Consider the following 137559-nt stretch of genomic DNA (forward strand, 5'->3'; position numbering starts at 1 on the left):
CAAGATAACGAGAACCAACACACTCCTTGGAATTTCCATTACTTGCGTTGGTTGATTGGAATTGGTCTTAGCTTGCTATTGTCACATGTTTGCCTAACAATTTGAAAAAAATGCTCGATACCAACCAATCCTCAAAAATCAGAATTCATGACATCTTTGATTACGAAACAACAATCATACAAAAGGCTACGACTCTTAAGAGCAAGTGAAGCAACATCTCTAGTTTGAACTTGTGGAGTTCGTAACTTTAGTGATTAAGAAGGTTTACCATGCACCCAAAATTCCCAAGTTCGAATCCCTCTAGTATGAACTTTAAATGGAGACCTGACAGTGCTTATAAAGTGATGCGGAACATGGTTCACGTCCTCATGGCATGTTTTTCCATTTCCTGGCATTGTCAATCAGCATCGCTAGTCCAGACTATCCACTGGAGTTGGGTGCTGCATAATTTTCATCTCCAAGACTCCACCCATTTTTTTAGCTCCACTATATAACACAACTACTAGTAAATTGGTAATAAACAATCAATATAATAAAATAAGACTTTGGGATTGCAAAAAAGAAAAAAAACTGTAAATTTGTACTACTTAATTACGTGGTCAACGAGCCAACAACTTTTTTTATCTTAGTTTTGGGGTTCATTAAGTGTTAATGGTTAACCAAAACTACAGTGGCAAAAAAAAAAAGGTTAACCAAAACTATACAGTAAAAGGTAATAATAAGATTTTTTCTTTTTCAGCAACTTTATATGCTGACATGATAGCGGTTAAGTGGTTGGACGTTGCCTAAGTACAGACGGAATCTAACATATTTATGTATGCTTTCCTTTTTAACTGGAAGAATCTAACCAATCTCAGAAGAAGCCAATCCAAGCACTTCAGACTCAGGCTATCTATGTATTGGGGTACAAAGCTGACTAGATTAAAATTGTAGAAAGTGAAATAAAACCATCCTCTTAAAATGTGACAGAGTTATTCACCAAGGACAATAATTTGCTACCCCTCTACCAAAGCACCTAAGATTCTCTCTGTCTATCTGTGTCTCTGAGAATAATGATGGGGGAGCGGAGCTTGGCAGCTCCACTGTTGGGCACTCATGGCTTGGCCAATAAGAACAAGAAGAGCTGGGCTAGAGCTCTGTGGCTCCTCCTTCCATTCATAGCCATAGCCATCATCTGTCAGTTCTCTTTTTCTCTCTCTCACTTTCTTATATAGTACAGTTTTGAGACTCATCTTTGGTCTGTCTTTTTTCTTTTAAAAAATTTAGTTATGAAAGCAAGATCTTTGGTCTGTCACAAACTGAATGTCTGAAAGGCATAAAAGCAACCCCGATCTGTGTGTTCTGGCTTTTCATAATCCGTACACTTTCAATTTTCTTGCAAGTATATAAAACACTTGGAGACATGTCAAAGTGTCAAACCAATCCTGCTTGGTTTAACATGTTTGACTTTTTACAATCCAAGTGTTTTGCGCACGTGTGCATGATGCTATGTTCAGAGATTGAACAACAAGCGAACTTGGAGATACCAAAATTTTCAAATAATATTCTTTATTTGTAGGGAACTTGGATTCGTTTAGTTTGTGTATCAAACGGTACAAAATTTTCTGCTTGACACTTGTTTTTTTCTTCAATCATTTTGTAACTGTAGGCCTTATATGTGGAGGTGACACAATTGGGTGGGTACTGAGAGCAGCAAACAATTACAATGAGGGGATTGAAGTCAATGAGTCTGACATTGTTGAGTCAGAGCATGGAGTTGTTGCTGCTGATGATGCCCGATGTTCCGAAATTGGCGCCTCAATGCTTAGGCAGGGTGGGCATGCTGTTGATGCTGCAGTGGCAACAGCATTGTGCCTTGGTGTTGTTAATCCAATGGCAAGTGGGATAGGAGGAGGGGCTTTCATGCTTGTCAGGTCTTCAGCAACCTCTCAAACCCAAGCTTTTGATATGAGGGAAACTGCTCCTTTAGCTGCTTCACAGGTTTATAATCCTCTTTTTTCAGCTAAAATGCTAGTTTCAATTGGAACCCATGAATCAGTGGATCCAATCTATCAGAATTGTAGCATACTTTTAATTTGTTCATTTTGCTTGATGAAGTTTTACAGTAATTTTCTTCTGTATGTTGTATATAATCTGTAATTGTCATCAACAAACAGAATATGTATGAGAACAATCCTAAGGCCAAGTTAGTAGGAGCACTGTCAATGGGAGTTCCTGGTGAAATAGCTGGTCTACATGAAGCTTGGTTGCAATATGGGCGCATGGCATGGAGGACTTTGTTTCAACCTGCAATAAAATTTGCTAAAGAAGGATTTGTAGTTGCTCCTTATCTTGGAGGATATATAAGAACCTATAAAGAAAAGATTATAAATGAACCTGGCTTAAGGCAAGTGTTTGCACCAAATGGGAAGTTGTTACAGGCAGGTGATAAGTGCTACAATGTGGAACTTGGCCGAAGCTTAGAGGCAGTGGCAGAACTGGGGCCACAAGCCTTCTATAATGGTACTCTTGGTGAAAAACTAGTGAAGGATGTGAGAGAGGCTGGTGGGATCTTGACAATGGAGGATTTGAGGAATTACAAAGTGAATATTACAGATGCAATGGCTGCTAATGTTATGGGATACACTGTATTGGGAATGCCACCTCCTTCAAGTGGAACATTGGGGCTTTCTTTGGTGGGTGTTTTCTCTTTCCTATTTACTTCTTTACCATTTTTTTTTTCCACAGATGTGATGATAGCTTAAAGAAGCTGCATAATTTTCCATCCTAATTGGATGATGCTGACCATTCTGATTAATTGGTCCCTGAAACTTAGCATTCAAGGACTGACAATGCATTTTGAAGGGAATAGAACTTTTTTAGTAATTATTTATGCTTATTTGGTTGAGTATGAGGAGCTTACACTTTGGTAAAAACAGGTTCTGAACATCTTCAACAGCTATGGAACTTCGGATGCTGCAAACGGAGATCTTGGTCTACATCGCCTGATTGAAGCATTGAAACACATGTTTGCAGTCCGGATGAACTTGGGTGACCCTGCTTTTGTGGATATAAGTAAATATGCATCTGATATGCTTTCCCCATCTTTTGCAAAGATAGTTCAGCAGATGATATTTGACAACACAACTTTCCCTCCAGAGTACTATTTGTACAGGCATGATCAGCTGACTTTTATAGTTCAAATTAGAGTTTTCTCTACCTGCTTGATAATCTAAGTCATTATTCTAAAGCTTTTTTAATTAACCAGGTGGAGTCAGCTCCAAGATCATGGAACAAGTCATTTCTGCATAGTAGATACAGATAGAAATGCTGTATCAATGACAACTACTGTAAATTATCCTTTTGGAGGTGGAGTGCTTTCTCCTTCTACCGGAATTGTGCTCAACAATGAGATGGATGACTTCTCAATTCCCACAGATATATCTGCAGACCACCTCCCTCCTGCTCCGGCAAATTTTATCGAACCAAACAAGAGACCTTTATCTTCCATGACTCCAATTATTATCACTAAGGTACAGAAACTACTGCATACTTCAGGTGTTACAGTTAGCCATTTCTTCTTAGTTGATTAATGCCCTACTTAAGGTGTCATCAAGGTAATAATAGGCAACTTAATAGGCAATGTTTGGCCCTTTGCAGGACAATCAGTTGGCTGGGGTTCTTGGGGGTAGTGGTGGGATGAACATAATTCCAGCTGTGACCCAAGTTTTCATTAATTATTTCATCTTGGGGATGGAGCCTTTAGCTGCAGTTCAAAATCCAAGGGTCTACCATAAGGTTGCTAACTTGTTTCAATTCTTAGACATGATATATATATATATATATATATATTATGGACTCTGTACGTTTTATGTGATTTTTTTTCTTCCATGCAGCTAATACCAAACATAGTCTCCTATGAAAACTGGACAGTGATCGACGGGGATCACATTGAGCTTTCAGATGAAAGGAAGCTCTTCTTGCAAGAGCGGGGTCATCATCTGGAGGCTAAGGCAGGGGGAGCCATCACTCAGCTCATTGTTCAAACCCTTGGAAACCCTGTTAACATGGGCAGGAAAAGTGGACACATTTCTAATGAGCAAATATTTCATGGTACACTTACTGCTGTAAGTGACCCTAGAAAGAATGGAAGACCTGCGGCTGTATGATTGCAAGTTGTCTATAGGTTAAAATGTCACAGAGAAGGGAGTGGTCTTGCTGGAATTCAGTCTTGGTGCGCAAATTTGTTCGTAAATATCATGACATTTTGTACATATCAATTGGGAATGTGATTGTTGGGTTGTGTTTACCTATACAAATATTAATAAGATCAAATGTTTCATAAATTTAAGATATTTTGGATCCAAGTCCATTTTAGTTTCCTTGCTTACTGCTTGTTGAGTAATTTCTTTGATTCATGGATGATTTCTAAGAGTCCTCTAGTACACAAAGTTCATCAGAATGCTTTCATGGGCTTTGAACCTCATCAATTAAGACACAAAGCTCAACCTCATATATTAGTATGCAATCCATAAAATGAACCACAATTTTTCATTAACAAAGAAAAGGTATGGTTTATCCTCTTTGCAGTTATTGTACAACAGGCGACACATATGAATTCAAACCCGCTAAGAAACTCAATACAACCCTCAGCAGCCTAGAACCTAATTTGGCATTTTTTCAATATGTTTTGTCCATCAGCTGTATTGGGGCCAGGATGTTAGACTTGCTTGTCTCGACAATACACCCATTCATGACCATTTCCTCCAGCATGAAATGCGCTTTCTCCAAATGAAACATGATGTCTAGTTCACACTGCAAATTCAAGTGAAGAGAAACAAAATCACTTTCTTCAAGCCTTAAATGTGGACTACTAAAAGGAAAAAAATGCTAGTTAACTCAAATCAGAAGCAAACAAACTATGCACTCTTTTTGGAAAAGGACTCACCACATTGCCAAAATGGCGGTCCATGGTTTCAACTAACAGATGTATGAATTCCAAAATTGCAAGCTCATTCTGCAATGTAAATGACAAGGGAAACATGTTAAGAAAGACATCGTATGGTAGGAGGCAACAAGAGAACAAGTATGATATGAGATTAATTAAACATATTTCTCTCTCACACACACACACTCTCTCTCTCTCTCTTACCTCACCCCTTTAGTAGTCGTGGAAAAAAAAAAAAAAACTGTACCGAGTAAAATTAGTATTCCTGATCTGTATATATCATATCATGCTTGATCTCTTCGTGAACACAAAAATGATGAAGGAACTAGTTGACAATAAGGGAAAGATGGGAGTAACTTACTTCATCGTTGTCAACTCCAACCAGGAAAAACAAGGAAGCATAGCGCCTATAAATAATTTTGTAGTTCCGGTGCTCAACAAATGAACACTGTTCCATGTACAGAATATATAAGCAACATAAGCATGTATGGCTGCAGTCACATAATAATACTAATGACAATAAGATATGAACTCCTACATACGATTTACATTCAGCAGGCCCTACAGATATGAACTTCTAAAAGCATTGGTGACCAATGAGATTTCACACAACATAAAGCATAATGCAAAACATGGATCATAGGGGTCAGGTAGCAAGTGCTTAATATTCATAAAGTTAGAGTAAATGAGAAGAAAAGCAATTCATTGACAGAATCACATATTTAACTTTAAATTATCAAATTTATTAGTGGGTTTACTTAAATGGACATCCTATTTTCCTTGCATGTGACCATAATTTCAGGAAGCAGATCTTTAGCGCAACCCAATTGAATTTAAAATTTTTTATTCTGATATCATATAGCCAACCGAAAGAACCCAATAAAGTTTTCGATCCCACTTCCACTTATTGTTCATGAACAAGTAGAATCTAAACTAAAAACATGGGGACCAAGATCTTGCCAAGCTTATGCAAACCCAGAATTGAACAATTGGGCATTGGTAATTTCCCGTTTCATAAAGGAAAATCGGACCTTTTGGTTCCGATATCTAGATTTGGAGCCAATTCCGAATCTTTAGATAATCAATACAGACGTAGCAACCAATGAAATCAAAATTGCAGTCCGAGAGAGAGAGAGAGAGAGAGAGACCTGTTGCTCGGTGCGAGCGAGGCATTTGCGGACGATTTCAGCTTCAAGAGCTCGCCTTTCTTCAAGAGTGAGATATTCGTAGTATTGGGCAAGACGGGTCTGTCCCTGCTTGTTCACCATCAGTATGAATCTAATCCCCATCGTTTATGTTGCTACCAACCCAACTTCCCACAGAGACGTCTAGTGACGAGGTCTTAGAAAAGCCAAACCAATATAAGGACCTGTTTGGTTTCCACCAGTTTTAGAAAAAAAATTTCTTGTTTTTTTTATTATTCAAAATATACATATATAATATTTTTTTGCAAGTAATATATAATTATTTTCTAATAAACTATTTTTATTTACTCTCTAATAAGATCCTTAAATAAGACTTGATGATTTGCAGAGATATATGTGGAAAAAGATTACACATCACTCTCACTACTATTCAGGTCACTCTCAGCACTATTCAGGTCACTTTGAGACTCATATAATCATATATGACTATGACACTAAGTAACCATTGTGAAAGGGGCTAAGTTTTTCATGAGCATGTCTTATTGAAGAGTCTCTCATGTGAAAGGCCTTATATATATCAATTATTTATTAAGCAATGATTATCGTCGATATGATTTGAAGTCAGAATTTTTCATAAAAGAGAGACTAGTATTACACCAAATAATCATTAGCTATCTAATTTAACAATTCAGAATCATCTTTCTACAATTACGGATATTTGGTCCTCTAGTCCAGTTATCCTTATAATAATCAATGATATTACCATAATTTGGTACAATGTTTACAAATGTTTCAAAGTTAATAACGAAATTTTATTACTGTCATTTCGTCTCGCAACAAAGTTCCTTAAGAATTTGAGAGGTTTATAGCTCTAGTTGTGGCAGAGTCGTACAAAAAAAATTCTTTGCGCATTTTGATTCGAAGTTATTTTAACAAGGAAAATATAGAATTGCATAAAATAGATGAAATTACAATCTACAAAGCCGTACAGTACTGATCTCAATTACAGTTATTACTGATTTCCTTGTTCATCAAATTGTGGTCTGAACAATGTTCCTGATCCAACAACTGGGTGGGCGGTTCTTCCTCTCTCTTGTCCTCTATGACATCTTTGGCACTCAAAAAACTTGGCTGGTTTGTGGAAGATAGGAGCCTTGCCCACATTCTGTCAGTGATCACAACCTTGTTCTGCTTCTCAATGATTCGCTGCAAATCAAACCAGCCAACAATTACTTCAATGTTATATCAAAATCAAAGCTAAAAGATATATATTTTATGCATGAGGCACTCACATGGAAGGGTATATAAGAATGTCTCCCATTCACAGGCCCCACCGTAAATCCTGTGTAACCTGCCATTGCTCCATGGACAGCACTTTGAGCAAGAAGTGTGCAGTACACATTATCAGAGGCATTGCTTGGAATTGCTCGGATCATATACGTAGGATCTGCAAACAATGAAGTGAAAGGCTTGACTGATCCAGTCCTTCCCCAACTTTGGAGAGTATAATGTATGATAACAATTTTGTATATTACCAACCTATATATTTGAGGTTTATGGCCATTTTGTTCTTCTTTGAAAAATGATCCTGCATAAAACAAAAGTTATATCAATGATTATGAAACTGTGTGCAGATCTTATATACTGAGTTTATAATGGGTGAGAATGCATATCAGGATATGTCCAGACCTTGATCTTCTGGGAAATCCATAGCCCAACATCTTCGAGAAGCTTGTTTCCTGAAGCATCCTGTTTGGCCATAGGATTAATGCTCTCAGAAAGAAGCTCCTGCCCAGCTCCTTCAGCGATGACAATAACCATGTGCCCATTTTCTTTCAGTCGTTTCTCTATGTATTCGATAAGTCCACCAGGACCTTCAAGATAAAAGGGTGACTCTGGAATTAAGCAACAGTCTACATCTCGGCTTGCAAGTGTTGCATACATAGCAATGAACCCTGCATCACAGCATCTAGTTTAGATTGTATAAAAGGCAAGGTGAAATTAGCAAAGTACATCACATGGAACTACAATTCATATCTTACAAGTCACAATTTGAATCAAGCTGGAACAATGAAGAAAACAAACCCAACCCATACTCAGATTTGCAATGATGATATACTTGAAAATCTAGAACAGCTTTCAAATTAGCTAATAATTTGGTATAACATAAACTTCACCAAGTTGTATGCATTTTGTGTTCTACCGGTCCTTGATATGCTTTGCTGGACAGATCCACAGTTGCTATTGTATAGAAAAAGTTAAGAGGGACTAAGATTAAGTTATTTATTAGTCTACTGCTCAATTGAGAAGCTCTAAAGAAATTTACATATTCCCACACCTCAGCAGAGTAATTGGGGATGTATGATTTTCTCAAATAAGTAAAGCTAGGTAAACTTCTCTAAATATTCTTAAGGAATTTTAAAATGGAGGATGTCGTAAGCAAACAGGAACCTTACCGCTGTACCGACCCATCAGCTTCACAACACCAATACCATTCTCAACGCTTTCAGATTCAACATGTGCTGCATTAATTGCACGTTGAGCCTCCTCAACAGCAGTGTCAAAGCCAAAGGACCTGTCAATGACCTGTATCAACAAGAGGTAGCAGTTAACGAGATTTTATGCATTTGTGACAAATCATGCATAACTCAGAAACAAGTAGGCTAGCCAAGAAATGCACCGGAATGTCATTATCAATGGTTTTGGGGATCCCAGAAACTACAACTTTGAGACCACGCCTTTTAATTTCCTGCATGATGAATAATCATAATGTCAGAGAAAATAATTTGCACAAGCAAATTGCATCAACCTCTAATAAAATTACATTACCTCATATATCACAGATGCCCCCTTCTGGGTTCCATCTCCTCCAATTATGTAAACCTGTAACATAGACCATGCATTGGAGAGGGGATCCAGACCAGAAGAAATGCATACAAAAAATTGTTGATCCATGAATAGCATTGATTAAGAATAATGAAATGACCTGATTGATTCCTCGGTCTTGAATGCTGTCAACTATCTTTGAGGTATCATGGCCACCTCTTGATGTCCCAAGAATGGTTCCACCACGTTTATGGATATCATTCACACTCTTAGGAGTTAGCGGAATTGTGTTACGAGAATAGAAACCCCTGTATCCTCCCTAAAATTTTTGAATTTCATTAGCCAATCATGCCACTGAATTAGGCAATACAAAAATCAATTGGCACTTAATTCAATTCCTTAAATTTCATATTTTCAATTCCTTAATGCAATAATAACTTACATCAATTCCCAGAACTTTCTTTACACCATACATATGGTGCAAGCCACATACTATCTCCCTAATCACTGTGTTGAGTCCAGGGCATAGACCCCCACATGTCACAATACAAGCATGAACATCATCCGACTCAAAATACACCTGAAAACAACAAGAAGCAACAGAGTCACTGACAGTGACAGCAGATGGAATTTAATTATATTCCATGCATAAAAGACACAAAAGCATACTCTTTGACGAGGTCCAGCACGCCGAAAATGTGTGCCCCTTGGACTATTCTTGTGAACAACAATCTGAAAAAAGCAGCAGAGGAGGGACAAGAAATATACTTTAAATATAATATTAATGTTAATGAATAAAAGAGAGAGATTGAGTTTGCCATCTATGAAATTTATCTTATCATGCATTTGGATCAGAGGAAACCGATCTGAGGCCTTGGAAATGCAGGCCACCAAATTATTTGAGAAATTTAGTAATTTTATTCCCTCGGTACCACCTCTCCAGACCCAAAAGTTAGAAGCACAAAAGTTCATGCAGGCCCTTTAAAGCAATGGAAAAGATCATAACAATAGCAGCACAATTTGAACAAACAATTCTACAACAGAAATACCAAGGAGGGGAATCCATTATCCATGGGAAAAAAAGCTCACCTGCTCAGCGACAGTGTCATCCACATTCACAAAGTACTGCCTGAAAAAAAAAAAAAAACAAAAAAACAAACAAACAAAACAAAATTAAAGAAAAACCCATTTCTAATAAACACTCTATGGTGCAGCAGTCACAGAAAGAACAATAGAAATGAAACAGACACATAGAAAAGCTGTACACAACTTACTTGACGACTGAGTATGCAGGATTGTCTTGCAATGGATTTGGGTAAGTCTACAAGGCCATCAAACAAAACCCATTACCACAATTAATATATAGACCCAGAACCATTCATAAACCACACAAAAATGCCAAAAGAAAAAGCCTTTCTTTTTATTTGGCCGGCAATGAACTGCAAATAAAGATGATAATTATAATATTCATGAAACGACGACGTACAGGAAGATTAGGAATGTAATCGGAGAAATGAGGAACATCTTCGAGCACATAACCAGCGTCACCGGCCACAACCTTAAGCTTATTATTCGTTTCCATCAGGACACGTGGCGAAGACCCGACCTTATAACCCGAACCCGAAAAACTCGCGAAGCAATTACCAGAACCCGAACGCGAATTAGCAAGAGAGCTTGAATCGGAGCGCTTCAGAGACATGATTGCAGAGGAAGCGCGAACAGAGTCCATTCGATGACAGAGAGCAACAGCGACAAGTTGTTTGAAGTCGTATGGGAAAGAAAGAGAAGCATATTCATAGTTTATACTAGTTTGTGTTCTGGTTTGGCGGCGTTTGAAAAAGAAAGAAAAAACCGGTGGCTGAAATAAAAACAAAGTGAGCTTTACGGTTCAAAGTTACTTGGGGAAGAAACCAACCACCATTTTCGAAATTTATAGAGATTCTAGAATGAATTTATTTATTTTCTTCAACGGTTTGGAAGACTTTTACTTTATTTTACAGACTTGGGAGATAAGTAAAAATTAAAATGGAGAAAATAAAATAGAAAATTAAGGTTGACCAGCTTGACCGTTGAAGTTTGGGCGCGGCAAATTGGTTTACGGGTATGTCCGGAAACCAGAGCTGGGTTTGATCTTTGATGGGTTTGGACTACATTGACCCAGCACACACGTGTATGTGAAAACTGGAAAGTCATTTTTTTTTTTTCCCAAAGAAAGCACATGTGACGGGGATTGCGTGACTTGTAATATGGAAAGTGAATGTAGTTGGAAAAAAATAATAATAAAAGCAGGAAAAAAACGCGGGGTTCTTGGAGGTGATATTGGCAATTCAATATGTGCCATCTGTATATGTTTGTGGAGCCACCTTAATCTCTAGAAGACTAGAACAATCTTGAGTGTCCTGCTACCCCAATCTAATTAAGAGGGGTTTAGTCTTTTAACCTAAGAAATAATAAGGGTTTAGTCTATCTTGTGGACCCTAAATTCATCTCACTCTTAAATTTTTGTAAGGAATTAAGACTTAGTCACTCTAATAAGATGAAGTTTCTTACTCTTAAACGGTAAATGTATCTATGATGTGACAATATTTTATTTATTTATAATTGTGTCCATATCATGTGTCACATTAGTTAAAATTAGTTAAAGATTAAAAATTAAGATTTTAGATATTATTGTTATGTATGAGAGTATGAGAGCTAATCAGCTAAGTAGATTATGGCAGTAAAATTAAATTTTTTCAGAAAAGTTCATGTTATTGTATTAGAATTGAATTAGAACCAAAGAATTGAAACTAGCTTGTTCTTCAAAGTGCATGATGTTATGGGCATTCACCAATTTGGGAACTCCAATAGCAAATGGAACACTAAATCGTTCCATTGGATATGTAATTGATCATTAGTGTGAATATCAAGCCTTAATTCTTCCACCCCTTAGATAGATAGAAGGGAGGTTGAGCTTTTGGTTTGTCATGGTGTGGAAGAGTTGAACAATAATTTTTTTTTTTTCGTGTTTTTAGAGAATTAAATAATGAAAATAGATGACGAATATACACCTGATTGAATTGATCGTTTCATCTTACAATGTAATTTTTATATTAGATTCACTAGGAGGTATATATGTCTCTTGGAATAATAGAAGATAGAATTCTAAGTACTTTTTAAATCATCATAATACAAGTAGGATAATTTTCCATCAATTTTGGAGTTGAGTTGATGACCAATGAATCCACTGTAGCGATCTTCATGGGCTGCAAAGCATAGATCAATGACTTTCTTTGACAAGTGGTCATCTTGATAATATTGCTGCCCAATAAACTCATCAAGAGGCATCCACTGAAAAGTTGATATGAAACACCAGGCAAAACTCAATCAGAAGCTGAAGGAAAAAAGTTATAATTTCCCTGAGAAAGAACTGGATATATAAATGTGACCAAATTTTAATACCTTTGCAGCTTGGATCTCCTTCTCATCCACTGTGATTTCAGAGGACAATGGCTTAAGCATGCACACAAAGAGCAAGTCTGACTGCTCAAATGCAACCATGTGAGCATGTCTTCCAAGTTTCAAAAGAAGGAAATATAAAACATGCAAAAAGAAAGAAGGGCAAGTTAGGTTGTCTTGTGCAAAAAGAAGGACCAAGTTGCAAAGATGTCTTTCCATTGAATTACTTAACATTACTAGTAAACCAAAGAGATAAGGTGGCAACATAAAGCCTTACCTGAAAGCTACCAATTTCAGGAAAGTTGTGTCAACCTGTGAACAAAAATGGGTGACTAAGAAGAAATGAAACAAGTGATAAAAATGATAGTAAATCATAATGTAGAGAAAGATGAATGTATTCTTACACCAGTTTCTTCTTTCACTTCTCTGATAGCTCCAGAGAATATGTCTTCAGACTGAGAAAAGAAGATAACATTATTGTTGGCCTTCAAAACAGAGAAATTTAGTGTAGAACTAATGTTGAAACATGGTCAAGACTAAAAAATGTTCACCTTGTTGATATAACCAGTGGGAAACTTCCACACACCAGAGCAATTACAAGGGCACTTCTCTTTTACCACAAGAACCTAATGTTATCAAAATTGCATCAGAAAGAAAATTTTGTGAGTTGGGCAATGGTAGAGAAAGTTAGTAATAAATTACCATAGAATATGGATACCTCTTTTTTGTCATTGATCACAAATGCTCCAACACCAATTTGATGTGAAGGGCTAGCAGGAAGCAGGCAAGCTTCATTTGGAATCCAGTATGTTAACATAACATATCCTGGTTCTGCATGGTGATAGTTGAAACCCTCCTGAATACATGACAATCAGATGTGTTTTAATTAACAAACACGATGGGAAAGTAATAGTAGCATTGATGGTATAACATACAATTAGATAAGGGTTGTTGAATTATAACCTGAATTGCAATTGGGATAAGGTCAGCTTGCTCATTTAGTATTTTGAGCCATACCCCCTTTTTCCCCTGCATTTCACATAATAGCTAGTATCTCAATTATGGTATGCGTGTGAAACTTAGTAACAAAGACTATTATAAGATTGCAATTTCAGATAGTTTGAAGGAAAAAATTTATATAGATTTCTGAATTTTCCAAGTGCCATGTGTACAAAATGCATAGAATAGTATCAACAATCTTTGATATGCCGACGTAATGAGCAGGTAGAGAGGTGTATCCATATTAATATGGTATTATATTGTATTTCATTCACATCTATCATACCTTCATTTTCCAGTTGGACAGAGAAACCTGGAGAGCAGATGCAAAAGCATTTGCACTCATGGGTAGGCTCTCTGAATTAATTATGACTCCATCATATTCGTCGTTCCAAGCATCAAGAAATTCCATTGTCACGCTTGGTGAAGATATATTGGGAGATACAACATGACTTGCTAGTTTCTTGAAGCCACCCCCAAGCAATGTCATGCAAGAAAAATTAAGATCAGAAGTAGAGGCTTTTGTGAGAACTGATTTCTGCAGAAAACCTGAAATAGCATAATAAAAAGTTCATTGATGTTCATTTGTGTGATAGAAACTATAAATATGATTGTATGACTGAGAGAAGCAAGAACTAACCATTTGACAAGAATTTGAGACTGCAATCTTTAGAAGAGGAAACTGCAACCATTGGCCCATGTAAGGACCCCATTGCTTTTGCCATAGTTCTAGTTATGCAACAAATTAGGACAGAACCATGCTACTATTTGTATATAGCCATTGCAATAGGATGAAAATGGATGTGTTGAAGAAAAAGAGAAGGTGAATATTGTAGAGAATAATAGCATCCTGCAGGACAAGTAGGAATAAAGGGATGGTAGTTCTAATATGCAGTAAACTATATCAATGGGTAAGCATAATTTGTTCCCCCCCCCCCCCTTCTTTTCTGTCAAACTATACATTCTATTTTATATTTATGTTATCAACTAAACTTAAAATATGAACAAAAAGGTCACCCTAATGGCCGAATGGGAAAGCAACTATGACTTCCACTAATACTACACTACTACTTATCCCTATGTCCTTGCACAAAGAATGATAATATTCCCATCCATTTCAAGCATTTCATGGACATTCTCTGCATACAAATTTTTTTTTTTTGGCCACTTCTGCGTACAAATTCTTAATCCAGTGGTAACTTGTTATTACCAGAGGAATAATGAGCATTTTGTACTTCCATAATTGCCATACCTTTAATGATTTTGACATGTTAAGGTAGAGAAATTATTCTGTATAACCGATATATTGACACGTGGTATAACCAGTCTATGTGTTATAATATGAGTGGATATTATTAATACTATACCTTACTACTATAAACATATCGTCCAATAATACTCTTACACGTTGGATTGGTTATACCACGTAGCGGTATATCGGTTATACCCTATAATTTTTCGTTAAAGTGTTATTGGTAATATTCCAAAGAATTTTCAATATTACCCAAAAAAAAAAAAAGGATGGGAGGAGGCAGGTCAATATCTAAACAGAATCATTTGAGCAAGAATCAATGTCTCAATATATATTAGCATCATCATCATCATGAGTTGCTAGTTAAAAGAATCTATTCAAATTCTTGGATGCTTAGGTTGCTATAATTGATTGGTTGAAATGGGACCAAGATTATAACCAAGGTTCCCAATATGGACAAATTGCAACATGGTTTGAGTGGAGGAAGGCCTGGTATTTCTTAATTAGCCTAATTAAATTTAGAAGCTTTTTAGTTCAAATGCCATAGAACTCTTTACACTCACAATGATTAGGCTACTATAGCAAAATAAATAAACCTGAACAAAGTGAGTTGTAGACTTGTAGACAGTGAAGAAGTTAGAAATTTGTCTTTTGCAAGACCTCATGTCTCTCAATTTATAAAAGAGTTTAATTACACTTACACTCCCTGAGGTTTATCGTCTTTTCACATATACCTTTTGGGGTTTCAAGAATTACACATACACTCTCTGAGGTTTCAAAATTGTTGTATATAACCCTTTATAGTGAGACAAAAAATGATAAAAAATTATGCGAAAAAGCATGCTAAGGGACTAAATAGCCTAATAAGATTACTCAAGGTGTAAGGTCCAACTTGAATACAAATATTTTCTTTTTTATTTATTTATTTTTGTCTCTTATAGGGGGTTATATGCAATAGTTTTAAAACCTCAGGAGGTGTATGTGAAAAGACGATAAACTTCAGGGGGTGTAAGTGTAATTAACTCTTTATAAAATGCATCTTTTAGCCCTCTCTTTTAAGGAAAAAAATTGAGAAAAGTAGAAAAAAAGTTGCATCTTAAATCAAATTCAACGGGAGCCAAATTAATTTAATGTGGTCAATATTTATCCATCATTAATTGTAGAACGAATGTTAAATCAAACATCTTAAATTTAAATTCTTAAATACATAAAAATATTTAAATTTTTGTAATACATATATCCTAAAATCTTGTATTGAATATGAGAGTGGATTTGGCGATTTTACTTGTTACACAAGAAGAAAAAAATAACAAAAGAAAGGCCGGTGCTATTCCGACCACCTTAAATTATTGAGTTGACTACCCTATTTCAAAATTTCAATTTTACCCCAAAAAATTTCAATTTTGTTCGTCGGATCATTCGACAGTTATCTACTGAAATATTTATGGCTATTCGACAGTTATCTGCTGAACATTGGTGGATTATTCGGTGGATAACTACCGAATGTAAATGAAAAAGACATTTGACAGTTATTTACCGAAATATTTGTATTTATTCGACACTTATCTGCTGAACATTGGTGGATGTTTCGGTAGATAACCACCGAATGAATCTGGGTGATTTCATCATATTTTTGCAATAAAATGTAAAATAAATAAAAAATTAGATAAAATATATTAAGTGATCAACTCAGCAAGTAAGAGTGGTCTCCATAGCTGTTATATGTTTTCTCTTTGACCCATGCGATATTAGATCCAGTTTACAGTTTAGTAAGCCCAACCAATCAAGACTCCAAAAAAACAAAAAGTAAGCCCAACCAAACCCAAAACTCGTGCAAACTTGAAGAGCAAGCCACGCTCATAGAGACATAGACGAGTGCTGAGTTGGCACCACTCTGTCGATCGATGCAAAGAACCAATTAGAATCCTCTCGTCAAATCTACGGCCCAGATTTCTCCCTCTAGAAAACTCCACACGTGTCTACCTCCGGAAAAGGCGATAGTGGCACACCACGCGCCAACCAGTCTCTGAGAGCGAGTCTCCTCCACTCGTCTTCCACCTTCGCCCAAATTTCACACAGACAGCAAGTCCGTACAGTCTAGGATTCGATAGTGATCAATCAGCATCCATCGCCATGTACAAAGCCGCAGCTTCACGCCTCAGGGCTCTCAAGGTCAGTAACTTCGCTCTGTCCCTGAAAAATCTTAATTTTGGTTACGTCCTCAATAGTTCACTTCGATCGTGTGCGATATTGATCGTTGAATATATGCTGATTACGTTCTGATTTTGATGATTTAGTCTGTTTTTCTTAATAATGCGTAAATTTAACGGTTGCTTGGATGCTGAGAAAATTCAGGAATAAAAGACTCAAAGCATGTCACGCTAAAATTGTAAAATTAAATTCGCTACAATACTATGAAGTTCAATTCTTTGAGCGTAATGCACGTTTTGTTGAAATTGAGGTTCAGCCTTGTAGTCCTATATAAAATAGATGATACTCATATGAGTGTGATAGTAGTAGTCTGATAGAATGTAACGTTGTTATGCTATGATTTCAAACGGGGAGATCAGGGCCGTACATTCAATGGGGGACTGGCGTCACTGGCCAGATTTTCAAGTTTGGGTGAGGTTGCCACGACCACGAAGCCTTCCACGTCTACTTTGGGAGGTCTGCTTGGCTGGCTGACTAGGGGGCGGTCCAGGTCTATGCCTCCTCTAGACTTCCCACTTGCAGGCATTAACCTCCCACCTGCATTGCCTGACTATGTTCAACCAGGGAATCCCCAGATTACAACTCTCCCAAATGGTGTCAAAATAGCGTCTCTAAATTCAGAGGTATGGACATGGGCGTCCATGGAAGTGCTTATTTTTGGAGCTTCTTTTCTATTTGTGTTTTACCCTGTAAAGGGGAATAAAGAATTTAACTTGATTACTGTTGGGTTCTGGTGGTCGACCAGAAGCCGGCAGCTTCAATTGGTTTATATATTAACTGTGGTTCGGTCTATGAGACTCCGGAATCATCTGGGGCCTCACACCTGCTGGAGCGTATGGCCTTTAAGAGCACAAGAAACCGGAGCCATTTGCGTATTGTGCGGGAGGTGGAGGCAGTTGGTGGCAACGTTCAAGCCTCAGCTTCTAGGGAGCAGATGGCTTACACCTCTAGTGCTCTGAAGACTAATGTTCCTGTAATGCTAGAGCTACTAATTGACTGTGTTCGGAACCCTGTTTTCCTGGATTGGGAGCTCAACGAGGAGGTAAATTCTCAGATTCTTGCTGTTTGTCTGCTTATAATCTACATGGCATACCAAGTTTGTGGGTAATGTTGGTATTGCGTGCCATCTTCTACAGCTTCAAAACGTGAAAGATGATATTAGAAAAGCCTCCAGAAACCCTGAAGCCCTGGTTTTGGAAGCAGTTCACTCTGTTGGTTTCAAGGGTGGCTTGGAAAATCCACTTGTAGCACAGGAACGTTCAATTAGTAGGCTGAACAGTAAATTTCTGGAGGAATTTGTTGCGGTAAGTTTCATACTTTTAATGCATATTGTTAGTTGTATCCTCTTATGTTTGTTAGTTATTTGTTGCCTAGTCGATCTTCCTAATAAACTGAGATTTTACAATGTTTCAGGAAAATTATACTGCTCCTCGGATGGTACTTGCAGCTTATGGTGTTGAACATGAAGAACTTCTAAAAATTGCAGAACCACTTTTGTCTGATCTCCTCAGTGTCCCTCTTGCCAAGGAGCCAAAATCTGTGTATACTGGAGGTGATTACCGTTGTCAAGGTGATTCAGGGGTGTGTATCATATATGCTTAATCTAATTTTTCTATGCTCTATTTCTTGTTCATCCAGTAACTTATAAGTTTGATTTTCCACTTGCATGACAGGAAACTCATTTTGCTCTTGCATTTGAACTTCCTGGTGGCTGGCTTAAGAAGAAGGATGCAATGATTTTGAATGTTCTCCAGGTCTATATTGTGCTATGGCTCCTTGTGCTCCCCCCTCCCCCAATGAGGCTATAATACGTCTCTTTCCATGCTTGCAAGTGTTCCATTGTATTTTATTTATTGTAGATGCCTTTAAAATTTTCACTCTGTGCTCTTTGATGGGATAGAAAATTGGGAAGCAATAATGAATCCAACTTATTGTAGATGCTAATGGGAGGAGGTGGATCTTTTTCAGCCGGTGGCCCTGGAAAAGGGATGAACTCACGTCTATGTAAGTCATACAAAAGACACAAATAGCAATTTACTTACTGCAAAAAACCTTGGCATCTGAACATATGTGCTGTTGTGATGAGCAGATTTTCGTGTGTTGAATCAACATCCAGAATTACAGTCAATTTCAGCATTCAATAGCATCTACAACAATACTGGTATTTTTGGCATCCAAGCTACCACTGTAAGAAACAACTTTCTATTTTGCGAAAATGTGGATGAGGAAAATTTAGTTTCTAGATTATGTGAAAGTGATATTGGGAGCTGTCTCTGGATTTCAGGGTTCACATTTTGTTGCAAAAGCCATTGATATAGCAGCTAATGAGCTAATTACGGTTGCAACACCTGGAGAAGGTTATCTTGGCTTGCTTTGATTCTTAATCACCCTGGTTTACTTGGAAATTGGAAACCTGTTGCTGACATGTTCTTTTCTCTTATCCACAGTTGACCTGGTACAGCTAGATCGTGCTAAACAGTCAACGAAGTCTGCCATTCTAATGAGTCTGGAATCCAGAGTATGAAAACAATTAGTGTATTTTTGTACCAATAAATTCATATTTAATGTATACTTTTAGCATCTAAATATTTTGGCATCAGGATTTTTTTTAATGTAAGTTGCTTACTTTCGACTTGCATTCTCTAGATGGTTGTTGTAGATGATATTGGGAGACAAATTCTGACAAACGGTGAATGGTATGGCCTTTCTCATGCCTGTATATATTTGTGTTGAACTTCAACATTTTTTTTTTCCTTTTAATCTGCTAATGTGGAACCAAAAAGGATCTTCTGTTTCTTTGCTTGTTTTCTGCATGTTCTTGGCATTTTAGTTTGTTTACAGGTCCACATGTGAACAAAGCTTTAGTAATTTTTCAGTGCTAATGTGGACTTTGTTTGTTATTTATTTCCTCTGATGAAAATGAATTGTCAGTTAATGTTTTACGAGCATATTGTGCTATTCACTCATTATACGAATGTACTGCATGATTGGTACTGGTAAAATAAGGTACAAAGCCCCAATTTATTACACAAGTTGACTTGTTCTGGGCCTTCTGGCTTTTGCTAAATTAAGTACTCACCATCGGTGTCAGTGCTCTTCTCCCTCTCACACACGTACATTTTCACATAGAACTCCTAGGTGTGTCAATACCATTTCCTGCTCTTATGTTAACATCTTTGCACAAATCACTTGGTAGAAGTCCTGTTTTTGGTATTATCATCACAGAATTATTTTTTCTTGTTCCTCAGGAAATTGAGGGAGTTCTTGGAGGCTGTGGATGAGGTTTCTTCGGAGGATATTGCTTCAACTGCTCAAAAGCTTTTATCTTCCCCTCTTACATTGGCATCATATGGAGATGGTATTTACCAGCTTAACAAGATCTCTGTTTATGATTCATAAGTTCCCTTTTGGTGATTGATAACCTTTTTGATTTTTCAATTTTGTGTTGCAGTCACAAAAGTACCAAGCTATGATTCAGTCAGCAAAAAGTTCCATCTAAAATGAAATTTCTTTCTGTGCCGAACTGGGTGGTAACATTGTCTTATAATTAAGCTTCTATACATCAAATTTTTGATAAATGAGGAAACTTCATACAATTATTTCGAGTGTTGACCAATAATGGACAAGCAGCATTTTGATACGCTCTATATATATATCTTGGTGGCAGAGTTTGCCAAACAGTGAGTTGCAGTGCCAAGTCAGATGGTTTATTTAGTTTTCTTTGAAATAATGACATTGGAAACAATATATTTGTTTACTAATATATATTTGTTTAGTTTGGTTTACCAGCCAACCTGGAACAAAGTTCAAGCTACTCTAATGACTAATTATTATCTATTAATTTTAGTTGTATAGAATTGCTAGTTTTACATTGATGTGAGCAAAACTGAGTCAGAGATATCTTGGTTGAGTGCCCCAGATTTCCATCCCTTTTTTTAGCAAATGTTAATGGGAAGTCAAAATGCAAATTAGTGAAGAAATGGAAGCAAAATATTAGATAGTAGATAAACCTAACATCAGCAGACAGCAACACTGCTCTGCTCTCCCACGCATTAGGAGTCGTACCCAACTCAAATGACATAACTTGCACGTCCGTACACTCTCTCATTCTTCTATAATATATTGAGCATATTAAGGCCAACATTCTCAATTTTCTCCCCCCTCCCTCTGAAACGGTGCGTTTTGGTTTTCTTTGTCTCGCATCTCCTATTTTCTGCCCAACATGGAAAAGGAAAAACAAAGAAAAAGAAAAGAAAAAAAAAAAAAAAAAAGATATTCCTGTCTTTGTCTTCTCTCGCTTTCCGCTGTGAGAAATGATTGTATGCGGAGGGGGTTTGCTATTTGTGTGGAACATCCTCCATTGGCAACCACTCATACGCATTCACCATCTTATTGACATTTGAGAAATATTTGTAAACATGCATGCACAAACACCATTATGATAAACTCATTCATGAATGTTTTTCCAATTCAAGTACGTTGTTTGCTTTCTACAACCATTATTTTCATGACACCGTAGTCTTCTCAACCGACCCCCTCCCTCCACCACATAAAAGCATTGTCCTTTTTGCATTTTGTTGCAAAATTTACAAATTATATATATATATATATATAAAATCGGAAGTCATTTGATTATAACAACTATTTTTATCAAAAATACTGATCGTCTATTTATTTGATTTCAATTAGATAACTAAATAATTTCCGATTTAGTTGATTTTTGTAATTATGATTTTTGAAGTATGACCTAAATAATTGATGGTTCGGATTATGAGATTAGTTATGTGGTGATCCCAAAAACATGATTAGCTTCGTATAACTTACTAACCAATTAGTTTTAGAGCACTCCTCTATACACCTCTATATATATGTTTGTTAAATTATTAGACTGTTTATATGAATTATACATTGAAACCATGATTCAGATTGACAAATTGAAAAGAAAATTTTTCATATATATAAATGTTAATCGTTCAAACTTTACATGTTAAAATGAATTATGATGAATTTGTGATATATTACAAAAGAATTTTCACTTGTAATCTAGGTTGTGTGTCACTGTGTCAGCATGCGGCATGCCTCCTGTGGCGAATTTGGAAGGAATGAATGGTCTGCATTTGAAAAGACGTGTGCTCAATTCCGGTATTTGTATGAAGCAATATTTTCGTTTGGTCTCGGACATTATGACGTTTTATCTAACGTCCTTGTTGTGTTGAATAGTAATGTTGAGCTAACTTTTTCTACTATGTATATATATATATTATATTAAATTAACCTAGCTAGCTAACTATTTCTCTACACCTTCAAAAAATGCACTACTGCTAATGAAACAGCACATGACCAATCATATGCATGTGTGTTTTTTTTTACATTGATTTGGAAAGTATTATCAACTATATATATAGTTAGATATACTTTAAGATGCAAATTGCAAATTGCAAGGTTATGCTCATTGTAGAATTATATTTCCTTGGGCTTAATGAATCTTAATAAAATTTTAACATGTACCAAGTATTATTCTAGCTACTTGTAAGCATATTCTCATACATGTGTTTACTTAAGTTCATAAAAAAAAAGTATTTTGCTTGTAAAGATGTGCCCAAATAATGCACTACCTTGAAAGTTCTCTTGGAATATTTCATATGCAATATAGAATTTGACCCTTATTTCTATTGTTGCTAATATTCCTTGGCGCATTTTTTCCCTGCAGATCAGAAAGGACACAACCATTTATAATTTCAAAGTAAATAAATATAAATTTTAGAGATGCACATAATGTGGGTTCTGCTGTTGATTAGTCAGAAATCAACTTATTGGATAATCCAATCCGGACAATCTGATTCCTTCATTCCCTTGGGACAAAAAGACAGAACTAATCCAAGGTTTTCTACGAGGTGAATGGTTTTGGATATCTGTACTTATTTATAACACTAAGATATATACTCCTTTACAACCCAGAAAAAAAGTAAATAAATAAAAGGTATATATATATCAGACAAATGAGCAATGATGCACATCTATCTGTTGTGTAAACAGCATGTTGGAGCTTCCATCATTTTATTTTTGACTGCTTATTGAATGAATGAATGTTATAAACGTGAAGGCTCACCATCATCTGCTATATGAAGACACTTTTGAGAGCAGAAGATATGCAAGGACCTAAGGCCCACATGAGAGTGGGTGGCCCACTGGGCCCTACTTCTTTTTCATCTAGGAATATATACTAGGAGGCTACATAATTTGTATGAGTGTGTAGTACTTAAAATATCTCCCCTAAATAGAAATAACACAAGCCGGAAAGAAGGGTAGATAATTAATATATACATATCATGTTAGAAATTTAAAAAAAAATGATTTCTTTTCGGATGAAGTAATTTATTAATTTGGTGTGCTTCTGCCCCAAGTTTCGTAGATTTTTCTTCTATTTAAATATGATTTTGCATAAGTTCTAATTACAAGGGGTGCTGGTGGTCCATCAAGTATTCTGCTCATTTGCCTTGCATATCAAGCAACCTTGTAGCTAATACCACCCTCTCTCTCTCTCTCTGCAACATTCATGGCAAAAGCATCATGATCTCAGCACTCCAGCTCAAAACCCATGTGAGCACCTATCATCTTTTTTATTTTTCTCTACCATATTTTTTTTTCACAATCTCTTTCTCTCACTGTCCCCAGAAAATTTTTGGCTTTATTATGCCTCTTAACTAAAATCTGTTATACAAAATTAAGAAAAACAAAAATATATTGCGGGACTGTAAATTGCTGATGTCGTCTTTATCACTCAAAGCCTACTGCCACGTATGAGTTCAAGCATTTATATGTCTGGTTTTTTTTGGGAGAGGAGGTCTTAAGAATTTAAATATCAACTTTATTGATATCCACCTTTTACCATGAAAATACCAACCACTGTTTTATAGATAAAAAAAAATTATATATATAGTATAATATTATTGTTGTATAAATCAATTTTTGCAATATTAATACATAAATAAATATGTATACAATAGTATGGCAAAGATGAGATGGGGGTTCCTCTGCTTTTGTATTTGTGGTTTAGTAACAGCTGTGAAGGCCGTTTCTTGCCTTTTGCTTTTGTAGTCAAGGCTCAAACAAAGGTGTGGGAGAGAGAGAGAGAGAGAGAGAGAGAGAGAGAGAGAGATGAGCAGCTAGCTTTACAAAAACCAACTTGGGTTTTTCTCTTTCTATCCTCTTCAAACTTGTATGTTGGTGTCTGTGTGTGTGTTTCTTTCTCTCACCTAAACCGCCTAGCTAGCTAGCTACATGCTCTTCTTAAATTGGCAAAGCCTTAAAGGTGGAGGTATGTAGTATAGGTTTTGGGCAACTTTTCCCTTTTTTTCTCACTGCCCCCCTTCAGTTAAAGTGGCTAGAGAGAGAGAGAGAGAGAGAGAAAGAGAGAGAGGGATTTCTGGTGTTTTCCATGGTTAAAGCAGGTTTTATAGCTCAACTCTCACTGTGACAGTTTCCTCTTTCTAGCTCTCTCCCACCTTAGCTTCTTCTTCTTCTCCATCTTCTCTCCTTTCTAAATATTTTTCCTCAACAAAATATCTATATTTCCTGTCTTGGGCGCATATTTCTCATTTGGGTTTTGCAAAATTTCTTATTAATTACATATATAGATATTGAATTTGGGATTTGCAAAATATTTATATATATATATATTTCAGTCTAAAGGTTTTGTTTTGATCATATGTATTTTGCTTTTTTCTTACTTCATTAGCTTGATGAAGCTGCTCTTCTATGTGCTTGATATTACTCCTCATCAGAACCAAAAGCAAAGGTTGTACAGCTTGTTCATATTTTGATCACCATCATCAAGTCCGTCAACTTATCCATCAATTTCTTTATTCTTTTGATCCCTTTCCCTTTTTTCTTAAGACCCTTTGTGCACAGAGTTGATCAGTAGATCTCTCAATCGTAGTTTGATATATATGATTCCTGTATAGAGAGCAAGCAGCTGGGATATGAGTAGTAGTGGATTCTTTTACAAGGGTGGTGATAATTTCATAGAAGATTATGATCAACTGAGTTTGAGAAAAAGAAGATAGCATCTCATCCATCGAAAGAGATCGAAATAAGCAATGAATAAGAGTAGTAATTTGGGGTCCTCCAATATTATCAGAAGCTCTGATCTCATTGATGCCAAGCTTGAAGAGCATCAGATGTGTGGATCCAAACAGTGCCCCGGTTGTGGACACAAACTTGAATCAAAGCCGGTACGTACGGATAATTATTAATTATCAATACTAATATTCTTGCCTATTAAAAGGATTTGGCATATATGATCAAGATTTATGCTTCTTGTATATTAATATTTGACATATATATATATATAGTAATTAATATTTTCAATCTGAGAAGTAGATTTTGATATTAATATAAAAAAGGGTGGTTCATCTTTTTCTTTTACTTTAACTACTAATTTCTTTCTTCTCTTTTTTGAATTTGATTGCTTTCATTTTTATTTACTTGAAAATAAATGAATTAGTTGATTAAATGGAATTGAATTAATGCAGGACTGGTTAGGTCTACCAGCAGGAGTGAAATTTGATCCAACAGACCAAGAACTGATTGAACACCTTGAAGCAAAGGTAGAAGCCAAAGACACCAAGTCTCACCCCCTGATAGATGAGTTCATCCCTACCATTGAAGGAGAAGATGGGATTTGTTACACCCATCCTGAAAAACTTCCAGGTATGGTCAATATCAACAATTTGAATTATTCAATACCCTCTCTCTCTCTCTCTCTCTCTCTCTCTCTCTCTCTCTCTCTCTCTCTCTCTCTCTCTCTCTCTCTCTCTCTCTCCAATTTTATGAATTAATTACAAGTTTTGTTACTTACACTATGCTGCTTCCGTTGGTTGTGACTTTGAGAATATCTCAAATATTATGCCACATGATGAGTGCACTTTGTCATACCTAAGTAGTCAACCTAACTTTGATTTTGGCTTTAATGCTTTAATTCACATTTCTTCCAATAGGAGTCACAAGAGATGGGTTGAGCAGGCACTTCTTCCACAGACCCTCCAAAGCCTACACAACTGGAACACGAAAGAGGAGAAAAATCCAAACCGAATGTGACTTGCAAGGTGGAGAAACAAGGTGGCACAAGACCGGCAAGACCAGACCAGTTATGGTGAATGGCAAGCAAAAAGGGTGCAAGAAAATCCTAGTCCTCTACACCAACTTTGGCAAGAACCGAAAACCCGAAAAGACGAACTGGGTGATGCACCAGTACCATCTGGGTCAGCATGAGGAAGAGAAAGAGGGAGAGCTGGTGGTGTCGAAGATATTCTATCAGACGCAGCCACGACAATGCAACTGGTCTGATAGAAGCACTGCAAGCACAACTGGGGAAGGAAGCAGTGAGGTTCATGCTAATAGCAGCAGAAGAGATAGTGGGAGTGGGAGTTGCTCATCTTCTAAGGAAATAATGCCAAGTATGAGTGCTCATAGAGTAGATCATGATCAGCTGTCTGCAGTCGCTGGGGTTAATGCTGCAGCCGCAGCTCCAATATCAACTTACAGTGCCATGGACATTCATCATCAGTTGAAGTCAGACCACTTCAGCTTTGCCCCATTCAGGAAAAGCTTTGATGAGGTACAAATTATTCTTTAATTTCATCATCGTATATTCATGCATTAATTAAGAGCTTCCATGCAACTTATAATTAAATCAAACAATGTTCAATTACAAATTTACAACAGGCAATAATTTTTTTGGTTAATCTTTTTTCCAACAATTAATTAATTAAATAAAAACTCAAATGGAAGAAATTAACACAAATGGTTTAATTCAACCTAGCTTGCTTGCATTTGGGGCATGACAAATATCATGGACCTCTGGATTATCGTTTTCAGCAGACTAGAAGTCTAAAACTAGTGTACCCACCAAAAGGGTATAGCAATATTAGATAGAAATCACTATTCAAGCTGCTAGGCCGGGGGCAAAAAAAGAAGAACATATATAGAAATTAAAATAAAGTGGAAAATAGACTTGGTAGCGAATTTGTTCATACATTCATGGGGGTGTCCATTAATTTGGTGCAGGTGGGGATAGGAGGAGAGGCTTCAACAGCAAGGGAAGCCCAGGCATCTGGCACGTGCGAAGATATACACCAAAGACCACAGCATCATCATGTGGCCCATGATCAACATCAACCCCATCATCAGCATCATCAACAACAGCAACACCATCACCATGCACAGCCACATCACCATCATCAACAGCAAATGGCAACCACAGCATTCCACATCAGCCGGCCTACACATCCCATCTCCACCATCATCTCTCCTCCTCTCCATCACACCTCCATCATTCTTGATCAGGACTCCTACCATGTCTCCCGAATAATGCTCCAAAATGAAAATTTCCAGGTATATAAATCGACCCAACCCCATGTCAACGCGTCACCCTAGTAATAATTTGGTCACCTTAATTCAATTGCAACCAAGATATACATATAATTGTATAGTACTAGGTGTATTTTTTGCGGCCAAACTTTTATTTAAAAAAATTGCTCTTCAACAAAAAAAAAAAAAGTTGCAGTTAATTAATTATCACATATCTAAAAGGTGCAAGTTTAATTTGTAGGTGATGAGTTGAATTCAACAAAAATCCTCATTGGGTCTAATATATATATATCCATGTTGTACATGTGGCAAACTCATATCTCTAGTGTTGCTTTTAATGTATGCTATATTGCAAACATGAAACTGTCTTTTCACTTTTTAATCCTTGAAGACAATATCATTAAGATGGGTATTTAGTTAATTATTTTTTGGTGGTTTGTCTTTTGAATAATGCATATATAAAAACAGCAGCAGCAACAGCAACAACACCAGCAGCAACAGCATCATAAACTGGGAGCGAGGTCTGCATCTGGTTTGGAAGAACTCATTATGGGATGCACTTCGAGTAATGTCAAAGAAGTGAGTATATATCAACTTTTTGACCCAAAATTTCATGAGCTTTGTTTGTCATAATACCAACTAATTACAAGATAAGAAAGAAAAAGTAAGCAGGGATATATTAGAAAGGACCAAAAGCAAGAAAATCAATGTCTTTATTACTATTAATTTAAATTAAAGATAGAAGCCAAAGCCCTTTTTTGCCTTTTCTCTTTATCTTTTTTTGTGTTTTCATTTATATGCAGTTAATTTGGTGGTTTTATAATCCTCCCCGAAAAGAAAAAAGGAACTAGACACTTAGCATATCTTAGACTCGTAGCTATAGGCAATAGAATATAATCTTTCTTTGTTACCTTACTGTAAAGTAGTCATTATATTGAATAATTTCAAATCAAAATTGGAAGAACAAAGCTACTATGCATGTTAACTTTATTACCATTTTCATCGTTTCTTAAATGAGATAGATGGTACGTATATCTATATATATTCTTTGTGTTAATATAAATAATTGATAAAGTGAAATTTATTGACATGTATAATTTGTTGAGAGAAATCTCACGTTGAAGATGTAATGGGTTTGCTAGTAGCTTATAAGGGTTTGAAGTATTTCTTTATTACTAATTAATTTTGGAATGTCTAGATTTCTTCATGGTAGATTCAAGTCCACAACTTTAACATATTAAATATTTAGTAAAAAAATTACCATAGCAATGTATCTTACATACTAAAACGAAGAGTTTTCAATTAAACTCAAATAGAAACTCTCTTTTTTCGCTTTTAGAAAACTAAGGTCACAAATTGCAGCTTGCAATTTTGTTGCTTTTTTGAGCATATATCAAACTTTATAGGAACCCTATTAATCTTAATACTAATCCTAATCCTAATGGTGGCACGCTTGCTTGCAATTAACTTTGTTGCAGGAGTCATCCATGACAAACCCTCAAGAGGCAGAGTGGATGAAGTACTCTTCCTTCTGGCCTGACCCTGACAACCCAGATCATCATGGGTAGTAGAGCAAAGACATATCAATACATCACAATAAAAACAAACCCTCACACAGACAACATCATCATCAATCATTAGTATTTTGACGCCATGCACCCCTCAAGTTCCTTTCAAGGTGAGGAGGCCAAGGAAACCATCCATGGTTGGTTTGCTCTTTTTTCTTGGCTAGTTCTCAACTGAATGTACTAACTGAGCAACAGTCCATGTTGGAAAGAAAGAGAGAAAGAAACAAAAGGGGAAAAGAAAAAGAAAAGGCTGCTCTCTATTCTGACAAAATAGAAGGAGAACCAAAGACCCAAAGCAAGTCTGCATGAAAATCATCACCATTATCATTACACAATATCATCTTTATGGCTATTCTTAATTATTATTTTATTGTTTCAAAATGTTTGTATAATTTTTCTCTTTCCTTTTCTTTATATATAGAGAATTAAAATACCAAAGAGTTTGCGCAAATTAATGCAACATATACTTTGTTAATTGTACGTGCTTTGCTTAGTACTTTGTCTTTGTTAGTTAGTAAACAATGAATAGGGGCTTCATATGGTTCCCTTTATAGAAAATAAAAATGTGTTAATTAATTAACACATTAGTGCTTTACTTTTTTCCGCTTCTTTCAATATATATATATATATATATTTAATATGGGAAAAATCAGAGAATTGGATTCTCTCCATGCATATATGCTAGCTGTCACCACTCCATGCATACAATGCAAGTATACGTTTTACTTGGATTTACTCATTGCTCAATATTGATTGATGCTCTATCTAGGCAAATGGTTTACTGTACTTTACACCATGTGTATGGATAAGTACGTACGTCCTTAAAGCAGATTTAACTTTCTTCTTTCTTTTTTCATTTTTCCATTTTTATTCTGCTTTCTTTTTCATTCCATTGGATCGTAATCAGAAAATCAGAATGAAATGCGTAATATATTGTCTCGTATATTTTTATACGAGGGCATTGTAACCATGCATACATACATATATATGCTGCGAATACATATTGAAATAGTACTGTTTGTGTGTGTGTATTAATACTGATTTGCCAGTAAAGATCGAATTGAATTCTGATGTTCATGTCTTCAAAATGATCAACAAATGGGAAGAACTTTCTGGCTCGTATTACAAGGGTCTTCAGTGCTTGCATTCCTCTTGATGTACGTTTTCCTATTATGGAAAGGAAGTTTGCTTTCTTTTGTTGAGAGACAAACTTTACTCTGTTGGTTTCCCACCAAGTGGCTGCCCTATACTTAAACTCGCGAAATTAGGATTTAGTGGAATTGTTTTGAGGTAATTGTCCCTCCATTAATGAAATATCTCCACACGCATAAGTCGAAGTTAATTACTTAATTCTTAATATATATTAGTCCTCTTTACGAAAAACTTGATATATATCATGGTTGATAATTTGTGGAAGTGCGCATGGTTTTTATGCTCTTAAAGGTTGTTTAGTGGTGCCTATATATGGAAGTAGCTAGCCACTTAAAAGGAAGTGAAAGTGGGCTACCTAATTCAGCTAAATTTTCTTATTAATTGGAAATATGCATGGAATCTTAGTATAATAATAACACAGTTCACATTTTTAATTAGTCACTGTGTCCCTTCTTTAATTTGTAACTTGAGGGCTGTCTTTATTGCTTTATTCTATTCCAGATTCGAGCTTTTCCAGCAGTATTAATTATAGTCTAGAGGGAGAGGGAGAGGGAGAGGAAGAGATCAGAGAGAGAGAGAGAGTAACGTGCATGGTGTCTTTATTATTTTCATGGCCGGGACGTGCATGAAATAAAGGTAAAAACAGCATGGATCGGAGGATTGGAGGGGTAGGCTGCAGCTTCATCGTAGTTTCTGAAGGGAATACAGAGGGAACCAAGAATCATGAAAGGACAAGAATAAACTTTAAGCTAGCTAGATATATATAAAGTTAATTTCAAAATGACCAACATCTCCCGCATCCCTCCTCAAAATTATCCTATATATATAATATGTAGTTTTTGTCACACTAATTAAGTTGTATTATGCCATATATTGTTCTCTGATACATATTTTTATTTCAGAAGTTCAAATTAATATGCAGGACAGGATATATATATATATATATATATCTCTTTCTTTTATATATATATACCATCGAATTTCATCCCAATCAGCTAGCCATATATATATATATAAATTTATAATTAAAAAACAAAAAGAGGAAGATCTTATATATGAGAGAGAGAGAGAGAGGGTAAGGGGGTGGAAATAGGAGTACGTGGGGACTGTGGGAAGGATCGAGGAAGTGTCTCTTTCCACATGCAAATATATATTATGCAATAGAAAATATATTATTAAAATAAATTAAGGAATGACATGTCTTGTTCAGCTTCAACCTAAAAAGGTGATATTCAATTCTTTCGCTTTATGGAAGATTTGGATGCCTTTAGTTTCAGACTTCAGAGAGGGAAAGAGTATACATATCATATATGTATATTGGATTGGAGTAGTACTAGTAGATATAACAAGTTAGGATATATATATATTTGGTTTGCAGATTTGGTCCCATAAAGAAGTTGCAGAAAGAATTGTGGTAGTGCAAGGACGAATATCACAACATGACCAAACCTCACCTTTTTTGGATTCTTTCACAACCCATTACCCATGTACCCAAACCCACCACCTACATGCTAGCTTTCACCTAATTCCACTTTTCAAATTTCATATAAATTACAACCAAACCATACATGCACTACTAGTAGTCCTCCTCTAGCTACCTAATTGCATGGTCCACTCCTCTGTACAAGGACATAAGAATATAAGCATGCAGCAGACAAACCCATCTCATCCTGAGAAGTCGGTTCTAGTTTGGAGGGTTTGGTGAGCATATCGTGCATGCGTAAAGATTTAAGCAACCTACTTTTATCATGAGATTTAGTGATAAAATAGTAGAAATATATATATTTTTTTTATCATAATTATAATATAAGAATAAGATATACATGAAATATTTTGTGTGCACAAAATATGTACAAAAAGAGATCGATCGAGTTACAAATTGATGTGATAGTAGGATCAACAGTACATACATATATATATATAGTTTGTTTGTTTATAAAAAGGTTATGCGATAATTAATGTTATCAAATATGATATACGACATAGCAAACACAAGACTTTTGTACCAAGATGGTAGCTACACAAGCTGGCCCCATATATATGCCAACTAAAGTTGGCAAAGGAGCTTTTCTTGAAAAGCCAATAGTCCATTAGGCCCAGCCAATACCACGTCAGCTTAAGCCATCATGAATATGGTTTTTATAAATTTCTTCCTTATATAAACATGTAGGACTAATCGGGCAAATGGATTCCCATTGGGCAATTAAAATATATGCAGAATTATAGATGTTGAAAACAATGTTCTAAATTAATAATATTATCACCCGAAGATAGGGTTGGATAGAATGAGAAAGTACACTACAAACTACCACACAACACGACTCAACGAGTTAATTTCTACAATTTTTAACGATTTGGAAACATCAATAGGAACTCAACCCATGCACACATGAATAGTATGAAGATGCATAGTCACAGTGGAAAAAAGTTTGAGACCATATGCATTCTCATTATTAAACCAACTAGAGAAGAGAAAATAAGAGATGCCTTAATAAGTATTATTTCTTTTCCATGCTTTTGATTTTTTTGAGTCTTTTCCAATTTTCAGTTTCGATTTTTCCTCGGTTTGACGGTTGCATTCGGTGGGATGTAGATGAAGGGATAGGACTAGAATTTTAGTATTTTAAATGAAGGGATTGGATTCGGTAACATGGACCAAGCTTGTATAAAGGGATATAAACAAGTTTATGGCTAATTGAAGAGGGAAAATGGAAGTTGATTATCCATTCCATTTCAAAATTTCATTCCAATATTTAAACATGGGATTCTAAATTGAGAAGGCCTTAAATCCCTAACAAAATTTTGAAAAGAGAATGGAATTCATTCCTTTCTCTTTTCAAAATCCTATAAGTTATAAATATTCCTTTTGACGAGTACTCCATAATCGTCATATATATTGATTAATATAAGCTCATCACTCATCATCATCATCATTCTTGCATTTGAAAGAAGAAGAAGAAGAAAACAAAAAGGAAAGGAATTGATCTCGAAACCCTATAAATTAAATCAAGAATTCTTCTTCTCTTACGGGTTCTTCTTGAGCCCTTAAACTAATTAAGTTGTTATTTGGGCTTGGCTTACTAGTGTTATATGGACTTGGGTAGTGCTATTGGGCCATGAAAAATAGGCCGGGAATTTTACCCATGGTGGATAACAATATAATGCACAAAGAAATTTGTAAATCCGTGGGAAATGCTTTTTTTTTTTGGTAAAAAAAACAAAAAACAAAGTCTCTTCTGGGTATGTCCGTATGTGTTTGTTTGAACTGCTGGGGAGAGAGAGAGAGAGGAGTCTTGCTTCCACGTTAGGTCTCTCTCAATAACCTTCATATGAACTACAATAAAGTTCATATGAAAGAGTAACACTGAGTTTCATATAAAGCACACAGAAACTCAATCAGTGTCGACCATGTCAGCCTGCAGATGATCGAAAGATTGATCAAGTGTCCATCTGTCCATGTGAAGGAGAAATATCAACTACAATAAAGTTAAAACATATTTTCATTCAATTTTTAACTGCAAGTCTGCGACCAAGCAGTTACGTAGCTACCCCCACCTTTCTCCCTCCTACGATTAGAGCTCCCTGCAAGTCACCGCCACCACCGGTGGTTGTTTTGTTTCTTTGGCCTTCTTCTCTTCTTGGCCTCTTTAATTGGTGCCTTTGGTACGTTCTTCTTTTTCTGTCACCATGATCACCACCTGCATGTCCACCACCACCTAAACCGAAGACGACGATGTCAGTTGCATATCAACCATTTTGGGATGGGTGGGATCGGAAAGAAATAGGTAAGTGAATATGCCAATGTCCCTTCATTTTACACACTAGGAATATATATCTATGCGTCTTTAATGTTTATGCATGCTTACAGGTTTTAATTATTGGGTATTGAGTGGATTTGTTGGAAGTATTCATAGGAGAAGGGAATAATGACACCAATATTGCCAGTCTTAATTCTAATGTATTTGTTTTCTAAAACATCCACCGACTTTTCAGCCTGCTTTTACAAGTTAAATATGGAAAATTCTACAATATATGAGCAGTTTGACGGCTTCACATTTCTCCTTATAGATTATAGTGAGTTTTCTCTAAATATTTTTATAAAGTTGAAATTATATTAGAAAGAAGCAGTTTAATTAGAATTCTGATTAGTTATATATTTCTCTCTGCATAATGTGCGTTTTTACTTAATTAAGGACATAAAAAATTTTATGATTTTTAAGTTATTTATGACAAAGTTCAACATTTAGGGTATAGAGTTTTATATTTTAGGATATATATATAATTATTATTCAAGGTTATATTTTATTTTCGAGAGTTAAAATCTAAAATTTAACCGAGAAATGAGAGCTCAAATTCATGAGAGTTAAAACCATGGAATGAGTCTCAATTGACTATCAGCACATCAGCAGCAGTAGCTAAATACACAGCGATCAAAGGATTCAAAGCTTGTGCTTGAGCTGTGTTCATAGCTAATCATGTCAAGAACTTATGGTCCCAATTGAAAATTTATACTCCAAGAAACGTAGCCTATAATTCAGCTTCTAAGCTCCTCTCTTCAATTCCTGTTTATTTTGTGGCAATTAAGGACATGATTGGCCAGGTGATAATGCCAAGGATGAAGAGGATGCATGAAAGATGGTCCATGAAATTAATAGCTTATTATTGTATTAAACCCCGAAAAAACAAAAGTCCAGTATTGTATTGGCTAAAAGATGCTACCAGCCTGATAGATAAAACCTACAAAAAGTTATTGTATGGAAATGGTCACCATCAGAAAGATGGCTACAATACTTCTAATCTTATTTCACTGTCCATAAAAAACTTTCGCATAAAATAATACCCAGTTCTAAAAAACATTAACTCATATTATCCATGACTATAAAGATCAACTATCCAAATGATGTTGTTAGGTTTGTGTTAGGTGTCATTTGATTTTAAGTACTGTAATGTTAATGAGAAGTTTAGAATAGAAGAGAAGAAAGAATTGTATTTACAAGAAACACACATGCTTAACACATTGCTATTCTACAACTTATATTGATATATTTTTTTTTTTTTCAAAAGTTTGCAGTGGCCCCTCTTAGTCCCTTATGTTCCGCCCCTGCTACCAAGCACATTTGAACCTCATAAAACTTTATTTATTTCCATCCTGCTCTTCTGTACAAGCAAACTCATGCAACATACGTGAGATGTGGGACAGCTCAGCAAGCGCGTGGCTCCGGCACAGGCAGCCGCCTTGTGACTGGTCCGCAACTACCAGAAACTTTCAAGGATGCAAAAAGGCAGGATAGTCTTGCTATCATGGGGCTGGCTTTCACCATTTTGGGAACAATTGCCAACTGCTTACGAGCATTATCATCATAAGTGCCATGATACCCTTCGAGATCAGCTTTTGTAATTAGAACTACATCTCCGGCTCCTGAAGGAGAGTATGCAGTGGTAGCTGGCCTACATCTGCTGTATTCTTGAACAGCCTGCTTATTTTCAAAGTGCACAAGCAGCAGAAAAAAATGTTGAACAAGGTTGTATGAAAATGGGAATTAATGAACATTGAAAATGTTCAAAGATTCAAAATGGAAGAAGATTGCAGATTATAACAAAATGCAAAATTTTAGAAGCTATAAAACATACCTTCCACTGTGTGGGGGCTAGTAGCACACGAGGCCTTCTAGACCGCACATAGTCCAGGGCAGCAGATGGTGTCATGTTCTTGTATTTCACCTGCAGAAAGTAAATCAACTCAATCCTCTGATGTCCAGATGGTAGAAAAGGGTTGGGGATCAATAACTCTTCTGCTAATCCAACTGGCAAAATTTTGAAATCAGTAGATGGTTAGTTGGTTACCAAATAACAAAGCACAATGGTTGTGCTCCTTCCCCGACCTGCTTTACAGTGTACATATGTAGTTCTACCACAAGTTGCATTCACTGTATCCACAAAAAAAGAGAGAAAAAACAAAAGTTACACAATTGAAATTACATTCAACAAACGTGGGTAAAAGATTACAAACTAGCATAACTGAAGTTGAATAAGATCACTGACTGTGAATGAATTCCACAGCTCTGCTGATATCTTCAAATGAAGGAGCAAAGAGATAATCTCGTGTGGGAATTACTAGATGGTCAATTCCATGGACCTGAAATCCATCAAACATCTGAATATAATGAGTAAAAATCTAAAGAGGGATACATTTCAAAATTTTAAAATCAGTTCAACCTTCTTATTTGGTCAATAAAGCAAACTTCAGAAAAGAATAGAAAGAATCATTTTAGTTTTTAAGCATAATCTATGGGTTCTTTTTCTCATACATAAAGCAGAAAAAGGTAAATTCTATCTCCCCCACTTTCTTAAAGATTTTTAAAACATATTTTTTCAGAGTAAACTAAAACCCTCGAATAATAGATTTAGTTACTCATATTATCCAAACACAGAAGGCAAAGATAAAGACAAATCTAACATGCTAGCAGCAACTGACAAGTGACAACCAAATAAGCATATGGAGCAGAGAAGACTCACACGATACAAGGACGTCGGAACCAAAGTTTCATATGGTTCGTTGAGAGTGATAACGCCACCAACACCCAGTCGCTTCAATCGGGGAACATCCTTGGGGAATGGAACCGCGCCCAGCAGAACAAACTGAAAGAACAATACCACTTATCCATTAAACATAATAAAATGAGCAAAGATATATTATCAACTCAAGACAAATCCAGAACCTACTCAAGACGCATTCAATTACAATATAGGGCCAGAACATATATATATATACCTTTGTATATATATTTGGCCATTCCAATAATGATATAAATTAGAGATTTAATAGGAAGTGTTCAATCAAAATATGCAATAGCAATATGCGACTATCTAATTTTCTAGAGTCCAGAAAAGCATGAAAACATAAAAATCCAAAATTCTTATTATTTCTTGCTTGTACGTTTGGTTGCTAAGAAATTGAGATAACTGATTGAAACAATAAATACACCTGAACCAATAAGAAAAAAAATCCATATACTAAACCCTATATCTTCCTACAAACCAATTAAGTAGGGATCTTAAAAATCAGATTATCCAGCAACCAAACAGAGAATAATAGCCTATTAGCCCTAACCCTCTATTCATGCCAAGAAAAATTGTTCTTTCTGAAAGAAAAAAAAAAATCAAATAAACCCATAACACACCAAAAAAATTTCCCAATCCTGAAAAAAAAAAATTAAAATTAAAAATGATTAAAAGAGAGAAAACCTGGTCAACTTCATCCCACCATCTGAACTCAGCTTCCATCTTGTTCCGAACCACATTATATAAAAGGGTCGGGTAGAATAGGATCCGAGCCCCGGCTCCGACTATAGCTCTCTTGGCGTCGTCAACCCTCACAACCTGCCTCCCGTGAGCGGCGTCGTTCCGATCACACTCCGTGTCGTCCAATTCCTCGATCTTCATCTCACGCACACACGCACCGAAAAAATAAAAAAAATAAAAACCCTGACACCAAATCCAATTTTAAACCCCAATAAAAAAAAAAACACACAACAAAACAAACCAAATCCCCAACCCTAATTTCACAAACTGCGATAAAAAGACCGACAAATTAAAATAGAATTATATACTTGGGGAACCAGGGAGTGGAATTCAAATTAATCACAAAATTGGGACCGATCTGAAAGGGGATTGAAGAGTTTTGAGGTTGGATATTAGGGAAATTATGGAAATCGGGGGTGGGTTTCCAAATTTGGGGACTGAGAGAGAGTGTGTGTACTGTAACTTAGATGCCAAGGAATTGTACGTAGAATGCGAATAATTTTACAAGTAACTGAATCAATCGTAATTGTAATAGTCAATGTAGGAAAGGAAGGCGATGTTTATATATGGCCCTTGAAGTTCGGGTTTATTACGTAATGCCCAAGAGGATGTGTCTCACGGTGACTGGTGGATCCTAAATTCCTAGTTGTGAGTCAAAGGTCTGAAAGTAGTTACTTGAAGGAAAAGAGAGGTTTAAGGTCCCTTTGCCCTTTGGTAGTAATTAGATTAGTAAACGTAAAAGTAAAAGCCTAATTCCAAAGCTAATATACAGCATCACCAAGAAAATTATTAAGGAATATTCTTAAAATGTGTTTCATTTTTAGCCTAGAAAATAAATTAGAAAAGGACAGATAGAGAAAGAGAAAGAGATAAGTATGCTAGCTTGTTATACTATTCTTGTTGGCATCTATTCAAATTAGTGGGATTGCTATTAGATTTTAAATTGCGACTTTTCTTGGGTACTAAAATTAGATTGATGGGTGAAAAATGATAGCTTTGGTAGATATTTCTTTTTACACTCACATCAGGAACTCAGTTTAAGAGATAAAAATACACAGAGAGCTTTTATTTTCACATGATTTTAGAAATGAAAACAAGGAGAATATGCACTTCCAAAGTAGGCAGCATAGCAAAACTGTATAGAGGAAGCTTCAAACATGCATGAAGGGTAGCTGAGTAGAGTTTGATGTGTTGTGATACCTGAGCAGTGGGCCCATTCCTCAAATGACCAAACAGTTTGTCTCAGAGGTATTGGATACTGGATATGATAGTTTGGAATGAGAGTTGTTATTTGCACACTTTTATTTTTTTGCGCACACTTTTTTCTTACACATCTTTTATCATCTTTCCAAATGTAAAATTTATCTTTTAACACACCTCTTTCATTACTAAAATATCATCAATCTCATTAATCTTACTAAATTTATCTTATACACATCACTCAATCTATCCAAACAATACACACCCACTCAACCTTTTCAGACAATATACACCCTCATCCCCAACCTCACGCCTACCCGATCTTAGCCAAGAACACACCCCTGTATACCAACATCATCATTGGAGCCGTCACCACCGCCGTCAACTCATTGTTGAAGTCGTCGTCAACTCACTACTGTCAATCTGCCGTTGGTGGTCTCACCACCTTACTACAACATAATAGCTATTGTTGTCAACCCATAGTTATGCCTTAAGCTAAATTATTTTGATTCATATACAAATCTATGTTTTTTTTTATCAAATTTAAATTTGTTAGTCCATCTCAAAACCTATTTTTTTCTATTTGAGATAATTTGGAGTGCGGTTTTTATGGGTTTCAAGATTGAAATTTCGAGTTTTGGTTATAGGGTTTCGCAGGTCATTCGGCACTGGTTTATCAAACATTTCGGTTTCATTCGGTAATAAGCTGTCGAACCTTCCAATTTTGTTCGACATTTTACTACCGAACGAAACTGAAAAGTTCGATGACTTATTACCGAACGAAACCAAAATGTTCAGTAGACCAGTGTCGAACGATCTACGAATTCAAAAATTAATAATTATAAAATTCACTCTTGCACTCTAAAAAACCTCATTCAAAATCATCGCAAACAGACGAAAAATGTATTTGGATTGATTAACCAATTAAAATTAGATAAGAAAGCATTATATTTACATTCAACTTCCAATGGCTAAGGTGGAGAGATGATGCATGGCGGCGATGAAGGCGAGTTGACGGCGGGAGGTGAGTGTTAGCAATTTTGGGATGGAAGTGGGGTCACGGGTGGGGTGTGTTTTGGTTGTGGTTGGAGGTGAGGTTGAGGGTGGAGTGTGTAGTTGTGGTTTAGGAGTGTTAGGTTTGAGATATGTAAGGAGAGGTTTTTTTTTTTTCTCAAATGATGTAGGTTGTCTTTTAAGGTAAATTTTTTATTTTTTTTGTCAATTAAATAATTTTACAAAATAAGTTAATGGGGGTGTATAAATAGTATCACTCTTTGGAATATACAAAAGAGGAATCACATGCTTTCCTTTCACTTGAACCCGAAATAGCAATTCAAATTTCAAAATTAAATCCACAAGAAAAACAAATAAATACTTTCAATAAATCACAAGGAGTAAAAATGTAATTGCACAAGGCATGTGAAGGCAATGCTTGTGAGTTGTGAGTGCAAGGACCTACTGGTAAGTGTGTGAATAGTGCAGTAGCATTTTGGTTTTGTTGTGGATGACACTGACAAACACGTAGTTGTTGGTGATTCTTGGTTCGATGTGCCACCTTCGAACATAATCTTTTGGATTTGATTGGTTTAGGTGGATATTTTAGTGGCAGCAGGCAACAGTTGCCAGCTGCCCATCTGTTCCCTATCTTAAAAAACTTTGGTTAACTACTGGCACACATTGAGTACTGATTGGACTGGTTGATGCTCAAGGCTCAAGAGTCTCAAGACACAATTAGTTAAAAAAACTAAAATTAGAATTGAGTTTGTATAGCTTGGCCAAAAAAAAAAAAAATGAATTGAGTTTGTATAGGGCTTATAGGCCTAGCCATGTTACATAGGCCCAGACCCACTACAAGAAATGTTTGTGAGGCATCTTGTGACTGTCATAATCTGCAACAACTCTCTCATTGGGCCAGTATCTACCTATTTGGGTACTACTAACTAGCACCACTCTGGGCCCTAAAATTAACTTGTCATCTCAAAACCCAACTTGTTCTAAGTCCTCCAAAACCAAAATATCACATTCTTCAATCTTCATTATTTCTGTGTAAAGTTTTTAAGAGAATAATTGATATGTTGCTACTTGCTAGTTGCCAAGTTTGTTTCCACCCCATAAATGTAATGAATCAAGTCTAAGTAGATGGATCTAGGGCAATAGAGAATTGATGACATTAATTCTCATTTGAATACTCACCAACCCAGCACAAGCACATGAAATACAGGTGAGTTTTTGGGTAACCAGTTATGTACTACATAATATTTGTCTAATAGGACTGGTACTATATCCACCCTACTTTCCACAACTAGTCCTTAATTGCCCATGTCCCTTAAGTGCCTAGGGCAAAGAATCCACATGGAACTTAATATATATGGTATCATTTATTGTCAAACAAAAATGTTAAATACCTACCTAATATACACATGCATTTTTCATTTTCTATTGTTGGGTATCACAAATGAATATAGAGAAACTGGTATTGAAATTCTTGTGGCCAAGTCTTTATAAATGCAGCTACTTTGCAGGGCTTCCACTTATAGTGTGGCGGTTGAATTGGGTATGGGAATCTATTTTTTGGCTATTTAATTTTCCCTTTTTTGATTGGTAAATGAGGTTATGACAGGCCATGGGAGCTAGCTGCCATCCAATACAGAGAGATCAAAGTAGCAATGCAGCATGCGCTTGCTTTTTCATCCATTCACATCATGAAGCTCCCATCACTAGCTACTAGTGCAGTAGTAGCTGTACATTTCAACATTAGCAGCATCATCACCATGTAATTTAGCTCCATAATTCTACATGATTATAAATAAATACTGAATTTTATGAAATGGGTTTAAATTAATGGGCAGAGTACTTCCTAAGAGGTAAAAGAAAATAAATCAACTGGGAATGGAGTTCATGATGAGCTGGGGCTAAGTTAAAAGCCATCAACTGGGAATGAAGTTCATTGCCAGTTTGCCACTTTGCTTGTATCAGTTGGGAAATTTTTTTCAATTTGGGGTTCATTTTTAGGGGTCTCATTATCATCGGGACAATTTGACAATTGATACGGATAAGTTTCTATTAATTTTCCGGGAAAAAAAAAAGGCCAAAACTTAGTCATTGTGTAGCCCAAAATTTAGTGTTTGACCCAACAAAGAAAAAGTAATCGAACACAAAAATAAATGCTATTGCCTCAATTATAAGTTTTGTAATCATTTGGGCAAAGTTTTAATATTACAGTCCTTGTGATTGGGTGCCTATTTGTATATGAATCTTATACCTTTTTTTTTTCTTATAACTTGTACCCTTTGTAATTTATATGAATTTTGCTCATGAGTCATTCTTGAGGAGAAAAAAAAAAGAGTTATTCTAAAGAGTTTCTTTCACTCTCCTCATAATGCTTTCTCACAATTATCACTAATTAGGAACTAAAACCAAATCATGTCATTATGCAAGTTCATAACCACTAATTTACCTTGTTCATTTGTTTTGGTGAGTATATTAAATTCCGAACGGACCAACCTGTTCCATCACCATAAACACTTCACCACACATAGGTCAACATGAGTACAGAAGAAAAAGTAATACTCAAAAGTAAAAACATAAATAAAGAAATAAAAATAAAACCAAATAACCCCACCAGTTTCTCTCTTCAATGCTGCAACCACATTTAGATAACTTTACAAGTAAACCCATCAAATAAGCATTTGAGTGTTCTCTACAGAAAATGGAGAAGCGGTGGCTTCTAGCTTTTCTCCTACTGCTTATAACTCCTATAGAAGCTGGTTTTGGTGTGGGCGGTGGTGTTGGTGTCAATGTTGGCCCTGTTGGTGGTGGTGGGGGTGGTGTTTGGATTGGTGGAGGGATCAATGGCCCAACCCCATCTGGGTCTTCAGCTTCAGGGCTAGACAGAGCTTACACTGCTCTCCACGCATGGAAATCTGCCATTACTGATGACCCATTAAAGATTTTAGACACTTGGGTTGGCTCTGATGTGTGTTCTTACAAAGGAGTCTTTTGTGCAGATTCTCAAGGTAAAATGGGTTCAGCACCTGGCCCTGTTGTTGCTGGAATAGATCTCAACCAGGCCAATCTCAAAGGCACTCTTGTCAAAGAACTCTCTTTTCTGACTGATATGTCTCTCCTTCACCTCAACAGCAACAGATTTTCAGGCACAGTTCCTGACACTTTCAGAGACCTCACCTCACTCCAAGAGTTAGACCTCAGTAACAACCACTTATCAGGCCCTTTCCCTACAGCTACATTATACATTCCAAATCTCATTTACTTAGACCTCAGATTCAACAACTTTTCAGGGTCTATTCCTGATGACCTCTTCAACAAGAAACTAGATGCAATCTTTCTCAACAACAACCAATTTGAAGGTGAACTTCCTCAAAGTCTGGGGAATTCCCCGGCTTCTGTCATCAATTTAGCTAACAACAAGTTCAGTGGGGACTTCCCAGCTAGTTTTGGCTTTATGGGTACCAAATTGAAGGAGATTCTGTTTATCAACAACCAGTTAACAGGTTGCATTCCTGAGGGAATTGGACTCTTCTCAGAGATTCAAGTTTTGGATGTAAGCTTCAATTCACTGATGGGTCATCTGCCAGACACAATTTCTTGCCTGCAAGACATTGAAGTTCTCAATTTGGCACACAACAAGCTATCTGGGGCTCTTCCAGAACTGGTGTGTTCTTTGAAAAGCCTAGTGAATTTGACTGTTGCTTACAATTTCTTTTCTGGGTTCAGCCAGGAATGTACCAAGCTTTTTTACAAGAATGTGGGTTTTGATTTTTCCTTGAATTGCATTCCTGGGAGGAACATGCAGAGACCTCAACCAGAGTGCTCTTTGATTCCAGGAGGTGGGTTAAATTGTCTGAGAATCCCTGCTGCAAAGCCTCTTGTTTGTGGGTAGGTCTAGGTCTATCCAAGCTCTTCATCTCCATGAAAAAGAGCTGTCAGTCTTTACAACAGGTTGGTGAATAGCTATCCTATCTATTAATAGCAATTATGATTCAGAGCTTCCTAATTTTTTTCTTTATTAACTCCCTGCATCTGAAAATGTAATATCCGAACTAAGATATGTCCAGGAAATGTTTTGATAAAATAACAAAGATGGCCAGAAACTTAGGCAAAGGGGTTTATGATTAGCATTCAATTTCAGCAATAAAAAAATCATAAGTAAGATTAATGAATATAAAATGGTTTCACTGCTTGTCATGTGACATTCAAGTGGAATATTATATGGTGATCCCCACAATATCATACAAGTTTATCTGCTTGTGTCACATGACATCTCTGAACCTAGAAATCTTGTTGTTGACATTCCCCATTCACAGTGCTCATTTAGAGCTAGAGTGTATTTAATAGCTTTCATCTTTATCAGTCATTGTTGAACAATATATCTAAGAACTTTGAGTTTGGAGATCCATGTTTCTCGTGAGAAAGAGAAAGGCTTGCATGACTCTACCTAGTATTCCCAAATTTACTCAACTAAGCTTTGCACCAAATACTTGGATTGGATTTGGGTACCTGAATTTGTTTGTGCTAGTAGAATTCAAATGAATTTACTTTGCTTATGCTGTCCAACTGAATCCAAGCATACAAATACAAGGAACTATGGTAACCAACTATTGTAGCCATTGAACATAAGGTAATACAAAAATGTAATCTTTATAAACAATTGCCTAATGTGGAAAATCTGTTTAGGCAATGTAATACATTGGATTTGGAAGTTTAAAGGATCGTTGAGCAACTGCAAAACCCAACAAGTCACTCCATTGATCTCCCGAGCTCCCATGAAGTCGATAACCTTCATATATCAACTCCGATCTCTTCTCAGATTTGTAGACACTGGCCAATTTTCCTTGATCCGAAGGTCCCCTGTATCATTAAGTACTATATATTAGTAATCCTTATTATGGTGTTCCAAACTTTAATTTCATGTTGCAAGCAGTCAATGAACTTGATCGACACAAGATGTGCTCCTGTTTCTTTATATCATGTATACATTTTGCTCTTAACTTGCAAAAAGAGAGAGAGAAAGAAAGAAAGAAACTTGGCCCATGTACCTCAGTAGCAGCCTCTCCCAATTGTTGTAACCTGCATATAGAAGGTTTCTCTCTGTGGCATTTCTTTGATATTCACTCCGTCCAGTTAACAGAAAAATCTTGAAACCCAACTGCTCAAGCCCCTTGTACAAATTCGAACTTGCTGGGAGAGCAGGGGCCTCGGCCAAATCCACCCACTCATCAAAAGATACTTCATCGAATGTCTCTGATCTATGTCCAAAAGACAATAGACCTAGTCAATTAAGTTCATCATATAGAAAACCTAATCAATTAAGACAAGATAAAAGCATTGGTGTGATTGTAATCTAATGATCCTGTATAATTCACTCTGAGACCAAAACCTGTTAGAATTTTGAACAGTATGAAATTAAATTCAGAATGTTCACAGTGGAACTCTCATTGCTAAGATGAAGGTTAGGGACTTGAAGGCAATGACCAATGTGCCAATTGTGCAACCCAAATTTTCAAAAACAAATTTACAGCATGAATGTAAGTAGATTTACATGATACATTTTTGGGTGAAGGACTGTCATGACTTCCCCAATAGATTGCATTTACTAGCATAAGTTCTTCCTGGGAACTTACTGCATTCTCATTCTAAAGATGCTATAAGGTGCACAAAAAAGAGGGTATTTGCAGTATCATCTTCAACAAGCATTGGTCATAAATTAACACACCAAAAGACCAATCAAGAAAAAAAACCAATGAAAAAGGTGCCCTCTAAGGCTCTTATTATGCATGCCTACAAAAACCAACACCCGTGAGACACTCTTAACAAGACCTAATGCCTTGTTTGATTACATGTTGCTACATGCTCATGCATGATTCATTGATTCTAAGATTCTAAATTCAATATACATGCACTTTCACCATCAATGATTCAATGCAATGTTGCCACATTGAAATTGGAATCTTGCTGGACCCAGAGCTTAAAGTTCAAACAGCCCATGTTACCTTCTGGTGGGCCTGCACCAAACAGCATACATCACATTATAATCTCCTATATCACTAGCCTCCCAAGTGTCAACCTCTCATTGGCTAATCTTACCAACCAAGGACAATCACATGCATATCTAACATACCTACCACCAGAGGGCAAAAGTTCCTACCCCACACGATTAAATTAATCAACCAAATTTGTTAATCAACCAAATCCAACGGCTGTAAACGAATCAAAGCTTACCCGAACCCGTGAGCCTCATAGTAGGGCAGATTGGAAAGCAGAGTCTCATCGATGTCGAAGACCCAAGCATCCTTACCATCACCGCCGATCCGCACGCCCTGAGCGAAAGCCAGCGAGTAATTCGCGACGAAGCCCGAGTCGGATGCATACCGCTCGCCGGTCATGTAGTCCTCGACGAAGGCGACGCACCGGGACGGTATGCTGGACCAGGTGCCGGCGTCGTTGGTCTCGATGGTGAATCGCCAGCTGTCGCAGAAGAGGCTGTCGTCGGCCGAGACCCGGTGTCGCTTCGGCGGCGAGATTTTGATGATGGATTGGGATAATGCGGTGCTGGGGATGATGGTGAGGAGGAGGAGGAGGAGGTGGACTGAGGAGGAGGAGGAGGCCATTGATGGAAAACCCAGAAAGGTCTTTGCGAAAAAGAGCTTTCTGGTTTTCGGTTCAAAGATTGAGAGAATCAAAACGGAGGGAGAAGAGAGTAGGATATGGAAAAAATGGAGGGAGGGAGAGGAGAGAGAGTCTTGGGTTAACGAAAAACTGTTTTTCGTTTTTCCAACAAAACCTTTAAGTACATAATGTACATTGCATACATTTTCTTTTAGGTTTTTTTAATTTGGTAAATAATTTTAATTTCACTAATTAAATTAAAATTGGTATCAATTCAATTTAGAAAATAAATCATATCCACGGATTGTTTATTATTATTTTGAATGATCTATTCCAAATTAAGTAGTAAATTTACCAATGGCAAAAAAAGAAGAGAAATTACGCAGAATAGATTGTTGGAGGATTGAACCAAAAAAAAGATTGTTGGAGGGAAGGACAATAATCAAACTTTTGTCATGGATTAAACGTTTCACCACTAGCAACATAACTTGAGGTAATTGGCGAGTTGGAGGATTAACTTAAACTCAACACAAAATCCTTAATTCAAATCAGAACATGAGCCCAAGCAACTTGGTTAGATTATAATACATTCAATTCAAATATCACTGAATCAAAGTTAATTACTTGAGTTGAACTTAAGTTGTTCATATTAATAAGTTTAAAGTCAATAGATAGGTTCAACTATAGGCTCAAACTAATAGGTTAAACAAATTGAAAATAATAATTTTATATATTATTCTATATATAAAGCATATCATACTTTTATCAGGTACTATATCAAATTGAAAATAATAATGCTTGAAGCACCACCTTAATTTATCGATCATAATTTATGTGACAGATGACATATCAATTTCTCATTTGTTGCATTAAATAAGGTATAAAGTGAACTCATAGATGAATAAATAACAAACTCTCACATCAGTTTAAATTTTATGAAGTTGAAATATAAGGTGGTGCATGTAGGATTACTTAATTGTAAATTCAAGAACCTTTGGTTGAATTTGGGTAGAACGCAAAACCAAACTCAATCCAAAATTGAATGAGTTAGTATTTTCTCAATCCCTGTTCATTCTAAATTGAGATAAACTCTTAATGCACTTTAATGATATAAACTCATAAACATAATTTAAATGATCTAATTAAAAAAACATCTGAGGCTCTTTTTGTAAGTGATCACATTCCATCCATGTCTGTTTGGCTTCAAGATTTCCTGGGTGTCCATCAAATTTCATATACTACATCACCAAATTAGAGTAAGGTTGTATGGCTTGAATTTTCAATTTAGAAGATAGAACCACTACACAATTTAGTTCTGATGATCTTAATAACAAGGATATGTAGCTTTCTATTAATTTTAGATTACAGGAGTTTGTTAACATAGCTACTGTTGTTAGACTACTGAGTGTAAGTGATTCAACTGAATTTTTCGTGCAATAGCTGCATACAATTTTAAGTTTGTTTTTATCTTCTTCTTTTTTTTCTTTTTATCCTAAGGTTTCTCCAGAGACCAAACTAACTTTGCTGATATCCTCCTCAAGGCTCATCCTCTGGAGTCGAATTCAATAACGTCCTTCATCCAATCTCAAGATGGTTTCAACTACACTATGCATATTGAGTGATTAATTTGTGAGCCCATTTTGATTTAAATTTGTGCATCACACCAACTTGTATTACAGCGTAATAAGAGAAATTCTCTCATTACAAGGTGCCTACAAAACCAAACCACAGGCAGAATCAAAACCATGAAAACCTGACACATTATTGAAGATCAAAATCACATACAATAATCAAACAAGAAAAGATGCTATGCTCCCAAATAGGGGAAAATCCTCAAAATTTTTGTGGGAAAAAAGAATCGGTTATGAAAGAATTGTGGGGAAAAAGGCCCAATAAAGAAAATGAGAAAAGTATACATATTCTGTGCTCAAACCAACAATGCCTCAGACTGGGCAGAAACTATTTGGTTGTCACTGCAGCAGAGAGGATATAAATTAGCAGGAAAATTAAGGATTTGAATCAGTTTAATTTAGGAGAAGAAATTTTGTTCATCGTAGCAAAGCTCCTTTCTAAGTTTATGTGAGAAGAGTCGGCAAGCGTCCATGCTAAGATCAATGGCTGCAGAAAGTGCTACAAAAAGAGCAGCATCAGCCATGCAAGTGACATGTTGCACTCCCACTTGTACAACAGGCTTGCTAACCTTTCCTTGGCCTTCTACGCTCGAACCCATCACAAACCCTTTAACCGGCGACCTTGAATTCAAAGCAGGATCTCTCATTAACCTACTGTCAATGCAAAATTGTCCACCCCTTTTGACACTCAGTGTAGCTTCAGCAAGGGTAATGCTGTTACTAGGCCCATTGTCAGTGACTAGCTCAAACTTGTAGCCCAAGCCATCAACAGGCCCTCTCTCGCGCCAAGCCTCAAGGCGACCCCATGGCTTCCAGCTGCTGACAGAGAATCCATTAGGACGGAGGATGAGCCATGCACCAGGGTTTGACCGGGAGACACGGTCAGTACCCGGGGAGGCCACAAAGGGAGTGATCATGGAAGCAGCTGCAACAGGTGAGCCAGACAGATCATGAATCGTTATCATCCACCCCTTTCTTTCCCTTCCTGCCCTTTCTCTATTACCCGAAAAGCTTCTCATCCATCCTCTATTATTGCTGGTAACTTCTGATGGGAGAGATCTGCAGATTTCAGACAAGATCAAAACCCTGTTATGATCGTTAATCTTAATTTAATTGTATAATAGGACAGAATAAATAAGAGAATGGACTGCTTGTCAAACAGGAATATAATCGACAACAGAACATGTAGAATTGAGACCAAATATTTGCACATGGGAGGGAATCCAATTCAGGGTACAGTTTAGGGGAGTTGACATTGTGTGTTTGACCAACTAGGATATGCAACTACCAGGCCACCATTAGCTGTTTAATTATCTGTGTTTTCAAATGCCATTTTCAACAACCCAATCATTTGATAAATTTGAAAAACTAACCTAAATTGAAGTTAAATAAAGACTTTTAACCTCTTTTTTTTATTTTTTGAAATTTGACCCTCGAGTAGTGTTTGAACCCCCCTCGAGCACTTTTCAATAGGACTTCGAGCACTACTTGAGAGTCAAATTTCTAAAAATTAAAACAAGAGGTTAAAAGTCTTTAATAACAATTAAAATGAATTAGTTTTTCAAATTTCTCAATCATTCATAGAATCAAATTTTATAGTCCGGGTTGTTTTTTATATCAGTAATCCCATTTACATATACAAAAGAGCCAAATTAAAGCCAAACCAAATGTTATGCAGTACTTAACTAGTAAACATGTACGTATCATCAGCAGAAAGGTGAAGCGAAAATCAAGATTGGCCCATTTTAAACAGGACAATTATCTAAGAATTATTCTTCTTATTTGTAATATTAGATTGAACAATTAAAAAAATTTCAGGTCAAATTTCCTAAACCATGCCAGCCTATGGATAAAGAGTAAAGACTGATGCTAAATTGTTGATTGGGACCAAGGCCTTGTCATAATCCAAAAAAAGGAGATCACCCATTACTGGCTAGCCTAGCCATGCGATTTCGTTACTCTGATTGCAATTTTGATTTAGTTATGACCCATGAAAGAAGCATATGAAAGGAACACATGAAAATGCACTCACTAGCATGAAAGAAACGTAAAATTCTAAAATGCATAAAAGATGAAATGAAATGTAGCCCAACTTGGCACGTGATCGTTAGACATCAGCTAGCTAAACATACTGACATTTGACACCCCAAAACGCATAATCATGCAAAAGTAATTCAACCCCCGGCTCACGTTAGTCAAACTATAAGATAAACGACTAGAGTGCGCCTAAAACTGAAAACTCACCGGAATCTTGAACTACGGTCCGCACTGAACTTGCAGCTAAAAACGGGCTGTAATATGTCCCGGCCCTGAATCTGATAAACCACGGGGCTGCACTCCGGTTCACCACCAAACTGGAACACGAACCGGGGGTCCGGTTCGGCCCGCAACGTCAAGTGCAATCTAGCGGAGGGCTTGTCGCGCTCTTTCCCCAGCTTGAACCACCCGTTGTGGGCCACGGTCGGGCGGGACCGGGCCGGGTCGAGGTCAATGCTGAGGTGGACGCGGCCCAGTAGCTTCCCGCTGGGGACGCCGCAGGTCCGGCCCATGCGGCCCGTGTAGACGGAGACACGGAGCGTGACGGGCTTTCCGGAGAGGCGGCGGAGCGCGGTGGGGTCCAGGTGGAAGGCGGGAGAGGAGGCGACTGAGTCGGGAGGCGAGTCGTTGAGGGAGGAAGAGAGAGGGAGAAGGGCAGTTTGGGAAGGGAAGTTTTTGATGGTGAGCTGGCAGAAGCAGGGCGTGGCTGAGGGGTGGACTCCTGAACCGGCCGGTTTGGTCGCGTGGGGGAGTTTCAGAGCTAATGAGTCCACCATGAGCCGGACAAAGGGGCAGGGATCCATTGCTCTGCTTTCTTACTCAGCTTCTGTGTGTTTCTGTATAAATCTCGATCTCTTTCTTTTGTAGACTGGGAAACTCCCTCTTTTCTCTTATTCTATTCTTTAATCTTTATTATTAATCATTTTTACTAAAATTCCTCGATTTTTGCCTCCCATTAAACTCTTTATTAGGAATTAATTAAGAGAGTTTGGACTACATATATATATATAATATGGGTTAAAATCAATGTAAGGTATAAGTTTTTTAGCCAGTGGTAATTAAAAATCTAGTGCTTCTTGTCATGATGTCATCAATGTTTAACTTAATTATTATGCAAATCCACAGTTTAATAAGAGAATATTTTCGCGTAGTTAGCAGTTTTATATTTATTTTCACTTGCTTTCTTATGTTTCTTTTTCATAATGTGACTTCTTGTTGTGTAAATAATAATCTACTAGTTTTTCTTAGTGATCCGTGAACGGTTTAGTTAAATAGCTTGGCATTTTCTTCGACTCCAAGAGCCATCTATCAATTATTCAAGAGAAGAAAAAGTTCATGTGCACAATTTTTACAAACTCTTTCGGTTAGATTAATTAAGAGGCTAAATTTGTGAAATGCAATTTTTAATATAGCTAGCTTTGAATAATTTGCATCATGACATATGTTAAAAGCCAATGCCCTTAGCTCGGGTGAGCATTGAATGAGTATGAGGGGGTTGATGGTTCTATAGGGAGTACAAGGGTTGCTTCTATATATAGGAAACAAATTTTGTAAAAATGAAATGTTAATTTTGTCATTGTGTGAGGTTTAGGACAATCTATATTAACAAGTCACGTTTGTACTATATTAAGGTATGAGTTTAAAATGATACGAGATGACATTAATATGACATATCTAACTAAGTTTAGTTGTTAATAATCTAAATATTAATACGACTTTTTTATTAAATGAGCATTCATCGTTTAATAATCGAATTGTATCATTCAAATATTCAAATGTACTCATCCAAAACTTTTCAAATTTACTATTCCCTTAAACATATGTAATATTAATTCGGATTCGAATTAAGGAATCAAGTTAGAGACAACTCAAAACTTCCACTAAATATTAAATGGAAAGAAAATAAAATGGGTAAAGGATAAATCGACATGAAAATGGACAGTGGGGTCAGAACAGTTGAGCAAAGGCTGTCATTACATTTTCATGCAAGGCCAAAGCCTACTTGGATGCTCAAGTTGAAGTTGATTGTGTGAGAATTTGGCTTGCAAATTAATTTCAATTCACTGGAGACTTGGAGAGTAGTAGCAGCAGCAGAGGTTGCCGACGTGGTGCTTGTTGGCGCCGTCGAATCAGCGTTTTGGACGGTTGTCTTGACTTGACGGCGTGAACAATCTTTTGTGATTTGTTTTGTGTTTTTTAGTGGCTAGTTTAAGTTTCTAATTAATAATAAATTAGACATATTTCTGGTCAATATTCTTTGGGTATTGATTCTATTGAATGATTTGTGAGCCCATTTTAATGAGTTTACTATACATTATTATCAAAATATAATATCTTAAATGCAATTATATCGATCATACATATTCTCATCATATTTTCAACTTTTCTTCAATTTTCAGTTTACTTTTTGGTAGATATATTCATATATATAGGAACATGACGTTTATTTTTTAAATTTAGCTAGTCATGTCATGGATATATTAAGAATATTTCTGGTTGGAATTAAGATACAATCATACAACATGGTGGCTGATTAAATTCGACAGTGATTTGAAGAACAAGCCCCTAATTTAGCAAAATGTGAATAGTTAGACAAAAAATTGGTAGGGTTTTAAACTTTTAATTATATAAATTGTAATTGGTCTATAATAATTTGACTATTGGAGGAGACAACTAAGCTTTCATACAAGGTGCATGCATAGGCATAAAGCATTAATTTCTCCGTTGCCAATTAATTAAATGTGTCATATGCAATGTTTTCTTCTCATTGTTTTGTGTGTATTCTGGAATGCTCTTGTTTTCGATCCATTTTGTCATTAGTGAGGCAGCTATAATTAATTAACCTTGAGATATTTTCACAGTAAAGTAACGAAAAAAAGTACAAATATACAAATTTAGAGTCTAAAAATTGATGCTCTTATATAAATTTTGAAAACTAACACATTATGGTACTTTTAACCTTTTTTTTAATTTTAACTCTCTTGTAGTGTTCAAGCTTTCCTAACTCTTCGAGTAGTGCTCGAAAGGTGTTCGAGTACTTTTTGAAGGAAACTCAAGTACTACTCAAAGATCAAATTTTTTGAAATTTAAAAAAGAAATTAAAATTTTTAATTGATTTCAATTTGGGTTAGTTTTCTAAATTTCTCTTGTTCTTATATATTAAACTTAACTAATTAAATTCTTGAGGGGTACGTGGGGGCATGACATGAACATATTTTAACTATGAATGCAGAGTGGGAAGCAAGCGTGTAGGTGCCATCCCTCTTGCAATATTGATTCAGACCATCATGCTTTGTTGCATTGCTACGCTACCAAGTGTTTCACTCCTACAAAGCTAGCTACCTACTCTATCATCATGGCCGTTTAATCCTACGTACACTTAACTGTATTACCCAAAATAATAGAACCAATAATTAATTAATAATCATAATAATAAGAAACCACTGCCTAGCTGCTAGCTGATCACGTACTCTGCTCTGTGTTGTATGGACAAGAAACATCATGGGTCTCATGAGTTTTGGAATCTTCATGCATCGAAGAAGACCTAATGCCAACTTCTCAACTCATTCTAAGCTAAAAGAAAAATAAAAGAGTAAGAGTTAAAGTCCATGTATTCACTGTATTCTATTTATTTATTTTTAAAAGGAAAACTAGACATTAATAATTAATTAGTGTGTAAAACCAATGTTTAATTGTTAACGTTATTAAAGCACATAGGGACAATCCACTTGGTTGTAGTTTAGCCCAAAAACAAAACTTTGGTGGGTCCACAATAAAGACAGTCGTACGACTGAATGACTGATGCACAGAAAGATATTGGAGCCTTTGGTCCTTTGGAATGAAGAGAGGGGTGTAACCACTAAATTAAGTACTAAACTCATCGATCAGGTGCTTCATATATCTGGTTATTGACGTGGTTTTCTCTTTCCTATATATGGTTTCCAGACAAGCACTCCAGCAATGCCAGCCAACATCGTGATGGTATCAATAACAAGTTGGCAGACAGATCATTTGGGTGTATATATATAAAATGCATATTATCTCCTGGTCACAAATCATATATATATCACCAATCATGACCCTTAATTGGCACTGATTTTATTGCAAAGCTAAACATAAATTATGGCAGTTATTCTGCTAATTAGCACCAACTTAATCATAATATATTTAGGACCCCCTCCCAGCACACACTGCATGATGATCAATTAGGTGCAAGGGATGATGAAGATTTATCAATTAATCTCATGCACATACATAAAATAGAACAAAGCATTCATACAAAGTGAAAAAGGAATAATAAGCTTAGCATAAACTTCAATTAACTGAAAAGTAATGTTGAAAACTTAAAAAGGAGAACATTTTTTCGATCTTTCTTTTACTATTCTGGGCCTGAATTCTTAACTGAATTTTCAAGTTTTGGGCTTTTTTTATTGGGCCAGCGGCCAAGACCCATATCCAATAAGAAAACCTTTATGACCATATCTACATCACAGTAGCCCAATCAACAATTCATGGGCCTTAACCCAAACTCGTCACATGCTCAGCCCAATTGAGTACCCAATTGTCAGCGATTCGCGCGTGCGAGGACTAAGAAACGTGCACGAAAACGATAGTCTTTGAGAAGCTTCTGGTTTTGGGTCGTACTTGTATGAGGAACCCTGCTCTTTCCCATCCTTTAATTTCCTTCAGTTCGAAGTTAATTCATATTTCCATTGAAGCGAGAGATTAGGAGTGAGAGATCTCAACTAGGATACCACTGAAATTTAGCTTTCAATTCTGGGTCTGCAATGTCTTCTCCTGCTGAGTAATACCCTTTTTTTTTTTCTTTCTCTTTCCTTCCCAGATTCATAGATTTTTGTTTTTTGTTATAATTTGCTGTCATTACTACTTTCATTTATGTAATTGGGTTTTGGTTTTGTATGTGATTACATAATACTCGTTTGTTCCTAGTTGCATATTCTGTTGCTTTTATATTAATCAGGCATTAGCATTTAGCAAAAATTATTGTCCTAGACTTGTATTTTACTTATTATTTGCTTGGACTAGGGCCTTTTAGTTTTATGGATTTATGGGATATGTACTATGTGATAAACCAAGCCTAATTCTTAAACGGTTTTCCATGAGATGTTAGATGTCGGTTACATTAAAGATTTAAACATGTTTGCTTTGGTTTTGTGGTCTTGAAGACTATGAGTTGCCATTGGAAGAACTTGGTTTTGTGTGATTGTGGATGGAAACAATGATAGAATGAAGCTGCTTCACTTTTTATTCAGTGTAGGTGTAGCTACAGAACTTGCTGGAAATACTAAAATTTGGGTATCTATATAAACCAGCTATTTTGAGTTTATTCTTTATAATATCTCCATAAGCCTTCATATTTTCGTTTACTTTGAAGCATGTTAAAGGAAAACTCACATGTTACCTGTATATTGTTCTTTGGCGTGATGAATTGAGTTAGGCATTGCTATAGGTGTATGACTTCCGGATGAAGTTAGCATTGCAGCAAGGCCTCTAGTATTTTTAATGAAGATAAAGTGTATGACTGTATGATTGTATATGATTTTATCTTCATAAACTATGCTCCACGCTCGTCCACAATGATTGGTCATGATCACCCAGTTATCTTGTGCATCTGTTACTGTTTTCCTTTTCCCTCAAGATTCAACTGTTTTTAATGCTTCTTTTGACCATTCAAACCATTTTTTATTCACTTCTTTCAGATTCTATCAGTCACTTCCACCAATAAGCAAGGCTTATGGGACCCTTTGCATATTGGCAACTACGGCCTCTCAATTGGGAATTTATAATTATGCAACTATTGCATTATACTATCCAGCGGTATTTAAACATTTCCAGGTACATATCTCATCAAATAATTTTTAAGTTTATTTAGTTGTTAAATAGAACACTTTTTCAACTTCACCATCCTTTGTAGGTTTGGAGGTTGATTACAAACTTCTTCTTCCTTGGAAATTTCTCTATCAACTTTGGAATCCGCCTCTTAATGATGTAAGTAATAGAACTTTGATTAGTGTTATCCCTTTTTAGAAGCAAGTAAGGGTACTTCCTTGGAACCTTCTTTTTCCTTGCAGCCAAGTGCACCTCTCATTTTAGAAGCTTAGTCCTTTTTATGCACCACAATATCGTGCATAGAGGGAAAGAAGTCCGGTCGATTAGTTCAGTAAGGGAACTAAATTAGTCAGGCATTAATACAAATATGCTAATGATTTTACAGAGCGAGATACGGAGTTCAACTTGAAAAGGGACCATTTGAACGGCGAACTGCAGATTTTTTGTGGATGATGATATTTGGAGCCTCGACATTATTGGTGTGTGAGTCATCTTCATTGTATTTTTACAATTTAATCTCTTCTGAAAAATAAGGGCAAATTTGGTTTATTGCGGTGTCTGGGTTAGCTCAAGATCACCTAACCTGTCTATAGGTTAAACTGGAATTGATTTTAAACTGAAAAGGTCGATTGTACTTGGTTTTTACTCTCAATCCTGTAATTTTTTATCTTTTTGTTCAGTGTCAAATCCACTGTTGCAACTTTATGATGTGGCTGTGCATGTGAATATGTCTCATATGGTGTTAAGCTTACTAGGATCCTATTATCTCTGAATTGTATACCAACATTATTTCTTTTGTTTTCACCTTTTACTCATCTTGAAATTTTTTAGGTTTTATCTGCTATCCCTATATTTTGGTCTCCTTTCTTGGGGATATCTCTTGTGTTCATGCTTGTTTATGTCTGGAGTAGAGAATTTCCGAATGCTAACATCAACATATATGGCCTCGTGCAACTTAAGGTATGCAGATTGGTATACAATCAAAGTTTCTATTGGCTGCTTCTATTTGTAAGGTATCTGCAGCTACTTATTTTATGTCTGATGCATGCAATGCCAATATATAATGTGATTGCAGGCATTTTATCTACCCTGGGCAATGCTTGCTTTGGACGTCATATTTGGTTCCCAAATTATGCCAGATCTGCTGGGAATCATTGCTGGACATCTGTATTACTTCTTGACTGTGTTGCATCCATTGGCTGGTGGGAAGAACATATTAAAGACTCCAATGTGGGTGTATCCTTTTTTTATTTTTAAGGTGAAAAGTATATATTACATTTCCTTGCTCGTCTATTGCATTCCACCTGTAGCTCTATTGCAGTCAAGTTTTGTGCTTGGATCATCCATGGGCCATCTATCATCATCTTCTTCTTCTTCTTCTTCTTTGTCATGTTAGTTTTTAATCTCTTTTCCATTCACTGCCATGCTTTTATGTTACACGTTTCAGTGGAAATTTAGTTGCATTACAAGTCTACCAAATAGTAGGGATTAATTTCTCACCCTTGTCAGTTAGTCAGTTGCTATTGTTTCTATAGATTTTCTTAACTGTACTGCACAGACATAAAGTAGTTGCAAGATGGAGGATAGGAGCTCCGCCAGCTAGCCAAACCCAACCTGGAACCCAACCTGCAACAGGTACGGGTGTGGCTTTCAGAGGGAGGTCTTATCGACTAAGTGGATAATTGTGATCTGTCAAGGGGCTGAGACATTCCCAATCAATTCAACCTTCTCCCAATTTTTGTGGACAACAAAACTAAGTGGAAAGAAAGTAATTTGGTGATAGGTCCGTAACTGTTGAAGATGTATAAAACTTTTGTTTTCCCTTCATAATTTGTTGAACATGTTTAGAGAAAAGAATGTTTCAGACAAAGCAGATAATTTGAGTTACCATGGATGCCAATGATGTAAAGCATATCAATTTTGTTCAATCCTGGTGCATTATCTGTTTGAATTTTAAAACACAGCTGCCCTGCCCCTGTTCATACTTGTGATCAATTTCTTAAATGGTGTGTTAACAAATGGTTTCCTTCTCAGTGGTCACCAAATCAACAAAAAACACTAATGCTCAAATATCTCATCTCAGAATTTGATCATCAATTGATGTAGCAATCGATATGACACATCAACAAGATTAATTTATACAACCTTTTCATTTATGTCCATCCAAATGCATCATTGTCACATATATAACCTCCTTAGCCTTCGTTCATTGCATTTCATTGACTACTTTAAAGTTAGACCCGCACCATTGCTATAACATTGCTGCACCTCCATGCCATATTCGCAGTAAGTTTTATGTATAATATACTTGTATATATATACATAAAACTTCAGATTGTAGAAGATGGATTTGGTGAGAAAGGACCAATGTGGCAATGTGCCATGTAGATTTGGGGGAAAATGAGTTTAGGATAAATAGCATTTTCCCAACAGAAACAGAGTTAAAATCGTGAAATGGGGCAAAGACCAAGGGCAAATCAACACGTGACACCCTAAAATATGAAAGAAAGAGAGAATGGAGGTGAACCATCAGATGAGATCATCCTTGTTAGCCTCCTCGCTCTCTCTGTTTTCAAAGCTCTCCCCACATTTCTCTCCTCCCCCTCTTTATAATTTCCTTGTCAAACTAACAACCACTGACCAAACCACAATATTAACTCCAACAAACCAACACAAAAAAGAGCCTCCCCACTTCCCTTCACAATATAATCCCACAACAGAGAAAAAAACAAGAAGCAAAGCAACACACAGACACACACAACCCCAAGCTCAAACAACAAAATGTCGTGGCAAACCTACGTGGATGAACACTTGATGTGTGACATTGACGGTCAAGGCCAGCATCTCCATGCCGCTGCCATCATCGGCCACGATGGCAGTGTCTGGGCCCAGAGCTCTTCCTTCCCTCAGGTCCAACCCCCACTACTCCATTTCCTAATTCATCTGATATTCCATGTTACTTTTAATGTTCAAAATTAATGCATTATATTTGTACATGCATGACCATTTTCTTGTTCATGGTTATATATTGTTTCCAGTTTAAGCCAGATGAGATCACTGGTATCATGAAGGACTTTGAGGAACCGGGTCATCTTGCTCCAACTGGCTTGCACATTGGGGGCGCAAAATACATGGTAATCCAGGGAGAGCCTGGTGCTGTCATCCGTGGAAAAAAGGTGATCATCATCTTAGCAGTTGATTCTTAAACTAAATGTATGGCCCAAATTTACAATTTGACAACATATCTTATGTTATGTTGTCAGATTGTATATTTAGAGAACATTACCCTATATATCATGTGCCTTTTAAGTTTTGCTACTTCACAACTAGCCACCACTTAATTCACTATTATATGCACTTTTTGCACTTGTCATATGTATGGAATTTCAATTAATTATGTGCCATGAAAACCAAATCACAGTAAGTTAATGCATGAAGACCACAAGCCCTTCAATTTCTTGAACCTGGGATAAGCATATTTTTGCCATCTGACTAGCTACCAGACTCACTCACACTCTGAGATTGTAACCCACTCAGCTCAGAAGGCTAAGAGGAGCCTACTGAATATTAATTCAATAGTTAAGGTGTATGTGTTCTGGAGAACATTCATTCATCTAGTGGAAATACAGATCATTTTTGTTTAGATATGATAGGATTTGCTCCTTAATTTTAGGTGCACCATATGTATCTTAGTTAGTAGCAAGTGGATTGCAGTTGCACTGAAATGAATCAACAGCATTGTTATATACATTATATCCTATCTACTCTTTAACCTTGATCTCCAATGTATTCTCTGTGTACTGATTAAGCTATACAAGTTTCAAACTAAAATCCTATTTGTAATTGAATCTCTTTCAGGGCTCTGGAGGTACCACTATAAAGAAGACTGGACAAGCTCTAGTATTTGGAATCTATGAAGAACCTGTGACTCCAGGACAGTGCAACATGGTTGTTGAGAGGTTGGGGGATTACCTCGTTGATCAGGGTCTGTAGGCTTATCGACCATGATCCTAGCATTTCATTTTTGGATTTTTCTTTCCAAGTCTTTTTTTTTTTTTTTTTTTTTGGGGTTTTGGTTTCAAGTTTGCATCTCCTTCATCCAAAAGCCTGCAGTTGGTGGTGAAGTTGTTGCAGACAATAACCATGCGAGAAGCACTTGATATTTTCATGATATATTTGCCTCTAATGCTTGTAGTTTTTCTACCTATGTTATAATTCATTGGAACAATCTCAAAGAATCTTTGTCTGGCAAAAGTTTTGCCAGCACATATTTGAATAGCTGGTTGTGATTTCCTTAATAAATCTCATCAAAATGTGCTCTACATGATTATATACAATAATGAATAAAATAACTAGTTACATACAGAGAAAGACATGTTCACAAGGCACAACACGAGTAGGACTGTAGGATTGAGGAAGCATCTAAATACTCTTTCCCTTTTGTCCTTGGCCATCATTATTGATGCACTTATATGCCACATTGCTAGTTGGCACCCATTGGTTTTCAAAGAATAAGTCCTTCCATTTTGGTGTTGGATGTTTAAGGAGGATATTATTTTATAGGTAATATTCTCATATCAGACTGTTAATTTGGACCAAACATTCAAACAAGAATCCAACTGATTAGTGACTCTTAACAAGAGAATATTTTGCCATTATTTTATATTTTTGGTGGGCAAATGAATGCTCTTGGAGGATGATTTTTTTATCTACAACGGGACAGCATTGCAAGTTGATGACTTGATGTCCTCACATATCATAGGGAATATCCAGTCAAGCATTCTTCTTTTAGGAAAGTGATGGGGCAGAAAATCAAAGTCAATTATTAGGCTTAAGAAAAGATGAGCAAATCAAAAGTTGAATTAGATTTACATTAATTCTGCGGTTCTGCCCCAGAAAGAAACAAGTGTGACTGGGATAGAGATTCTCTCAGAGTTGGCTTTTTTAAAAGTTGCTTCCTTTTATTGCACAGTTTTGTTATTGGAAAGAAAACAAAGATCATGATTTTATATTGGAGGAGCAATTGTTTTTGGCAACCATGAGCCAGTGAGACAAGGGATTTGACAACTTGCTCTCATTTGTTTGTGTAATGTGTAGGGCCAAGGATAAGATGCTTGAGCTGCTTTATTTGCCAGTCTATTCATTTTGCTGAAAGATGACATTATTCTCTTGTTTGACAATTTACTTGTCAATTTTAATCGTATATGTAACAAGATTTTGTCTACTTAATGATTCAGATTGTCTGCTGCGATGAGTGAAAAAAAATAATGGCTATCAATCTCCAGATTTCAAATTCTTATGCCAATGGGATCAATTTGCTTGTCATCAACTCTGTGCTATAAACAACATTTCAGACAAGAGGATGAGTAACATAAATTTCAAGCTTATTTATGCATGTGGGTTCATATGAAAGTTTCATATCACATTTATGTAGAGTGCAGAACCCATCCATATATTATAAGGGTAGAACTTTGAATTGCATGCGATATAGTTCCACAAAATCAGAGAGAAATTAGGAATATATTCCTTATAAATTTATACAGATCTCAACGATGCTCATATTAGATTTAGATACATATAGGGATGTTCTGACAAAAAAAAGAAAAAAAAAAAAGAGATACATATAGGGATGTGTACGTTTCATACACAATAAACCAAATTCTCATATTATTGCAAATGTGAGAATCTTTAGGCAATATAATCTGATATGTGGCCCAGACAACCAAAATAAATTTGAAGGATTATTATCCTAAATAGATCAAAATTTAAATAAATAACACTACCACATTTTTTTGTAATGAATGAAACTTAGTAAATAAAATTGAGAAATTTAAATTATTAGTCAAAATTTATGTCATTTAAACACATTTAATCATTTTTGTAAGATTTATAAATATGATATTCTTCTCAAGAACTACTCTCGACAAGATCGAACACTAATCAAGAAGGTTGGAGCGCTTGTTAAGAAATCTCCAGTACTACTAGTACAGTAGCACTCGAGGGCTATATTTCCAAAATTTCAAAAATTTTTTTTTTAATAAAAACAAAAGCGGACTGGTTTTAAAAATAGGTCCATTGACTTTAGGTACCAAATTATAATGTTTTTTTATTTCAACTACTAACATTTATATCATTTCAGTTTAGGTACCAACTTTAAAAAACATGGTTATATCGAACTGTGACTGTCTAACAGTCATAACTTTTTTTTTTTAATTTATTGTTTTTTCAATATTTGCAAGGCTTAAACTTTAATATTTAGTCTTTGGGATATAGGACTTTCTCCCCCAAACCTAAATCAAAAGTATGAAACCCTTAAAAATTTTGATTTTTTATAAATTGTAAATGGTCACAACTGTGACTGTTCGACAATTACAACTGTAACTGCTTGACAGTCACAACTATATAACAAACTGATTTGTGACCTAATCAAAAATGTTTTACTCTAGGTTAGTACCTAAACTAAAAAAAATTAGTGTCTTCCTGCTTTATTAAAAAACTATTGATATTTGGTATTTAATCCTAATTTTCTATTTAAAAATTTCCCAATAATTTAGTGAGTAGAGCATTTGTCTATTTTTTTTTGTTTTTGTGTTAAATTCTAATTTTACATAGTTAAATAAAATTAGAGAGTTAAAAAAGAAATTAGGGGTTAACGTGCAAAACTTGGATTTGAAATAGACAGAGCCAGTGACCCTTGACCCTCTCCCTTTATATTTTAAGAGCGTGGCGTGGTTCCAAAGCAGCTGTTCGCTAGAAGAAGACTCCTATAACACCAAAAGCAAATCAAAGACAACTCAACAATAACAACAACAACATCAACAAGATGTCGTGGCAAACGTACGTAGACGAACACCTGATGTGCGAAATCGAAGGCAACAACCTCTCCGCCGCCGCCATCATCGGCCACGACGGCAGCGTTTGGGCCCAGAGCGCCACTTTCCCTCAGGTTTCATTTTCCTCTTCTTCTTCTTTCAATAAATAGATTAATGTTTAAACCCATCTTGCTTAAAGCTTATAACTTTGATTTTGGGTGATTCAAAGTTTGATTCACTGAATAAACTAGTTTGTGTCTGGTTCTTTAACTGATGTATTTTGGGTTTATCAATCAAATCACATCCTTGGATGGATGCATAGATAGTGTTTGATTATTGTTTTGGTTATTGTTTGTTTGACATAGTTGAAGCCTGAAGAAGTAACTGGCATTATGAATGACTTTGCTGAACCCGGTTCACTTGCTCCAACTGGGTTGTATCTTGGGGGCACAAAGTACATGGTCATCCAAGGAGAGCCAGGAGCTGTCATTCGAGGCAAGAAGGTAGATTAACCACAACCCACATACATAATTTATGCCTATGCATTTTAATTTTTTGATTTTCGTGGTTTTAGTCTGAGTTTTTGGTCACTTCAATTTCAGGGCCCTGGTGGTGTTACTGTGAAAAAGACCAATCTGGCTTTACTCCTTGGCATTTATGATGAGCCAATGACTCCTGGCCAGTGCAACATGGTTGTTGAAAGGCTTGGTGATTATCTCATTGATCAGGGTCTTTAGTCACCTTGGTATGTATTTTTCTTTATTGGGGTCTACCTTTTAGGTTTCTGAACAAGTTTGCATGCATCTACTCACCCTGTTTCTGGAAATGTTTGGTTGCAGTGAAACAACTACATGTATCAATAGTGGTGGGAAACTGGTGTGGAAACAAGAATTGGTGCTTGAGAAATGATGATATTATGGTCTTTGTCTAATTGTCTTTGTGTCCTCCTTTGAAGAACAGTATTGTATGATTTTCAAGTCAGCTACTTGTCCACTGGATTTCAGTAAATGGATGTGGCAAATTGATTTGCATAAAGTTATAAATACTCTCCTCTGCGCGTACTTGCATATGAGTATTTCATTTTTAGGCTGTGCAGTTGCTAGTTGGTACTTTTTTTTTTTTTTTTTTTGTGGATAAATCCTCTTTTAACTTGGATAAACTAAAACCCTTTAATCATCATAGCTTGTAGCATACAGGAGATCATACCTACTTTTATGTTCTTGCTTGAATAATGGTATGATGTTTGTGTTGTACCCTTGGATTCAGGGGAACTTGTAGCCATGTTTGTCCCAAACGGATGAAATCTGCAAATATGGAAGTTCAAAATTTCCATAGCATTGTTTCTTAGAAGTGTACCTTACAGTAATGGTCATGGTGGTAATGAGAGTTACAGTTAAAAGTAATGATGCTGTAGGATAACTCCTCCCGAATTTGAGAATTTACGGTACTTGAATAGTTCATCAGATCTATCAAAAGAATTATATCAATCAAAAGAGAGTAAGGTAGGTGCTTGGACTTCAAAATTTTAGGATTGAAAGTTTGAAACCCACATTGGATATTTTATCTCACAGAGATACAGAATCGTCCTCCCAATTGAGATGTGAAGTTCAACCATCAGATGCTGCAACTTCTTTGGTTCAATCTTAAGCCTCCATATGTGCAAATTTATAATTTCATGTTCAGAAGATCAATCACTACTTCAATATCATACAAAACTTGGGGAGCAGATTGATATACAGCAGATACTATCTTTCTCATGCAAAATGCATGGAAGCAAAAATTTTCAAACCAACACCACTCCCTGCAATACACAGAATCACCATTTTCTGGTCTCCATGGCAAAATATCTACTGCTTTAAATATTAAGCGTCTGAGCCATGGTCAACTTAAGGAAAGAAATGATATCAAAGTCACAAGAAGGCAACCGAAAATCCATGCTGGAACATCATTCCGCATGGTGGATGAAGAAGTTGAAGATATTGCTGTTGTATTGCTCGCTACAGTTTTGTTGCTCCTGTATGAAAATTGCAAAATATGAAAAACTAGGTATATACATAGTGCCAAATTGATAAACAAAATTTGTAACTAGAATTGTCGCATACATAAAACTTACCCAGCAATCAGATAGATGCAGTTGTCATAGCCTGCACAAATGAAGTACGATTAGTTTTTGGTGACTCCTCTTAAAGGAGATACTCAACCATACTCGGCAACTTGTACACAGAACAGACTTATTATCTAGGTTTGTATATGCATCTGACACTAAATCCACTAGTAAAAACGAGAGTAAAGAAATATGGTTTGAAAGCATCTCTGTATACATACTTGGGTTCTTATTGACTTTAATCCCAGTCCCTCCAAAACTGCAAGCAACATCAGTAGCCCCATTTTGCTGGTAATAACTGTTGAACGCAAACGATGCATGAGACACTGTAGTATCTGGCTCAAAACAAGGTTGGCTAGGCTGAATAGGAGTACAGTCCACATTCCCAGAACCACAAGCCCAATCTAAGGCATTCTGCAAGTCAATTTCAGAAGCCTTAGTTGAAGCAATGCACCATGTTGTCCCGTTTGAACTGGTAACATTAGCCTCTGTAGTCATATCCACACCACTTTTTCCAGTGAAATCCAGGCTGTAGACGCTTGTCTGGTCCGGATAAAATAGCCCCCAGTTCCTCTCAGATTCCAACCCAGGCTTCCTATTTTCATTGAACAAAGAGAAGATATAAGTATCCAGCTTCTCCCCAGGCTTTGCAGGAGTACCAGTGTTATTCAGGACATGGCGAATCAGATTAGTATTGTAAATTTGGGCATTATCCGGAGTAGCAGCTGTCTCTTTAGGTGATCCTTTTGAAGGCCAGCCTGTCTCAGTGACCATGATTTTGATTGTTCTGAAATTCAGAGCCATCAGCGCATAATATAGAGCATCAATCTGAGCATCAAACATGTTAGTGTATAGCAAACCAGTGTTTGGATCAATGACTTCTGAGGATGCCTGAAATAGAGCGTAGTCGAGAGTGACATTGCTTGGGGAATCTCTGTAAGCATAGTATGGATATATATCAATCATGAAGGGTGATTGGTTTTCGGCAAGAAATTCCAACATAGGTTTCAGGAAAAAGGCATGGCTACTATTAAAAGCCCCTGCTGAGGGAGGGAATGATCGGGACAGAACACCAAGGGAATGGGTGGTTGATACTTTAATCCTCTTATGCAGACCAACTTTTTTCAGGGCTGTGAGGACATTTTTCATGGCAGGCACTAGTAGGGCAGACGTATTACTGGGGCTCTCAGTAACTTCAGCTCCAACAGTTATGTATGTGATCTTTGTAGCTGGGTAGTAAGGCAGGATGCTGTTCTTAAGCCAGGTGTCTGCATTGGATTGGAACTGGGAAAATGGCAACAAGTCTGAATTTGGAACCCCAATCATAAGTTCAATGCCAGTGTTTGCAAAGGCTTTGAGGACCTGTATGTTGGAGTCATAAAGCCTAACATACTTAATGTTATGAAGCTGAACAAGCTGTGCCGCTTTGTCAGGTGTAGGAAGGTCATCAGCATCTCTTCCATAGCAAATTCCAACAATGCTTCCTCTGCAAAGATCTGCCACAAAGATTAACAAGATTCAAACAAATGAATAAACTTTGAAGAAATGGGTTAACCAACGGGCACCACTACCAGCAAGCTGGCAAGTGACTCAAATATGCAAACACCAAAAACATTGTAGGACCGTCAAATGGAGAGTGAGTCATCTCCAGCCAAGGCCTACCACTAAAAACATACATATTACCAAGTCTCTTGGTAAAACTCATTGTGAATTAAATAGTTTCAAAAGATATTACTCTGAATAAGGGCTTCAAGAATCATGGCTTCCTCTTAAGAGTTAAAGCCATTTTCTACAATGATTACAAAAAAACAGCAAGCATGCTACATCAACAATGTACCCTATTGAATGCTTAATAACTTCAACTTTAAGAGATAAAGAACACAGTAAACAAACAGATGTGCCCCTTCTCATACATAAAAATTGAAGATTATCCATTTGACCATAGTATATTATAATATTGTTTACGGCCAAAGTAGAAAGGGTCCCCAAACTCAATAATAGCAGTATAGCTGTCCATCAAATGGAAATCCGAAATCCCCACCAACTTGAAAAAAAAACAGATGCAGACTTAGCAGGGCACTACTGAAGAAAATCATTAATTTAGCATTGGCCCTTTAGAACCAAGATCGGTAAGCTTCCAAATTAAGCATATTTGGCTACCATAATATATAACTCAACTAAATATACCCAGAAAAGTTTTATAAAAATTAGAGCATTTGATTGCTGGGCGAAGCTTAATAATAAAAAGAAATTATATATGTGAACCTTGGAGCTATCAGCTAAAAAAATATGTTAATTTGGAGGTATCAGTTAAGTAAGCTAGGACAATAGTTAGTCTCCGACCCATTATTCCTTAAGAAAATATATGAAAGAAAGCTGAAAATGTGTGTGTGTGAGAGAGAGAGAGAGAGAGAACCCAAATGGCCAATAATGTAGCAAAAGTGGTAACTTGCAAGAAAACACACCGACATTTGTTTTTATTATGTGTATATGTTTGGGTTTGGTCTAGAAAGCTTAGTCTTACTTGGTCTTACAGTTGATAATCAGAGTGTCAGAGACCATTACTTTAGAAAAACAAAGATCCAAGTTGAGCAAACTTGAAAAATCACTTGGAGTACAAAGAAATCTAAGCTTAAACATATCAAACACCATTAACATCGAAGTATCGAACCCCATTCCACATTAAAGAGAAAGAAACAAAAAGACAGAGATAAAGGAAGAAGAAGAAGTAGAAGAAACCAGAAAGAGACACAAACCCAAAAGTGTAAGCAGCAGTGAAGTGGCAAAGATAAGCCTGAACCCCCTTGCCATTGCTCTCTCTCTCCCTTTCTTGCTTTCTCAAACAGCTCCTCTACTCCTTCCTCTGGCCTCTAAGCTAATTAATCTTCAAAGTTCTTGTTGTAGATAGTAACGGCTCCTAAATAAGCTCCTTTTGCTTTAAAGCCTTTTTCTCTATGTTTGTGTTTTGCTGAGCTCAGAGCTCGAGAGTGAAAGCACTTAAACAGCTTAAGCCAAAGCACTGAGTAGAACTCAAATTAGAGGTCTATGTACGGCACAAGCTTTAGAGTTTTTAGTGCTTGTGTCAAGGACACGGAAGAGATTGTCAGCAGAAGGTCCGGACTTGAGCAGTTGTTTATGAAATCTAGTTTATTCAAAGGCCTCGGTTCCGGAACTTTGCATGTCTGTGCTGTTCCCCACAATATTTATATGTACAATGTACTACTGCTACTGTTGCCTCTCAGTGTCTCACCGGTTACAACCAAGGAATAAAATTTCGGGTTTCGAGAAAATTTTGATGGAAATTTCGACGAAAATTTCGAAAATTTTTAAATTTCGACAAAAATTCGACGGAAACGATAGAAATTATTATCAAAATACGGAAATTTTGAATGAAACTTCACAATATGTTTATTTAACATATTATCTACTACATTGATAAAACATTGAAAAAACCAAATTATATGGTAGGTTTCATGTGATATGTGATGAATATAATGCGCGCTAGAGGCAAATACTGTTAAAAAAATGCTTCACTAATTAATAATTACTTTAATAACACCTCAATTTTATTTTTACTATAATATTGCCACATGAATTACAAAAGTAATCAATACCACATAGAGTTTCTAGGAGGTTCAAAATTTCCGCTGTCTTCAGTATCATCATGTCCAGAGTAGGTGTAATGTGAAGAATAATCATCCCAAGATACTTCTCCAGCATAATTTTGCATGTAATTGCCAACATGCCAACCATATGGATCAAGAACCTGTTGTGGTTGAATTTGCCCATAAGCATACTCATTTGAAGAGTTTGTCTCTTGTTGTGCCAATGAGTTACTATCAGACTCAACCAAGTAAGGCAGATGTGGTGGGTAGAATATTGGAGGGTTTTGCCCATAATTGTAATTGTCACTTTCTACCCCCATAGAGCCAAAAGTGGTGGATAATGAATCCTCTTCTTCTTGTGCCAAACTCTCATGACCTCTTTGTCTGCGACTATAGTCTTTTCCTATGGCACCAATTCCTGGTCCGGCACGCCTACTCCCATGATCCTCATCTTGTGTTGCATGTGTATAGTGTGCTTCGACAGAAAATGGGCTCATATACTCTTGAGAATGTCCAGTGACATCTTCATTTCCACCACCACCACCACCACTACCTCTACCTCTACCTCCACTGTTGGTAGGAGTGTCCGATCTTGTGCTAGAGTTGCCTGATTGAGAAGGATTAGTGGGAACTGGCTCAGTACGATGTGTCGACCTTGGTTGCATAAGTTCATTCAAACTTGTAGTAGGGCTCACCTCCTCATTTAGAACTCTGTCCACATTGATACCTTCCTGACGTGCTTGAGCTGCAATATCAGGGTCTGGATTGCCTGCATCATCATCTAAATGGAGGGGCCTAATCCACTGATAAAGCTGGTTTTCCTCCACATCATCATCCCCTATAGCAGCATCATATATATCCAGCGGATCATATTCATCAACGCGATCCTCCTCTGCTTTCTTATCTCGAAGTGCAAGCCTCATATTATAGTAGCAATATACCATTTTTTCTAACCTACTATATGAGAGCCTGTTTCGTTGTTTGGTGTGTATGAGTGCGAAAGTGCTCTAGTTTCTTTCACAAGCTGATGATGACGCCGTTTGTGATAAAACTTTGATGGCTAACTTCCTCACAGTAGGCGCATCACTCCCATACATGATCCACCATTCATCTGAAATGAAAAATTTGTTTGTGTAAGTGTAACTATAAAAATAAATAATTAAGTTAATCTAACTAATACAAGTAAGATGTATACTCACTAGGAGACATTCGTGATCTAGCGGCCTTTGCAGCTCGCTCTCCGAACATTTTTCGGGCATCTTTAAAATATGTTAACTAGATACAAATACAATACAAATTATACAATATCAATCAAATGTATAATTTAAGACAATCAAATTCTATAAAGTATTAATATTTTTCGTAAGGATTTTTATGGGCCTTATGACAAATTATTTTTACCTCATTTCCAAATTGACCAACTTCTGGTGAATAGGGATCCAATTTGGAGAATACGTTGTGCACAGCCCGAATAAGTTCACCATCATCTCCAACGCCAGGTCTATATTGATAGCGAGGATTCAAATAATAGGCTGCAATCATGCATCAAGTAAATATAGAAATATATAATTAGTAATTTAGTTCATTAATTGAAAGCTAAATCAATTAAAAAAAAAATGCGGAACCAAAATAACAAATAAATTATTGGGTTACCTGCTGCGTGCAAATCGTGTTGTAACGTTTTAAACCATCGATCATTGATGATTTTTATTACCCACCGTGCACCCTGTTTTTTTTTTTTCTAGTTCTTCCTTCACGACACGCATCAACTCATAAATTGATCCCATTGTAGGATACACTTCTGTGTCGACAATACGTAAAACTACGTAGAGAGGTTCAAACAGACCGCACACCTTATGCACCTGTTGCCAAAAAGAGTGATCAAGAACTATATTTTCAACGGTGATGCCTGCATCTGAACGCCGGAAATTGCTACGACCCCAATCATCACTGGTAAACAATTGCTTCAGCTCTATCATCTTACCATACAAACTATCCAATGCAATATAGTTTGTAGCAAATCGGGTGGCACCAGGACGAACAATATCTCCCTTCGTGATCTCTCGCATCTTTGCCAACAACCAGTTATGGTTGTAAATATAATTCGTGTCATTCTGGTTTTTTTAATCACATTAGTAACCTGCTCTTTCTTCCCCATCTCTTCAAACATTAGATCAATGCAATGTGCTGCACACGACGTCCAGTACACTTTGTATTTGTTCATTAACTTCTTACCTGCTTTAACAAATGCGGAACCATTGTCGGTCACAACTTGAATAACATTCTCCTCTCCAACCTCCGTGATTACATCCTTCAGTAGCCCATAAATATATTTATGATCCTTTATGCAATCTGAAGAATCAACGGACTTAAGGAATACCGACTTCCCTCTTGAGTAGGCCATGAAGTTAATGATAGACAGTTTGGTTGGACCTGTCCAACCATCGCACATGATTGTGCAACCATAAGTTGCCCAATCAGTCTTCAATTTGTTAACATGCTCTTGCATTTCTTGAAACTCCTGGTCCAAAAATCCGGTGCGTATCTGATAGGGTGTTGGAGGTTCCACTCCTACTCCTGCCTGTTGACATCCTATCACCAAATTTTTGAAATGATGAGATGCTGCTTTTGAAGGAGGAACATTTTCATATAAGAAGAACTTGCTGATCAAGCGTTGCATCCCATCTTTGATTGACCCTCCAGAAAAGAGATTTTTAACACTCTTTTGGCGTGCTTGAGCTGCCTTGTACAAGCTTGGTGCCACTTGAGGTGTTGGTCGTGAATCTCGTGATTCCCTCATGCTTGATGCTCTTTGCATCTGTGCACCACTACTAGACCCAGAACCTTGTCCCCTATTTGGGACTTTATGTGAGTCTTCCCTCTCCCATTCTGCTGCTCTAGAGGCTCGAAGTGCAGATCGAAATTCTCTTCGCTCTTGAGGCCCCATATCATCATTATGATCTTCATCATCATCATCTTCATCATCATCACTCAGCTCAATCTGACTTTGTCCTCGAAGCTCTTCTCTGAGCTCTTCCATCCTTTGTATTTTTTTGCTTTTTTGGTGTTGTTTGTGTTGCATCCCTGCAATAATGAATTGTCTCACTTCTGGTGGGACACTATTACATCGTTGCACATTGTGTCCAGGATCCAAACCACTAAGGTGGTATTTTAATCGTGTCACTCCAGCACCCTTCATTACAAGGCCACAATATTTGCATATTGAACCTTGTCTGCTACCTGGTAATGGATCGGCATGATCCCAAGCTGGATCACGTGATCTCCCTCCACTGGCCATTGAATCCTAAATTCCTAATAACAAAAAGACATACACAGTAACACAATAACAATAACAATTAAATTCCATGTTAATATCATATCAGTATATCACCAAGAAATTAATATCATATTAGTTATTAACTTATTACTAATTAGTAATTTCATATCATATTCATATTACCAATTGGCAATTGCATATTTCCATATTACTAATTTGTAATTTCATATCATATTACCAATTTCATTTCCATATTACTAATTTCATATTAATTATTAATTTATTACCAACTCCATATTAATTTCATTAATTTTAAATTACCAATTCGGCAAATCCCATACATGATACATATTAGATGCTATTAACAAATCATACAAATTCCATATTAATTATTAACAAATCATATCAATTCCAATTCCATATCATATCATATCATATCACTACTTTCAACTTCCATATCAATATTTATATATCATACAAATTACACAAATCATACAAATCAAAATCAACCTAAAATTATACAATCAATTCCAAAATTATACGATTAAAGATTCAAAATTAACCCAAAATCATATAATTATACAAATCAAAATCAACCCAAAATTATACAATTAATTCCAAATCTATATAAATCAACCCAAGATCAATATAATTTACATATAAACCCAAAATATGATATTGATCAATTGATGTTAGATAATATTTAAAAGTGGGTAAATCAGTAAATGATATACTTAGATATACTCATATACTCAGATCAATTTAGATATACTCAGATATAATTGATCTATTTTGACTGTCTAATGTCTATTACTCAAATAGACAAATACTCACACACTTAAGACTTCGCAGTTCGCACAAAGCTGTCAAAGACTTGAGACTTAGCCACAAGCCCACAAACTGATTTCAGAAATTTCAGGGGGGCTAAGCTTCGATAAACGCCGGGGGCTTCGAGGTGGCCGGAGGCTTCGAGGTGGCCGGAGGCTTCGAGGGGGCCGAATACGTCGAGAACGGCGCTGCAAGCCGAGACGACGGAGGAGAAAGGCGAGAGAGAGAGAGAAGAGAGAGAGCCGAGAAGACGGAGGATGCGGCAGATCGGGTTTGAGATCGAAGGTGTGCGCCGACGACTGTGCAGGTGAGATTGTGAATTTGTGATTTGTGAGAATGTGAGGCAGTGAGGGACTTAGGATTAGGCTGGGTATTTGAGCGAGGGTTAGACTGGGTATTTGAGATTTTGAGCTCGGGTTACTGTTACAGTGTTAGGCTGGGTATTTGAGCGAAATTTCGCTCAAATTCAAAAAAACTTGATGTTGGGGCATTCGAAATTTCGAATATTTCGCCGAAATTTTCCGAAATTTAGTCGAATCCGTGTTAAAATTTCGGAACCCCTAAAAAACGAAATTTTCGGCGAAATTTCGCCGAAAACTTCGAAATTTAAACCCTTGGTAACTTACAACTTACTACACGACACATAAACGGTTAAAATATTACAATATACAAATATTGCACCAAAACAAATCTTTGTTTCTTACTTTCTGGATTTTGGTCTGCTATATATATGCCCCACCTTTTGCAAAATGAAGTGAAAATCTAAGGTAAATCTAGGAGAATTACCTTTGCTACAAGTTATGTATCTACCATCTACTCTAAGATTTTCAAGTTTCATCTACAATATAGGAATTATTCATCATATCATGCATTCTCCACCCGCAGTGCTGATACATAAAATTTTAGGGAAATTTTTTTAAAACAGACTTCAACTTTACTGTCTTTATCTTTTGTTTCAATTTACAGTATGAATATGGGTTGTACTAATATGCTTCCTTAACTTTATTTTTTATGCTAATATCTCACTTCTGCCAATTCGTTTGTAAATTTCGTCCAAAAATGATCACATTTCACGCACGTGATCACTTTTTCAAGAGTAAATTCATCATTCCACAAGTAATACAAGTACAAAGAAATCAAACTACTTCACTAACAAAATGGACAAATTAGCTTCAGAATTAAAGTTAAAGGAGCACATTGATACAACTCATAATACGTATTCTGAATTGACACGTGAGTCTTAGGGCCAGTTTGGTATTGCTGTGAGAAAAACATCTGTGAAGTAAAACAGCTGGGAAATAAAATCAGCTGTAAAGTAGAGTAGTTGAGTGTTTGGTAAACTATGTTTTCAAAAGTGCTGTGAGTGCAAAAAACAGTATCAAAGTGTTTGGTAAATGTTAATATAAAAATGATGTGACTGTGTATAATTACTAAAATGGACATGATTCTGAAAATGCATTTCACTTATTTGTTTGGTAAAAATAAAATGTTTTTTTTACTTGTTTTTGAAATTTTTGACTACAAATTTTTATTAGCATTAATTTTTCTAAGAACAACATTATTAAATAAGTATGCCTATTATTTTTTTAGGTATATTATAATTTTAATCGTATAAATAAAATATAATAATTAATGATCACAATATAAAATATAACTAACAATGGACATATTTTTTTAATTTAAAATAAATAAATAAAAATTATAGAAATCAATAAGGGTATTATGAGTAAAATAAAATATTCATTGTTGCTGTGAGTCACTGCAGTTTTCAAAAGCACCTAGAAATCTGCTTTCTGTTTTTGCTGTGGGGAGTTGAGAATTGTGAGAAAAAACAGTTTTTTTTTTTTTTTTACCAAACACCAAAACTGCTATAGGTGATTGAGAATTGTCATTCACAGCAGCTTTTGAGTCCTTCACCACAATCCCAAACAGGGCCTAAGTCATTCTTAAAAACATTTCCTGAAATTATATTAAAATTCTTAATCAAGTAATGCTACTTGTAACATTTCTAATTTGCTAAATAATTTTAACGCAGATATCAGATTTTCCATCTCTTAGAATGAAGCATGTGGAACTTCAATATCATGAATCAATTTGGGCCAGTCTCTTGCTTTCAATGTTGCAAGTCGGCCCAATGTTTGACTAGGCTTGGGCTAGCCCACTCAGCTTACATGGCCCGAGCTAATTCCATGGGCCTAGATGCTTAACGTGATCATACCACCACCAAACAATAAAACTGTCCTTACCTGTTGATCACATATCTTCAAACTCAACTGAAACAAATTGTATTGTATTGTATATTTGTATTATGTATTATGTATTATGTATTATTATTACAACGGAAAGATTACAAAAAGAAAATAAAAAAATAAATAAAACTTGTTATTATATAATTTTCGCGGTCTCGACGGTTTGAATTGCATTGTTCTACTTTCAGGCAGTCAACTCCTCAACCCCATGTCCATAAAAATTGAAAAAAACAATCTCAATCTCTCTCTCTCTCTCTACTCTGCCATTGAAACCCTAGCTAGCGACCAGTCCAAAACCCAACACCACAATTCCACAAAGATGAAGATAAAGACGCCATTGAAGCAACTCAAGCTCTCTGTTCCCGCTCAGGAAACCGCCATCACCAATTTCTTGTGAGTAGTAACTCCATTTGTAAAGGAAGTGACTTTTTCAATATTGAAAAAAATTGTAGATTTTTGGAACCTTGTATCTTTCCACTACTAGCTGAAAGTATTTATAATTTTAGGTTATCAGTGTATATGGAAAATTCATAATTTGGTACTTGATAGGAAACTACCATAATTTGGGGACTTGATAAATTTGATTACCTAATAATATTAATTAGTTTCCTTAAATCGCCTTTTTTTTTTAGTGGCAATTCTCTCTTTCTATTTAGGTTTGTGGATCTATGAAAATGTCCCTGCTTTTGTAACCAAAAAAAAATTCGGGCTCTATAAATTACAGTGCTTTATGTTGTTGAATTTCAGGACTGCTAGTGGTACATTTCACGATGGCGATCTGCTTCTAAACCAGAAAGGGTTGCGGTTCATATCTGAAGAGAAGGAGGCCCGCGTAAGTTTTAATCTAATTACCATAAAAGGAATTGAACCCATTTTTATTTTACATTGATGTTGAAGAGTTCTATTTTCAATTACCAATTATCAATCTTCTTCATCTGATCCTCATTTCTATGGCATATTAGTTTTGCCCCAGATGGGCTTAATAGTCTATTGCCACTTGACCATTTGGTATATTTCTCTTCCGATATGGGTCTTTAGGAGTGATCGAATTCAGAGATTTTGTGGTTTCCTAGGAACTTGGGTGATGAGGGATAGTGGCATAAGAAATTAGTGGCTAGTGCTTCATTTTGTTAATCTTCGAATTGCGGAATCCTGACCAGTAAAAGTTCAGGAAGATCATGGAAAGGAGTTGGTTTTGCATTTGAATCTTTCAGTGTTCTTGGGTGGATTAAAATGTCTGAAATTGTCCATCCAACCCATTAGTAATAAAGTGCATAAATCATATGCTTGTGGATAAACCTCTGAGGATTGATCTCTCATTTTTAAGTTAGCAAAGTTGAATTCTCATGTTTGTGTGTAGTTTTGCATGCTGCCATGAACACATGCTCGATATTCTCGTATTTTGATGTATATTTTGGCTATTATATGCACAGCTATGTTCTTGTTAATGTTTTCATAATATTTTTTTCCCTTTCTTACTATATTGTCTATAGCCTCATTTATTATTATTTTTGATTGCCTTTTTTGCTTATTTGAACAGCCTTCTGACAGCAAGGAGCTCAATTTTGAATTTTCATTGGAAGACCTTGAGACTATCAAAGTCATTGGGAAAGGAAGTGGTGGTGTTGTACAACTTGTTCGTCATAAATGGGTTGGAAACCTATTAGCCTTGAAGGTCACTATACTAGCAACTTTCTTACCTTCTTCGACTTGCCTCTATTGTGTTCTGTCAATTTATCTGTTTCTTCTGTTATGCAAATTTATATGGCCCTGTCTCAAAGTGATGTGTTATGCATATTAGTGCGAGTTATGTAGTGGTGAAAGAGGAAGGGAAAACAAAAGCTCTCTGTAGTTCCATTTACTACTTCTAGTTTGGTGACTCTTTAAAATTAAATTTCAAAATGTTGATGGAGGTTATGGAAATTGTTTTAGTAAAGACTTGGGTAGATTGTAATCCTCATTATCCATTTTTCTCTCTCATTCTAATACTTGTATTCACATCTTTCTCTTACCTCAGATATAAATGTGGTTCTTCTTTTCAGTTCAGTGTTACATAAGATAAATATCTGACATAATTAGGATATTGTTCTTATAGTTCAGGAAGTTAGATAAGTGTGTATTACTAGGAATTCTTTTCTGTTATGCTTTACAGGTCATCCAGATGAACATACAAGAGGAAATTCGTAAACAGATTGTGCAGGAGCTGAAAATAAACCAAGCAGCACAATGTCCACATGTGGTGGTTTGTTACCACTCCTTCTATCACAATGGAGCCATTTCTCTTGTGTTAGAATACATGGATCGTGGATCTCTTGCAGATGTGATCAGACAAGTTAAAACAATTCTTGAACCATATCTTGCAGTCGTTTGTAAGCAGGTATATGAGCTTATCACTTTTTAATTAATTGTGTAGCCTAAAATCACTTGCAATGTTTTGAAGAAGAAGAAGTCATTTGTTCCCCTGAGCTAAAAGATCTATACTTGTGCATCAGGTTTTACAAGGTCTTGTCTACTTGCACAATGAAAGGCATGTAATACATAGAGACATAAAGCCATCCAATCTGCTAGTAAACCACAAAGGGGAGGTGAAGATTACTGATTTTGGTGTGAGTGCTTCACTAGCTAGCTCTATGGGTCAAAGAGACACTTTTGTTGGTACTTACAATTACATGTCGGTAAGTGACGGTCTGTCTCTCCGTTTTATATTTTTTTCACATGTAATACATTGAACTGGCTGGTTTTTTTCATCTTTGCTCTGGAGCTCAAAACTATTGTCTTTGTTTTCAAGCCTAGCGCACGCTACAGATAAATGCAGAATATGAATTATGAAACCATGATATTAATTTCTCTTTCAGCCGGAGAGAATTAGCGGGAGTACTTATGACTATAGCAGTGATATTTGGAGTTTGGGCTTGGTAGTACTTGAGTGTGCTATCGGGAGGTTTCCTTACATGCAATCTGAAGATCAACAAAGCTGGCCAAGCTTTTATGAGCTTTTGGAGGCAATTGTGGAAAGCCCACCACCTACTGCCCCAGCAGATCAATTCTCCCCAGAGTTCTGTTCATTTGTGTCTGCCTGGTAATCAGTTATTTGCATACATTCTTCACCTTTTATATATCTAACTGCAATGCGACTGCTTATATTCCTCATTGCATTTGCAGCATACAGAAGGACCCTCGAGACAGATCATCATCTTTGGACCTTTTGGTTAGTAAGCTGTTTTTTTCTTTTTCCTTTTCTAATATATGAATTTTTTGCTTCAGTCAGCAATTTGATACCAAATTCACTTTATCCTTTCAGAGTCACCCCTTCATCAAAAAGTTTGAAGACAAAGACATTGATCTTGAGATTCTGGTGGGTAGCTTGGAACCTCCTGTAAATTTTCCTAGATAGTTTGTCCTGTAGTGTAATTTTGAGGATATAATGTTTTCATTCATATGTACGGGTGTTAAGTTTTGATCAAACATAACACTAATACTCTTGTAGTAACTAAGCAGTTCGCAGAATTTACAATGAGCAACTTGATGAGAAATGCTCATCTTATTGGTGCTGCAATGTAATTTTTCATTACTACTCTTTGGTGCTACAATTTATGTGGTTCATCATATAGTCATGAAAAAACATAGAGCTGGAAGATGTGAAAGCATTCCTACTGATATATGGTTATTGGTTTTCATTTTTACACAGTTAGAATGAAATCTTTATACTTAATCTGGTCAATATTCAATCCATGCTTGTGAGGTAAAGAGTCCCTCTATCATTTAAATTTCCCCAAACAATTTAAAATCCCAATTGCAAAACAAAATTCAGACATGTTGGTTGTTGGTACTGTGATGAACTAAAGGTGCCAAGCTACATATGTCCACCATAACAAGATGACGTCAGTGAAATCACATTGATTTTCATTTCATATTTAAATACCCTTTTCAAATTTTAGCTGGAAGAATATAATGAATGGCAGAGGTTATTTGGGGATGTGGTTACCGAAGAAGAGGAACAACCGAACAAGTGATACAGATAGGGGTGGTGGGATGGGATGGGGTCCAGCCGGCAAGGTATGTTTCTGTGGGCTTTATATAAAAAACCATTAAATTATATATACAAGATTCAGAGGTCCAACATATTAGAAATTGGCATTTGGCAATTGTCAATTTGGCATGGATAAGATTACAAAAATCAACATGGTAATGGTAGCAGTAGGAGCAGCATGTGGTGGCCATTTGAGTGCCCATCAAAATACCAACCAAAATCCAATCATCATCACCTGTGCTTTAGTCAACCTCCTTATCCAAATTAAATTAATAATAAACAAATCTTATAATTTAAACTAGACTTGGCCCCCTGTTTTATATTTCTTTTTTCTTTTTTCTTTCTATGAAAAGTAGCACATTGAATCTCGACGTGGGTTAATAGGCTTAATAGCTAATACTTATTATTATGGCACTGTATCTTTTGTGACTTTGTCCTTCCAGGACTTTCATTATATTAATCTTTTATGGATTAATTTTAAATATAGGGCCATCTTTCTTATTAAGCTGACTATGAGGATTAATCAATATTGTTAGATTTAAAAACCATAATAATGATGAGGATGAACATTGAGCCCCAATGGCGTAATGTTCACCCATGACTAAGGAAGCTTTCAAAGAGGGAAATTTCAAGGTCAAAGGACAAAGAAGGAAGCAAACATAACCAAAGGTAGCCCAAGCATTGCCCAACTAAGTACAGAGAAACAGGGTTTTTCATGGTAAAACTTGTGTCAAAGACAAATGAAATTTGTACCCATTTCAACTGTGAAAATGGAGACAAATTGAACTATTTGGACTGTACCCCATTACAACGTATGCAAAACAAGACTTGGTTGAATTATACACCCATATACGCCAAAAATCATAAGGGTTTCTGTTAAATTTAAAACGATTCCCGTTGCCTCTGGAGAAAAACTTTTACTGGTCGATGCCTTTGAAACCCTTTTTTCTTTTTTTTTAATTTTTTATACTTTGATGCCTTGAAACATGAAAATATGGAAACCTGTCATGGCTTTATGGGGCAAAGGTGCCTTAGATGGTGACCTCAGTTTCAACCCGAGAGAGAGAGAGAGAGGGTGACTCAGATAGTCAGATATGGATGTCTTTAAATTTAGACCTTATCCTCTTTTCTAGTAATATGGGAAAGCAAATAAATTTAGACCATAAGGAGGTGATAATGACAAAGTTTGGGATAAAGCGTTATAGACAAACAAATATAAAAAATAGTAACAGAGAATAGAATAGTCAGTGACTCAGTGTTATCCATTTCTTCATTATAACAAGAAGTATTTTATCCCACAAAGGCGTATATATATATGCTCCCTCAAAAAGGACCTGTTGGAAAGAAATTCTATTCTACCAAATCTTCAATACTAAGACTAAGATTTCTTCTTCTTCTTCTTCTTTTCTCTGAAAATGGGTCATCAAGAAACAAGGAAAATCTTTGGAAATCAAAATAGAAAAGAAACAGATGCTTATGATCAAGGTGGGCAGGTCAATTGGGTGATCAAGGAAGACCCTGATGAAGATATTTGTGACTCAAGATCCATTGAATCATCTCTGGAGAATTCAATAAACTCCATGGCATCATCATCATCATCTTCATCAGATTTGGTTGAGGATGCATCTTCCTCTGCATCACATTCATCATCATCAACATCATTGTCTTCATCACCACCTTCAAATGGGCCTCTTTATGAACTGTCTGAGCTAATGATCCATCTCCCTATGAGGTAAATATTAATTACTATTAGTTTTGCTATGATATATTCTAAAGTGTTGGAGGTGGACATTGAATTTTGATTAGTGGTTTTTTACATATGCAGGAGAGGTTTATCTAAGTATTATCAAGGGAAGTCCCAATCTTTCACATCTCTAGCAAGTGTGAAGAGCTTGGAAGACCTTGCAAAGAAGGTGTCACCTTATAGAAGGAAAATCATGCCATGCAAGAGCTATGGAGGGGGTTTAGATGGTCACAATAAATCATTTAGTCCTAAAGCCATTATCTCAAAGAAAGCTACAAGAGGATCTTTCTTATATTCCATAAGTAAGAGAGTTTGAGGAAATTTATTGGGTAGCTCTAGCCATATCCCTGTACAAAAGAATTTCTGATGCGCATACCTTTAGGACTTGGATATGGTTATCATATTGCAGTTAGGTTTTGATCTGGGCTTTTTGTATGCCATGACATAATTATTGTTTTAAATTAACATTTTGAGACTTTACAATTTCAATTGTTTATTATTTATTTAGTTTTTGACTTTAATGAAGAACACTTTTAAGATTCTTAAAAGAAAAAATATATATATATAAGAAAAGTTTGCCTTATTGATGGATGAATGAGATTCTCCCAAACTCGAAATGAAATGAAAGATGAGAAATTTACATATGATGTGAGATAACGTTTAAAAGTTGATCATAAAGCATTTGGATACTCATAATTAACGCATTAACGTTTAAATGTTCTTTCTTATCTCGTACCTCTATTTTGCATTGGAAAAATTTTGCTCCGGTGATTATCACTTCCAAATTCTTTATGGTCTAAACTCTAAAAGCTTCTTATCGATTTACTAGGCAAAGTACTGAAGCGACAGCACATATATATGAATGAATGCCTTGTTTATTGCATTTATGCTGTGTTTAATTAACCCTGGAAAGGAGCCTTACAAAACTCTGAACATGAGTTGGCATCTGAAAATCCATCACCTCTCCCATTGGCATTATATTTTATAGGAGTGGTAGGTGTTCGACTTAAAGGCTCAAAGCCTCAAGTGGCTGCATGTGATGCATTCTCATGATTTTTCATCACTCTAATTAGAATGTGTTTATTCGAAAACGATAGGTCACTTCATTATAACCAACTAGGTAATCGTTTTTCATTAAGATTTAGGAGATACAAGAACGAGAAGAACTGAAGAACCCAATTCAAACAAGTTTAATTTGTTGAGTCGTTCCAGTTGAACCACAAATTGGCTCACTTACCCCAATTTTTTCTTTAAAATTCTTATTTCTCATTTAACTCTTTTTTTTTCCCACAATTCTCCCCATAATCTTAAAATAAATAAATAAATAAAACTCCACCCTTAACCCTTCCCCTCCTTGTACCTTGGCCAGCATATGGTGCGAGCTTTTGTTTGGAAGTTTGTAAAAACTAAAAAGAATAAGGCTCAAGTACTTTTATATCCATCAATTATAGGGTCTATTTTAAATTAATCCACGAACTATAAAACATTTCAAATTCCTTTATTAACTAACTAAAAACATACAAAATGGTTCATCCGTTAGAGAATTCGTCAAAAGGACTGTTCAGTGTCATGCTGAACATAGTCCACTAAACCTTCTTAAACACTAATTCTCATAATATCTAACAAAAAATCAACCTTTGCACTGTATAAGATTCAATTTGCAGTGGAAATCATGGACAAAACTATTGCGTGAACAGAAAACCCTAATTTCGATGGTTAAATGCATTATTTTTAGCCTTTAGAACAAAAACTCGATTTTTTTAATTTTTGGGGCAGAAGGGGAGAAAGTGGTGGCCCATGTCAGAGTTAGGTGCCATGCATGTGTCATCGTGGAATAGGCGAAAAATTATTTTGTAGTCAAACTCATTTTTGCCCCTACCAGTCAATGTCACGTCCATAAAAATGTTAAATGGATTACGTCTAGCGTGGCACTTAACGGTCACTTTGACAAAATCCCTAACAGATGAAATAATCCGTATATTTTTGTTAGTTAATAGGGAATTTTAAATATTTTATAATTCGTAAATCAACTTGAAATAGACCCTATAAAATTGGTGGATGTAAGTGTATTTGAGTCAAAGAATAATGAGGGATAAGTGAAAAAACATAAAATATATGTCACCAAAAAAAAACATTAAGATATAAAAATCAATGAATTGCGAAGTGCATATCAAACGACAAGTTTTATAATTTTTGAAAGACTGCCAAAAAAATGACATGTCGTTTATAGAGGAGGGGCAATATAGAAAGCGACAGTTTTTTTAATTGGAAGCTTTTTTGTTTTAAGCCCACAGGCCCCACACTCCCAAGTCCAAACGCCAAAAGTCTGGACTCACGTCGATCTTTGTTGCGTTTTTGTTCTCTTTCTAAATCTCCCGATATGAGCAATTCTTTGTAATTCGAAGAAGGATATATGCATGATTGTATAGTAGACCATCATATCTTGTAAACAGGTCTGATTCCAAGAAGGTCAAAGCATTTCCTCATCACCGTGGCTGTTGCTTCACAAAGCAAGAGTCGGCTCGTTTCCTCTGCAGACCCGACAACCTGCCCAATTTTACAAAGCAAAGAAATTGAATAAGATTTTTGTGATTGTATTCAACTCAATCTCATGTAAATTTATCAAATTCACTAGATATACTAGACATTTACAGCTTTTCTGGCATTTTGCTCAGGAAGGTAAGAGGCAAATGAACAACCATTTTGGAGTAGGACCCACCAATAAGATGTTATCATTCTACTATTGACTAAAAGGTTTAGAAAACTCCTATCAAACACCATTGTTGAGTTTACAGTTTGCTTCGCTTCCCCCCAGATAAGTGACATTATTGATACTCATCAACGTAATAAACAATGAGACAAGTAATTGTGGATGATACCTGGCAATTAGAATAGAACTTTTTAGTAAAGATTTCTGATAAATTATATAGGTATTCGCACAACACATTTGGCAATAGATTGGTGCAGGCCTCCTCCACGACCTGAAAAGTGAAAGGGAAATGCAACTGTCAGATCCACACATATCATAACAGTAATAAAAGAAGACAAGCAAAGGTCAAAAGGAAGGCAGCAATCAGTTCCATTTATGCATGTCCCATACCTCAGAAAACTGCAGCAAATGGAGTACCAATTCACGCTCACCCACATGCTCCAAAAGAATTTCCCCTGTCTGCCTCAAACAAAAAATCGCATAAGACATTCAGACATCATCCATCAGTTGCAGTGGCCTTGGGGCTCAGAAAAATCTATCTCCTGTAGGAGGTTTAAAATATTTGCCTCTTGATCGAAACCCACATGTAGTGGGATAGAAGTTTTGGGTCAACAGTATTCAGAATACATATACATAAATAATAAGCATATTGACCTCATTTGAGCACATGCATGTGGGTATATAGGCCTAATATATGTATAGTATGCAGTAGGACTAACCAAGTAGATCAGAAATAATGTGACATAATGCAACTGAACTTACTTTTTTCAATTCCTCTATGTTCTTGCCAGATTTCCTTATTATCGAGCAGATCCGAGCATGAGCATAGAGCAAGTACACCGCAGTGTTTCCCTGCTCAAATAGTTTTGGAACAGTAGGACAGATACAGCATTAGTGCAGAGTTTAATGCATATAAGAAAATTAATTTGAACAAATATATTTCATAGACCATCAAATTTAATTTTGTCAATATTTTAAAGGGAGGTGAGAGGGAGAGAGGGAGAGAGGGAGAGAGAGAGAGAGAGAGAGAGAGAGAGAGAGAGAGAGAGATCAGCAGATGTTGACGCACCTTATCATTTAGCATCTGATCAAAATCAAAAGTGTAATTGGTCAATCTATTGTTCTTCAGATCAGCATACCTGTCAAAACATTGCTAGTATAAAAACAGGTACTAAAACAATACATGTTCATGACAGTATAATAATGCTGCAAACATTCATATACATTATCTCAAGTTACTTTTTATAATTTGGATATCAAGGAGCTCTTAATAACTCCGAATGTTCTTCTAGCAATGCTAAATTAAGTAAGATATCCATTCACATTTTAAATTCAGGTCACAAAAAACTTGTTGCTGGAGTTACAGTTTATGCATTCTTTCAATCTTTCTATTTTTATATAGGCTATCCCACCCCATTAATTACGATAATGACAATCACAATAACTACAATGGTCAACCAAGAGAAACATAAAAGTTCAGACAGCTTACTTAACAGCACCATAACCAACAGCCTCTGCAGTTTGGTCAAGCTCCTCTTCAGTCCATTCTCCAGCCCTACCTGATTATGATTTAAAGAAAATATCATCCAATAAGAAGCTTAAAAAGTTAGATGCTATGTAATCTATACTAAAATGTGCAATAAAAATATAGGGAAGATATAAAGAGAGCTAAACCACATGTATAGCTACTTCAACAGAGGTCGCTCAATATCATACCACGCTCAATAAGAGCTGTTTTGCTTCGGTTCTTGGCTTCATCAAGTAAATCAACTAATCGAACCACCTCACTACTGCGAGTTCGAAAGCGTTTGCCATCTTCTCCAAGAACAAGACCAAAACCAACATGGCTAACTTTTGGATACAAGCCATCATCAGCTGGGAGCCAACCTGCAAGCTTAGCTGCCTGAAACAAAAAATCGAGATTATGTTTGACCCTATAATTGCATTGTACCTCCTATTGAAAAAGATAATTGTATTGTACTATTCCATGCCTTAGAAGGCACAAAAATGAACTTAATTGCAGTTCAACTGTTCGAGGCTTCAAGCACATTGACCCAAAGCCTACTTACAAGTCAACCAAACAAGAAAAATTATCTTCTTCAATAAATAAGTATAAAAAGAACGTAAACCAGAAATGCATGAAACACCACAAATCAGGTTATGCAGAAACAGGTTATGGATTTCACTACATACCTTGAAAAACATATCAAAATGCTGGTTTTGGCCAACATCGGTAACATATATGATCCATTCAGCTTTCTCCTCATTAAGCCGATACCTATACAATGCAAGCAGCAACATCAGTAAGAGTGACAACATCCTCTCAAAGATGCATAATTAGACAGATCAGACAGAATAGTAGCAAAGGGATATGGCCAACTGACTGACCATAAAGCTATCGGTTTTGACTCATCAAACCCAAAAGTTCTTAAAATTTTCAAAATTATCACATAACGTACCAGAGGGCTGCCAAATCAGTTGAAGCATAGTTGAAACCACCATCGCTCTTCACAACGATAAGGGGGATATTAAACCCTTCAAGAAAGATTACACGAGCACCCTGGCTATCCTCAATTAATCCTTTATCACTCAACTCCTTTAAAACCCCAGGAATATATGGGTTGTAAAAGCTTTCTCCCTGAGTCAGAAATGAAGAACAATGAAGTACATAACTTTATTGCCCAAGCAACTAATGACGCTATATTAAATCCAAGAAATATACTATAATATTCTAACAGGATATTATATATAATAGTATCTGGAAATGCACAGGATATAATCAACATTGCACTATAGATTACCTGGTCAAAGTTAGTTGATACTCCAACCACTCCGTTTCCACCTAAGGACCACCCCGCCCCCCAACTCAAGCAACCCAAAAAAATTACTTTAAATGACTATTCTCATCACTAACCCTTGTGTGAATCAACTAATAAGCCAATCGAAATATTATACTAAATTTCATCTTCATTGCTTGTTCTGCTATGTTATGATGTTACGTATGGCATGAAATCATCTTGGTGTAACCATACAGTAATACCTACATCCAGCTGGCTGGATAAAACCAGGTTTTCAAAACATTTCTAATTAGCACAAACAATTAGAAGTTTTCCTTTACTGCACAATTTAGGAAGAAACCAAGAGTACATAAGTGTCCAATGGCCCCACTCACATGAAAAGCTAGCATGCAAAGAATGAAGTACATATTTCAAGAGCTTAAATTAGCATGGAATGGACTACCGGTTGTCCACTCATTACTTTGTACTCTTCCCCTATTTTCAATAAAAAAGTAGTTTCCTATCTGAAAGGGGGAAAAAGTCAAAGCTACCCATAAGAGGTAGCCTGTAAAGCTAGAAATCTAGAACATACCTTTTCCTCTAAATGAACTCCAAGGCGTTGATAGACCCTGTGAAATTCATTACGGCTGATTTCACAGATTTGGAGCCATGCCCCACGGTACCTAGGATCCCCACCCTGCGAATAAAGTTGCATCACAACCAAAAAAATAAACAGAAATTCAAAAGACGGTCTCCCAAAATTTAAAGGTTTTTTAACATTGTGGACAAAGTTATCAAACTCATGTGCTTCTTTCTACTAAGAATAAGTAACTCACTTGAAGGTGAACCACTGCCTGTTGTGCTCGCTCCTTAAAAGCAGGATCCTCATCAAATCTCTTTTTTGATGCCTTATAAAATACCTAAAAAAGACCCCTCAATTATAGTCACTGTTGACAACTTTTATTTTATTTTCTGGTTCATCATGCCCAGGGAAGCACCAAATAGAATGTCATAATACAAATATACAATTAAAGCACATTATCATCAGATAATGCAAATAAAAAGTGCTAATTTAGGACATACATTCATCCATTCAACATTTATTGCCAGTTAACCACTAAAGAATAGCAGAAAAATGTGTTACTGCACATCTAACAAAAGGCTCTTTCAGAATATCACTCAATTTAATTATATGAAGGCCCCCCAACCCAATCAAAAAAATAAAAAAGAAGTCACATTCATTCATGGTCATAAAGAGGAAAATATTATAGACGATGAATGAGTCACTAATTAGTCTTAATGCAAAATGAGGGACGCAGTTTACATACAAAAGAATAGAGAGAATAATCTCACTCACCTGCAGATCACCAATGTCATTTTCACTAACATCTTCTGCGTTTGGGAACTTTTCGAAAAGGTATTCGATCAACATACCAAACTGCAATACACTGAACTTCTTTGAGTGACATGTTACTGATGGAAACAAAAGGAGTGTTTCTCTATAAAGTCTATTGTACATCTAACAATGAAGCTGTATTCCCAACCTCAGAAGGTTGCAAAGGTTACACCAATGAAGGGTCTAAAAGAGAACTGCATACAAATGTTGCCTTCACCAAATCACAAATACAATGGTATGTATGGTTGGATGCATGTTTGTATGTGTATAAACATATACATATATGTATATATAAAAAGCAGGTATCACACATTAGATGGTGGGGGAAACCTGAAGAGTTCTAGTTTACCATTTTTTTCTGGTTCAGTTTTGCTTATGAAGAAGGTACAAAATATTGACATTAGCTCAGAAAGAAAAACAAGCTATGAAGCTCGAATTTAAAGCAAGAAACTATAGTTAGTTTAAGATGAGTGCAAACTTCAGGACTTGATAACATGATCTTTATCATACCATAAATATGCTATCTAAAACTACATTTACCTGTGTACCCCAATCACCAACATGATTCCGTCGAAGAACTTCAACATTTGAAAACTCAAGCATACGGGACAGTGTGTCCCCAATAATAGTAGATCTTAAGTGGCCAACATGCATTTCTTTTGCTATATTAGGCGCGGAAAAGTCGACCACAGCCCTTTTGACCTGAAGCTGCGGTGCCCATTTTTCAATACCATCAAGAAGCATCTTTTGTACGCTCTGCAGCAACAATATTTACAGTTACAGTTACAATAAAGCAAAAACTTTTTTTGTGATAAATAATATAGTATAATAAAGTAATGTGAATTTCCATACCAAAATTTTAAACGAATGAAAAATTAAATAAGAACATATAATTTTCAATCACATATAAAAGTTTAAGCAATACCTTAGCCATCCAATTCTTTGATAATACAACATTCACAAATCCAGGTCCTGCTAGAGAGCTTGATTCTATTATTTCAGATTTAGGAAGATTTTCCCTGATGGCCTACAAAAATGAAGCACCAGTCATTACTCAATGCTATCAATTCAAAGCCTACACAGAAGCCATACCCATCCAACATTAAACGAGTCCAGCATAGAGAAGTACAAAAAGGTCAGTACCTCTCCAACAGATTTAGGATTCTTGAAATCCGTTCCCTTTCCTTTTATTTTAGAAAATAGGCCCATGGCATTGTTACTGCACCAAATAAAGACATCTAAATTTAATAATTCAAAAAGGAATACGTTCAAGACACGAATTCAAGATTAAAATATCTTTCCAGTGATAGAAACAAATGAGAGATTCTATAACACTTATAATAAAATAAAAACAATGCCTCAAATTTACAGTTTAGAATAAAAGCTTATAAGGTACCATTGATAATCGCCAAATTTGCCAGTGCAAGCAGCAATTAACGGCTCACAATCTGGCTCATTGGGGACTACAGCTTTAAGCGATGCTTTAAACAGTTTTGCTAATTGCCGCTTTACATTTCCGAGATTCTCTTCTCCCTGAGCCAGAACAGTCAAATTCGGTTTCAGATACAATTCAATTGGCCCACACATTGAGTACTGAAGAAAGCTAACTCAAATTTGAAATGTTAAAATGTAAAATTCTATGACTTAAAAAATAACTTACAGCTGCCATCGTTGATACTGAGTGTGCCTTTGTTGCAAAAATAAGCTTTCTAGATGCCGCCTTCAATAAGTCTGTCTAGTTTCACAATGACTACATTAAATTACAACAAAAATTATGAATCTCCTAAATTAAATTAATATAAACTCAAAATATCTATTAAAATAAAAAACTAAAAAAATAGAATAATAGACTACTTAGCATAAATTCCGATTAGGAAACTAAAAGTATAAAACTGATTTGTATTTATGTATGGCTCCTAGACTTCACGATGCTTTATAAGTAAATTCAAGGAATAAAATTTCGGGTTTCGAGGAAATTTTCATCGAAATTTCTATCAAATTTCGACGAAAATTTCGAAGATTTTTAAATTTCGACAAAAATTAGATGGAAACGATGGAAATTACTATTAAAATACAGAAATTTTGAATGAAACTTTACCATATGTTTATTTAACATATTATCTACTAAATTGATAAAAAACATTGAAGAAACTAATTATATATATAGTAGGCTTCATATGATATAAGATGAATATAATGTGCTCTGGAGACAAATACTGTTAAATAAAATTAGTATAATGAATAAATGAAATTAGTATATTATTTATACTTTATAATCTATACATTAAACCCTATATATTTTATAATCTATACTCTATATTGTTTAGGATATGGTATATGATATTAGGATTTAGACCCTTTATGGTATTTTTAATTATTTTTTATATAAAAATATATTAAAGTTTATTGATTTAGAGTTTAAAAATAACTAAACGAAACTCCAAAATGGCCAAACAAAACCCAAAACCATTTTTTTCTTTACAATTGCCCAAATGCCCCAAATTCCAATCAACCCTAAACATTTTAATTTTTTTTCTCTTTTTTATTATTTTTTTCCTTTTTTTTCTTTTTTTTTCTTTTTCTTTTCTTTTTTTTCCTTCTTTTTTTTTTTCCTTTTTTCTTTTCTTTTTTTTCCTTCTTTTTTTTTCTCCTTTTTTCTTTTCCTTTTTTTTTCCTTCTTTTTTTTCCTTCTTTTTCTTTTCCCCCGTGAGTCTCCATCTCCAGTTCTTTTTTTCTTCTTTCTTCGTCATCCCCTGCTTCTCTCTCTCTCTCTCTCTCTCTCTCTCTCTCTCTCTCTCTCTCTCTCTCTCTCTCTCTCTCTCTCTCTCTCTCTCATCTATCCCTCAACCCACCCTCACCTCTTTCTCCCTCATCTCCCCCATGTCGCCCCTCTGCCACCGCCCCATCTTTCTCCCCCCTGCTGTCGCCCCCTTTTTCTCCGTCGATCTCCGCTCTGCTGCCCCCTGCTGCGCCCCCTCTTTCTCCCTCGATCTCTTCCCTACCGCCCCTGCCGCCCCCCTCCTCTTTCTCCCTAGATCAGATGGATGAAGCTGTAAACAAATGGATGAGATCATCTCCTGATTCTCCTCTAAACAGCCATGTAAGTGTCTGTTTTTTTTTAATGTTTGAGGCTTTGAGCGTTTACATGTTTTTGGGCGAAGAGACAGAGTTCTAAGGCAACGGGGGGTTGGGTTTGTTAATTATAACTGAGATTTTCTTTCTCCGAAAACAGAAACAGGAGTTTAAATTAAAATTTCCGTCAAATTTCTTACGTTTTCTCAGTATCCAAGCACAGTAGAAGCAAGCAAAAGAAACAATCTATTCATATATAAAAATGTAAAGCCCGAGCCGTAAAAAGCAGCAACTATTACATACATATATATCGGGTACATGCATGTATCAATCAAGACGGAGTGAGAGAGAGAGAGAGAGCTGACCAGCGGCGGCGAGAGAAGGCGGCGAGGGGTGGAGGTGAGAGAGTCGACTGAGAGAGAAAAACGGGGCGGGAGAAATCGGCGCCACTACCAGGTTTAATGTTCCTAACATTACTTTTCTCTTTTTCCCTCGAATTTCTTTATTTATATTTTTATATATTCCTTTTCTTTTTCCTCACGCTTCGCTCAGACAGTGAGAAGAATCCCCTACTCTCCCCAAGCACCTTCTGTTCCGCCGCTTCTTCTTCTTTTTCTGTTGATTGAGAGGTTAGCCAATGAGATATCGCCATGTCAGCAAAGAATGGATAGGGGTCCCACACAGTAAACGGGCTTACCAAGTACAGTGGTTTGGACTCTTGGAGTGGACTTTGGACTTTGGACTTGGGGTAAAAGGCAAGCCTATAGAGCCCAACATCACATTCTTGTGTTTTTGCTTGTAGCCCAAGTTCACAGAAAGTTATATTTATTATTTGATGAGTAGGAAAATGACATTTGGTCGTTCTTATCCGATTGGCTCTATCCAATCAGAAAGCTCAGTATCCCATCAAATAAAAAGAAATGAATAAAAACCTTCCCATATTTAACTCCCCTCTACAAATAGAATGACTACTCACTCTTACATATTACAGTGTTGACTGTTGAGGTTGATCACCAGTGAGAAAAAGATGAAGAACAGTAGGACTGGGAAGGGGGGTTACAAAGGGAATGGGAAAGCCATGGAGGTGAGGAAGGACAGGAAGTCAGGGACGGGCATGAATGGATCACCCAAGAAGGGAGGCCATGGAGGCAAGTTCACTTGGGCTGGTGATCTTGCTTACTCCCCAGCCGAGATGGGCCTCCAGAAGGAAGTTCTCGATGCCAAGGACCCTAACTTTGAAGACCCAGAAGAGATCCCAACCGTCTGATTCTACTGATCATCATGACATTGATCGTGATCTACTACTCTTGATGTTGATGTAAATAGATAATGCCATCCTACATTGTGTACAACTTTTCATTAAATCAAGTGGGGTTTGTTGTTTTCGTTTGTTAGTGCATAATCTGATCATTTTGTTCTCTCTCTGATGGATGCTTTAGATATTTATCAAATTGTTATGCAGATGCTTCTCAGATTGGCGTTTTAGTATCATTTCAGCTAATATATCACAGAATCAGTTAGTTTCGGATTAAATTGTAACTTGTGAGTACTCTTCAAAATGTTATTTGGTTTTAAAACAAGAGACAGAGAATGGGGATTGAATGATTGTGATATTGTTTATTGCTTATGCCATTATAGATACAGCTTTAATATCTCAGTAATGCACCACTATCCACTAATCCAAGATCCGAATTTTTTGTAACAATAATACACATAGATGACTGTTTAAATCACTATCTACAAGGTAACATTTGAAATCTGCATAGTATTTCAGTCTACAAGCTGTCATGTTATGTTAGTTCACCATTGATGATTTGTGATGCATGTCTGACAGCTCTAGAGACTTTCCAAACTTCATGCTGTACAAATTTGCATGACTATGCAGTATTCAAATTCCTAGCATTTTCAATGGCTTCATCTATTCCAGGGAAGGATTTAGATCCATAATCATCATGCTTTGAGGGTCCATAAATTTGCACAAAATATTATACTAATGGGTCCATCTTATAATAATCAATCAAAATGCAAGATCACCAGGTTTGGAAAACCTGTTTAGTTTCAAGGGAACATACCAAATGTTTGTACCATGACCTTCCAAAGAGTCCATCTCGACCAGTAAATGCACGCTCTGCCATCATTAGTCTGTCATTTAGCTCTCTCACCTTAAAATGGTCCTTCTTCCGCATGAATTGCCAACCTTTGTTTTGTTCTATTTCATGGAGAATTATGCTTCAGTTTTGCAACACATGTGAAATGGAAGTGTAGATAATGATTTGTAAGAAACTCAATTGATACCTTCCTCTGGTTGTTTATTTTTGTGGCTGCTTTTTTGAGCTCCTCAATGTTCTTATGTGAGATCTCACCTTCCAAGTTCTTCATTTATTTCTGTCAATCAGGTTTTCAATGCTATTCAGGTTGATTTCAATTCTTTTGGTCACTAAACCCCTGTGCAAAAGTTTTTTATTGTAATGTTGCCATACCTGAAGCTCTAGAGCGTAGGAGAGATAATTAAAAGGCAAGAATTCTGCATCTACTAGCCAAAAAGCTACCAAACCCCATAAATTTGCCACTGTTTTCAGTACCAATGAAGTCAACAAACAATGCCTCAGATGCTACATTACTGTGGATATAAAAGGAACTAGTATTGTCTTTGGATGTTTCTTTTAGGAGTAATTTAAAATTCATTGAAGTGCCAAAGGAGTGCAACTAGAATTGTTTGCTTTTGATAAAAGAAAGAAAAATTATAGGCTAACCTGCAACATGCCTCTGAAACATTGGATCACCAAACTTTTGCATCCATTTAAAGTCATCATACATTGAATGGTATACTGTAATATGATGAGCACTTCAAGAAAATTGTATCAGTGGTAGAGAAGGTTGTTAAGGTATTGTTTATTCTCTTGTAATAAAATTCATGTAAATTTGTTGTATGGAGGAAACACAGATGGCAAAAGCATAAGATCTTTCAAACTTGTGCTCTTTTTTGTTGAGAATCCTTTACTGGTTAGCTGTAATTTTTTTTTCCAGGGAAAACAGCCTTTTGAGCGCATTGAAGTATCAAGGAACAAGCACTAGAGATTTTCTCAGAAAATAAATTCAAGGTAAGTGAAGGTACTTAGTTTCGTTTTTTTAAAAATAAATGATTGTTAACTACTTATCGTATATGCATTCCATACTTCCAAAATCAATTTCAGATTTGTTTTTGTTTTGGACTATTTTAATAAGGTTGAAATAATCAATGGTCTTCCAGTAGAGGAAACCATAACTGTATATAGATGTGGCCCCTTGGTTGACTTGTGTCGTGGACCCCATATACCAAATACTTCCTTTGTCAAAGCATTTGCATGCTTGAAGGTATGTGTACCATGCATGTTATAGTTGTAGTTTGTAATTAAGATTCTCCTACATCTTGTTTGCATGTTCTGCAACTTATGAATTTGCACTCTCAGGCTTCTTCAGCATATTGGAGAGGTAACAAGCATCGCGAAAGTTTACAAAGAGTTTATGGAATATCCTACCCGGATAAAAAGTGGTTGCAGGTGACATCATCTTTTTGACTGAACATATCTTTGGTTTTGGTTTTATTTATCTGCTTTGCTTTCTTTTCTGCTTCAGCTAAGTTTTTGAGTGTTTTTTAAAATCTAAAGTTAGTTGTAGGCATTAATTGTTACACTAATTTTTCAAATTGATACCAAATTGAAATCTATGCATATTCAATTTCAGTGCTAACTCATAAAATTGAATTTCACTATGGATCCGGATACAGAATAGAGAAAGCACTTCAATGAAATGAAAAAGGTTTCACATGTGAAGGAAAAAAGATGTTTCATTTTAGTTAACCAAACACCATAGTGTAGTTGTACTCGAAATATGTTGATTCCATTTGTTAAGCTTGTTTGATGGCTCTAGCACCTCACACGAGAATATAAATATCATAATAAAACATGGGGCAGTTTCTCTCATGATATTATAGAAATTGGAAACCTAAATTCACAGTCAGTAGTGCATTGGGTGTGTTTCTGAGCTATGTAAACTGAAAATCAATAAAGCTGAATGAAGTGCAAGCAATACACCTTGGTGTAGTTTTATTCAAGGCAATGATGTCAAGGAAATGAAATTTTCAGACCGTCTTTTACATAAGTTTAAATGTAAATCACAGTGCAATTTTAAGCTACAATGAATGTTACAGCAAACTATTTTTTAAGTATTAATTTGTAATGTTTAGGCTGTAGTAGTTCTTGAATTATTTCATTTTCTTACCAACATCTCCCTTTTTTCTGCAGGCATATATGCAACAACTGGAAGAATCAAAAAAATATGATCATAGAGTGTTGGGTGTAAAACAAGAACTGTACTTCGGTCACCCACTTAGGTATGTAATGAGTTCGTATTTCTTCATTGTTTTAAGTGAACAAACGTGTCAATGATTTCCATTTGATTATTTTTACTCGTCAATTTCAGCCCGGGAAGTTGGTTTTTCCTACCTAGAGGGACCCGGATCTATAAGAAATTAATGGAGTTCATACAAAATCAGTATAGAGAGAGAGAGGATATGAAGAGGTTGGCAGTCAATATTCAGTTTTTACATCAACCTATTAATCTTTTATAATATGCACATCAGCACATAGTATTTCTTCCTTTGGTAGGTTATATCACCAAACTTGTACAATATGCAACTTTGGGAAACATCTGGTCTGGTCATGCTAAAAATATTCAGTTTTTACATCAACCTATTAATCCTAAATAATATGCACATAGTATTCCTTCCTTTGGTAGGTTACATCACCAAACTTGTACAGTATGCAACTTTGGGAAACATCTCGTCATGCTGATAAGTACAGAGATAATATGTTTTCGGTGGAGGTGAGTTTTTATGTAACTTGATACCACATTGCGGTAATTTATGTTGAAGAAACTTTATGCCGAAATGTAATGTGAGGGATTATGTTATGGTAAGACAATTTGAAAGGTAATATAAAAATAAGGTCAATACACAGCTTTGAAAATGTAAATTTTATGTATTAGTTTTTTGTGTGTACAAATGAAACCAAATATTGGCTATATGCATATTGATATCTTCACAGCTGAACAGGGGCCTCCTATACCACTTTATTGGGATCTTTGTGTGGGTAATGTAACAAAGGAGAGGGCACTGTTGCTTGAACAATAAACCAATATGAAAATTATGTATGAAATTCAATGCAGATGGTTAGATCATCATCATATAGTTATGCTATGTAAATGACGAGGAGTCAGGACTAAGTTTAACTTCCTGGATTTTGTACCCTTTTATATGATGATGTCAAGTTTCCATTGCAGATTGATAAACAGGAGTTTGGATTGCAGCCAATGAATTGCCCAGGGCACTGTTTATTGTTTCAGCATAGGGTTCGATCTTATAGAGGTTTTTTTTTTTTTTTTTTTTTTGAAACCTTTATTTCACTTGAATTGCTTGATAGGATTTTCATTTATCATGGTTTGATACTTTGATGCATAGGCTTCCTTGCTAGTTTAGGAATTGTAAAGGAACTCTTTGTATCTGTAGCATCACTATTATTATTTATTTAGCTTTCAGGAAAAATATTTGGTAAATCTTTTCTTGACATTATTGAAACTGGGATAAACCATCCTTTTCTGTTTAGTACTTGATATTGTTACTTACTTGTGTGTGGTCTTTTGTGAAGAACTTCCTCTACGAATTGCTGATTTTGGTGTGTTACATCGGAACGAGGCCAGTGGTGCACTCACTGGATTAACTCGTGTCAGGAGATTCCAGCAGGTATACTTTGAGATGATTTTTGGCCATTTCAATAATTATATTATTAATTAATACCAGTTCCCAGCATTATTGTAACTCTTTTCTCTCTAATGAATACACTTTATTTGTCAAAAAATTATGTTTGTAGCGACTTATTCCTTTTAATTCGTAAAGTGCATGACTCTTCTGACTATTTTAGTCCAAAATATGTTACAGGATGATGCTCATATCTTTTGCAGGGAGTCCCAAGTGAGTTTAACTTTATTTACATACCTCATAACATATTTTTTTTTGTTGAGGTTTTGTTATATTTATAGTTCTATATATCTATTTTTCTTTTTCAGGTAAAAGATGAAGTGAGGGGTGTCTTAGAGTTTATCGAGTATGCCTATAATATATTTGGCTTTACTTATAATCTGAAGCTATCAACAGTAAGGTTCTTGATCCCTATGCTTGAAGCATTGAAACTACTATATTTTTTGTTTGTAGAAAATTGAATGGAGTTTATTTTTCCTATGAGCAACTAGCCACCATAGTATTTTTTTTGTAGAAAAGTGTAGATGTTCTTCCTCACAAGTTATAGGCCCAATCTGAAAGTTTGAATTAGATATATATATTTTTTATTTCACATTTAAATAGACAACATTTACGCTCAAGGAAATATCTCATCCGTCTTGTTGTAAATTTAGCTTCTTTTTTGTTACCATGATATTTGTGCCTTTTTTTCTCATATTGAAAGATCTTCATGCTGTCTCTATTTGGATTTTAAATTTAGTTGATCATCACATGGTATTGATAGTTGCTGATTTTCAGTTGCAACTCATTGGGTGTGGCATACATATATTTGTTATGTTATGAGTTATGTTTCTGAGTACCTGTTTACGTCTAGGAAGTATGGGGAATTCATATCTATTGCATTGTATAATATTAGTACTGGTATCTATGTTGTAGATTCCAGAAAACCATATGGGAGACTTGGCAACATGGGGGAAAGTTGACGCTGCTCTTAAAGAAGCATTAATTGAGACTGGCAAGCCCTGGGAGGTACTTTTACTTGATGCTCTCAATGCACTTAAGCATCTTGCTCACTCTTTTTGGGTACCTAATGCAGCATGTTCATAAAAGTCATGTATAATAAAATGTATCCAATTTTCATTGTTCTTCAGCCGGAGGTACTTTTACTTGATGCTCTCAATGCTCTTAAGCATCTTGCTCACTCTTTTTTGGGTACCTAATGCAGCATGTTCATAAAAGTCATGTATAATAAAATGTATCCAATGTTCATTGTTCTTGAGCCGGAGGTACTTTTACTTGATGCTTTCAATGCTCTTAAGCATCTTGCTCACTCTTTTTTGGGTACCTAATGCAGCATGTTCATAAAAGTCATGTATAATAAAATGTATCCAATTTTCATTGTTCTTGAGCTGGAGTAGATCCTTGCTTATTTACTTTTGTGCTCATTCCAAATTAGTTTTAAAAACTTGATGAAGCTCTGCCAGTCCCGTTTTTAAAGTGGTTTAGCTGGAATATTGAGACAGATGGGTAGGATTGGACTAACTAAGCCATTTTCTACCCGGCCTACTCATTCACCTTGGAGAGAGAATGGTAAAATTTTGTGATTGGTGGAATGTTGCTTTGGTCTGTTATCTGTACTTTGTTGTTGTTGTTTTTTTTTTTTTTTTAAAGCTAGCACAACAGTATTTGCCCCTAAATTTCTTGATTTTGTATGGATGCTTACATTGTTAGTCATGTTACACAGGTGAAAGAAGGGGATGGTGCATTTTATGGCCCAAAAATAGACATTGGTGTATATGATGCATTGAAAAGAGAACATCAGTTGGCAACGATACAGGTATATGATGCTCACTTTTTTATGTTTTACGATCTCTTGACGTTTCATTTTGTTGCTGTTATCATTTGGTAAAATGCTGTGGTTGCAGCTTGATTTTCAACTTCCTGCTCAATTTGAGCTGTATTACTCAGCTGAGGGTGAAGATGGCAAGAGGGAGAGGCCTGCTATGATTCACATAGCTGTTTTAGGTTCTGTAGAGCGTATGCTTGCTGTACTTTTGGAACACTACAATGGCCCTTCTGGCTTAGTCCACGACAGGCAATTGTGTGTTCTGTCTCATACATATCCGAGCCTTATGCTCTACAGGTAGGGTCTTTTCCTCCCTTCTTTTTGGACTGACTCTACAGGTAGCTTGAGAGCGATTCTTGCTTCCAATTAGTGTTTTGCTCGAGTATAGATTGTCTATCATCTGAGGCTATGAGCCATGCAGCTTCTTATGTCAGCTCGTTCATATTGTGAGCCAAGTACTATATTTTTTGAGTACTCTCTCTTGGTGAGCTAATTCATGACCAAGTTAGAGTGTCTTACATTGTTTTTCTGTTTTTGACATTTTTGGATGTCGAGTTAGGTTGAGCAAACATCCAAACTGTCTGACCAAATACTGTCTGTGGAGAGTGAAGATTTAGATCATGGAATTATGGCTAGAGTGTTGGCCTCTAGTGCCCGACTTGATCATCTCTGTCATATCTATTTTCTTTATATTTATTGAAGTAAAATGTAGTTTGCAAGGTTTATATTAGGTTTCAGTCTGTACTCATTACTTGGTTAATAATTGAAAACAAAAACTGTGTGCTTTGATAAATCTGAAATACAAAATTCTCTTGGTTACCGGTGAAGGAAACTGATCCAACCCAACCTGTCTTTGGTTAGGTTAGGAATTTTTTTGGTATTGTTTGGTTCAGCTTCTGTTGATAATTTTGGAAACTGATCAAGTAGCTAATCTGTTTTAATTCTTGTGGTTATGAGTTGTACAAATTGCCTGAGTTATATTTTCTAATGGATAGAATATCTATAATCTGAAGTCATGGATAAAAATTGTTTTTGTATTTTTGTAGGTGCGAGATCAGATCCATGAAGCTGGTTACTATGTCGATGTTGACACAAGTGGCAAAACAATTCAGAAAAAGGTACGCATTCATAACTTTGGTGAAGGCAGGATTTGATTGCAGGATGCTTGTATGATAATAAACTTTAACAGCTGTAAGGACATTGTGCATTTTATTTTCTGGTGATGGTGCTTTTGAAGTATGATTTTGTTAAGAAATATTGTGGTTAAACCTTGGAATAAATAAATACGGAATTCCTCATTCAAACCCAAATAATAAAACTTATAATTGTTATTTTCATGTTGTTAGATACTCTGATATCATCTAAGCTGTGGTTTGATGACGTCAAATATGCCTACTGTCACGGGAAAGGGTCCAATGTTTATATATTACATGCTGCAGTCTGTGGTGTTGCATAAATCAATACATTAATGGTTATTGCCTGGGCTGGAAAATTTCAGATATGTAATTAAGATGTAATGCAATTCTTATCAGTAAACTTGCATATGCGGCATAATTTGCAATTTTGGAACGTGAAGATAAACAGTTAATGAAAAGTACTTCTAATACCAATGTTGTGATACCATGTAGTTTTTAATAATTTGTTGATAGAAGCCTGTGTTGGCTACTGTCATTATAGTTCAATTCTATGTAGTAATATTTAGTGCGCACCATACTGATGAGTTTTAGAAATTCAGTCTCTCAAGCATGAATATAGTGAGGGCACCCCAATTAATTCTTTATGAATATTGCTTCACCGTTGTTAATTTGTTTGATGAACTGAGACATAATCTGGAGTAATGTTTATCGTTCAGCCCAGCCTTCTGTCCCTTAGATTGTTGTTTGTTTACTGATTGTTCTTGTCCTTTCAGGTTCGGGAAGCTCAACTAGCACAATACAACTATATTTTAGTTGTTGGCGAGAAAGAAGTTAAATCCGAACAGGTTATATTCATTTCTAATTTTCTAATATACCTATGCTGTGTTTCACCCTTTTAACAGTGTCTGACCACAAACATGAAATTCTGTTATTTCTTTTGAATTAAGCTGTCCTTCATCTGTTGTGTTCTCGTTTATTGCAAATTTTCTTTGTACATGGCATTGTAGCATGGTTACTGAAAAAATTGAATGCATTACTTTTTACTTTGAAACCATCAGACATCATAAGTCACTGGCACTGTCTATGAACCTGGTCCTTTCTTGTTAGTTATTATGAAATTCCGCTGTTCCATTGAGAGTTTCTTTGATCTTTGTTGTTGTAGGTTAGCGTAAGAATGAGAGACAAAGTTGATGCGACCCCAATGTGCATGAAGAGTCTACTCCAACTCTTCAAGAGCAACCTAGAAGCTTTTTGCTAGGATCATTTCACTCTGTTGTCACATTGTTACGACGATGCTTCTCAGATTGGCCTTTTAGTACATTTCAGCTGATGAATCACAGAATCAGTTAGTTTCGGTTTAATATTGTAACTTGTGAGTACTCTTACAAAGGTTATTTGGTTTTAAAACAGGAGACAAAGAATGGGGATTGAATGCTTATGATATTGTTTATTGCTTATGCCATTCTAGATACAGCTTTAAATTCATACCTCAGTAATACACCACTATCCACTAATCCAAGATCTGAATTTTTTGTAACAATAATACACATAGATGACCGTTTAAATCACTATCTACAAGGTAACATTTGAAATCTGCATAGAATTTCAGTCTACAAGCTGTCATGTTATGTTAGTTCACCATTGATGATTTGCGATGCATGTCTGACAGCTCTAGAGACTCTCCAGACTTCATGCTGTACAAATTTCCATGACTCTGCAGTGTTCAAATTCCTAGCATTTTCAATGGCTTCATCTATTCCAGGGAAGGATTTAGATCCATAATCATCATGCTTTGAGGGTCCATAAATCTGCACAAAATATTATACTAATAATTGGTCCATCTTATAATAATCAATCACAATGCAAGATCACCAGGTTTGGAAAACCTGTTTAGTTTCAAGGGACCATAATCTGCTATAAGGAACATACCAAATGCTTGTACCATGACCTTCCAAAGAGTCCATCTCGATCGGTAAGTGCACGCTCTGCCATCATTAGTCTGTCATTCAGCTCTCTCACCTTAAAATGGTCATTCTTCCACATGAATTGCCAACCTTTGTTTTGTTCTATTTCCTGGAGAATTATGCTTCAGTTTTGGAACAGATGTGAAATGGAAGTGTAGATGATGATTTCAAAGAAACTCAATTGATACCTTCCTCTGGTTGTTTATTTTTGTGGCTGCTTTTTTGAGCTCCTCAATGGACTTGAACAGAGGAGTTAGGCTTATGTTCTTATCTGAGATCTCACCTTCCAAGTCCTTCATGTATTTCTGTCAATCAGGTTTTCAATGCTATTCAGGTTGATTTCAATTATTTTGGTCACTAAACCCCTGTGCAAAAGATTTTTATTCTAACGTTTCCATACCTGAAGCTCTAGAGCGTAGGAGAGATAATTAAAAGGCAAGAATTCTGCATCTGCTAGCCAAAGAGCTACCAAACCCCATAAATTTACCACTGTTTTCAGTACCAATGAAATCAACAAACAATGCTTCAGATGCTACATTACTCGGGATATAAAAGGAACTAGAATTGTCTTTGGATGTTTCTTTTAGGAGTAATTTAAAATTCATTCAAGTGCCAAGGGAGTGCAACTAGAATTGTTTGAGATGCTTTTAGTAGAAGAAAGAAAAATTAAGGCTAACCTGCAACATGCCTCTGAAACATTGGATCACCAAACTTTTGCATCCATATAAAGTCATCATACATTGAATGGTATACTGCGTATCCTGCAATTTTAAAATTATTTTTTAGTAATTTAAAGCATAATGCTATACTGTTTGTTTTTATAGTGGCAAATGTAATGGCATCAAAATGTTTAGAAGAAAAAAAAAAAAAACTGTATTGTTACCTTTGCCAAAAGACATGTCAGCTGCTGGAATTCCAACATGTTGAACAAACGCTGCAAAATCTGATTCTCCACTTCCCAACCTGCCAATCTTTGTATGCAAATTACAGCCTTTTTGAGCATTAATATTTAATAGTTACATTAAGTTATCAAAGTTCTTTGGAGGAAAATCATTTATCTGTAGTAAAATAATGCAAGACTTTGCTACTATTTAGACAGAAGTGACATAAGTTGCATTTTTTTCTTAAAATCACTGGAGTGCAGTTTTGTGCCTTGTGAAACTTCTTCTATTATGGATGAATTTTGTGAAGCAATTTCTTACCATAGGTGAAATGCTGGAACCAACCCATGACTGGTAGATAGTTTGTGATGAGTTATCTGGGTCTTTAACCTTCAAAAATCAATATTTAATATGATTGAGATGAGTGAGAAATTATGCAGAAACCAGACATAATTTAAAATTCACAATCATGTTAAACAATTTGATTAGTATATCTATACAATTTTGCAATACCTGTTGAGTAGCTTGTTTAATCAGTTCATCAAGCTGTGGAGTTGCAGAGACATGGAATCCTGGCCCATATACTGCACTGTCAACATTCAAGTAAGCAATAGCCCTTGCAGCTAGCATTTCCCTATTTTCTTCTACCCATTCAGTTGATCCTATCTGCAAACAGTGTTTAATTTAAATTTTGAGAGAGAGAGAGGGAGAGGGAGAGAGAGGGAGAGAGAGAGAGAGAGAGAGAGAGAGAGAGAGAGAGAGACCAGGCCATATTCCTCAGCATCCCAATTACACAAAACAATTGTGCGCCGAGGTTTCCACCCTCTTTTCTGCAGCTTCCCTAATCTTTGGGCAATCTACATTACACATTGAAAGCAGCTTGTGTTGATTTTTCCTTGCTGAAAAGGAAGTCCATGATGGTATATAATTTAAATCCACAATTTACCTCTAGCAGTGCTGCAGTGCCACTATTTGGATCAACAGCTCCAAATGTCCATGCATCCCGGTGATTACCCAGAATGACAAATCTACACACATTTGGCAACATAGTGACTACTAATCATTTTAAGGTTGGTTTCTTTCATTGATACAAGTTCATTGTGATGAGTAGTACTAGCTAGTATCACTTTCTTTGTTCACATGTTTTAAGTCTCTTGTTCGATGCTGCTAATGTTTAAAACTTCTACTTGCAAATCATTTGAAACGTACCTATCAGGTTCTTCTGCACCTTCTATGACACCAATCACATTCTCAATCCTCCCTATGATTTGCTTTCCCTGAAACCAATATCCAAAACTAAAATGCAAAGATAGCAACTTGCTGCATAATTACTTCTACTCCATGTTAACTATACTGAAAAAGTGTTTTCCATATATAAAATGAAATTGATTTTAGACTTACAGTGTAACTAAGCTGTAGAATCCCAGGGCCTGGTCCAACCCTATAAACTGGGGCATCCTCACTTCCCTGCCAATCATCATTCGCCACGTGCCCTCCAATCGACCTCAAAATGGCTTCACCATCAGCCGCCGACACCGGCAGTGAAGGTATCAATGGAACATCCCCTCCCTTCTCAACCTCATCATCCGAAAGCCTCTCACAGTCTTCTTCAGTACTTGGCCATCCGGGTGTAGTGGGGTCACCAATTCCATTGTAAACCGTCCCCACCTGAACCCCGCTCGGCGGCAGCCACTCCTCCTCCGGAAACCACCGCGCACCGCCACCTCCGCCGCCACCGTAGTCCTTCCTATCCGTATACACCACTGCCCCAATAGCCCCTGCTTCGTACGCACTCTGCACAATGCTTCCTCTGTAAATTTCCCCATACCTGGCCAACACAATTGACCCAGAAACATTGACCCCCATTTCTTTCAATGTTGCATAGTCCTCTAAACGACCATAATTGACATAGACCACAGGACCAGTCACAGTCCCTGACTTTGCAAAGGCATGAAAAGTGGGCAGGACTTCATTGGCTACATCGGCATATGGGTCACCGTCATAGATTTCTTGTTGCAGAGTAAAAGCGATGGGTGGGTCTGGTGGTGAAGGTGTGAGTGTTAAGGAGCGTGAAACAGGGTATGTGAGGGCCACGTGGTAGGGGGCTATGTGGGATTGGATATTGGAAGAGGTGAAAATGGAGAGGACATAGGCTGCAGCCTCGGCGTTGGCGGCTTGGCCGGCGACGTGGGGCCGGCGAGTGAGGGTGTGGAGGTGGTGGGCTATGGAGGCGTTGTCGGAGAGTGAAGTGGATATGAAGAGGGAGTGGTACAAGGGTTTTGGGGTTGGAGGAAAGAGGTGGAGGAAGGTGAAGGAGGTGGTTATGGCTACCAGAGTGGCTGTGCCTATTTTCGTCATTATTGGGTCCAATTTTTTAGTACAAGTGTTGTGGTTGTGGAAGCATCAATGAATGAAACACTACTTCAATGGCAGAACAGAGCTTCATCCATGGCTCCAACTCTGAACGGATATGGAAGAAGGTGAACAAGTGTTGACAAGACTCAAGGTCTCAACTTTGTAATCAACCAGCGTTTGAGCTTTAACTATGGCTTCAATTTGCTGCCACGTTTTCCTATACAGTCAAAATGTCGAATTAATTCCATTTTATATCTCAAGTTCTCACCCCAATTCTAAATTATTAGCCAATATAAAAAAGATATAGAATTGCAATTGTCCATATTTTTATATAGTCATTATTTATATAAACAAATATGAATTATTAATAATGTATGAAAATTCAGACAAAAATACTGTGAAAAATAAATAATTCATAATTGTAAATTAATCACAATTCAAACATAAATAACGCATCAAATATAAAAACACATAAATAATGTATAACTTAAGAAAAATGGAGAAAAAAAACAAACAAAATAATCCAGAAACCCTGCCCCACCCCCGTTTGGCAGCAGAGACCCATCCCCAGGGAGATGGAATTGATAATTAATTATTAATTCTTATAGCTTTTTTTTCACCATGATTAATTCTTATAGTTTTAATCCACCTAAAATCTTAGTACCCAAGTATTTCTCTTTCCTAATTGTTTTATTGTATAACCAAATATAAAGTATTAACTGTTGAGAGAAAAATTTCACATTGAAAAATATGAGGCTTTGCATATAAATGTAAAATTCAGTCCAATAATATTGTGTAAAACAATAAGCGTGAAAATTAATAATCACAATAAATAATAGATAATGCATAAGTAAGGATACTAAGGAAAATTGAAAAAGAAGAAGAAACCCAAACCCACCCCTATTTGGCAGCACCCAAACTTAAACCTAAACTTATAAATTGTCAATGATTGAAATGTTATATGAATAGGGTGTATTTAATTGAGATTCTGATGAATTTTAAAAGAATCTGAAAATTCATAAAAATTTAGATATATTTAATTCAGAATTTTAATAATTGAACTGTTACATAAAGTGATAATTTATTTTGTGGTTTATTTTGGGCTTTGGCTCCCAGTTTACAGAAAAAAAAAACAAAAACAAAAACAAATGATCACGTCTAGTAGCATCTCAATCGTTACCAGTTGGGTGTATCCAACTTCCAAATGATGACTAGATGGGGGGTGTATCCAACCTTTTTGCTTAATAACTGTTACAACTTAAAAAGTTGCCATAATTATTAACAAAAATTTTCTAGAACAAGTCAAAAATGGATTTGAGTAATTACTGGGCCGAGTAACTATTCAAATCTTTTTTTGAGTATGCAAATCACCCATGAATTAGTTTATATATCGCTCATTCAATTAGAGCTAGCTAGCATGGCAATACTCTTTTAATAGGACTTTCATTACAATACTCTCTACTGCCATGCTATCTTAAATTCTTAATTGAATCAACGATATATGAAGGAAATAATATTTCTATCTAATGATATATCGATCATGATCGAGATAGGCATGAAGGCATATATGCATGCATATATATAAGCTACCTAATTCATGCAAATTTAGAGTGAGTGAGAAGGGCAGAGGTAGGTAATTAATTGGGTAGCTCATACATATATTGCTAGCATTTCCTCGGCTGTTTGTATAGGTAATAGGTACCTTAATTATGATTAGTTTGTTTATTTATTGAAATTTGAGTATTTTATCTATTTATTTATTTAAGTTGTAGTGTTTGGCTGTTTGCACGTTATTTTGGATAGGATCTACTCTTTACCACCCCATGCATGTATGCTACATGAGTTAAATCTCGTAATCATGAGGTTTGTTGTTATTGAGAGTACTTGAATGTTATTTGAGTTGTCAAATATCTTAATTTTAATTGTTGTTATTGGACATCAATATGGATTAACTGTAGTAAAAGGCCGGCATGTTTGTTTAACTAAGATTATACCTCAAATCATCATATTGTAATTCCTAAAATTTGAGGCTGAAATGTTTCATTGAAAAAATGCGCTGAATTCTAAAAGATGCTTGTGTAATTTACTCAAAATATTATCATTAGGGACCTGGATCCTCTACCAAGTTAATCGGTACCGGAAATTGCAAGGGTTTAAATTTCGAAGTTTTCGGCGAAATTTCGCCGAAAATTTCAATTTTCAGGGGTCCGAAATTTTAACACGAATTCGACAAAATTTCGGAAAATTTCGGCGAAATATTCGAAATTTCGCCGAAATTTTAGTCACGAAATTTCGCTCAAATACCCACACACCCAGGCTACCCAGCTAACAGCCTCACCCTCACGCAGTCACTCACGCAATCACGCCTCACCTGAAGCATCGCACATCTCTCTCGATCTGAAAGACTGAAACCCGATCTGCAGCGCCCCCTCTCTCGGCTTGCTAGTCGCCTCTCTCTCTTCTCTCTCTCTCGCCTCTCTCCTCCGTCTTCTCGGCTTGCAGCAGCGCCGATCTCTGTTTCTGTTCTCGGACTCCAGCCATCTTCGCAGCAACTCCGGCCACCTCGAAGTCTCCGGCCTTTCTCTCTCACTGTGAGTATACAGCCAAAGTGTCAAACACAACAGTGATTTCCTCGAAGTCTCGGACTGTGGCTGATGTTAGAGCCATCTTTGAACAATGGCCATCCCAGACTCCCAGTAAAGCAATCAATTGCATCTACAAGTTGGCCTTTGACTTCGTCAATAATGGGACAAAATTGGTCTGTCATATTCGTGCATGGATGATGGATCTAACTTCTAAGGATATAAAAGTAGAAAATGTGGTAAATAAGAAAACTTTTTTGTTTGTATCATTTAATTCCTTATTAATTGATAATTTCTACAAAACTGTTGGGGGTAACAAATATGGCTCTAAATTTATTAACTTATTACAATTTACAATAAAGTTTGGCTGATTGATCTTGGGTTGATTACTTGATTTATATAAAATAAATTATATTGATATTGGGTTGATTTATTTAGATTTGGAATTAATTGTATGATTTTGGGTTGATTTTAATTTGTATAATTTGTATGATGTTGGGTTAATTTTGAATCTTTAATTGTATAATTTTGGAATTGATTGTATAATTTTATGTTGATTTTGATTTGTATGATTTGTGTAATTTGTATGATATATAAATATTGATATGGAAGTTGAAAGTGATGATATGATATGAAATTAGAATTGGTATGATTTGTTAATAATTAATATGGAATTTGTATGATTTGTTAATATTTAATAGTATCTAATATGTATCATGTATAGAATTGCCGAATTGGTAATTTAGAATTAATGAAATTAATATGGAGTTGGTAATAAATTAATAATTAATATGAAATTAGTAATATGGAAATGAAATTGGTGATATGATATGAAATTACAAATTAGTAATATGGAATTGCCAATTGGTAATATGAATATGATATGAAGTGACAATTACAATTATGGGGAAAACCCTCCAATATTCTACCTACCACATCTGCCTTACTTGGTTGAGTCTGATAGTAACTCATTGGCACAACAAGAGACAAACTCTTCAAATAAGTATGCTTATGGGCAAATTCAACCACAACAGGTTCTTGATCCATATGGTTGGCGTGTTGGCAATTACATGCAAAATTATGCTGGAGAAGTATCTTGGGATGATTATTCTTCGCATTACATCTACTCTGAACACGATGATACTGAAGACAGTGGAAATTTTGAACCTCCTAGAAACTTTATGTGGTATTGATTACTTTTGTAATTCATGTGGCAATATTGTAGTAAAAATAAAATTTAGGTGTTATTGAAGTAATTATTAATTAGTGAAGCATTTTTTTAACAGTATTTGCCTCCAGCGCGCATTATATTCATCACATATCACATGAAATCTATCATATAATTTGGTTTTTTCAATGTTTTTTATCAATGTAGTAGATAATATGTTAAATAAACATATAGTAAAGTTTCATTCAAAATTTCCGTATTTTGATAGTAATTTCCGTCGTTTCCGTCAAATTTTTGTCGAAATTTTAAAATCTTCGAAATTTCCGTCGAAATTTCCATCGAAATTTCCGTCGAAATTTCCATCGAAATTTCCATTGAAATTTCCTCGAAACCCGAAATTTTATTCCTTGGTCTATACCAGACTTTTAATATTGTGTCATGTGTTTAATAAATATTTTATTTTTTCACCATCAATTTTAATGATTTATCCAAAAACAAATTAATAATAAATAAACTTCAGCTTTGATACCCCTTTTCCCCCAACGTCTTTCACCTTCCCACACCGTCTTCACCTTCCTTCTGTGTGCCATGGCCGCCACTCTCTCATCTCTCGTCTACAACCCTTAATTTCTTTCTTGTTCTTACCTCCTGGGCATTCACCCTCTTTCCATGGTTAAGAACTTAAGATTTTCCATGGCTGCCATTGCTCCAACCCATTCCCTCCCTATTATCTGGCTTACCCAATGATTGATTTCAAAACCAGAGACCCAACACAAAACTATTTCAGCCAAACGCAAAGGTTCTTGCACCAATGATTGTCGTCACAAAAACCCACTTCATGTTTTGGAATCAAAATCCGTTCATCATTTTGCTTGCTCGATCTACAGTAAATTTTTATAAACAATAAAAGAATTATACATAGTTGATTTTATACTCTCTCAATAATCCGAAAAGAAGGAAATTGAGAGTTGTGGACGACGGGATATGAGATAGTGGGTTGGAGTAGTGGCGGCCATGGCAGATCTGCGGGAAGGGGGGGTCATCAGAGCTGAAGTTTATTTATTATCATTTTTTTCTTTTGATAACTCATTAAAATTGATGGTGAAAAAATAAAATGGTTTATTATACACATAACAGAATCTTAACCATTGAATCTTTTTAATAGAGATATGAGGGTTAATATTAAAAGTCTGGTACAGTCTGGTACCAATTAACCTGGTAGAGGATCCAGGTCCTATCATTAGAACAAATGATGTGGTATGATCTTGAATGTTTAATTAGTTACCAATCATTGCCAACTCAATTTTTAAACCAGTACTATTCATAGTACATTATTATTTTTTTTGCCATATTATTAATGCATAATTAGAAGTTAAACAATAAAACTAAAAGTGCATCATATCATTTTGTCACTTCATACATAATTTATAATTTTTTTCGCAAATGATTGAGACCACTTCCAATTAACTCTCTTGTCATCTTGTACACCTTTCCATAATAATAACAGTAGAAAATAGATTAATTGGTCAAAAAAAACAGTAGAAAATAGATTAAAATCAAAAGATATGGTAGAGACTGTAGAGTATTGATGATTGATCATGTAATTTTTTGTTTTTCTCATCAGAGAGGATTCTTTATTTATTTTTTTGTTTACAAGAAAAGAAAAAAGGTTTTTTTCACAATAAAAAACAAACAAAAATCCCAACGTAAAACCGGAAATTCGGAAATTGTAAAGTCTTGTATAAAAACTGTTGTAGCATGGTTATTGAAAAAATCGAGAGCATTACTTTTTACTTTGAAACCATCAAACAACATAGGCTTGTGTAGTTGTGTCTGATGCTCTTAACTTGGCACGTACGCCACTGAGTTTGGTACTGACAATAGGTTAGCAATCTTAGCATACACTATTGACAATATGGTATATGTGGATGATAAGGTTATCTTTGTTTACATCCAAACTCATGTATTAGATGCCGAATAAAAAAATATAAATTTATTTTTAACAATCTAAACCCTTTTTTGTATTTAGAGGAAGGAGAGATAAGAATCAATCTTTGGGTTGGATGCACAAAACAAAACCTTTCTCTTTTTTACCTTGTGTTGTGTTGGGACCTATGATGAAAGTTTCTTAGAAGACTTTGTTTTTTTTTTTTTGGTCTGATGTTTCTTAGAAGACAATCCAACAAAACTATCATCTTAATATTTTCTTTTCCCAAATGTCAAAATTCTGAGTGTCCAAAATTGTCACATAGGTGAATTTATCCATTTATCAATTTTGGACCCAAAGAAGCAGCACTCCACTAGCTGGTAGTGGAAGTGCTGAGAACTGAGAAGAAGACTAGAAAAGAGAACTGAAGCACAAAAAGAGATAGAGGTGGGGATTTGATCATTTCACAGCAAAAATATGGTGTCCTTACTCTGGTTTCTTTCACATCACCATAATTCCTCACACACACAAAAGTTGATGTTGGCAAGAGTTGGGCCTCAGCGTGAGTGAGTTAGTTTGTCTAGTTCTGCAAGTGGGCCTAGGTATGCTCTCAGCTACACCATCTATCTCTACGGAGTCTTAGCCCATTTATACGTATTCATAAGGCAATTCAATGAATCTGATCACATTCTAAGAGTAAATCAAATGGTGCTTAGTTTGGGTCCAGTTTTTTGACGGCCATGGTTGAAAAGTAGAGGTAGTAGTCACTAGTCACCCACATTAATTTATATTAATATTTGCAGACTTGCAGTCACAGAGAAACAACCCATTATCCCCTCACGAATATATTCACAATCACACACAAACAGAAATAGAGACACTCACGGGCACTACCAAACTAACAACAACAACAAAATGCAAAAGTTTTTAGAAACAACATTTTTATAAGCACAAAGTGCAACGTGTCCTGTCCTGTGGCTTAGATTGTCTCTCTCTCTCTCTCTCTCTCTCTCTCTCTCTCTCTCTCTCTCTCTCTCTCTCTCTCACTACTGCTAGTCTACATTACATGGATGTCCTTAGAAGCACCCGTGACTTCTTCACTCTGTCTTACTCTTTGATTCTCCAATTCAGCATCACTTTTTTCCACCTAAAACAAACAACTAACTTGTATATAAACCAAACCAAACCAAACCAAACCAAACCAAACCAAACACAGAGTCATTTTCTATGTTTCACTTGGAATTCCAAACTAATAACATACTCTCTAATCTTCTATATACTCTCATTCTCATTCTCTTTTTTTAAATGCCTACATTATTCCACCACATTTTCTATGTTCTGATTCTTCTTCTTCTTCTAAATTCAACCCAAACACAATGCCACACCAAGGGAATCCGACCTGGGAATTCAGCAGCAGGAAAAGTACACTTAACCAAGAACATGACTCGAGCCCAATTCTCAGAACAACAATTCATGAAGTGGGTCAGGTTTGTTGGGAGCCTCAAACACTCTGTTTTCAAGACAGCAAAGAACAAGCTCTTCCCTTCTTACACTCTGCATGTGGCCAAGAACCCTGCAGCTGGAGACTTCACAACCATTCAGGACGCCATTGACTCTCTCCCATTCATCAATCTTGTCAGAGTCCTCATCAAGGTCCATGCAGGAGTCTATACGTGAGTAGTGTTTCTGGGGATAAATGCATGTTTGATCTGTAATCTATTTTAATTTCCTTAATTGCTCAATATGTTATGCTTCTTCTGCAATTTAATTTGGTACAGTGCTGTTCAGATGTGATTCTGATATATATTAATTTGTTTGTTGTTGTGTCTTTTTCCTTGTCATTAGAATGCTCTATGAGCTGGTCTTTGACTAGAAATGCTTTGTTGTTCATGAATTGTCCTATGCACTGTCTTTAATTTAACTTTTTCCTCTAAGTATTGATCATAATTATATATCTTTTCTTGTTATGTGGTAATTGTGGATGAACTTGGTAAATATTAAAATCATTTTCAGGGAAAAGGTTAATATACCTCCATTAAAATCGTTTATAACCATACAAGGAGCAGGGGCAGACAAAACAATTGTTCAATGGGGAGACACAGCTCAAACCCCAGCTGGTCCAAGAGGACAGCCAATGGGGACTTTCAACTCCGCAACATTTGCAGTGAATTCCCCTTATTTCATTGCCAAGAACATTACATTCAAGGTAATAATATTGTACAAGTATGAATCTGAAGCATTGATTAAGTTGGGTGTTCGCGATCACAGTCTAGCAACATAAGTATCTTATATTGGTGTTGTAAATGCACAATGCATGTATGTGGTGGTGCAGAACACAACACCAGTGCCAGCAGCAGGAGCAATTGGGAAGCAGGCAGTGGCATTCAGAATATCAGCAGATACAGCAGCGTTCTTGGGGTGTAGATTCTTGGGAGCACAAGACACACTGTATGATCATCTGGGAAGGCATTATTACAAAGACTGCTACATTGAAGGGTCTGTGGATTTCATCTTCGGAAATGGACTGTCCCTATTTGAGGTGAGATTATTGATAGATTTTTGGTTGAATTGAGAAAAGGGTGTTGGTGTGTAGTTTGTGTCTTATGAATGTGACATTACTTGACATGAGGGAGTCACATGTATGTGAGTGCAGGGATGTCACGTGCACGCAATAGCACAGAACACAGGGGCACTAACGGCACAGGGAAGGAGCAGTATGTTGGAGGAAACGGGGTTCTCATTTGTCAAGTGTAAGGTCACGGGTTCAGGAGCTCTCTACCTTGGGAGGGCATGGGGTCCCTTCTCCAGGGTCGTCTTTGCCTACACATATATGGACAACATTATCATCCCCAAAGGCTGGTACAACTGGGGTGACCCTAACCGTGAAATGTATGCAACTCTCTCTCTCTCTCTCTCTTTTATTTTTCTGTTCCATATTTCCTTTTGTTCAATTTATTCCTACAAATTCTTGTGGCACATACCATTCTTACGTAGCCGATTAATTTTGAGGGTAGGCTAATGAGGCAACTGTCTCGACCAATTAAGAAACTCACTAATAATTTTGGACCAATTTTGTTTTAGCCTAGTGGACTGGACGGTTCCATTGTATCTGTGCATCCATCTTACCCTATCTGGCAACCCATTAAATCCACAGCTTTGATCTAGCTTATTATTATTATTATTGGAAGTAAATGACCCACTTGCCCACCGAATCACCTATAGGTCCTAGCTTCTAGCAATCTAGCCACTCAAATACACATGCAGGCCTAGGGCAGTTTCGGCATTTTGGTAACAAAATGGGCGGTTTTATGTCACTGAGTGTGAGGACCTAACAATGAGTGTATGTCGTTTTGCACTTTGGTTGCTGCAAAGCAAAACCTACGTGTAATGCACCACCATATATAACGAGTGCATATATATATCTATAAACCCTATCCACCTACTCATACATTACACCATTGCATGTTGGCATATTATAAGCAAGCCACGCCAGCATCTATACATAACTTTGGTGCTATCTATATAAGCCAAGCCACCTACTACTCCTTTTATCCTAGGCAGTGTACTTTTGTTTCTTTCACATATATATATATATATATATGTTTGGCATTTTCAATTTGGTGTTAGCTAGCTAGAGGCGTGCGCATGCTCAATGAAGCTTTGTAAATTGTAATGATATATATGGTTGACATTAATGTATGTATGTGGTGTGTACAGGACTGTGTTTTATGGGCAATACAAGTGCACAGGACCAGGGGCTCGATTTGCAGGGAGGGTATCATGGTCCAGAGAACTCACTGATGAGGAAGCCAAGCCTTTTGTTTCCCTTACCTTCATTGATGGCTCTGAGTGGATCAAATTGTGATCCATCTCCATCATTCTCAACTATATTAATATTAATATAACACCAACAATTTTTTTCCAAATCCCAAAAAAGAAATAAAAATCCTTGTAAATTCCCATGTTAATGATTTCTCTTGCTTAATATATGATTGTGATAAAATCTCATATCAATTATCAAGTAGCTTTTTCTCTCACAAGAGGTCTTAAATTCGAACCCTCCTACCCCACCTAAAAAATAAAAAGCTTAATTGTGTTTTTAATACCTATAGTTTTAGTTGATTACTACTTTACCACTTAGATACTTATTTGTCTTATTTTATTGTCTACAACTATTCTCTGTGTCCTAATTTACCTTTTTATATCTATTCCGTCAGCTAATCCATCAATATTAGTGACAAAAATGCCTCTCCACATCAACGTACATTTTTTACGGCTTGGATAACGAAATAGACGGAAAAAGGTAAAGTGACACATAGAAATAGTTGTAGATGGTAAAGTGAGACAAATAATCATAAGTGTGGTTAAGTGAGAATCAATTGAAAATATGGATAATAAAAACATAATTAAGCCAAAATAAAAATAAAAACAAAAATCAAGCACGTTTTCTTTTTTCAGTTTCCGGAAATATCAGTTGGGCTTGGTTTTCATTGGGCTACATCTCTTAAAGCCTTAATGGGTCTTCATTGGACAAAAACTTTGAGACTGGACTGAGCAAAGGGGATTTTAGAAAAACCCATTGGACTTCTTAGTGAACTCCACTTTCAAGAAAAACCCATTGGGTTGGCCTAATTGGGGCCTGGATCCATACTTTGATTTTGTTTTGGCCCATTCTTGTCTTGTTTTTTTATTCATCATTCTTTTTGTTTTTTCCCTGTGGGTTGAGGCCAGTGTACAGTAACAGTGCACTTTGAGTCGGAGAGAATAATATCTCTAACTTCAAATCTTTGCAGCTCTGCCTTAAGTTGAAAGCTCCCTTTCATGGAAAGCTTGAAAAGAAGTGACTTTCAGCCTGCCCTCCAATAGTCTGAAAGCCAATCCTCATTGCCTTATTATCTTCCTTGGAAACTGGTAAAAACAAAAAAAAGAAAGATAAATGCTTTCACTATCAGTTTGATTAATCTAATTCAATTATATATGAAATTCTTTTTCCATTTTTTGAAAGAATAATTTGAATTTGTCAAGGAAGTAGAAATTCTGAAGTTATGAGAGGAATTGTCTTCTTTTAATGAATAAGTGATAGGGACAGTAGCACAGCTAGGACAGTTGAAAGACTTTTCTTTTTTCTTTTTTTTGGCCAAAGAAAGACTTTTCAAATATTGGCAAAACTTGAAGTATATGGAACCCACCTGCTGGGTCTTTTTTTAGATGATTAAAATTGGACAACTCGTGATTAAATTTGACATTTGTCTTTGTTCGATTATTATTCTATTCTTCTTAGAGACTTTGTAGCAACAATGGGTCTCAATGAGGACTTGGGGTAGGCCAGTTGGCCAAGCAGTTGTGCTGCCCCCACCTCACCGGGTTTCGATCCCCCCCTCCCCCCTCTAGGCCTCTTTCCTTGGCCTCCTCCCTTTGTAACCAAAAAAAAACAATGGGTCTCAATCTCTCACCTAAATGTGTTAGATATGCAATCCCATAAAATTTTGAAGAGTTGTTTGTGTTTTTTTTTGGGTACTATGGAGGGCCCAATAGCTTTAAGAATTTTCTCCTCTACAATATACTAATGCAATTAAAACTTGTGGGGTCATATGTCATTCCCATAGAGTAATTGGCACAACCAAACAAACAAAATCAATTCTCATAGGCATGTAAAACACTAGGGAACATGATGCCTTCGGAAGGAAGGAGGATGGTTCAAACGATCAAACTTTTTTCTTTTTGTTGTTTTTTGGGGTCAATAATGGGATGACACCTGTTTTCAAAATATGAAAATTTAAATCTTTTTTGTGAGTGCCAAGAATGAGAAGGCGTATACCAAATAACAATAGGACTTAAATTTTGATCATGTCAATTTAAGATATAAATTATGTGTTGTATCAATATGCCCCCATCAACTTTACTTCTGATATCAATATGTCACTTCAGTCAACTTGGTTTGTAAATTTTGTTTAAAAGTGATTATATGTTATGTACGTGATCACTTTTTCAAGTAATATTAAAACTATCAAATTTGTAAAAAAACTTAAACTTTGTCCCATGTGTCAATTCAGAATATGAATTATGGGTTGTACCAATATGCTTCCTAAACTTTACCTTTGATGTCAATGCCACTTCAATCAACTCAGTTTGCAAATTTAGTTCAAAAGTGATTTTATGTTATACACGTAATCATTTTTTCAAAAGTACATTCATCTTTCTACTTGTAATATAAGAACATTGAAGTCAAACCACTTCATGTATTTGACTTTTTTCTTTGGATGAAAAATGTAATTGGACTAACAGAAGAGGCAAATTGGCTTCAAAATTAAAGTTAAGGGGATACATTGATACACCTCATAATACGCATCATGAATTGACACAAGAGTTAACGTTTAAGTCATTTTTGAAAAAATTTCCCTTTTGTAAATTAAAAATAAAAGAATTTTTTAATGAGTCTAAATTTGAATAAATGAACATGTGAAAATAATACACAATGATGGAAATATGGTATTGTGTGGAATATACTTGTAACATGGAAGGATTGCCTTGTCGACTTTGGTAATTACAATGAGCAAATAATTCCATGGCATTTGAAAAAACAAATGACCTCAAATTAAAGCTCATTCAAAACCCTTTACTTTGACTTGGCAGGACCCATAAATACAGTTTGTTTTCTTCCTTTGTTAGAGAAAAAGACAGAAGAGAACACCTGTACTTCAATGATAATTATACAATTACATGCATTGCATTAATTCATATCAACTACATAAGTTAATTAGCAATAATAACCCCATAATCATCATCATTCATCAGAAGCCAACATCAAAATGAGATCAGATCGTTCTATAATACCACTAACTTTGATTAATCTACACACATCTTCTGGTTTAATCCCCTGTTCTTAACAAGGTTTTGTTTTGAGTAGCTCATTATGTTAATTCTTGGTCTCTCTCTGTCTCTGGGTCTCTCTGCTACCAAATCCCAGAGGACCTATCAAGCTTGCCCATCACAGCATTCTTGAAACTAATGGCTTCCTGAACTTGTGAACAAGACCTCTGCATCCGAACCCCACTCACACTACTCCTCGAGTACTCGAGCATTTCATTCAGTGAAAGCCTCCTCTTTGACCCTGCCTCTGGCCTCTGCTTCGGAGCACTGTGAGACCTCAACTTGGCCTTGAAAGACTGAGTGCTCGCCATGTAATTTGGAGCACAATTATGACCATATCCATATCCCCTGAAGAAGTTTTCACCACAAACACTCTTTGAAGGTGTAACCGGCGCATTACTAGACCCACAGGAATTCACAAAACGTGGGGTGCTCTGTGCTGTGGAGACCAATCTGCTGCATTGGTCTCCGGCGAGTCCCCAGTCGGAGTCCTTGAAATTCCGGTTATCGGGGATCGATAACAGGGCCGGAAGAACCCGACACGGTGAAGGTGGTGGTGGTGGGTCGTCGCAAAATTCATATACACAACAAGTGTTTGTTCTGCGAGACCTGGACTTGGGCCTGCCTGTATCGACCTCCACAATCTTGGGACTTTCATCAATGGCGTTAAAATTGGTGTCCAAAGAAGCAGAGAGCCTTCTGCTGTGGCTTGGAGCTGTGTGCTCACTCCTACTGTCATCAAATCTCTCCTGCAAATCAAGTTTCAGACTTTGAGTTAGCATTTATGACAGATTTATTAATGAACCACCACAGATTTAAATGCTGACCATATATATTACTTAATAAGCAATTTGGGTTTTTATTACCATAGATTTTCGTGCACGGATTTCAAATCTGTAGGCTTCATTGTTGAAGTTGAGCCCCCGAGTTTTATGAGAACGAACAGTGGCTTGTGCTCTGATCAGAGCTTGCATACTGTGCAGAGTTGCTGTGGCTTGTTTGCGCACTAAATACCCTCTAACAAGAGCCTGCAACTTCACCAGTCCTTTCAGTGCTCGAAGCGCTTTTCTGGCCTGTGTTTTACAAAAAGGGTAAAAAATTCTTAAGCAAAATCCATGAAATTTAAGCTTTCAAAGCCAGAAATTAAGTCCAATATGCAAGAAATTGAACTTTCACATACCAAATATCCCCTGAAAACGGTTTGGACCTTCACAGCAGCCCATCTCTCGCGGCCGCCGCCAAACATGGTGCCTCTACCATGGCTGGTGAGGCGGACAACCGCCACGGCAGCCTGCGCGGCAGCAACTGCAGCGTCGGCTGCGGCGGCCGTGGCGGCGGCCACGGCAATTGCGTGCTTGCTCTGCTCCTTCTCTGTTTCTGTGTAGTATGATCTGAGCCAAGCTGCCTCGGAGGGTGATATGTTGGGTGGTATAGTAGCTGGGTTGTGACACAGTATGGTCGCAGCTGCTGCTGCCTCTCTGCCATTAAAGGTAAAGCCTTTCTTGTCTAATAGGGTGGAAGTGCTTGAATTTGCTTTGTGTTCTTTGTCTACTTTCTTTATCCCAAACAGGCCCTTGAGCCATCTTGTTGCTCTACCCATTTCCACTTCCACAGTTAGTGTGTGAGCTGAAAGAGAGAGAGAGAGTGGAAGAGAATGGTTTTGAAGATTCAATGTGAAATTGAAATTAAACAAACCCAGTTAATTTTTTTAGCTAGAGATTGACAAGGATGGTTTCAGGTTTACAGCTCACAATCCTAGGTACTTTCCTTGTTGCGAAAAGGGGTGATACAGAGTTGTTAAAAGTATGAAATCTTTGGAAAAACGTAAAAATATATATATATATTATATATCTATGTCACTATGTGTGTGTGTGTTTTTTTTTTTTTGGCCAAGTGTGTGTGTGTTTGAAAACAAAGAAAACATCATTTTGAAGAAAACAAAAGCAAAAGAAGAGGGTTGGTTTTATGCCACAAATCCCGAGTTTTTTACAAAATTAATTATACAAAATAGACATTTCGTAGTACGCAGAAGAAAACAAGTTTAATAATAGGAATTGGGTAGTTACAGATAAACCAACAAAGTGAGTATACAAAATAATTAATAATAGAGTGGAAGAGTAAAACTCACCTTGGTAGAATCAGATTCTCACGAGAAAAAGTAATAAAAAAGCAGAAAAGGAGAACAGTGGGAAAGCGATTGAAACGCTCGGATTTTCTTTCACCCTTCTCCAATGGGCAACTCAGATTCTGGGAAAATGCTCAATTTTCTTTCTTCTAAAAGAAAAAGAAACGCTCAATACACACACACATACACTGATACACACATACATACATACGTCTCTCTCTCTCTCTCTCTCTCATAACTTTCTGGAGCGACGTGTCCTAAAAAAGAAAGATACCTCAGTGTCTTCAGCCTCTGACACACTCGTGATGCCCCACATAAATATATATTATAATACACTATAAACAGCACACAATACAGAGTACAATATATAGATATATACATATCTCTTTGAATGCTAAAAAATAAGTGAGATTTTATTGATTATGGTCCTGCATATATTTCCTGATGAGAAGTGAATATTGCATGGGGGGTTGTTTGTTCTGTTCTTCGATCCATTAATTCTCTGTGACAATAAATCAATCGATGGAGGCATGCATGCCCTGCCACACTGTTGATCATATCATCTCTGTTTTGGGGTTTAAAAGACGATTCGGCCGGTGGCAGCATCTTTGCTAAGCTAGCTCAGAAAATCACAATTCCTTTTAATTTTTTTCACTGTTTCTTTCAATTATTTGTGCACTTATTCAAGTCACCTGTCAAACTTTGTTTCACCCTTTTCTCTGCAAAAGTCTGAATCATGCACAGCCCAAAAGATCGTAGTTAAAGTTCTTATACCATAATGTACTTTATGCAGAGTTCAGTCTTTTCATACTTAGTTATATATTATTAATATGGATACACTTAATTACCTTATTATACAAATAATACTAATATATAAGTTTTGTACTCATAAGTCTTAACAATAATATTTACTCCGCGTTTATTATATGGAGAGATAGCATTGCATGAAGGATGGAACAGAGGCTTTGTTTATTGCTAGATAGTACATGCTCTGTGTACCATATGGGAATGCACACATACACATGTAGTTTGATATTGATTCTATAAAATCCATCAAATATATATATATATATATGTTTAGTGTGCCAAGTAATTAGGTACAATTGATTCAAATGTGGATGGCTTTTTCTTGAATTTTCATTTTCTTAAATATGTCATGTCTCAATTTGATAGAATTGAGTCGTAATGCATCATGATTGTTTGCTAGTTATTCCAAGATCCAAACTCAAGTGATTAGTTCAAACTCAAAGGTGATCCCGCATGTAATATGTTAGCATTTAACATTTGACATGATAGTTAGACACTAATGCCAAATTGCATCAAAATTAAAATTTTAAGTACTAACTAAATTGAAAAAATTTAAAGGACAATGTACAAATTGTGAATGACCCTAAATCTTAATCATGTAAATTATAACTAATCTTAAAGGTAGTTTTACAACCAAGAAAAGAGGTGAAAGTTGGTGTGTTCAAAATAGTAGCACCTTGGAAAACAACATTTTAACAAAATTTTCATGAAAATGCCAAAAGTAAAGGACAATACAACGTGGGTCTTAGGGGTTCTTGGACTGACATGGAGCACAGATAGCTCCAAAGTCCAAACCAGTGCTGCTTATTATCAAATGCATTTTTTGAGAAGAAAATGAAAACTTGTCCACTACCAAATTAATCACCAAAACGCAGATCACAAATTGGCAAACTTAATTAATACACCCCTTGGGCCTTTCATGTCGCTATATACAAAAATAGGGGCACTGCCTCCACTGCCACTGCTACTGCTAGGGAGGGGTAAAATTGTAAATTGAAGTTTGATTTGAGATCTTAATTTCTTAGCTGGAACATGTTTGGTACGAGCTTGCGTTGAAAAGCAAGAATCCAAAATGAGGTCAGGAAATCGGTGTATTTACGGAAAATGGTACTCAGTTTTCAGGGCTGCATAGGTTTGAGTGTTTGACGAATCGGGGAGGCCTTTCAATCTCCATCATTTGCGTACGGAAATGGGTTTGAATTCAATTCGAGATGGGCCTGGCCCAGCCCAATGGCCCTTGATTGACATTACGTAAATGTAGCCCGGGGGCACGGCTGACGTGCTGTTGCCTCATTTGCATGGATAAGGGAAATTCGGTAATACTTTTTCTTTTATTGTGAAAAAGGGTTAGATTCTTAACCCTCCATAGTCCATATCATAACATGGACTCTTTACAAATTTAGTATTTATGAAACAATAATGTTAGACTCTTGAAATTTTTTTCTCTAAAATTTGTTTACCAAATGATGTATTTATATATGTGCATCATGTGATGAATGTAGCAATACTCTTACGAAAAATATTCAGATGTTTACATGACTGTATCTAATAAGAAGACTAAAAATGTTCACCCATAAAAATATTCACCCATAAAGTCATTAATGTTTACGTGTTAATTAGTTGTGACTTGTTAATAAGCACAAATAACTCTGCCAATCAGTGTTCTTAATTTATTGTGCAAAACTGCAAATGGAAACTTTCCTTATATGTCCTTTTACATACAAGTTATGTGCCTAATCGATTCAAAAATGGTAAGTAATAGCATCTGTTTTAACTTTTAATGCAATTCATTCTGAAAACCATCCTTATCATTGTAGCTTCCAGCTGGGAATTAATGGATCACCCTCCTCAACCCAGTCTTTTATTCAACATGAATAATAGAGACCCCAATTTCAATTTGAATTTAATGTGATAAGACCCACAATATTCCACATTATTGGTGATTGGACTTTTATCATTCTCCTTCTGTCACTTTCTATATGCAATCTGTCAATTACTAATTTACTACTATTACTCAATTTACTCTCTTCAGGTACCACATAGCAGTGTTGCACATCTGCATGTGAAATACGTACAAGAAGAGAAAGGACTACCATTCAATGTGCAGAATCTTTTTTGTACCAGCCACTGCTACCCAGTACTAGATTTCATACTCATACTCCTTAAAAAAGATAAAGCATTAATTCAGGCAACAATTAAAAGCAAATTAGAAATATTTGATTTGTGAATAAAAGTATATGATATATACGTACGTACTTTTGAAGTTTTGATCAGTTTTAATTCATTAGTATGAATATACCAGGGGCCAAACTGTCATTCAAATAAATTTCTTCACAGACCAACAGCAACGACTTCATGAAAAATCTCTCTCTCTCTCTCTCTCTCTCTCTCTCTCTCAACCAAAATTATATGCAGATTTGCATGAGATGCATATTTATTGATGTTATGATCATAAGCATATTCAAGCCCATCACAACCTCTTTTGTCTTTTGTTGTGGCTTTGATTTTATTTAACATATTTAAGATATTTAATTGGTTGCCGATGCTTTTATGTTTTCCATTAAAAAGAAAAATTAGGTATTGTTAATTATACCAGGGCCTTTGCATTCATATGCCCAGTCACCTTTTATATATATATATATATATATATCTATATATAAATAGTCACACAACTTTCATTACCATGTTGTTAATTAATAGCTTTGTCATTTTCATTTCGTTTGTATATATATAGGTATACATAATTGTGTAACTACAACTTCTCTATATTCATATAATTTTTATCCATGATATCAAAGAAATGCAAACAACAAGTTCTTTTTCTTTATTCTTCACTTGAAGTGTTGGGGGAAACTAAAGAGAAACCTACACATCCAATGCATAGTGCTATTAGTTCATTTTATTGTATTTGAAATGGTGGACGGTTCGGTGTTTTCAAATGGTGGATTGCAAATACCTCTCTGAATCAACTCTTGTCTACTAATCAAGATTATAATCTTAAGTTGATTTTTATCCTGCACATAATCTCTCATTATATTTTTAGTTTAATTTTGTAATATCTGTACAATGACATTCTGAAACTTTTAATCTCACTATGTTTCTTATTACAAAGTGTGCACTTGTCAATTATATACATTATATACTAGCTTTTAAGACATAAATTAGAGCGCATGCATGTAACTTCTAAAGAAAAGTAATTAAGATATCAGTAATGCTACACTTACCACATTTTTATACCACAATTTCATACCATCTTACATGACATTCATACATTAGACACTAAAAATTAAAAAATAAAACTTAAAAAAGAAAAAGGAAATACCCTTCCAGTGAAGTAATGACACATCAGGTGGGATACAAATGTGGAAAAATAAATGTGGGACAATTAGCATTATTGTTAAGATATATATCATAGCAAAAGAATAACACTAAAAAAACATAAAATATGGGCTATGAAATAATGAGATATATATGGCCTAATGGAGTAAATATTATCATCAAAGCAGAAAAATCTACATGATAGACAAATTAAGTACATCCGCAGTGACACATGTAACTATGTTTATGAAAAGGTAACAAATTCAATATATCGATTTCACCTACATATGATCAGCCTAAGGTTCATCATTTTAACCTACTCATTAATATATTATTCCTTTTTTAACCCACTCGTTAATATATTCTGCACACATGGCTACCGACCGCCTAAACAAAATTTTCATTGTCAAAGATTGTCCAAGTAATATATGATGTTAATTGTTCGTGTATTATTGTTACTAAAATAGTAAAATCCTAAGCAATTAAAAAGTCTTAGAAAAAAAAAAACAACTTTTACGATATGGATCGATGAATGGTTGTGTTATATTCTTAAACTAGATCCACCCAGCCCAATTAATGCAAATCTAATTACTTTACTTATTGTATGAAGATTGAGGATGAAATCTTTGTGCACAATAAGGTATCTTCTACCTAGGCCAGTCTAGTCCAACTATACAGGCCCAAAAACTTGTGGTTCGTGGGCCCTAGGACAGTAGCTCTCACACTGAATTCTTCTGGGCTTCTTATCCTTCAGTCGATTCCCAACATTGGGCTGCGAAGTTAGCCCATCCATCCACATAAATTGAAGAGCGACTCTGTATGTTGACACAATCCTTTACTTTTTCGACCCAAACATTTACAGTAGGTAAAACAATAGATTACAACCTTATTGAGATATTTTTCTTTTTCACATTTCGTAAATTTTTAACAATATAAAGACAAATATGATGGTGTTGTAGCCGTAAAGTTTATAAACATTCTTGACTGTTGACACAATAAATGAGTAATCGAAAAGTACTACCTCATAATATTTAGATCTATCCTTGTTTCCTACACATTGTGTATTATAGCAATGCTTATCTGAACTAATGGTTGAGAAAGAAAACTTGCACTTTCTTCTTTATTTATCTTTTGGTTATATTAGAAACAGATGAAACTTTTAAATTATTTTAATTTGAACTCATTTATTTAGGGGTGGAGCCAGTCTATTTAGAATGAGGGGATAATATATAAGAAAAAAGATTGTGATAGATTAGATATGCTATTGCCAATAACAAACTCAAATATCTACTTGCCACGTATGCATAATGCATGTGTTTAGATGATTCAAGTAGCAATTAATTGTATAAATGGTTTTATTCTAAGATATATATCACCAACATGATCTAGAATGGACCCATGTGTCGAGCTCAAAGGAGGTAGAAAATGATGGGTTTGGAAGTGAAACCTGACCTGCTAGGAAACGTGTAGATGGTGGCACAAGCCATGTGTAGAGGAGTTGAGTACCTCCGGAGGGGGGACATGCCATGCCAATTGGAGAAATAAAGCAACAAACAGAGAGATCGATATGATAGATAGTTGCTCAAATCATGTACCAAACCCTATGATCATGCAAACAAAGGGATTGTAAATTTTAGTTGAATATTCCAAGATTGAAGTACTTTTTTTCTTATTCTTTCCTAACCCCCAAAGAAAAAAAGTATTCGTATTTGCACCCTCATAACTCAAGTTGGATAACTCTAAAATAACTCAAAAGAAACCTTTTCTTTTAAGTATTTCATTTATTGAGCGGTCTCTAAACCTTTTTGTCTGTCTCTTTTAGAATCTATTTTGATTCCTCATTCTGATCTAGTTGTTGAGACAATTGAAAACGGTATTTCCTTGTTCCAGGATCTTTATCTTTGCCTTGAATCATTGGGTTTAGACATTACTTCGGTGATCTTTAAATCGTTTCAAAATGGTAGCAATATACCTTTTTTTGTGATTTCTTTCTATCAAAGAATCATATGAATGGTTGATTCCTGCCTAATACACTTTACTTTTGATTTAATCGAAAGAGTTTTACCAATTCCAACAAATTTTAAAAGTAAGTGTATGATATATTATTTAAATGTGCCTAGCTTGGCTCTTAATTTGTTGCTTGGTGGACAAAGGCTACCTCCATGCCCTAGTTTGCCCTACACGGTCTATTTCATGGGTGAGGCCAATGGGGTTTCCTTCATGCATGTTTACAAAGGGATAAGCATGATGAAGTGGTTAATTTGGTTGATATATAATTCCCACACATATATATACATATAATTATATATTGTGAGTTAATTACACTTATATTTTTTGAGGTTTATCGTCTTTTCACATATACTCATTGAGGTTTTAACAATTACACATACAACCCCTGAGGTTTCAAAACTGTTACATATAATTCTCTATAGTGAGACAAAAAATAATGAAAAATTATGCAAAAAGGCATGCTAAAAGGTTAAATGGTCTAATAAGATTACTCAAGGTGTAAGGTCCAACCTCAATACAAAAATTTTCTTTTTTGTTTATTTATTTTTTTATCTTGTAGGGAGTTATATGCAACAGTTTTGAAACCTTAGGGGGGTGTATGTGTAATTTTTGAAACTCCATGGGGTGTATGTGAAAAGATGATAAATATCAGGCGATGTAAGTGTAATTAACTCTATATATTATTTTGTTGGGATTTAGAATTTGGGAATGCCAGCTAGAAGTGATATCGATCTTGTTACTTTAGTGAAGTTTTAGATAAGGGGACAAGATATAAAGAGAGAGGTAGCTAGCTGGGGATTGCTATATATACTTATAAAAGAAAAGAAATGAGGTGGTTGCTAGCTATATATCTAGCTCAAAGGGTCCTTGCCATGTGATCAGATCGAAGAAAGTATGATATAATCTAAAATGATGCTGTCTTATATATTCTCTTTCAGCTCTTCAGATTATCCAATGGATTAGCAGTCTAGCTAATTTCCCCTTAATTTAGCTCAGTAGAAATTAAGGGAATTGCATGCGTGATAACTAAATCCAATCTGGGATTGTTTGAGTTGATAATGCCTATTGTTTCTATTGTTTCATCAGTTGATAATGCCTATTGTGTCTATTTAATCCAATCTGGAATTAATCGAGTGGGGTTAATGGTTTGGCCTTTTTCAGCCGATTGAGACTGAAAACATACAGTACTGATTTGGCATTTTGGCTGGGACGTGTTTGAGCCTAGCTAGCTGGTATATACGTACAAATATAATGTCTGCTTCTAATTCTCCTAATTACTTAGCTTGGCTGACCCACTTCTATATATGATTTCAATTCATCTTTATTCCTTCAGCTTTTAGCTAATTAGATCAAGTATAATTTGAAGATCACCAAATGAATACCAAGCTAGCTAGCTAGGTAGGCGTAATTATAAGATCACCATAATGATCGAATTGAAGAAACTTTATACATCCTATGTTTATTCTCTTTGCTATGTGCTACTTTGTATCTAATATAGATCATAAAGTAATATTCGATCTCTTATTAAATACTTAACATTTTATGATATGATGGATCATATATTACATAATTAATTAATTAATATGCGTGTGTGAGTGATGCTTAGGCTATCACATCTCCACATCAAGAAGTTGACTAGTTAATTTAAACGCATACCAATCGCGACATCCTTGGTTATTATTGTCATGCAATATTTGACAAATATTACAACCCTTAATTTGTGCTAATTAATATTTGCTTAATTATGCTAATTAAGGGAATTTATAATATTATTCCACACACAGAGAGGGTATGATGTATAGTTGACTCTAGCTAATTAATTACTCGTTTTTATCTTAAACGTGTTTGCGTACGTACTTGATGTGTACGTGCAGGTAATTAGCTAGTTAAGTGGCTGCACGCAGATAATCGATCAGGTTGACATTTATCACACTAATTGCCAAACAAATCCTAGGGGCGCCTTTGAAACTACTATTTGTTTTGGCCAATAAAAATGGCGTTTACAAATGCATTGTCAACCAATTAACTATTATTGGTAACTAACATGCAACATTAGTACATTACACAACGCCATATGGATCAAATTATCTACCACATCTTTTTTTTTTTTTTTTTCTTTTTTCTGATAGACACAAATGTCAAACCAAACTTTTAAATAATTTCATTTTAATACTATATATTTTACTTTCTCAAATCTAGTATAATTAACGGCGTGTATCATATATAACAATTAAATGCATGAAACTTGCCACGTCTTATAATTAAGTCCTAGCGTCCTACCAAAACGTGTACAGTAATACTAAAATTTGGTTCACTAACCGCATGTACACCTCCTAAATCTAACTCTACCAAAATTCAAATTCAAACCCTAGAATCTAGCATTTTGATTAAATAAAAAAAATAAAAAAAAAAACCCCTAGAATCTTGCAGATCTTTAATTTTATATATATATAAAATAAAAAAAAACTTCGGATGAATAGTTTAAATTCATTTCCCCTAGGACTATATGTGCATGCATCTTGTACTGTGACTAAATCGCTAGATTTTGACCCAAATATCAAAGGATGTAACATGTTTTTCTTATATATATACATTCAAATACAATATATGCAGTACATGAGTTTATAACTTTTACGGTAGAAGATTTATTCCCACACTCACGAAGAGATATTTCTGTCATATATTTTCAGATTTTAAGCTTGCTTTGAACTCTAAGATTAAAGATGAAATACAATTAAAGTGAAAATTTTTGATTACATGGAATGAAATCGAATTAATAATCCATGATCACTCACTTATACCACTTGAACCAATTAACCCCAAAATACTGTTAATGGTTTTTGAAGTTTGGGCAAATAATTTGTAGTAGTTTTGGATTGTTTTGATGGATTTGACTGCAGCATGGAACCCACAAATTTTGCTGGGTACCATACCAACAATTTAAGGGAGATCGAAGTCAGTTCTGAAATGGAGATATATGTTGGCAGAAAGAAGGTGGCTACTTGCTAGTTAGTAGTACTCGATCTGTACTAGTAGAGTAGTGATCGAGGGTAATTAAGGGAGATGAATGAATATATAGCTGCTGGCTGCTGCAGAGAAAAATGTGTTAAAACAGTACGTACGAAAACAACCAATTAAGCACCAGGCCCCCACCCAATAATCTCAATGACATGAAAGGCCTGATTCTCCCCTCGTGCACTTTCTGCACAAACAGATCATCCATGCTGCTAAATAACAGACAACCAAAAAACACCACTTTTTTCTTTTCCTTAATTTCCAAATACAAAATTCTCCATCATAGAGGACAAAGTATATATAGCATGTAAACACGTTTTAATGTTTGAACTTTTTACATACGGCTTCACTTTTTCATTGTTAAAATATACGTTTCTTCGATTTAGTTAGCTAGATTTATTTGTTTGTCATACTGTTTTTGGACTGTACACAAACTCTTCGGGAGCTGCATGTCTAATAAGCACCATAGTGGTCTTATCTATGAGCACAGTGAGTGAGCAGTGAGGGGGGCCTTTTGCATTGTAGCCATTGTTTGTTTTGCTGGGTGTTCGATCAATTCCTTTATCCATATCATCATATATGAGGACGCAAATGCACCACCTGATCGAATCGCATGTTATGAGGAAGAGGGATGAGTACAATATCCACTAGCTAGTGGCTAGCTGGGTCATCCAAATTATATATGCATTTATGCCTTGTCAAGTGCACAGTAATTCATTTGGTTTTTTATGTGCTACCTAGCTAGCTACTACACGACGAATGCAGATCCAATCACACACACTGTAAATGCTGCAATACTGGTTTGAGTGAAACTTTGTCATGTCGAATAATGGCTAGGCTAGCTTGAGAGTTGAGAGCTAGCTAGTAATATATGTTTCAAAATATTCAAACACATGCACAACCTCATAATTGAGGCACCTCTTAACTTTGTAAAAATATTATTGATCAACTTATGAGGTACGCGCGCACTCTTAATTTAATTTGTAATTTCCTTAATTGTCACTTTGACTGGGAGGACTTACCTGCACCGCACCGGGGATACCAATAAGTGGTATCCCCATCCTCTTTTCTCTCTCTCTCTCTCTCTCTCTCTCTCTCTCTCTCTCTCCTCTCCCTTCACCTTTCTCTCTCCTGGTGGGTATCCAGGGATAGGTAAGTTTTATTCACTGGATATATATAGAGAGAGTAAATCTACAATATATGTATTCGTGTCTCCAGCCAATTTCTTGTATATATATAGTAAATTGGTCCCCTCATCACTAGACATAGGCATATATATTGCATGTAAAATTTTAAAATCGATCTAAACAGATAAATTAGTGATAAAAGGTAAGTAAGAGGTGAGTTGTAAACTCGATCAAATATCATAATTAACTGATATGTGCAATTATTTGTACATGCTTGATCTTTACCTAGCTTAAACCTTGTATATGATAAGAAAGTTTCCCAACATGACCCATTTAATTAATTATATGCATATTATGGCGGGTGAGTTGAGTAGTTTAATCCATATTAATTTATGATTATATGGGTTTAGGCTATCTTAACTACAGTTCATTGTATAGGACACGAGTATGTTAAGCTAGGTTTCCATATGTCATTTTCTCTTTTTTCTATTTGATCATATATCAAAACGTAACTTGCACAAAAATAAAAAAATAAAAGAAAGGCAAGACATTAACTTGGAGTTGGAGCAGGATTCTCTGTTGCAAACTTGCAATTATTGTATCTAATTAATTTGAACATGCATGTTTCCTCCTCTTTTTCACCTATTCTATTTTCAGTACGTGTTTAATCACATCAAACTCTTATCACACTAAAACGTCAAAAGTACTCTCATTACACTGATTGTTTGTTTTTATGTACTAGTCACATGATAATCTATTGTAAAAAAAAAAAGTTGTACACACTTATTACTCAAGTTAATTCCATTAATTAATCTCCTTTTAGTACTTAATATATTTTAGACCCTTTGGTGTATAAACTTAACGTGACAACTTATTATTACCTTACAAATTTGTGTATGACTGTTGTATCACATCATCATCCTCATATAATTAATTTACTCATTGTGTGTTATGAGATTAACTTAACATGACCTCCATGATCCAACTAAATTTGTTGGTTGGGACTTGGACCAGAAAGCCCCCAAAAGATAAGGTCAAACTTACATGACCTGCTCTGGAGTACCCACTGCCACGTGTAAGCATTCCATTCAAGGAAAATTGGATATTTTCTAATTGCCTGTCTACCAAACACACTCATGAAAGGAAAATATCAAACATGTCCGAATCTTTGAGACATTGCCCAATTGCACTAAACACTTACAGTGTAGAGGGTACTGTTTTGTCTTTGTCCAAAAAAAAAAAAGTTTGTCATTCGGTTCTTACGCGAATCAAAATTGAGGTAAAAAGTGTGCTATTTCCACCCCCAAAACACTAGACTCACGCACAATTAAGTGCTCATATTCATATAGGGGCAATAATCTCCTCACTTTTTATGGTTTCATTTTCAATTTTTATGTATGTAATTTTCATACCCATGATGAGAAATGCGTTAAATTGTTTGTTTTTTAAGTTTTTACATTGTAATTAAACACGCAAATAAAGTTAAATATGCTCAACAATTTATTTTTCAAATATATTGTTAAGCACTAACATAAGACATTATTAAGCGCGAACAAAGACGAAATTGACTCAATCAATATGAGATGTGGGGGGGGCGGGGGGGGGGGGGGGGGGGGGAGGATTGTTGCAGTATAACCTTTCAAATATGTGAAAGGTTGTAAATACAACATTTGCTAGCTAAGTCGTCCAAGTGAGTCTAATCATTGCTCTGAAATGGTTTCTTTGTGGAAAACTTCTCTGATAATTTATAGTTTGAGTAGATGATTATACAATACTATACTGTATTTCAAACTATCAAGACAAACTCGATGGGACAGGTGCTTACATTTTAAGACTTTGTTTTCATTTTGATTAATAAAAAAAAAAAGAGAGAACAACATTTTCCATTTATTTTTTTTACGCAAATCGCAATCTCAATCTCCAAAAAGAAATAATGATACTAATTCACAATCAAACTAAAAGAAAAAATAAATAATCATATAAAAAACTAATGGCAAAAATTACATGTGGAAATATTTGGATTATCTAGAAGAAGGCACCGTAATGATAATCAACGGCTCCTCTTCACCAGCCTTGCCATCAGTTGTAGGGGGTACACCAATTTCACACCCTCCGGCGCATGTTAGCGTCCGGGCCCTCTTAGCCTGAAGATCCCAGTCTGTGGTCCCCACCACATACAACATGAGCCCGGCACAACAAATCTGGGCCGACAACAAGCCAAGCCAGAGCCCACAAAAGCCAACCCCGATCAAGAATCCAAGCCCAATCGCGACGGGCATGCCCACTAGATAGAACGCGCTGAGGTTCACGTTCGCTGCGGTGGAGGGGCGCGCACTCCCCCGGAGGACCCCACATCCCACGGTCTGCGGGCAGTTGCCCAGCTCGCACAGCCCTAGGATCGGGAGCGCGGCCGACGTCAGCCGTATGATCTCGGCGTCGTTCGTAAACATCCGGCCCCACCTGCCCCTCATCCCGGACGCGAAGAACGTGGCGGACAGGCCCATGAGGAAGGCCAGCATGAGCGCGACCACAGCGGATAATTTGGCCTTGTACGGGCGGTTCGCCCCGAGCTCGTTCCCGACCCGGGTGGAGACCGCAAAGCTGAGTGAGGACGGGAAGGCGTAAATGAACGACGTCGTTTGGATGAGCACGCCCATCGAGGCGACGGTTGATCTGGGGTCCACCAGGAGCCCGCACAGCACGATCATGATCTCGTACCACCACCATTCCAGGCACACGGACACGCAGCTCGGTGCGGCCAGCCGGAGCAGCGGCTTCCAGCCCGTCAGGCACTCCCGGCTCGGCGCGGTCCAGGTAGGCACGTGGAGCCCACTCGCCCAAATATAAGTCACGAGGGACAGAAGAACGAACAAATTGGAGGCTGCGGAAGCGGCGGCGACGCCGGAAACGCCGAGGCCGAGGCGCGTGACTAAGAGCAAGTTCATGGGCAAGTGGAAGAAGGCGCCGGCGAGGGAGGCTAACGTGAGCGGGAGGGTGATGCTCTGGGCGCGAAGGTAAATGCGGATTGGGTGAATGAGAGAGTTGGTGAAGAGGTCCGGGAGGGAGTAGATGAGATAGGTGTGAGCCATGCGCGTGATGTTGGGGTCTTGGCGGAGGTAGAGGAGGATGGTGGACATGTTGAGCCAGAGGAGTGAAATGGGCAGTGAGGAGACGACGAGGAAGATGACGGAGCGGTGGAGGGTGAGGGAGAGGAGCTTGGGACGTTGGGCTCCGAAGGCTTGGGAGCAGAGGGGCTCCATGCCCAAGGCTAGGCCGGAGAGGACGGAGTAGCCGGTGATGTTCGCGAAGGCGATGCCCAATGAGCCGCCGGCGAGCTCCAGTTCGCCGAGGCGGCCGAGGAAGACCATGGACAGGACGGAGCGGGAGTAGAGAATGAGGGCGGTCAGGAGGATTGGGAAGGAGAGGTGGAAGAGGGACTTGGTCTCGCCGGTGATGTCGGAGAGGGTTAATGGGGTGGTGCTGCTGAATTCTGGTGCTGCTGGTTGCTTTAGAGTTTCAGCTTCTTGCTGCTCATCTGGGTGGTGCTGGTTTATGGTGTTGGGGAGGGATAAGAGGTCCAGAAACAGGTGGGGTTGTGGCTGTTGTTGTTGATGATGCTCTGCTTTCTTGGTTGTTGAAGAAGGGTTTGGATTGCACATGATGACTAGCTTCGGCTACCTTCAATGCCCACTGAAAATGATCGATGATGACCAAATGTTTGTTTCTTTTTCTGCTGCAGCCTGCAGCTATATATGATTGATTGTTTGTTTCTCTTTCAATGCTCTGTTTCTCACCTTAGAGATACTCTCGTACAGAGCACTCTATGTCTCTCTCTCTCTCTCTCTCTCTCTCTCTCTCTCTCTCTCTCTCTCTTAACCTTGAAAGATGGATGGATTGGTTTTTGGCGTAGATGGGAGGGGATATACAAGTATTAATAGAGGTCTTGAGGGTGGGTGTTTTTCTCTTTTGCTTCCTTTATTTTTTAATTATCTTATTTTAATCTCTGTTTAAAGCCCAAATTCAATTCAATTTTCTCCTCTTTTTTTTTTTTTTTTTTTTCTCTCTCTTTAATGTTTTATGAGATCGAATGTGGTAATAATTTTTGTGTTTGTTTATGTGGTTTGAAGAAAGAGACGTCAGATTGTCAGATTTTTGTCAGGTTTCAATTTCCAACAAGTAAAAAAAAAAAGTTTTTTTTTATATTTTTTTATATTTAGTATTTAAATTTTGATTCTTGTCTTAAAATGATATCTAAATATTTATTTATCCTAATTGAATACCTAAATTTTTATTTTGTGTTTAATAGGTATCAAAATGAATTTTTGTTAAAATTGTCAACAAAAATTAGGGGCAATATAGTCACTAAAAAAAATTATTTTTTTATATGTTTAAAATTATAAAAAAACAAAAAATTATAATTAAAAAATATATTTTTTGAAGTGACCATATTGTCCATAACTTCTTTTAATAATTTTAATATAAATTCACATGAGTATCTATTAGATACAAAATAAAAATTTAGATGTTCAATTGGACAAATAAAAATTTAAGTACCACATTAAGACAATGGTAAAAATTTAAATACTGAAAAAACCCATTCTTTTTTATATGCTATCTTTATTTCCCTAGTTCATTGGCATACATTGTCATATCACTCTAACACGTACTCTAAATGTTTCCTTAATTGTAATTTTTTTTTTCTCAAGAAACTGAGACTCTGCGAATCTTATTAGAAGCAATGTCGACCTCCGATCAAACACCTTTCACCTGAAACAGATGAATTGTTCATGGGCTACTTGGATTGTCATGCATGCATATATAGCCCCAATTAAAGCATCTCATTCGCATCAAAAGTTGAATTTACTACGAGATCTTTTAGTCCTATATATATAATTAATTGCATTCATGCTAGCTGTTTGATTAATTGACTAATCGTTTTGGAGATGATCAAAGTCATTGGGGAATGAATAATTGAAGGGAGGCGTGACACGTGAGGTCACTCTCTCACTCACACTTGCACTGCCTTTTTTTTTTGGGTCTGATATAATTGCACTACAGTTGCATGCACTTTGAGGATGAATAACTCCTGTTTGTTTTAGTTATAATCTTCCTGCTAATAACAATGAATTAACTGGGTCATAGTAGATACATTAGTAGTAGAGAGGAGCTAAGGGGAAACTAGGGAATGGGGTTATGGGTGATAGTCTTCGATTGACAATTGGGCATGCTATATGATCTTTTCAATATGAGGTGGGCTCTCCACTCTGTGTCGTGCGTCGCATTTCATTGTGAGAAAATAGTCGATAGAGTATGTCTTAAAGTCGTTGAAAAAATTATCGTGTATATCCGATATACGATTATTTGGTGTAATCAATCTAACATGTAAGGATATTATTTGACAGTATATGTATATTAATAATGTATAGTATTAATAATATCTATCTATATTATGATACATTAAATTAATTTATCGATCCGTTTATGATGTGGCCGGTGGGGGTCGACCCAGTTGCGGTTTGGGTGATCTGATTGGGCAACTGGAATTTCTGAAGTGGACACTAAATAGGGTCATAGACAGCAAAAGCAACCCCCTTCCATTTTACTGCCAAAAATGCTGTCGATGGATGTTGCCCTCCAAAGTCTTATCCCACCTCAGTTTTCGTCACACTCAGTACCCCCTAAAATCAACATTACTCGATCATCTCCTTCTGGTTACAAAACTCTTTGTTTCGTGTTTAGATATTTGACATATTGTGTTTGAGAGCAATCCAAATCTGAACAAAGCTTGTGCCTTGAGTGAAAGTATATATTCGATTACTTTTATTGAAAAAAAGAAAAAGAAAAAAAAAAAAAAAGAGTATAGACGTCGTAATTAAGATACTAAGTATATTATAATGCTTGTGCCTTGCTTAGTAGTTAGTACTTGTATTGGACCCGCTTTGAGTCTTTGACTATATTGTACACCAATATCATGATTTGACAAACAGAAAACAGATAACATGTATCAGTGTTTGACAATACGTGTACATGGTGTTGGCAAGATATATATACGTGTTTGAAGGAGGGGGAGTAGTCAGGAACCGCTGGGTTTCCAGAAACAGATGGAAGGAAGGAGACAGTAGACATCCTTCAAATCAAGGAAAGCATATTAATGATTTAATTAGTTAATTAATTTCTCTTATAGTTATATATAAACCTGGATGTCACCTCTGTGCAAGTCCTATGTAGGTATATAAATAGCTAGCTAGCTATCTCTGTTGAGTTGGGTGTACTTGACTGCTGTTGTCGGTGTGTGTAATTAAGTTTGTATATATATATATAAGCTAGATAGATAGAGATAGAGAGATGATATATAGATGGAGAAGAAACAGAAAGAGTAGTGTACTGGGAGGGTGGGTGGCTGAGACGAAGAGAGTGTGAGATAGCCACCTTGTGGCTTGTAGTGAATATCACACACACAATTCCAACCCAATCTGACAGACACACACTCTCTCTCACACACACACACACACACAGTGTTTCCCCTCTTAATTTGGTGCCACACGACTTGTTGTTTCTATAACGGGAGCGCCTTGCGTGTCCCTTTCATTTTAATTTCTTTCTTAGATTCTAAATAAAATTCACATTTTTTCAAAATTTGGGTTTTTATTTTTTTATTTTGAACATTATTATTTAGAATAAGGATGAAGATGATAAAGGATGAATCAGTAAACTAGAAACTATAATGAAAAGTGATTGATTGATGCAGATAGAGAGAGAGTCACAGGTGTTAAACAGAGACAGTAGAAGGGTTTGCCCTAGAGAATATCTTGGTTCTTATTGGGTGGCTTGTGAGTAGGTCCCCCATCAGACATATGCATAGTATTAGTGGGTATCTTTTTATTGGGTGATGGGCACAGCTAGCTAGCTAGTGACTAGTGTGTTAGCACAGCCACTCGATCGATCTATCGATCATGGAAGCACATGATCACCAGTAGCATAAAACTCTGCTTGCATATGTGAGTTCGTAAAAGCCCTATTACGGATACACTGCTTGACTGCTCTGTTTCTTTATTGTTTGTTAGTTAATTTATTATTGTCATGTCTTTACTTTACGACTCCTTTCTTGAGCCAAAGGTTACTACTAGTAGTAGTCGATTTTATTCTATCCTTTTCTGGCAATTCAATTAATCTATATTATATATTTATATATATCCTTTTCTTAAGCACAAAGTTTCGGATCCATTATACAATTAATGAACTTGATCAAATTGTAAGTAGTGCTCTCACACTAGTTGTAAGTTCTTTTAATCGTCGCAAATGCACTTTCATATCCTCTTAAAACGTTTCTATCTAATTAATAACATTTTATTAAAATAAATAAAATCTCATTTTTAAATAAATGTGTAGCGAATATAAGATGTAACATGCTTCTAACAAAAACGCAAGGCATTTCCGAACATAACCCTAATCTCAGATTCCCCCCTCCCCCCCCCAAAAAAAAAAACCTAATCTCAATGGGATTTTTCCCCTAACATGAGCTATGTAATTCTTTTGTACAGCCAAATTGTATTCTTTATTGTGACCAACTTTATAGTTCCCCATCTTTGTATGCTAGCTATACCAAAAAATAAATAAAATTAAACAAATTGAGCACAACTATAGTAATAATTAATAATTGAACCGTACTCAATTTTTTCTTCGCCCAACTATTGTGTATATATATGGGGTCTATTATGCATTATTTAATTAATTTATTTCTGATATAATTCAGTAGATAATATAAATAATTCTTGAAATTGTTTTAAATTGACTTTTCTTTATGGGATGGCTTTAAAGTGCATGCCAATAACATTTTATGGTACTAGCAACCTTTTTTTTTTTTTTTTAATGAATTTTAAGATTTCAAATCTATATCGATCTCCCTCTCACAACAACCACGAACCATCAGCATTACAAGGAATAAAACTTGTTTTTTTTTTTTTTTGGGGTACTAATATACTATGACCAACGACCATGCATGAAAAAGAAGAAAGAAAAAGAAAAGTTCAACATCAACTATATGGGACACGTGGCAACACCCCAAATATTGGAAGAAGGAGTACAGAAGCTGTTCATAACTTGCCTCCTTTTCATATATATCATAAGATTGTATGACCTTCCCTTTTGCCAAAAAGCTCTGTCCAGGATCACATACTGATCTGCAAAAAGGTATAAGCAAGCGCAAAGCTACTCTTTAGTCTCTGCCTTTCCACATACACATGCATGTCATACCCTGATCTTTGTTTCATTTTATAATATTTTTATATATTATATGCCATTTTACTTTTAGTTTATATTATCTACCCTTTTCATTTTATAAAGTTGTGCTGAAAAAAAAAAAGATTGTGATTTTGATTAAATATCCAAAATAATTACAATGGAGCTGAAGGCAGAAGTGGGCACTGCATAGGTTTAATGCTTCGAGACTGAGACTCTGAGTACCCAAATAAAGAAACTAAAAATGGCATCTCTTAATTCTCATTAACTGTACGTTC

At 36.1% G+C, this 137559-nt stretch overlaps 21 protein-coding genes and 2 pseudogenes across 30 annotated transcripts; 11 read left to right on the forward strand and 12 right to left on the reverse strand.

Moving 5' to 3' along the window:
- The first annotated feature begins 886 nt into the window (after positions 1-886).
- Positions 887-4360, forward strand: GGT4 (gamma-glutamyl transpeptidase 4). The gene is made up of 7 exons (XM_086244044.1): positions 887-1176; positions 1649-1980; positions 2157-2675; positions 2919-3154; positions 3248-3512; positions 3640-3777; positions 3876-4360. The coding sequence occupies exons 1-7, from the start codon at positions 1053-1055 to the stop codon at positions 4146-4148; spliced, it is 1887 nt and encodes a 628-aa protein (XP_086100170.1). The 5' UTR covers positions 887-1052; the 3' UTR covers positions 4149-4360.
- A 109-nt stretch (positions 4361-4469) lies between these two features.
- On the reverse strand, positions 4470-6277 carry LOC147285349 (SNARE-like superfamily protein). The gene is made up of 4 exons (XM_086244770.1): positions 6076-6277; positions 5289-5375; positions 4928-4996; positions 4470-4794 (listed from the first exon to the last, which is right to left on the reverse strand). The coding sequence occupies exons 1-4, from the start codon at positions 6214-6216 to the stop codon at positions 4660-4662; spliced, it is 432 nt and encodes a 143-aa protein (XP_086100896.1). The 5' UTR covers positions 6217-6277; the 3' UTR covers positions 4470-4659.
- Positions 6278-6918: 641 nt separating this feature from the next.
- Positions 6919-10820, reverse strand: LOC147285350 (ATP-dependent 6-phosphofructokinase 6-like). The gene is made up of 13 exons (XM_086243417.1): positions 10385-10820; positions 10173-10219; positions 9988-10027; positions 9568-9630; positions 9341-9478; positions 9059-9217; positions 8902-8955; positions 8753-8821; positions 8529-8658; positions 7762-8027; positions 7612-7660; positions 7365-7519; positions 6919-7278 (listed from the first exon to the last, which is right to left on the reverse strand). The coding sequence occupies exons 1-13, from the start codon at positions 10625-10627 to the stop codon at positions 7072-7074; spliced, it is 1620 nt and encodes a 539-aa protein (XP_086099543.1). The 5' UTR covers positions 10628-10820; the 3' UTR covers positions 6919-7071.
- Positions 10821-11949: 1129 nt separating this feature from the next.
- On the reverse strand, positions 11950-14177 carry LOC147285351 (nudix hydrolase 8-like). The gene is made up of 9 exons (XM_086244638.1): positions 13976-14177; positions 13622-13884; positions 13300-13365; positions 13055-13192; positions 12888-12962; positions 12741-12791; positions 12614-12648; positions 12340-12448; positions 11950-12228 (listed from the first exon to the last, which is right to left on the reverse strand). The coding sequence occupies exons 1-9, from the start codon at positions 14058-14060 to the stop codon at positions 12043-12045; spliced, it is 1008 nt and encodes a 335-aa protein (XP_086100764.1). The 5' UTR covers positions 14061-14177; the 3' UTR covers positions 11950-12042.
- A 2349-nt stretch (positions 14178-16526) lies between these two features.
- LOC147285352 (mitochondrial-processing peptidase subunit alpha-like) lies at positions 16527-20605 on the forward strand. Of its 2 annotated transcripts, none has more exons than XM_086243539.1 (13): positions 16527-16759; positions 17158-17421; positions 17547-17840; positions 17935-18102; positions 18212-18379; positions 18472-18552; positions 18736-18802; positions 18888-18985; positions 19083-19155; positions 19246-19316; positions 19445-19494; positions 20047-20156; positions 20250-20605. In XM_086243539.1, the coding sequence occupies exons 1-13, from the start codon at positions 16721-16723 to the stop codon at positions 20300-20302; spliced, it is 1536 nt and encodes a 511-aa protein (XP_086099665.1). In that variant the 5' UTR covers positions 16527-16720; the 3' UTR covers positions 20303-20605. The 2 variants fall into 2 exon arrangements, with proteins under 2 accessions (XP_086099665.1, XP_086099664.1); XM_086243538.1 differs by having other exon boundaries at positions 16529-16759; positions 17544-17840.
- Positions 20606-23263: 2658 nt separating this feature from the next.
- NAC075 (NAC domain containing protein 75) lies at positions 23264-29195 on the forward strand. 7 transcript variants are annotated; one of them, XM_086243200.1, is made up of 8 exons: positions 23264-23398; positions 24537-24596; positions 24763-25032; positions 25333-25510; positions 25798-26417; positions 26867-27193; positions 27638-27748; positions 28648-29194. In XM_086243200.1, the coding sequence occupies exons 3-8, from the start codon at positions 24898-24900 to the stop codon at positions 28735-28737; spliced, it is 1461 nt and encodes a 486-aa protein (XP_086099326.1). In that variant the 5' UTR covers positions 23264-23398; positions 24537-24596; positions 24763-24897; the 3' UTR covers positions 28738-29194. The 7 variants fall into 7 exon arrangements, with proteins under 7 accessions (XP_086099326.1, XP_086099321.1, XP_086099325.1 ...); XM_086243199.1 differs by lacking the exon at positions 23264-23398 and adding an exon at positions 24190-24249 and having other exon boundaries at positions 24537-24634; XM_086243195.1 differs by having other exon boundaries at positions 24537-25032.
- Positions 29196-34816: 5621 nt separating this feature from the next.
- LOC147285354 (Phosphotyrosine protein phosphatases superfamily protein) lies at positions 34817-37722 on the reverse strand. Its single transcript, XM_086244307.1, has 6 exons — positions 37135-37722; positions 36406-36528; positions 35932-36025; positions 35734-35816; positions 35521-35610; positions 34817-35363 (listed from the first exon to the last, which is right to left on the reverse strand). The coding sequence occupies exons 1-6, from the start codon at positions 37330-37332 to the stop codon at positions 35091-35093; spliced, it is 861 nt and encodes a 286-aa protein (XP_086100433.1). The 5' UTR covers positions 37333-37722; the 3' UTR covers positions 34817-35090.
- A 4353-nt stretch (positions 37723-42075) lies between these two features.
- LOC147285355 (Leucine-rich repeat (LRR) family protein) lies at positions 42076-44225 on the forward strand. Its single transcript, XM_086243743.1, has 2 exons — positions 42076-43350; positions 44086-44225. The coding sequence occupies exon 1, from the start codon at positions 42101-42103 to the stop codon at positions 43289-43291; it is 1191 nt and encodes a 396-aa protein (XP_086099869.1). The 5' UTR covers positions 42076-42100; the 3' UTR covers positions 43292-43350; positions 44086-44225.
- Positions 43995-46156, reverse strand: LOC147285356 (HAD superfamily, subfamily IIIB acid phosphatase). Its single transcript, XM_086243744.1, has 3 exons — positions 45631-46156; positions 44448-44657; positions 43995-44259 (listed from the first exon to the last, which is right to left on the reverse strand). The coding sequence occupies exons 1-3, from the start codon at positions 46017-46019 to the stop codon at positions 44082-44084; spliced, it is 777 nt and encodes a 258-aa protein (XP_086099870.1). The 5' UTR covers positions 46020-46156; the 3' UTR covers positions 43995-44081.
- Positions 46157-47901: 1745 nt separating this feature from the next.
- On the reverse strand, positions 47902-50510 carry LOC147285357 (DUF1005 family protein (DUF1005)). The gene is made up of 2 exons (XM_086243742.1): positions 49893-50510; positions 47902-48707 (listed from the first exon to the last, which is right to left on the reverse strand). The coding sequence occupies exons 1-2, from the start codon at positions 50486-50488 to the stop codon at positions 48047-48049; spliced, it is 1257 nt and encodes a 418-aa protein (XP_086099868.1). The 5' UTR covers positions 50489-50510; the 3' UTR covers positions 47902-48046.
- Positions 50511-54343: 3833 nt separating this feature from the next.
- Positions 54344-57463, forward strand: DER1 (DERLIN-1). The gene is made up of 7 exons (XM_086243000.1): positions 54344-54489; positions 55406-55541; positions 55621-55694; positions 55921-56014; positions 56367-56495; positions 56611-56771; positions 57094-57463. The coding sequence occupies exons 1-7, from the start codon at positions 54473-54475 to the stop codon at positions 57215-57217; spliced, it is 735 nt and encodes a 244-aa protein (XP_086099126.1). The 5' UTR covers positions 54344-54472; the 3' UTR covers positions 57218-57463.
- Positions 57464-57637: 174 nt separating this feature from the next.
- LOC147285359 (profilin-2) lies at positions 57638-59779 on the forward strand. Its single transcript, XM_086243001.1, has 3 exons — positions 57638-58445; positions 58574-58711; positions 59394-59779. The coding sequence occupies exons 1-3, from the start codon at positions 58317-58319 to the stop codon at positions 59526-59528; spliced, it is 402 nt and encodes a 133-aa protein (XP_086099127.1). The 5' UTR covers positions 57638-58316; the 3' UTR covers positions 59529-59779.
- Positions 59780-62264: 2485 nt separating this feature from the next.
- Positions 62265-63433, forward strand: LOC147285360 (profilin). The gene is made up of 4 exons (XM_086242916.1): positions 62265-62481; positions 62713-62850; positions 62950-63092; positions 63187-63433. The coding sequence occupies exons 1-3, from the start codon at positions 62359-62361 to the stop codon at positions 63082-63084; spliced, it is 396 nt and encodes a 131-aa protein (XP_086099042.1). The 5' UTR covers positions 62265-62358; the 3' UTR covers positions 63085-63092; positions 63187-63433.
- Positions 63434-63574: 141 nt separating this feature from the next.
- LOC147285361 (glucan endo-1,3-beta-glucosidase 13-like) lies at positions 63575-67475 on the reverse strand. The gene is made up of 4 exons (XM_086242915.1): positions 67208-67475; positions 64673-65947; positions 64461-64491; positions 63575-64361 (listed from the first exon to the last, which is right to left on the reverse strand). Exons 1-4 carry the CDS (start codon positions 67260-67262, stop codon positions 64229-64231), a joined length of 1494 nt encoding a protein of 497 aa, XP_086099041.1. The 5' UTR covers positions 67263-67475; the 3' UTR covers positions 63575-64228.
- A 559-nt stretch (positions 67476-68034) lies between these two features.
- LOC147285362 (uncharacterized) lies at positions 68035-71354 on the reverse strand (annotated as a pseudogene).
- A 3167-nt stretch (positions 71355-74521) lies between these two features.
- Positions 74522-78027, forward strand: MKK6 (MAP kinase kinase 6). The gene is made up of 8 exons (XM_086244012.1): positions 74522-74803; positions 75158-75242; positions 75951-76085; positions 76563-76787; positions 76903-77085; positions 77266-77489; positions 77573-77618; positions 77712-78027. The coding sequence occupies exons 1-8, from the start codon at positions 74619-74621 to the stop codon at positions 77802-77804; spliced, it is 1176 nt and encodes a 391-aa protein (XP_086100138.1). The 5' UTR covers positions 74522-74618; the 3' UTR covers positions 77805-78027.
- Positions 78028-79729: 1702 nt separating this feature from the next.
- Positions 79730-80667, forward strand: LOC147285364 (uncharacterized). The gene is made up of 2 exons (XM_086244846.1): positions 79730-80172; positions 80266-80667. Exons 1-2 carry the CDS (start codon positions 79856-79858, stop codon positions 80498-80500), a joined length of 552 nt encoding a protein of 183 aa, XP_086100972.1. The 5' UTR covers positions 79730-79855; the 3' UTR covers positions 80501-80667.
- A 1633-nt stretch (positions 80668-82300) lies between these two features.
- Positions 82301-90693, reverse strand: LOC147285365 (arginine--tRNA ligase, chloroplastic/mitochondrial-like). Of its 2 annotated transcripts, none has more exons than XM_086245533.1 (18): positions 90505-90693; positions 88728-88798; positions 88464-88600; positions 88211-88286; positions 87993-88094; positions 87608-87823; positions 87029-87109; positions 86508-86591; positions 86264-86368; positions 85354-85532; positions 85088-85172; positions 84611-84797; positions 84384-84453; positions 83964-84033; positions 83657-83746; positions 83285-83353; positions 83064-83165; positions 82301-82731 (listed from the first exon to the last, which is right to left on the reverse strand). In XM_086245533.1, the coding sequence occupies exons 1-18, from the start codon at positions 90611-90613 to the stop codon at positions 82621-82623; spliced, it is 1944 nt and encodes a 647-aa protein (XP_086101659.1). In that variant the 5' UTR covers positions 90614-90693; the 3' UTR covers positions 82301-82620. The 2 variants fall into 2 exon arrangements, with proteins under 2 accessions (XP_086101659.1, XP_086101660.1); XM_086245534.1 differs by having other exon boundaries at positions 88728-88802; positions 90505-90557.
- Positions 90694-91166: 473 nt separating this feature from the next.
- On the forward strand, positions 91167-100195 carry LOC147285366 (threonine--tRNA ligase, mitochondrial 1-like; annotated as a pseudogene). Its single transcript, XR_015122516.1, has 17 exons — positions 91167-91400; positions 93167-93240; positions 93365-93493; positions 93589-93678; positions 94423-94511; positions 94601-94699; positions 94916-95002; positions 95459-95543; positions 95824-95918; positions 96114-96146; positions 96242-96328; positions 96849-96941; positions 97657-97749; positions 97838-98055; positions 98805-98876; positions 99668-99739; positions 100057-100195. The product of XR_015122516.1 is annotated as a threonine--tRNA ligase, mitochondrial 1-like (transcript).
- Positions 100196-100317: 122 nt separating this feature from the next.
- Positions 100318-106746, reverse strand: LOC147285367 (Peptidase M28 family protein). Its single transcript, XM_086245532.1, has 13 exons — positions 106466-106746; positions 103141-104311; positions 102949-103016; positions 102686-102767; positions 102504-102596; positions 102253-102405; positions 102061-102129; positions 101742-101829; positions 101536-101619; positions 101259-101347; positions 101047-101163; positions 100824-100967; positions 100318-100702 (listed from the first exon to the last, which is right to left on the reverse strand). The coding sequence occupies exons 2-13, from the start codon at positions 104095-104097 to the stop codon at positions 100520-100522; spliced, it is 2127 nt and encodes a 708-aa protein (XP_086101658.1). The 5' UTR covers positions 104098-104311; positions 106466-106746; the 3' UTR covers positions 100318-100519.
- A 4251-nt stretch (positions 106747-110997) lies between these two features.
- On the forward strand, positions 110998-113707 carry LOC147285368 (Pectin lyase-like superfamily protein). Its single transcript, XM_086244889.1, has 5 exons — positions 110998-111444; positions 111785-111977; positions 112104-112310; positions 112425-112660; positions 113489-113707. Exons 1-5 carry the CDS (start codon positions 111077-111079, stop codon positions 113634-113636), a joined length of 1152 nt encoding a protein of 383 aa, XP_086101015.1. The 5' UTR covers positions 110998-111076; the 3' UTR covers positions 113637-113707.
- Positions 113708-116465: 2758 nt separating this feature from the next.
- On the reverse strand, positions 116466-118440 carry LOC147285369 (protein IQ-domain 26-like). Its single transcript, XM_086244328.1, has 3 exons — positions 117822-118440; positions 117508-117714; positions 116466-117390 (listed from the first exon to the last, which is right to left on the reverse strand). The coding sequence occupies exons 1-3, from the start codon at positions 118239-118241 to the stop codon at positions 116725-116727; spliced, it is 1293 nt and encodes a 430-aa protein (XP_086100454.1). The 5' UTR covers positions 118242-118440; the 3' UTR covers positions 116466-116724.
- Positions 118441-131032: 12592 nt separating this feature from the next.
- Positions 131033-132857, reverse strand: ADS1 (MATE efflux family protein). Its single transcript, XM_086244510.1, has one exon. It carries the CDS (start codon positions 132700-132702, stop codon positions 131065-131067), a length of 1638 nt encoding a protein of 545 aa, XP_086100636.1. The 5' UTR covers positions 132703-132857; the 3' UTR covers positions 131033-131064.
- Positions 132858-137559: the final 4702 nt, after the last annotated feature.

Source organism: Dryas octopetala, chromosome 5, assembly GCF_963921425.1.
Source record: "Dryas octopetala chromosome 5, drDryOcto1.1, whole genome shotgun sequence".
In the NCBI taxonomy this organism is placed as follows: Eukaryota; Viridiplantae; Streptophyta; class Magnoliopsida; order Rosales; family Rosaceae; genus Dryas; species Dryas octopetala.

Coding starts and splice junctions, on each gene's coding strand:
- LOC147285355 (XM_086243743.1), top strand. CDS start 42,101: ATGGAGAAGCGGTGGCTTCTAGCTTTTCTCCTACTGCTTATAACTCCT.
- LOC147285367 (XM_086245532.1), bottom strand. CDS start 104,097: ATGACGAAAATAGGCACAGCCACTCTGGTAGCCATAACCACCTCCTTC. Junction 102,768..102,948: donor GGTGCAGAAGAACCTGATAG/GTACGTTTCAAA, acceptor AAATGTGTGTAG/ATTTGTCATTCTGGGTAATC. Junction 100,968..101,046: donor AAATAAACAACCAGAGGAAG/GTATCAATTGAG, acceptor ATAATTCTCCAG/GAAATAGAACAAAACAAAGG.
- LOC147285364 (XM_086244846.1), top strand. CDS start 79,856: ATGGGTCATCAAGAAACAAGGAAAATCTTTGGAAATCAAAATAGAAAA. Junction 80,173..80,265: donor ATGATCCATCTCCCTATGAG/GTAAATATTAAT, acceptor TTACATATGCAG/GAGAGGTTTATCTAAGTATT.
- LOC147285360 (XM_086242916.1), top strand. CDS start 62,359: ATGTCGTGGCAAACGTACGTAGACGAACACCTGATGTGCGAAATCGAA. Junction 62,482..62,712: donor AGAGCGCCACTTTCCCTCAG/GTTTCATTTTCC, acceptor TGTTTGACATAG/TTGAAGCCTGAAGAAGTAAC. Junction 62,851..62,949: donor CTGTCATTCGAGGCAAGAAG/GTAGATTAACCA, acceptor CTTCAATTTCAG/GGCCCTGGTGGTGTTACTGT.
- LOC147285351 (XM_086244638.1), bottom strand. CDS start 14,060: ATGGCAAAAGCAATGGGGTCCTTACATGGGCCAATGGTTGCAGTTTCC. Junction 12,449..12,613: donor CTGAAATTGGTAGCTTTCAG/GTAAGGCTTTAT, acceptor GAAACTTGGAAG/ACATGCTCACATGGTTGCAT. Junction 12,229..12,339: donor AGGAGATCCAAGCTGCAAAG/GTATTAAAATTT, acceptor TCAACTTTTCAG/TGGATGCCTCTTGATGAGTT.
- LOC147285350 (XM_086243417.1), bottom strand. CDS start 10,627: ATGGACTCTGTTCGCGCTTCCTCTGCAATCATGTCTCTGAAGCGCTCC. Junction 9,631..9,987: donor ATGACACTGTCGCTGAGCAG/GTGAGCTTTTTT, acceptor TGCTTTTTTCAG/ATTGTTGTTCACAAGAATAG. Junction 8,659..8,752: donor CCATTGATAATGACATTCCG/GTGCATTTCTTG, acceptor TTGTTGATACAG/GTCATTGACAGGTCCTTTGG.
- GGT4 (XM_086244044.1), top strand. CDS start 1,053: ATGATGGGGGAGCGGAGCTTGGCAGCTCCACTGTTGGGCACTCATGGC. Junction 3,513..3,639: donor CTCCAATTATTATCACTAAG/GTACAGAAACTA, acceptor GGCCCTTTGCAG/GACAATCAGTTGGCTGGGGT. Junction 3,778..3,875: donor ATCCAAGGGTCTACCATAAG/GTTGCTAACTTG, acceptor TCTTCCATGCAG/CTAATACCAAACATAGTCTC.
- LOC147285365 (XM_086245533.1), bottom strand. CDS start 90,613: ATGTTAGGAACATTAAACCTGGTAGTGGCGCCGATTTCTCCCGCCCCG. Junction 86,592..87,028: donor ATGACATTGGTGATCTGCAG/GTGAGTGAGATT, acceptor GGTCTTTTTTAG/GTATTTTATAAGGCATCAAA. Junction 85,173..85,353: donor ACTGATTTGGCAGCCCTCTG/GTACGTTATGTG, acceptor TGCATTGTATAG/GTATCGGCTTAATGAGGAGA.
- LOC147285356 (XM_086243744.1), bottom strand. CDS start 46,019: ATGGCCTCCTCCTCCTCCTCAGTCCACCTCCTCCTCCTCCTCCTCACC. Junction 44,658..45,630: donor TATGAGGCTCACGGGTTCGG/GTAAGCTTTGAT, acceptor TTTTGGACATAG/ATCAGAGACATTCGATGAAG. Junction 44,260..44,447: donor TGGGAGAGGCTGCTACTGAG/GTACATGGGCCA, acceptor TTAATGATACAG/GGGACCTTCGGATCAAGGAA.
- LOC147285369 (XM_086244328.1), bottom strand. CDS start 118,241: ATGGGTAGAGCAACAAGATGGCTCAAGGGCCTGTTTGGGATAAAGAAA. Junction 117,715..117,821: donor CCGTTTTCAGGGGATATTTG/GTATGTGAAAGT, acceptor TGTAAAACACAG/GCCAGAAAAGCGCTTCGAGC. Junction 117,391..117,507: donor TCCGTGCACGAAAATCTATG/GTAATAAAAACC, acceptor CTTGATTTGCAG/GAGAGATTTGATGACAGTAG.
- LOC147285368 (XM_086244889.1), top strand. CDS start 111,077: ATGCCTACATTATTCCACCACATTTTCTATGTTCTGATTCTTCTTCTT. Junction 111,445..111,784: donor GTCCATGCAGGAGTCTATAC/GTGAGTAGTGTT, acceptor AATCATTTTCAG/GGAAAAGGTTAATATACCTC. Junction 112,311..112,424: donor ATGGACTGTCCCTATTTGAG/GTGAGATTATTG, acceptor ATGTGAGTGCAG/GGATGTCACGTGCACGCAAT.
- NAC075 (XM_086243195.1), top strand. CDS start 24,898: ATGAATAAGAGTAGTAATTTGGGGTCCTCCAATATTATCAGAAGCTCT. Junction 27,194..27,637: donor TCCAAAATGAAAATTTCCAG/GTATATAAATCG, acceptor ATATAAAAACAG/CAGCAGCAACAGCAACAACA. Junction 27,749..28,647: donor CTTCGAGTAATGTCAAAGAA/GTGAGTATATAT, acceptor ACTTTGTTGCAG/GAGTCATCCATGACAAACCC.
- LOC147285359 (XM_086243001.1), top strand. CDS start 58,317: ATGTCGTGGCAAACCTACGTGGATGAACACTTGATGTGTGACATTGAC. Junction 58,446..58,573: donor AGAGCTCTTCCTTCCCTCAG/GTCCAACCCCCA, acceptor TATTGTTTCCAG/TTTAAGCCAGATGAGATCAC. Junction 58,712..59,393: donor CTGTCATCCGTGGAAAAAAG/GTGATCATCATC, acceptor AATCTCTTTCAG/GGCTCTGGAGGTACCACTAT.
- LOC147285354 (XM_086244307.1), bottom strand. CDS start 37,332: ATGAAGATCGAGGAATTGGACGACACGGAGTGTGATCGGAACGACGCC. Junction 35,817..35,931: donor AGCTGTGGAATTCATTCACA/GTCAGTGATCTT, acceptor TTGTGGATACAG/TGAATGCAACTTGTGGTAGA. Junction 35,611..35,733: donor CCATTGTGCTTTGTTATTTG/GTAACCAACTAA, acceptor TACTTTCTGCAG/GTGAAATACAAGAACATGAC.
- LOC147285361 (XM_086242915.1), bottom strand. CDS start 67,262: ATGGCAAGGGGGTTCAGGCTTATCTTTGCCACTTCACTGCTGCTTACA. Junction 64,492..64,672: donor TAAAGTCAATAAGAACCCAA/GTATGTATACAG, acceptor TCATTTGTGCAG/GCTATGACAACTGCATCTAT. Junction 64,362..64,460: donor TGCATCTATCTGATTGCTGG/GTAAGTTTTATG, acceptor ATTTTCATACAG/GAGCAACAAAACTGTAGCGA.
- LOC147285357 (XM_086243742.1), bottom strand. CDS start 50,488: ATGGATCCCTGCCCCTTTGTCCGGCTCATGGTGGACTCATTAGCTCTG. Junction 48,708..49,892: donor GACCGTAGTTCAAGATTCCG/GTGAGTTTTCAG, acceptor TGAAATCTGCAG/ATCTCTCCCATCAGAAGTTA.
- LOC147285349 (XM_086244770.1), bottom strand. CDS start 6,216: ATGGGGATTAGATTCATACTGATGGTGAACAAGCAGGGACAGACCCGT. Junction 5,376..6,075: donor TCGCTCGCACCGAGCAACAG/GTCTCTCTCTCT, acceptor TACATGGAACAG/TGTTCATTTGTTGAGCACCG. Junction 4,795..4,927: donor ACCGCCATTTTGGCAATGTG/GTGAGTCCTTTT, acceptor TTGAATTTGCAG/TGTGAACTAGACATCATGTT.
- ADS1 (XM_086244510.1), bottom strand. CDS start 132,702: ATGTGCAATCCAAACCCTTCTTCAACAACCAAGAAAGCAGAGCATCAT.
- MKK6 (XM_086244012.1), top strand. CDS start 74,619: ATGTCCATAAAAATTGAAAAAAACAATCTCAATCTCTCTCTCTCTCTC. Junction 75,243..75,950: donor CTGAAGAGAAGGAGGCCCGC/GTAAGTTTTAAT, acceptor TTATTTGAACAG/CCTTCTGACAGCAAGGAGCT. Junction 76,086..76,562: donor GAAACCTATTAGCCTTGAAG/GTCACTATACTA, acceptor TATGCTTTACAG/GTCATCCAGATGAACATACA.
- LOC147285352 (XM_086243538.1), top strand. CDS start 16,721: ATGTACAAAGCCGCAGCTTCACGCCTCAGGGCTCTCAAG. Junction 16,760..17,157: donor CACGCCTCAGGGCTCTCAAG/GTCAGTAACTTC, acceptor CGGGGAGATCAG/GGCCGTACATTCAATGGGGG. Junction 19,156..19,245: donor GGTTGCAACACCTGGAGAAG/GTTATCTTGGCT, acceptor TCTTATCCACAG/TTGACCTGGTACAGCTAGAT.
- DER1 (XM_086243000.1), top strand. Junction 55,695..55,920: donor GGAATCCGCCTCTTAATGAT/GTAAGTAATAGA, acceptor ATGATTTTACAG/AGCGAGATACGGAGTTCAAC. Junction 56,496..56,610: donor ATGGCCTCGTGCAACTTAAG/GTATGCAGATTG, acceptor ATGTGATTGCAG/GCATTTTATCTACCCTGGGC.